The 144,179-nt window shown below is 37.5% G+C and overlaps 1 long non-coding RNA gene across 5 annotated transcripts; it reads right to left on the bottom strand.

The window, feature by feature from the left end:
- Window positions 1–54,288: 54,288 nt before the first annotated feature.
- On the bottom strand, window positions 54,289–129,796 carry LOC103887481. Of its 5 annotated transcripts, none has more exons than XR_004176990.1 (9): window positions 129,322–129,796; window positions 125,392–125,637; window positions 102,785–102,907; window positions 97,857–98,003; window positions 88,375–88,573; window positions 82,572–82,652; window positions 82,322–82,468; window positions 76,082–76,245; window positions 54,289–54,621 (listed from the first exon to the last, which is right to left on the bottom strand). It is a non-coding gene; the product is annotated as an uncharacterized LOC103887481 (long non-coding RNA). The 5 variants fall into 5 exon arrangements; XR_001906349.3 differs by lacking the exon at window positions 54,289–54,621 and adding an exon at window positions 63,872–64,834 and having other exon boundaries at window positions 129,322–129,795; XR_001906350.3 differs by lacking the exons at window positions 54,289–54,621; window positions 76,082–76,245 and adding an exon at window positions 80,230–82,175 and having other exon boundaries at window positions 129,322–129,791.
- Window positions 129,797–144,179: the final 14,383 nt, after the last annotated feature.

Genomic DNA, 144,179 nt, shown 5'->3' with positions numbered 1-144,179 from the left:
TAAAAAATTAAACACCTAAGAGAACAAGTTAATGACCTTTTTAGCTGCAATTTTGGTTAAGTTTTCATATTAAACCAGTTTCATTGCCTCTTCAAGGTGAGCACTACCATCCTAGCGTCTTGGTTATGGCTTATCCATCTCCGGTAGATGTATTTATAAGATCATGCTCTTTCTGAAGGGCCTACGTGGGAGAGGCAAGAGGCATGACTGAGGTCTTTTGGACTCTACCATGTTTCAATGAGGGGCTTTTATAGCAGAGCACCGACTATGGTGTGAAGTGCTTTTCCAATGCTGAAAAAAGTAGCACTTTGTTTTTCACTGGCCATTACTGTTTGTGGGTAGCCTCCCCAAGGTTTCTGAAGACAAGGAGACATGAGGGATGGATTTGGGTACCAACACTCATCACAAATCCTTATCAGGTAAGCCCTACTTTATCAAGAAAATAAACCATAGAAAATAACTTTTTAAATATTTTCATTAAGGTCATAAATGTTAAGGCCTAGAGAATTAAAAAACGGAGGAATGCAGGCTTATGGGGAACAGTACTTGGAAAAGATTATAATACTTCTCTTTGGGTTCCTGAAGACTCGAGTATCATTATAAAGTAATACATGAAAAAGAAAAGTATAAGGACTTGTGGATACAGTTCACAGGAAATATTGGTGTCTGTGAACTGAGAGAGAGCCCACATTTCTTCAGTAAGCACTGGGTTACCAGGAAAAATGGAAAGAAAAATTTTAATGTTATACAAAGATGTTATGAGTACAAAAGGAAAAAATTAGAAATTAAGAAAATCTAGAACACAGCATATTATTGCAAATCTTATATGATACATATCTGAATGCCTCTCTGCAAGAGAGAGGAAGTGTATATGAGAGATAGTTCCATTCCTGGGTCTCATCTCAGAAAGATATGGAAAAATTTAATATTACAATTAATCCCTTATTACTTTCTGCTAATTAAGGTTTTTTAAAAGTTTAATAAAAATTAAACTTTTATTTTGAGATAATATTAGGTTCATATAGTTATGAAAAATAATACAGATGATCTTTTGTACCCTTTACCCTGTTTCTACCAACAATAACATCTTGCAAAACTATAGTCCAATTTCATGGCCAGGATATTGGCATTGATACAGTCAATATTCAGAACACTCCATCATTAAAAGGATCCCTCATGTTACCCTTCTATGGTCATCCCCACTTTCCTCTTACCTTCACCTCTACTTAACCCATCATGACCATTGTTCTCCATTTTATAATTTTGTTAGATATTTCATATACAAAATAGTATGATTCTGTATATGTATGTGTATATATATACACATAATACATACAAAATTTACTGTAGTATGTAAATATTTGGGATTGGCTTTTTTTCACTCAGCATAATTCAATTTTCTGGCAATTCTCCAGTTTGTTGCATGTTTTAGTAGCTTGTTCCTTTTTATTGGTGAGTAGTATTTCATAGTATGGATATATCACCGTTTATTTAACCAGTCATCTGTTGAAGAATATCAGGGATGATGCTTATAGTTTCGAGTTATTACAAAGAAAGCTGTGATAAACATTCACATACAAGTATTTGTGTGAACATAGGTTTTCATTTTTCTAGTATAAATGCCTAACAGTGCATTTACTGGGTTGCATGGTAGTTGCATGTTTAATTTTATAAGACTGCCAAGATTTTGTTTTCCTAGAGTGACTACACCATTTTCTATTCCCACCATAAATGTATGAGTGATTGTTTCTCCACATCCTTGCTGGCATATGGTGTTGTCATTATTATTATTACTATTATTTTTGAAATGAAGTTTCTCATCACCCCGGCTGCCTCCCGGGTTCAAGCAATTCTCATGTCTCAACCTCTCGAGTAGCGGGATTACAGGCGCCCACTACCACACCCAGCGAATTTTCATATTTTTCATAGAGACAGGGTTTCACCATGTTGGCCAGGATGGTTTCAAATTCCTGACCTCAGACAATCCGCCCATCTCGGTCTCCCAAAATGCTGGGATTACAGGAGTGAGTCACCACGCCCAGCCATTATTTTTTATTTCAGTCATTTTGAGATGTATGTAGTAATATTTGTTTGGTTTTTATTTTCATTTCCTTAATGATTAATGATGTTGAACATTTCTTTACGTACTTTTTTTGCATCTGTGTATCGTTTTCAGTGAAATATCTCAATATTTTTTGCTCATGTTCTAATTGCATTTTTTACTGTTGAGTTTTGACAGTTATTTATATACTCCAGATGTGAGTCTTTGTCAGTTATGTGGTGTGCAAATATTTCTCCCCACTCTGTAGCTTACTTTATAATCATCTTAATATAGTTTCATAGAACAAATTTTTTAAAATTTAATAAAGCGTAGTTTATTAATTTAATAAAGTTTATCAGTTTAAAAAAGTGCAGCTTTTAGTTTTATAAATCACGCTTTTGATTTCAAGTTGAAGAACGCTTTAGGTAGACCTAGATCTCCAAAATTTTCTCTTGCTAAAAGTTTTATAGTTTTAGATTTTAAATTTAAATCTGTGATTAATTTTGAGCTAATTTTTTTTTTAGGTGTGAGATTTAAGTCAAGCTTTGTTTTGCCTATGCTGATCCATTTTGTCCAACACCAATGGACAAAGCAATACAATTGCTTTTGCACTTTTTTCAAGAACATTTAGGCATATATGTGTGTGTGTGTTTGTGAGTTTTCTATCCTTTTCTATTGATCTATGTAACCATGCCTCTGCCAGTTTCATATAGTCTTGACTGCCATAGTTATATAAGTCTTGAAATTGGACAGGCTGATTGCCTTTAATTTATTATTCTTTTCACAATTGTTTTAACTGTTGTAGTTCCTGATCTTTTCTATTTAAATTTTAGAATAATTTTGTGTGTATATAGAAAAATCATGCTGTAAGTTTGATAGGGAGTTCATCAAACCTACCTATCAATTTGAGGAAGAACTGACATCTGTACTGCGTGGTGTTCCAATACATGAACCCAGTATGTCTCTTTGTTTATTTAGACATTTGGTGACTTTGTTTTCAAATCAGTGCTTTGTAGTTTTAAGCATGTTAGTCCTGAGGAAGTCTTGCTAGATTTACATCTAAATATTTCATATTTTTAAGACATTATAAATGGTATCATATTTGTAATTCCAATGATGACATGTTTACTGATGGTATATAAAAATACAATTGATTTTTGTATGCTTATCTTGTATCCCATGACCTTAGTGAACTCACCTATTATTTCTATTTTTTTGGTAGAATCCTTGAGATTTTGTATGTATGTATGTATTAATGTCATCTGCTAACAGAAATAGTTTCATTTCTTCCTTTCTAACTTGTACCTCTTTTATTTCTTTTTATTTTACTATTGCACTGGCTAGAAATTCAAGCACTGGGTTGAATAACAGTGGTGGAACCAGGTATCCCTGACTTTTTCCCAGGCTTAGGGAGGAAACATTCAGTCTCTCACCATTAAGTATAATGATAGGAGAGTTTTTGTGTAGATCTTCTTTATGAAATTAAAGTGGTTCCCCTGTATTCCTATTTTTTTTGAGAGATTTTATCATGAATGGGTGTTAAACTTTGTCATATGCCTTTTTCTGCATTGATTGATGTCTTTTTTCTTCTTTAGCGTGTTAATATGGTGGATTCAATTAATTGATATTGGCGTATTGAACCATCTTTGCATCCTTAAAATAAATCCCACTTAGTCTTTATATATATTTCACTGAATTCTGCTTTGTTAAAGATATTTACTTCTACATTCATGAGAGTTATCGATCTGTAGTTTTGCATGTATGTATGTATGTATGTATGTATTTATATTGTTCTTGTCTGGTTGTGATATTAGAATAACGATGGCTTCATAAAATCAATTGGAAAGTCTTCTCTCTATTTTTTGGCAAAGTTTGTAAAGAGTTGGTGTTAATTTTCCTTTAAACATTTGGTTGAATTCTCCAATGAAACTATCTGATCTCGGAGATTTTTGGGGGGGGAGATTTTTAGTTACAAATTCAGTTTTCATAATTGCTATAGGTAATCAAATTATCTATTTTATATTAGGTAAGGTGTATTAGCTTGCATTTTTCATGGAATTTGTTCAGTTTTCTAAGCTGTCAAAGTAAAATGTGCAGAGGTTGTGTTGGGGTGCTTCATTGCAACCTTGCAAGAGTGAAAGTCTAGGCTCCCTACTTAGTCTTTGCTGGCAAAGGTGGGGACATGGCCGCAGATTTTTCTGTGGGGATTTTTGAGGTAGAACAATTATTGTTGAAAAGGTTGCTGCCTTTTTGTGCTGTTCCTTTCCTGGTGCTTTAGGTAGAGAAAGTAGATTTTCTTTTTTTTCTCATTGCTTGTTGGTGTTTCTGGGCTCCAAATGTAGTCTATAGGAGACAAAAGAAAACAAAACATACAGAGAAAACCACCATGTTGGTCTTTGGGTCCTGAGGTCCCAAAGTCTGCACTCTTTTATTTTTTTTCAGATGGAGTCTTGCTCTGCTGCCCAGGCTGGGGTGCAATGGCGGGTTCTCGGCTCACTACAACCTTCGCCTCCCAGGTTCAAGCAATTCTCCTGCCTCAGACTCCCAAGTAGTTGGGATTCCAGGCACTTGCCACCACGCCCAGCTAATTTTTGTATTTTTAGTAGAGACGGGGTTTCAACATGTTGGTCAGGCTGATCTTGAACTCCTGACCTCAAGTGATCTGCCCACCTTGGCTTCCCAAAGTGCTAGGATTACAGGTGTAAGCCACCACGCCTAGCCAGTCTGCATTCTTCTTTCTGTCTTTCAGAGTCTTCTTAGGTTGTGTTATATATATAATATCCAGGGTTTTTAGTTGTATATAATGGGAGAATAGGGAAAAGTATATTTACTTTTTCTTCCCACGAGCACAAGTCCATGATACATTTTAAAATAAAAAAAATAACAATAGGGAATTTTTGTTGTAAGCCTTTCTTTGTGTAATGAAAAACAGAAAAAAATAGAATATAGCATATTATATATGTAACATATATTAGTTATACTGTATAAAATGTAAATTTATACTATGCAAGTTAAACATATTAATATCCAATTATTACACAACTGTTCTTTCGAAGTAGAGGTGAGGTAAAGTTACTTTGAATTTCCGCTTTGATACTTCTATATTGTAATATTTTTCTTATGAGCTATTTTTCCTGCCTCCTTCCTTCTTTTCCTTTTTTCCCTGCTAATTACATATTAATTGAAAAATTTTATACTAAATGAGACTTTTTTGCCTTTGCTACAAAATGTAAAGGTTAACAATTGTAGGCATGTCATTCTGATTGTCTTCTTCCCCTGTAGGAAAAACATTTTTCAATTAGCCTTTCACAGTCCTTTACACGGACTCGTGCTCATAAATTGAAAAATTTCAATTTTGTCTAGTTTTCTGCACTCTTCAATCACAGCATACAGTTTCTCAATTTCAACTAGTTTGTCAGCAACCTGAAACATCTTTTTAAATTGTATCCCAATAATCAGAGCAATTTTGGTATTTTTCTTAGATGTAAGGTTTAAAAGTAGCATGTAACTGTGTCTCTATGGACAAAATGTGTACAGTCTGTTTAAATGTTCTTTCAACTTGAAAATTAATCTCATTCTTACAACTTCTTCAGCATTACTGGGGCATGGGGTCATGATTGATAACCAGCCAGATCTGACCTTGACCACCAGCTGTTAGATCTCCACACAGTTTCCTTCTGGATATTAGTTATTTGTTAATAAAGACCCTAGGTTCTTTTGCATTTAACGCAACCTGAGTTTGTTCATTGCTCTTGCTAGTAATGTTTCTCTTAACTCTAGATATTTCATAGATCCTAGGAGCTCACAAACTGTGGAACAATTTTGCTTTCTGGTCTATTTCAATTTGTTTGTTTAGGCCATCATTATTGTAAATGTTACCAGGTAGATATTTGTAAAATATGAAGAAAGAAGAAAACATAAAATTGATTATTACATAGATGAAAATTAAGAAGAAGAAAACCCTGCTTACCTGTTTTTAATGGGGGATTAGTAATCTTGTCACAATAAACATTTTTACATGCCCAGGTAAGACTATAACTGTATTCTAAAGATGCTGTGTAAGGAAATGCAAGCAAAGGTGATAAGGAATCCATTGACACATAACCAAGTCATAAGCTTATTTATTACCTGCACTATTCCTCAGAGGCCATTTTTTTCTGCATTACAATGAGCTTGAGGAGATGGTGACAGAATAGAGGATGCTGTTGTAGCACCTTCCATTAGTCTGTTTTAGTTTAATGATCTGGAAGCAGCTTTGGTTAATATCTAAACATATGTAAGTAGAATAATACCACAGATGATCCTACCTGGAACATACACACATTTTGGAATCAAACTAGTCTAGTTTTCACCTGCAGTGGAGACAGTGGTGATGATATTTCCCTCAGAAAGAAGTTTACTAGTAGCCTGGGTAACTTGGAGTTGATCTTGCCAGGGCAAAATAGTATCACCAGGAAAAGTGCTCATCTTTCTCCTGTCAATATTTGGTTATCCCTCTGGACTTTTCTCATTTCTACAGATACCTCAATGGGCTGCTGCCTCTATCTGCATGGTCTTCCTCTGGTACTGGAACCACTTGATATAAATTGCTCATGAATAAGTATCTTGCTTATAGAAACTCAGGCACCAACTGGAAGACCTAGAGGCTGTGGGTCAACTCCACCTGCATCTATGACAGCACAGCTCTATAAACAATGTTTATATGTTTTTATTCAGAAAACAAAGATATCTCTAATTTAAAAAAATTTAAAAAGCTTAAAGAAGAATGTTATCTTTTAAAAAATATTTATTTATTGGCATGAGTTAAGAATTACCCAAATTTCTTTTACATACCTATACAAGTGATATAATTTGTTTTCTTTAAATTACTAATTTATTGTGTAATATTTACGAATTGTTAAATATTGCATTGGGATTGCATTCACAATTTGATTTATTACTTTCCTATTATATTGCTTAATTTAGAGTAGTTTATTTAGATTGTCATATCTATAGCTAACTACAATCAATTCACTTCTACTTTTGTAAAACTTCAGCAGCTCTGGGGATTGAGTTGGCCATTGCCTTATAGTTATGACGGGTAACTATCTTTTTGATCCATGACTTGGAATGAATAATTGACACTGAAATTGCTAAAGAATAATGTGGAAAATCCCTCTCACACTGTTCACCTTCATTGCTGTGGATAATCTTTAACAACTTTATTTTCTCAGTTGCTCTGTTCAGGTTTTTTACCTCTTACTATGTTAATTTTGATGTTAGTTTTGCTGTTATTGTAGTACTTGTTGGACTGTTTATGGAACATGATCCCTTTCATTGCTATTTCTAACTTGATCACAAAACTGTGAGAGAAGTCCATTATAATTTAATCATTTTATCCATTATGATGTATGATATACCCTATGTAATGGCGATGTCTTATTTTAATTAAACTTAATTATGTATTTTTTAAATTTTGACTTCATAAGCAACCATATTTTGGATTATTCATTGCTTTTACTATCTCTTAGCTCTGTATTTTTTTCTGAATTTCCATAAATAATTTCCTTCTCTCAAATGTTCTTTGGATTGATATTCTCATTTTCTGAAATCATAGCTAATTTGTATTTCAGACAATAAGGTTTTAATGAGCATTCTCCATTGTGGAATTTCGTATGTTTGTTTAAAAAGTATTTACTTCATCTGAGAATCTGAATTTGATTAAGAGATGAGTGGATAGAAATAGTGTGGCTGAGCCTGCCATGCTCCTTATAAGGCAGGAGATTCTAGTGGACATCCCTGGCTGGTCATTGCTGCATGGTTACAATGTGACCAGACATGTGTGATGAGTGGTTACTAAAAAGAACCCGAAGACAGTACAGCAAGAGGATACCAGAAGCTACATAGTCAGAAGCTACTAGAACTTCATCCTAGTCCAGGGATATGGCTTAGCAAAAGAGTTGCAGGTGATAGGATAACTCACCCTGGGATTCTTGCATTCTGGCAGGACTTTGTCCTGGAAAGGCAGGACACCTAAATAGCCACTACCTGAGTACCTCTCCTGTAAGGAAACTGGGGCAACCTGGGAAACCATGATTCTTTGCTTTCCTGTCCTTATGCATTTTGTTGTCCTTTGCTATATTAGATTATTGAACTGATTACAGTAAAATTTAACTAGTGGTGATACATTTATGCCACAGAGTCATCATGTGCACCAAGTCTTAAGCCTAGTCCTCTCAAGACAATTTCAAATGGGTTATTCAGTGAATGGTGTTAAAGTATAATTTTCAGATATGCAAAATCATGACTCTCAGGCAAATATAAAACGAGCACATGTCAAAGACTTTAAAATTTGTTAAGTAATGAGGGAACTGGCAAGATGTGGCTAGTTCAAAGAACATTTAAAAACTAGGAGTGTTTATAGGCAACTTAAAAAAGAAGTGTTAAAAATTGTTACCCTTAAATAAACTGTTTACTGTCCAGTAGACTATAATTTTGGGGATAATCTGTTCCTTTGGATGAAAGTTATTTGCATCCCTTCTGGACAAAAATACATGTTTGCAAATAACTTCATTAAATCTGTAATTTTTAACGACTATTAAACTATGAGATGAACTAACTATATTCTCCTGTACAATCTTTGAATGATCTTCACTTCTATAAGATATTGAAAGGATATGACACCAGCACCTTTATTTTCAAGTTTCTGATTTTTCTTTTGTCTCCCAGATAATGGACAGCCCATGGTAAAGGCTTTGATGATTAAATCTTACCATTTCTAGCATTAGAAATGGATGGAAGTGAAAAGCATACCTCCTTTGAAAGCCTGAAAAATCACTTAAATCCACTTGGTGAGAAACATTCTTTTCCAATTTTTACCAAGCCATGTGGAAAATTATTTAGACAACTAAGCAAGAAAGGGCCTGAGGAGAAACGGATAAATCAATTTTTCTTGGGGGTAGGGGAAAGGAGAGTTTTGACGCCACCATGATCGAAACATTTAGAGACATACTGAGATGAACTAGGCAACAAGGAATAAGTGTAATAGCTTTACTAATCCTTAGAGCAGTTCTCAAACTTGAGCTTGTAATGAAAATCACATGGAGGCTTGTTAGAGCACAGCTTCTAGGGTCCACCCCAGCAGTTGTTCTCAAAATGTGGTCCCCCAGCCCAGCAGAATCAGCCTCACCTGGGAACACTTTACGAATGCAAATTCTTGGGCTCCACCATATATCAAGAACGCTGGGATTGAGGCTGGCCAATATGTTTTACAAGCCCTCAGGGTAATTCTGATGCACATTTGAGTTTGAGAACTTTGCTGTTGGTGTAAGCCAGGAGTCACTGCAGACTGAGAACAATCAGGGATAATTAAGAAGTGTGAATAACAACCCAAGTAGTAATGCCAGGCAAGGTGCTGAACACTTTCCAGGCTCCACATCAGTTAACTTCTCATAAAAAGCTGATTAGAAGGATATTATCATCTATATTGATTCGTGAATAAATTGAGTCTCAAAAAGGGCAAATCATCAGCACAAAGCTTAAGTGGTATAACCAGTAGCAGGTCAGATGGGCCCCAAAAATCTGTTTCTAATCATTGCTCTATAGTTCCATATAGACAATGGAAAGTTTCTTTCAGATTTGCTCCGACACACATTACTTTTAAATATAACTTTTTTGTTTGTTTGTTTGTTTTTGGTTTTTTTTTTGTTGTTGTTGTTTTTGCATCTGGCTTCATGCCTCTCTATCTAATACTAGTCATGACATATTTCTTGAGGATTTCAGCATCCACCCATAGGACCTCTATAATGTATTCAACTTTGAGTTCTTTAACCTGCTCTCCTTAATATTCTGTCTTTTAGTCCATATCAGCCACCAACTAATGTGCTCATGCTCTGAAATTTAGCATTACCAGGAATTGTACCCACTCTACAATCTCAGTTCCATACACACTAAAATCTGATCATCATCTTCTACTTTTCCAGCTCACTCCTTCTAGTACACCAGCTCCAGAAATTTGACCTCATAGGAGCCTACAGACTTATCATCCTGCTGACTTGTCACTGTCACAGGCAAGTCCTTTCTTTCCCAGCCAACAGCCCAGATTTCATCATATTCATCAACTTTTTACCATACACCTAAGCTCTCTTGTCTTCCTCTGTGTCCATCATCTTTATCTAGTTAAACTCGACCATGGTTAAATATAAGCCACAGTCCATTCTACCTACACACATGCCATCAAAACTGGTGAGAAAAAATGACCATGTTGACCGGTCTCACTTTAAAGTCATGACCTCTCACCTCAGTGTTGCCAAACCGTCACGCTTCTTTTCCATAGTCCAGTGATTGCCAAACTTGTCTGCACATGGATGTCAACTATGGAGCTTCAAAAATTGCTCATGCCTGTGTTTCACTCCTGTGATTGTGATTTAATTGGTCTGGGATACAGTGTGGGCAAGAATTTTTAAAAGACTCCTACGACTTAGTCCATTTACACTTCAACTCTCCTAGATACTTTTTCACATCTTTTCTTTCTTAAAACCTCCAACTCCTTTTTAATTATCCTTCCTCTCAGCTTGCTTCATTTTCACTAAGAAAATAAACCAATAGAACAGAACGTCTGTATGTTCCATCCACTGCATCTGCAATCCTACACTTATTTGTTCCCATTGATTTTGCCTCTCAGGCTGGTATTACAGTTGCACTGCCCATGTCCCTGTTTAAGGCCAACACACCTCTTGAGCTTTAGATCCCATCACCTCTCCCCCACTCAAAGGCATTACTTCAGCAGTGTGCCTACTTTTTCCAAAATCATCTTTCTCATTTCTTTCTAGCATTTACATTAATAAATATGTTATAATATCTATAAATACACGTATCTATTAGTTGTCTCTGCCTACTAGAAATTAAGGACAAAAGCTCCAGTGTTCTAGTTTACTATGTTTCTTCAATGTTGAGAATTGAGCCTTGCAAATAGTAGACTTTAAAAAAATATTTGTTGAATGAACAAATTTGCATCACTATTTGTTGTGCTGGTTGTTTGCTGTTTGGCTTAAAAATCTATCTGTGCCCTTCTTTGCCTTGCTCTATACTCAAGGAAGTTGGCTTCCAAAGACTGCTTTGTGTGGATTTCCTGGTTTGCTGACTTCCTGTTAGGTTCAGCCAAAGTTAGGCGGGAAAACTGGGGGAGCAGGAGGAGAGGTCAGGACATGCTCTCCCAGTTGCAATCTGCAGTAGCTATGTCTTTCCCTGATCCCTGCTCCCACCACAACACTCCTCCTTTTCCAGCTGTGCCACTCTCTGGGCTCTGGTCAGGTGGTATTTTCCCCTTCTGTTTCAGCTTTAGGGATGTCCATGGCTCCCACGTTGCTTGCCCCCAGGTGTGTCCATAACCTTTGTTGGCTTCTTTACTGCTGCCCTCACCTCTAGCACTAATCTCTTCATTAAAGTCCCTTTGTATGAACCATCTGGAGGGAATTAACTCCTTACTAAGATTGGATGGATCAAGTTGATTTAATAATCAGCTATACGTTTATTTTAAAAAATATAATTACCAACGTGGATGAATCTTCAGGGGATTATTATGGGTTAAAACTAAAAACAGAACTACTATATAATTCAGCAATCTAACTTTTGGGTATACATCCAAAGGAATTGAAATGAAGATCTCCAAGAGATAGCTGCACTCTCATATTCATTGCCGCACTAGTCACAATAGACAAGATATGGAAATAACTTAAGTGTTCATCCACAGATGAATGGATAAATGTCTGCAAAGGGCAGACATTCTTTTTCATTTAATTAGCTTAAAAATAGTTTTATTTACATATCATGGAGATATATACCATATAATCATGTGGAATACCTATCACATATATATTCCATTGTCTGCATATATCACACAGCTTTACAAAAGAATAAAATTCTGCTAATTGTAACAACATGGATGAACCTAGAAGACATTATGCTAAGTGAAATAAGCCAAACACAGAAGAACAGATACTATGTGATCCCACTCGTATGAAGAACGTAAAATAGTCAAACTCAGAGAAGAAGAGATAATAGTGGTTTCCAGGGATTGAGGGGAGGGGGCAATGGGGGAGATATTAGTTAAAGGGTAAAAACTTTCAATTATGTGACACAAATAAGACTTAGAGATCTACTGCATGGCATAATTTATATAGTTAGCCATAGTGTGTTATATAGTTAAAATTTTTCTAAGAGAATATATTTTATATTAAGTATTATCACACATAAAAATAATAACGATAATAAATAAATCCAATAGGAGGAAACTTTTAGAGGTGATGAATATGTTTATGACAAAGATTCTGGTGACGCTTTCATCATTGTATACTTACCTCCTAACTCATCAAGTTGTATATATATTATATATGCAGCTATTTGTATGTCAATCATACCTCAATAAAGTGGTGAAAAAACATGAATCTCCAAAGATTACATACTATGTGATTTCATTTATATAACATTCTTGAAATGAAAAAATTAAGGGAATGGAGAACAGATTAGTGATTTCCAGGAGTTAGGAATTGCACCATCATTACTCTCATTTTTTAAAAGGAGGAAAATAAGGCTCAAGGAGGCTAAACGATTTGCATAGTTTTGTCCAGTTGGTAAATGATAAAATCAGGATTTTCATTGGTGCCTCTTTTGCTCCAAAGCTCAACTACAGCATATCAAACTAGCTCCCCAAACAGACCAGGCAAAGGGCATTCTTTTTGTTTTGTTTTGTTTTGTTTTAATTAGCTTTAAAAATAAAAATCAGTCACCCTATTTACACACGGAGATCTATTTATAATATACACGTATTTCCACAGCTTCTTCCTTTTGAGCCTTTCCTCTTCAGGAAAGACTGGCACAGTTCTTGATGATACAGAGAAGCCCAGCTGTTTAAATATTTAGGTAACCGTATTGTAAAATGTATGCCTAGCCAAGAAGCCTTTTTTGCATGGAGACATAATTAAACAGGAAGATGAGCCTATGAAATATGTAAGGCTCCTTACAAATTCTCAAAGGAATCCTTTATAAACCAATAAGAAGATGTTAGGAGAAACGCCATCCCCAGCGTGAGAGAGAAAGGTCTGGGAGGATTTGAGTGCTCGCAGAAAGAGCCACTGAGGTCACATTAGCAGGAGTCTGAGTACACATGGAGACCCAGAAGCACAACCCTCAGAGAGTTGGCATCTCTTTAGTCCCACAAAGGAGTCTCTAGCCTCTATACTCCAGTGGCCTGTTCTCATTTAGATTGCAAATCACTTTACATGGATTCCTGGGAATGCATTGAATGAACTCATGTTCGAAAGTTAGTTAAAGATTTGACTGGTATGTCCTTTGTTTGGTCAAATGCTTCCAATGCCACTGGCTCTCTCCTGCACAGTAATGAGGTCACATTAAGATTAATTACACACTTAATTTTTTTGCTAAATGCTTTGCTATAGACTCTGGTTAGTTGCATTTAGTTGTAAAATAGATAATAAAAATTGCTTTAATAAAAGCAAAGCCCAGAATGCAGTAAAAACAACAACAAAAATGAATCAGAATAATAATGTTGACTGCTATTATTAAACGCTTAAAATGTGCCTGGTACCATGCTATCTTCCTTTATACAAGTTACATCTATGATCTTCACAACCACTCTGGCAAAGGAACCATTTTAATTCCAATTTTCCTATGAAGAAATTGAAGCTCAATGACAATATCGAATTTTATCTGAGACTGTGCTCCTGGAAAACAGCAAAAACTAAGAAATCTCCCCACACTTTGTGTTTCAGCCTTATTGTGAAGGACCATCCTTCCTGATATGACTTAGGCCAGACTCAGATGCCCGACCTTGTTTACCTATGAAAATGGCAGGCATGGGCTCTCCAAATTTCTATTCTTTGCCCCATAAATGACTAGCTAAACTGCGCCAACTGACAAGTGTAGACTAAAATACCTCTTACCATGACTTGAACGAACTTTATTCAATCTTTGTTTCTTTCCCAACATCCCTGAACTTTGATTTACCCTTAATCTGAGCCAGCATACCATCCCTCCTCCTGGCCCCTCCTGAGACTATGCTACTCTAGGTAAAACCTCTCTGATCACCTGTCAGATCATGACAGCTGCCACCTCAATCCATTCATCCTGTTTCTTTCTATCTTTGTTTATTCCTCTGTATACAGGAAAAGCCCTTTTCTGTCTAAGCTTTGAGGCACTTGCAGATCTCATGGTGGGACCCTTCTCCCTATTGCAGTAGTTGCTCTCCCCCAGTTGCAATAATATGTCTCCCCCAATTCAACACTCCTTTAAATAAAATCCTTCCTTACTTACGACTTGATTTGTTTTATTCTATGTAAGTGATAGAACAGTGATTTAACCATATGCTTGTCTGAATCAAGATATCATACACAACACTGCACAGGAATTAAAACTCTGGAAAGCCTATGCAGACTTCTCTCATCCCCTAGAACTAGTTTTTCCATGGCACTCAGTCAATACGTACATCACATCTTAGTTGCTTTCTATCTCCCCAGCTGCACTGTGAGCTCCTCAATGGCAGGGTTTGGTTTTGAAACTATATCAAGAATCTGTCAAAAAAAGTGTTTTCTGAAAGAATATGTAGTAAATATTATTTAGAATTAAATGACAGCTATTGCAGAGAAGCGGGAAAAAACCCACTTTTTTCCTACTTTTCTAAGTTTTCCAGCTATGAATTTGCAAATCAGACTCACAAAAGACAGATTAACAGGAAAAACAGAACATTAACACGTGCAGCACACCTACACAGCAGAAACTCCGTGATGAGTCACTCAGAAGGGTGGTCAGAACCTGGACGAATTTATTAATAGCATCTTAACTAAAAACAATACATTTGCAGAGAAATAATAAGACAAAAATAAAAAAAGATTTTGGGATTCCAAAGGTGGCAAACTGTGGGAAGGGACATATATGGAGGGACAAATGGAGTAAGACTTGTTTGCAAAGGTCCATCTCAAGGCTGACTTTCATCTTCTTCATGGTCATAAAACTTCCCCAGGAGAGAAGATTGGTGGCTGCCTTCATATTTCAAAAGTTTCTGCTTTCAATCAGAAAAGAGAAGCCCTAGGAAGGCTTTTTTACTACATCTATTGAATCTTAAATATTTTAGTTCAAAATAATCCTTATGCCAAAGTGGCAGGTTTGGGGGTGGCATATTTTAATCTCTTACACTATGCTGAGAATATCTTTCTTTGATCCTCAGATTCTTATTTCTATAGTAAGCCCCAGACTCCAGGTGGCCAGTCCTCATTGTTCTCATAGTGCTGTGTAAGTCAGCCTTCAAAAGTGCCCTCTGGATAGTGGCAAATCTGACCACATCTTCTAGATAAAGAGGGGTGCGGAAGTGTGCCAACATGCAGCTGTTCCTGCCAGCAAATCCAAGAGACTATTGTCACTGCTGCACTGGGCTGTCCAAAGAAATGCTTGTGATCATGTACCTGCCACCGGAGTTGGGAAATGCTGTGAATCACGTGCCATGCTCAAAGAACCAGGTTTGGTGATTCTTTTTCTTATAGTTAGAATACAGATCCCTGTGCTTACTTCTAGCTGGAGAATTCCTCAACTGACTGATTCATCCACAAATTGGCTCCAATGCCCAATGCTATGGTACTTTACTGTCACTATGGTACTTTAGTGCCACTGGCCAGGAGAGGCTTGGGATGGATAAGGAGACCACAGAGTATCGGAGCATCATGGCTGAAGACAATGGCAATATCTGTAGTCATCAGAAGTGCACGTAGCATGAGATTCAACAGCTTGGAAAAACACAGATTGACCTGAGTATACACAAGTACAGAAAGCCTGGTCGTCAGGCAGAACAAGAGACTGAGAGGCCAGTGAGGACTTTGAGGGCAACTGGGGACAAGTCACTGAAGCGGAGTCATTTTCTGGGGTAAATACTGAAGGATTGTTGTCTCACACCAAGGGAATCAATGACGTGTATGCACAGGTAGTGGTTTTAAAAGCGGAAGCTTAATAGACGAAAGAAAGAGAACAAAGAATAGCTCTCTCTCCTGCAGAGAGAAAGGAGCTCCCAAGTGGGTCTTCTGGTTTCATGGTGAAACGCATGGGGTTTTATAGACAAGCTTGAGGAAGTAATGTCTGATTAATATAGGGCCTGAGAGATTGGTTGAACCAGTTGTGACATTTGCATAGCATGTGAAGAAGCTGGCCATCCCACCGTAATCTTTTATTATGCAGATGAGATCTCTACCTTCCCCGGACCATGTTGTCTGTTCCTTACTGTACACGTGGTTGACAAAGAAAAGGGAAGATGGAGCCCTCATGTTGAACATGCTGGCCCCCAGGTAGCCTTCTATGGGCATAGCTGCCGGTTTTAACCCGTACAAGCTTCCAACTTGATTATCTATGTCTGCAGCTTGATTTTTTCTTTTTTTTTTTTTTTTTTTTTTGAGACGGAGTCTCGTGCTGTGTCACCCAGGCTGGAGTGCAGTGGCGCAATCTCGGCTCACTGCAAGCTCCGCCTCCCAGGTTCAGGCCATTCTCCTGCCTCAGCCTCCGAGTAGCTGGGACTACAGGCGCCCGCCACCACGCCCGGCTAGTTTTTTGTATTTTTAGTAGAGACGGGGTTTCACCATGTTAGCCAGGATGGTCTCGATCTCCTGACCTCGTGATCCGCCCGCCTCGGCCTCCCAAAGTGCTGGGATTACAGGCTTGAGCCACCGCGCCCGGCCGCAGCTTGATTTTTAAGGCTGCTCTTAAACCGTGTCTCTACTAAAAATGCAAAAATAGCTGGGCATGGTGGCACATGCCTGTAATCCCAGCTACTCGGGAGGCTGAGGCAGGAGAATCATTTGAATCCGGTAAGCAGAGGTTGCAGTGAGCTGAGATCATGCTATTGAACTCCAGCCTGGGCAACAAGAGCGAAACTCTGTCTCAAGAAAAAAAAAAAAAAAAAAAGAAAGAAAGAAACAAAATAATTTCATTAAAAGGAAAACCTTACCAAGGACTTTCTTCCACTCATTATCTGCCTAAATAATTTCTTTTTAACCTGATAACATCACCTTTCGGGTTTCTTTGTTCCTTGGGGACATGTAAACCTTCTTCTACCTCTAAAGACTTTGTTAGGTAGAGGTCGGGGGAGGAGGGAATAAATTTAGGAGAGAAGAAAAAGACCTAATAAAAATGTGTGTAATTTGAAAGTCATCCAAAAGAAGAGCGGGATGGGTAAATAGTAGAAAAGAGCTTAATTGATGATATCAGTTTGCAGGCTGGGAAGGGACAGTTTCCATTGTGTATCAAAGGTATTCTTTCTTCAAAGAAGGGAAGGACTGTTTGGGTTTCATGGCTCATGAGTTGGTATTATATGTATTCAGTTGGTTTGTGGGAAAAGCTGTATATATTTATGAGGGGAGCAGAGCACAGGCACAGTGGGTAAACATGCATGTAACATACATCCCATGTTCACTTTGGAGCAGGGTTTTAGCATTAAAATAGGGTGGAATTCTTTATGACACAAAGACCATTTGTGCACAGCCTCTATATGCTGGTGAAACTGGTTTAAAGTCTGCAATTGCTTATCAGAAAAGAATGTTTGTAAGGCTGGTCCTCTGTCCAATTAGAGTTGTAGTGACCTGGGTCGTCAGTCAGAGTTAGGAGGGGTTTGATAACTCCTATTGTTAGGGAATTTAAAGCCCTAAGAATGTAGAAATTTGCCTTGCCAGCTGGGCCCTGAACCCTCAACCTATAGGTAATCTTGTTTTCTCAACCTTAGGGTCCATCTTAGTTGATTAAGGGTTATCTATTTTGGTCTTTCAGATCACGTGACTTTGAGTTTATTAGAAAGAGAATGTTCAAAAGTTAAAGGAACCAACACAATTTTAGTCACATTTTAAACTCCACCTTCAATCAGCTGAAGTGAGATCTTCAGCACAAGAAAATAAACAAGCTCACACACATAAAGAAGCTGTACAGATATGAATATCAGTCCAGAAATTCTGATATCGTCACACCACAAATGAATGAGTTCTCGGCAGGAGGATGTGTGCTAAAGAAATGTGCAGAGGTCAATAGTCAGCTAAGAAAGGAGAGAGAGGAGATCATTCCAGGCCGATGGAAGAGTGACAGCAAGGTCCCTGAGAAAGGAGGGTGCAGGACATATCTATGGAGTAAAAAAAAAGACCAGTGTGGCCCAGAGCAGTGATAAGTGTGTGCCTGTGGGTGTGTGGGGTGGAGGCAAGCAGGAGAAAGAGACAGGGACATGCAAGGATGCATCTCAGAGAGCAGTTGTGGATAAGCTTACATTTATAATTGTCTGTGATCAGACATTTTATGTTTTCTCATTCCTTTTTATTTTTTAAAAAAGTATTTATACATTTAAATAGAGACAATTTCTTGTTTTCCAGATTCGTGAATTTTCAACTGATTTGATAGTTCAACTGACTTTTTCTGGAAATGTCCATAGCTTTTTAATTTTAACATTCATGATTAACAAAGAAAATCAGGATATGTATTCAGGGTCTCTCTAAAATTTGAACCAAGGAAGTACTACAGTTGCTGCATCCACTGCCCCTTAGGTGACTCCAAACATGTGTCCAGAAAGAATTGAAATGAGTCCTGCTGAGGCACAGAGAGGACAGAAGCGTATCTGAGAGGTTGCTTTCCCTTTATCCCCACATCCACCAGGGAGTGGGATAAAGTGCTGCCAAACAACTTGAAAAATATTTGTTTTTCACTCGCTGTCCCTTGGCGACTCCTGCAAATGCCAGGGTGCTGGTAATTTTCTAATCTCCCACCATCTCTTGAATCACCAGTAATTGCTTCTGATATGTTTCTTTCTGTCCGACAAGTACTTTCTGATCAGGAACATCCATAGCTGGCTGTCAGGCCCCCAGCCCTGGCCCTCCTTCCCTAGTCTCACCAGCTTCCTGCATTTTAGGTGTCGGTGCCACAAGCTTCCCAAGGAGCTTCTCCGAGATTGACCAAGTAATGCTGATGAAAAGTTGGTCAAGGATTCACCCACTCTCTCTGTCTTCCCTACCTCTGCACATGGGCACACAAACACACTCTTATGTATGTGTGCACACATGTATGCACTCAGACACACATGTTCACTTATATATGCACACACACACATGCAAGTATGCATCCATTTTACATACACATGCATATTCACATGCTTGCATACATATACACATATACATGAACACACTGGTAGAAAGACTGCCTTGAAGGGATCCATAAAGGTCAGGAACCCTTGTTTCTATGACTGGACACACCATAGGGGTCCTTTTAGCAAGGTTGCTTCAGGGAAGTCAGTGCTTCTTACCAAAGGTTGGCAATCGATTATGCCCAAACACAAGTAGTGGGGGAGAAATCCATGGAGAACAGCATAGAAAGGAGGGAGCTGAGAGATGGGAAGTAAAGGGCCAGCCTCCTGCCTGTAGTGAGCTTGTCATAAAATAATGCTAGAAGGTCCAGCCATAGAAAGAAAGAAATGGTAACTTAAAGGCCCAGTCAGAAGGTGTTAGAGAGAAAAACAGGCAGCAAGGAGTCAGCATGGAATAGGTAGCTATGTAGACCTGAGGAGCTGAGGTCTTAGGAAGGACCTAGGTAAGGTGTAAAGGACCTAGACACTCCCCAGGCATGTCTTAGGGGAACCAAGCATTCCTCAGGGTGATCTTAAGGTACAGTTGACAGCTACTCTGGAAGAGAAGGGACATTACCAGATATTGTAAAGGTGAACAGAGGGCTCACAAGATCCTAGTTGGTCTGAATCAAGTTTGACATTCTCCTTTTTTTGCTTTTCGCTACAGGGATTCTCTTAGAAAAAGCATTCCATTCACAATACATATCCATTTACTACTCAGCCTTCTGTGGTCAATGGAGCCTCCACAGCTTATGAAATTGCAAAGACTGAGAAAACCCCCAAGCTTAATGGTCTGCACAATAATTCCAGAATAAATGCCTGCAAGAACTGAGAGTGTACACTAGCATTTCAGCCTGGAAGGAGGGATTTTAACCAGTCAGAGCACAATGACACAATTTCCCATTCATTTTTCAAGTTACCAGCCAGTCCCATTTCAGAGCAAGAAGTACAGTAATAAATAGCAAACCTAAACAGGTTTATCTGGAGATCTTAATAAATAAAAGTTGCCTGCTTCAAAATATATTAGTGCAGGGCTGGAGTTAGTTATGAGAGATTGTTTGTTTTCATGAATTATAAGATGTGCATTACAATCTTGAGGCTGTTGAAAACAGCAAAGAATAACCGTGGCTTAGTGCTCAAATGTATCTGGATTCAAATTCCAACTCTATCCTTTGTGAGATGTGTGACTTTGAAAAAATCTTTTAATCTATTTATTCTTCAGTGTATTGATTTGTAAAGTGCATACAGAAATGATGCTTATATCTCAGATTGGCTTTACACGGGAAAGTCTATGTCCCTGGGTGAAGAGCAAGTCATGCCCGCAGAGAAAGCTCATTCAAGGAATGTGGGTCATGGGTCATGGCGAGAAGGCATATCCTTACAACCAGAAGTGGGATTTGAGGGCGAGACTCTAAGGGTGAATTGGACATCAGGATTGGAATGTTCTTTTGGCTATGAGGGAAATCAGAATGCTAGGAAAACAATCTTATGTGTTAGCTGGGTGTCTGCTCATGCAAGTTAGGCTGGAAGCCAGAGGGAAAGAACACGGGAAGTACAAGTGATTCTGGGGGTCGAGGTTTATGTTTTAGAAGACAGAACAAAATCATCTACGACTGTGAGCCTCGGGTAGGAGCAAGATGAGACAGCACTGAGGAGTTTTGTCTGATGAACCAGAGGGATGGAGCACCTTGTCCTTTCTCCATTATTGATCACTTCCAGAATTCAAGAAAGCCAGAAAGCCTTGTGAAAACCACAGATCATCTCATCTATGCTAAGGAGTTCCTGAGTCCCTGAGTCAGAGCTCTGGAGACAAAGCACGTATTCAGGGAGCAAAGGGTGGTGGGGAGCCTTACTTTGTAAGAAGAGACCCCTCCTCACAAGCAGAAGATAAGAACCATAAGGATGGACAGAGATCATCCCTCACTTCTTCTTCTTCCCCAGAGATTCTCTTCCTAGGGCTCAGACATGGAAGTTCTGAAGCTTATTCACTGGATAATATTTACACAGAGCAGAAAATCAGGAAGTTTCTAATGAGGGCCTTCATCTCAAATCACATTGCATGCCTCCATTGAATCAACTCTGTTATTGCCCTTCAATTCCAGGATGCTCTTTAGAAAACCAAAACCAAACTTCCACCCAAAAAAACCCTTCAACCAAAAAAAGGTTTGTTTGGAAGAAACAAACCTTTCTTCCAAAATAGGAGTTGGACCAACTTCTTTACTGTTGCTCTAGATCTTGCAAATACTTCTAATGATAGACTGGTTAGGTAGTCCTCGAACAACTCTTTGATAAGGGTGATTTAAACAACTCAGTCAAGTAACTGGTTCCAAACTGGCATTTTTCACAATTAATCAGGACTGAATTTGCCAGGCAAACAAATAATGATTTCCAGTTCCAATTTTAAGATGTCATATTACCTCCAGTCTATTCCTCAGAAATGTTAAACTGTTTCATTATTCTCATTTTTTTTCACATTCTTCTTTCTTGATTCTCAGATAATTGTTGAATCAGAGGAGTCTTAATTTCAGGAGATCCCAAGTCTCCCCAAGCCACCTGCCCATGAAAAATAAAATCTAGGGATTTCTAGTTGTTTTATTAGGGGATTAAAACATCATGGGCAAGTATTGGGAAAAACCAGTAACTACCAGAACTATCTAATGATCAAGGTGAGTTGTAAAAGGCACGTATTTAGGCACCCAGTGCTTTGAGAAACCTTAGTAGGTATTCTAGGGAACCTGGGCTGAGATAAACTAGCTGAGGAGTGATGCTCTTCAGAAAACCAAACCAAAATTAAGAGATGAGGGGAAAGCTGAGGTGAGGGAAGAGAGAAGAAATTGAGAATGAACCTTGAACCATAGAACACTCTGCCCTAGGAGAGAATTTTGGCTGAAGGATGCATGACAGAAGCAAAGCCACTCAGGTGTATTTATCATCCCACAGCTAAGGACTGGGCAGGGGCAGCCTTTGGGGTGGCGAGAATATAAGCATGGCCTATGAAGTGGTCACTCTCCCCTGTCCAAGAAATTCTCCAAAATGGACAGTTTACAGAGATTTGGCAGATGCTAAATCATCTGTGATGGGATGATGCTGGGAAGTGTGGTCAAAAGATTCTGAGATTTGGAACCCAAACCAGTGTTAGTCCTGCCCCTTCTCCTTGGGTTCATTCATGGATATGAATGCAGTCAAAATACAGATTTCTCCTCTCACACAGAAAAGAAGTTCAGAAAGTCATGAGGCCTGGACAGGGACACAGAGTGGCACAGAGGAAGGGCACCATGGGCTCTGACACAAGCCAGTGCTCCCTCTAGAGCGGATGCACTGATGTGAGGATGCTTCACTCCTCCTGCTGTTTGGGAGAGCCCTGGTACCTGAGTACCTTTCCTGCACGCAGAGCTAGCACTGCAGATGTTCTTATGCACCCATGCATTCATTGTTGGGGCTTGGACACATTTGCTATCCATGATCTCAGCCGACCATGAACTGATTTGTTCTATTTGTTGTTCCTGCCTGCTGACCATGTTTGTCCACTTGCTGTCCCTTATGCCAGGTCTCCTTTCTGCTCCTCAGGTTACACTTGGTTCTGTGGTTCTCTGATAGTCTTTGCCTAGACCTCAGGGGTGAAGACTTGGCAGGTGCCTCATAGTCAGAAGAATGATAAAAACAAACAAACAAACAAAACAAAACAGTTCACAGTGTGCTCTCAAACTCTGAGCACTGGAGTCAGACTGCCTGTATTAGGTCCTAGTTCTGACACGTGGACTCTGCAACTTAGCTTTCCTGAATCGCAGTTTTCTCATCAATAAGATAAGGTGATAATAATGATACCTTTCCTTATAGTTGTGCTAATTATAAATATATCACCATGCGTGGCACACATTAAGTGAAAAAATGCTCACTGACTTTTATTAAGGTTACTATTATTTATGACAGGTTCCACCTCTTTTCCTGCTTAAACTTAACTACAAAAATTAAGGTCTCAAAACACTTGCAGATGCCATGTGGCCCAGGATCCATCTGTAATCTTCTGGCCAACCATGTGTTTCCCGAAAAAGATTTTCTGAGGAACATACATGTCTATATCTATTTGCATTTCCCCGGACAAGAGCCTGAAGGGATTTACTCCACTACTAACTATTCTGCTGAGGTCAATGTAAATTTAGCTGCATCGATTCCCCCGTGAATGTGTAATTGCTGCCTGGCGGATCGATCTCCATCACATCAGCACGGTTTGGAAGGCAAGTCTGCACATAATGTGCACACTTCCTCCACTGCTGTCTGGAATGCCCACAAAAGAGTCTCTGCTTCCTTCTGCCAAGGGAAGGTGGCCCAGAATGCTTGCTCTTTTGGGAATAAGAATTACTGGAAGATCTTCACAGGCAATATTAGAAAAATGACTTGGTGCTACTTTCTCTCCCCATCTGTAGCATAAGATGCAGTCAAGTGAAAACATTAACAAATTGCAAGAAGATAAAAGTCAATAAGCCAAAAATTACAATTTTCAGCATCTTGAAGGACAATTATGAAACAAAACTAAATAACTGCCTTTGTCTCCTTTGGTCCCAGAGGCAAACTGCAAAACAGAGACGATAAACTAGTCTTAACGTTTTCATGTAAGAAAAAGAGGTCTTTGAGATGGGGAAAAAAACTCTACTTGAACCTAAACTATAGATTTAAAGGAGCAGATATTTTGAATTCAGCATAGGTAATGCTCATGCTAGGAGTACCTACCCACTTGTTTTTCAGTGTGATAATATTTCTATTTATTAGCTCTGTTTCATAATAAATAAAAATATCTCACACTACCTCAATCAGCATAAATGAGAGAATTTCTTCTAATAATGAAAGAGGGGTGTCTCTTGAAGTCCAAGGGCAGGAATATAGTACTAGAATTGAGGCTTGCAGTTTTTCTGTATATATATTTCTTATTTATCTCCTTCTCTGCAGACCAAGTTTCTTCACTTGCAAGTCTACATCATTAAAAAAAAGAAGAGTGGCCCACACTTTCTGCATTTTAAGTATCAGTATTATCTAAACATAGAGGCATGACATCTCACTCAGTCTTACATTTCAATACTCACAGATAAGCTTCTGATTGGCCTATCTTGGTTATGAGGACTCTAAACTAAAAATAAAATCCTAAGCCCTCATCGACTGAATGGATGCCCTGTGGCCAAGGGGACCCCAGAAAAACCTAAAAACTGAATTTCTAGCTATGACAGGATGGGAGGTCAGACACAGCTCATTATACCCCCTCCCTTTATGGTTTAGACACAAAAACTGACCAGCATTAATGTTAAACTAGAGATCATAAGACTGACAAAATGGACTCATTGTAGCATTAAGACACCAAAATTAGAAATAGGACCTAAGGCCATGACAGGCAAGGGTTAAGTCACTCACTCTTGCACTTAAAGGATAAACTGTGTTCTAACTGCCACACATTTTTTTCTTTCTTTTTTTTTCCCCCCTAGCAGCTAAATAAGCACTGGCCTTGAGATGGGCAATATTAAAACAATTACAACTCATCCAGCTCATAGACGCTGACTAACTGATGCCCTGGCCCACCAGCCATAGCTGCAGCTTTGATTGGAGAAGAGACTGATTTTAGTAAGTTTCTCCAGGTAAGAAGACTACTAACCATGGCTGGTTGTGGCTAATTTACAGAGGTTGTACATTGCATGCCTTCTTGTCCTGAAAATGCCTTTGGATGTAGAGGGCCTAATTGTAATACATTTAAATATTAAGTCTCCACCCCAAAATGAACATGAGTTTTATGTTATATGCATGTTTGTTCAATACACATGTGTCAGGACTACTTCTGTGATTATTCACAGTTCCTCTTGTTAACTGTTGAATATGTATGTTTAGTCAACCCGTTCAGAATAAAGCTGTAAGCCCTCATCTTTTGAACCCAACTTATCCACTTCTGAAGTGCTTGTCTCTGGTCTTGGCTGGAGGCTGTGCTTCCAGGCCTGGGAGATGGCCAACTTGCAGGTTGTAACCCCTCATATGAAATAAAGCCTCCTTTCCTTTTCTTCCTTTATACGTCTCTCTTTTTTTAAGTTGACAAGCCCAATTAACGGCAGACGGGGCAGGACTGGGGCATGGTTACATTGCACAAAATGCCTGCCAGTAATTCATTATTGTGACCTAGAAATGGAGGAATGGAGGATACAGCTAACATGGTAACACTGTGCACTGGGAAGATGCTATGATAGCTATCCATGATAACTCCACTGCAGAGCGAAGACATTCAAGGAGGGGCATTTTTCATACAATCTTTTGGTTAAATCAAGCAACGTATGAGTCAAAATTGATGAGGTCAAGAAGAGCATTTATTAGTACTTGCGACACTTTAGGTTGACCTGTGTTTCATTTTATTCTAACATGAGAAAAATGAGTCTCAGAAATGAGTCTCTAGTTGTTGATATTTAGGTCTCCAGGCCACCTGGAGAAGTGACTCTGATCCCTGAAGGCATCTACACAGAAAATTACAACCTGGTCAGGTCAACATCTCTATAGGTATTCTTTCTATAGTTCTTGCAATCTTCCTGTGGAAATCTCTCCTCCTCACCTGGATTTGCTGCTTTACAAGTGGTCACATTTAACCCTTTGAGAATCAAGAGTTTATGACTATGGGAGGCTGCATCTCTCTACTTTTCAGCCCTAGGAAACTGAGATGGACACAGCACAAGCAATCTCATGATCGAAGTAAATCCCAGTGGCAGAGTCGCCCTGCAGTTAGCCTTACTCCCTTTCCTCAGGGCTCATCTTAGACTTCCTTTAATTATTAAAGAGCAAATAGATCGCCCAAGTAAAAGGTGCCCCTGGGCCAGTGAAGCCCTCCTCAAGTCTGACTACCCAAGCTGTTACTGCAGAAGGAGAAGGGTAACGTCTAGAGCTCCTTCTCCCCCGTAGTTCCACTCTGTAATCCTATAAAATGTTTCCCTACAGAAAGAGGCCAAGAGCTGACTGGTGGAGAGTAATCACGGAGAGTAGGACATTGCAGTTTTGCATGTGGAGCGTGGCACTCAACAGGGCAAAACCAAGAGGAAAGGGAGAATGGGGAGAAGGGTGGGTTTAAGGTGGTCCCCAAATCCCCAGATCTCCCGTCATTTATCAGAACATGACTTGAAGAAAGAATTTAGAGATACATAAAAGTTACTGACGAAATTTTATCAAATCACTTACATTTTGGCCCAAGTGTTTTTCCTTTATAACTTTTAAATTATACATACAGAAAAAATACACAAAACATGAATGCATAGCTAAATTAATTTTCATAAATAAAATCACGGATGCCTCTCTCAGTAGCTTCCTGTCCAAAGGTCATTACTATTCTAACACTATTAGGTAGTTTTGTCTGTTAACTGAAATTTGTATGGTATGTACTCTATTAGGTCTGGTTTTTTTTACTCAGAATTATCCAGGGCCAATTTGTGTTGTTTGTATGTCTATTATGTAAGTTTAATTGATTTGCAATTCTGTATAGGATCACAGTATGAATAAGATGCAATATATTTATTCATTCAAACATTGATGGACGTTTGTGTTGTTACCATTACAACTTAGCATTACAAATAATGCTGCTAAAATGTACATAGATTTATATTGACAATATACTAAAGAGTAGACTTTCTGTGTCAGGAATATATATGTGAAATGAACTTTAAGATACTGCCAACGTACCTAAGTGATTGCATGGATATGACATATACTTCTAACAGAAAACTATGAAACTTTCCATTCTTCCACACTTCCCCAACAAATATTATTGTTATTTTTTAAAATCTGACAATTATATTTTATATTGGTTTTTATTTGCCTGTCTGATAATTGATGGGATAAGCACCTTTTCAAATGTTTATTGGACTTTTAGATATGGTAACTGTGATATGCCAGTTCAGGCATTTTACCATTTTCTATTTGGTTCTTACTGTTTGGCGGAGACCTTCTTACATAAAATATTTTGTTAGCTATGTATACAGCAAGTATCTTTCATACTGTAACTTGGCTTAATGGTGTCTCTTGATGAACATAAGTGTTAATTTAACATAGTTCAAATTATTAATCACCTATTTATATTTATTAATTTTTTGCATTCTTTTTAATATGTCTTTTTTTTTTTGAGACAGAGTCTCAAGTGCGGTGGTATGACCTCAGTTCATTTCAACCTCCACCTTGTAGCTGGGATTATAGTCACATGCCACCACTGGCTAATTTTTGTAAAGACATCTTTCCTACCATAAGTTTATGGAAATATTTTCCTATGTTATTGTGTAAAAGCTTTACTATTTGCCTTTCACATTTTGATTTATAACCCATCTGCACTGAATTTTTGCATATTATGTGAATTAAGGATAAAGATTAATTTTTACATGGCTATCTAAATGCCTCATGTTGATTAAAAAAAAACCTTTTTCCATTGCTCTGAAGTCTCCTTTATCATAAAGCAAGTTATCACCTATATGTGGATCTATTTCTGAGCTTTTCATTCTGTTTCAATTTTTTCTGCTTGGTACGTATACAACACTAGCTTTAGCATTATACAAATCTTGGTACTCAGTAGAACATTTTGTCCAACTTTGTTCTTCATGGTTAATTTTAAGATGCATGAAATTTCCACTGTCCATTTGTTATCACTCTCTAGCTAAATTCTACTGTTCTCAGGGAATATATAAGATTTTAATTCTTTTGAATTTCTTTATAATATAGTATTAATCCATATCACTGAATACTCATAATTAAAAAGGATGCTTACTCTGGTAGTGTTTTTATGCAATATTGTATACATATCAATTAAGTCAAGTTTGAAAGGGTATTCCATCTAGATCCTTTTTGATATTTTGTCTTCTTGCTCTATCAGTTTCTGAGGGAGATGTGTTACTGTCTTCCACAATAATTGGATATTGGTTATTGCTCCATTATAGTTTTTGCTTTGTATAATCTTGAGGATGTACTATTAGGCATACACATTTAGAACTGGGAAATTGTCTTTGTGGATTTTATCCTTTAGTCATTTTGAAACATTCCTCTTTAACTCTTGTAAAGCTTTCTGTTTTAATAACTACTTTTAAATAACATTAGTGTAGCTATGCCTGATATTTTTTAGTTAGCTTGTGCGTTGTACACCTTTTCTATTCAATTGCTCTCAGAAATTTTTGTTCTAACATTTAAGATTTATCTCTTTTGGCCGGATGTGGTGGTTCATGCCTGTAATCCCAGCACTTTGGGAGGCCGAGGTGGGCAGATCATGAGGTCAGGAGATCAAGACCATCCTGGCTAACGTGGTGAAACCCCATCTCTACGAAAAAAGAAAAAAAAAATTAGCTGGGCGTGGTGGTGGGCGCCTGTACTCCCAGCTACTCGGGAGGCTGAGGCAGGAGAATGGCGTGAACCCAGGAGGTGGAGGTTGCAGTGAGCCGAGATCGCACCACTGCATTCCAGCCTGGGCTACAGAGCAGAACTCAGTCAAAAAAAAAAAAAAAAAAAAAAGAAAAAATTATCCCTTTTAAGATAATACAGTTTTAATGGTCTAATATTTTTTCTTTTAATTAAAATGGTTAGTTCACTTCAATTTAGATGATATGTTAGAGTTTAAATATATCATTAGGCCGGGGGCAGTGGCTCACGCCTGTAATCCCAGCACTTTGGGAAGCCGAGGCGGGCAGATCACGAGGTCGGGAGATCAAGACCATCCGGGCTAACATGGGGAAACCTTGTCTCTACTAAAACCACAAAAAATCAGCCGGGCATGGTGGTGGGCACCTGCAGTCCCAGCTACTTGGGAGGCTGAGACAGGAGATTCCATGAACCCGGGAGGCAGAGCTTGCAGTCAGCCGAGATCGTGCCACTGCACTCCAGCCTGGGTGACAGAGCTAGACTCAGTCTCAAAAAAAAAAAAAAATATATATATATATATATATATATAAATATTTAATTATATGTTCTTTCAATGTGTCACAACTGATGTACTTGTTAGCATTCCTTTCTAGTATTTTCTTAGTAATCAAGTTTTTAAAAATTACGTATTCTCTTCCTTTAGACAATATTTTGTTAAACATGCTTTTACTGTCTCGGTGGTGGTTAGCTGAGAGAACACAATGTCTCTTTAAAAAATTTACTTGAGCCTAATTAAAATTATTACTTTTACCACTTTCCAGACAGTGGAAACATTAGAGCATTTTTCTATATTTATAGGCCACCATATTCTTTGCTATTTTTGTCATATATTTTAGTTTTACATGTTTTTTGAAATGTTTCAGATATTATAGTTTTATAATATTAAAATGTTAGTATTCATTGAGAGTTACTAACATGCAAACCCATTAAATTGTTCTTCATTTCTTTCTGCATTTATGTGTGTTATTCTGGGATTATTTTCCTTCTTTGATAACTTTATTTTCTTTTTTAAATGATGGTTTTCTAGAAATTTTCATTCTCTCCCTCTGGATATATGTGTGTGTGTGTGTGTGTGTGTGTGTGTGTGTGTGTGTGTGTGTGGCAAATATTTCTATCTCATCTTCTTCTTCTTTTTTTTTCTTTTTGAGATGGAGTTTTGTTTTTGTTGCCCAGGCTCGAGTGCAGTGGTGTGATCTCTGCTGACTGCAACCTCCCCTTCCTGGGTTCAAGTGACTCTCTTGCTACAGCTTCCTGGGTAGCTGGGATTACAGGAACGCACCACCACATCCAGCTAATTTTTGTATTTTTAGTAGAGACGGGGTTTCACCATGTTGTCCAGGCTGGTCTCAAATTCCTGACCTCAGGTGTTCCACCCGCCTCGTCCTCCCAAAGTGCTGGGGTTACAGATGTGAGCCACCATGCAGGCATCATCACGCAGCCACCATGCAGGCCCTCATCTTCTCTTTCAAAGGATGAGTCCACTGTGAATTGAATTCTAGTTTGACAATTATATTATTCAGTTCTTTATAGATACCTTTTCAATATCTTCTGCCTTCCATTACTTCTTTTGAGGAGTCAGTCATCTGTTTTATTTTTGCTCTTTTGAATTGAATGTGCCTTTTGAATTAACTGATTTTAAGTGTTTCCCATTCTCAAAATGTTTTGGATTCACTTTTGGGTGTGCTTTTGGTCCATACTTTCTAACTTCTTGTCACATGATCACTTAATTCTGATCAAACACATAGTTGACTTCTGCTCATTCTTGTGTAATAGGCTCATAGCTTTTCTCTGACACTCTTGGGAAAAGTAGAAGTGAGGAATAATGTACTTAAACAAATGAATCTGGGTTCCAATTCTGACCAGTGTGTAATACAAATGTTTTAACTGAGTCCTTGTGGAAACACAAAGGAAGGATCTTGTCTGAATCATGATTCAGAGGAATGAATGTCACTAAAGAAATGATAAATAGCAAGATTTTTAAATATCAGATGCTGTATTTTGTGTTTTACTTTCATTATTTATTTTATTTTTAGAAGATTTTTGTGAAGTTGCTTATATTGCAGGTGATAAAACATTCTCAAAATCATAAAGTAGTTTATAATTTTATAAGCATAACTAAGCATCAAGTGATGAAATTAGGATGTCATCACCATAGTTTTTATTTTATTTTGTAAAGTGTACAGAACCTAGTAGAGCCGATCGTTCATGGATAAACAAGAAATATACATGAGGTACAAACCAATCATGACAAGATGTTATTTGGAAATATTAGCCTATGCCTTTTTAAAAATTTGTTCCCTAAAACTCCCATCTCCAACTTTCCTTCTAATATTTTAATATCTTAAATTATCTTGAGCCCTGTCCATTGTTTCCACTACCTCAGAGATAGGCTGTTACAGTGGACACAGGAGACACCTGATTCTATTTTTTGTTTGATAATTTTTTGATAATTAGACATCTAGTTCCTGAGGAGAAAGGAAGGTATTTATGACTTACTCAAAAGATTTAGGTGGATATATTGAGAATAAAATTTCCCTCAGTGTGTAACAGGTTATTCCAAGTGTAATCAAAGAAGAAATGATTATACTATAGGTATCAGTAAATCCCAACCACAAATGATCCTGATCTTCCATTCACAGCCAATCAGGCCAGAAAGGGCACAAAATCCCCAGAAAAGCTGGTGAGGTATAGAGCAAGGGACAAAGTTAAACAAGTGTGAGGAGTAAACAGTCCTCCTAAGAGATAATGTCTGTATTACTGTGTCTAAGCATTTAGGACCTTAGAAAGCCTCGATATGTTCTTTATTGCTGAGAAGTAGCATGGGAGTTTTAGAATGTTTATATGCTCAATAGGGTTAAAAACTACTAGAGAATGCTAGTGAACTAAAGGAAGCTTGATATCAAAACAGTAGTAAACTTTTTCTGGATCTACTTGGCTTTTCAATGAAAGACATCATAAGAGATGTCATGGTGCACATTATGGGATAAATGACTTCCCTATTATCCCCCAACCTAAGGCACAATAACACTACTCAAGGGAATGCAGGTAAAAACCTCAAAGATTTTTATTAATCCAGCCAGTATCTGTATATATGCACCCACCCCCCCCACACACATACACTCATATCATATATACACACAAACAATGTAGAGAGAAAAACTTTTTAGAAAATGGTTTACTATAAAAAATTGTTTATAATCCTGGTATGCAAAAATATTTTTCTAGATAACTATGAATATAAACTATACACATATATTTGCATTTAAATATGTAAATGTGTATACATTTATATGGACATATATATACACATACACATATGTGTATACTATTTTCCCAAAGGTTATTCTGCCTATTGTGTGGAGCTTCTGTCAACAGAATTGATTAGAACTAGATAATCTTAAACTGTATACATTTCATTAGGATAAAAAGCTGCTTTAAACACAAAATCAAATAATTTAGTGTTTCTCAATAGTTTGCACGTGTTTTTTCACGTTCATCATTCTTTAGATAAGGGAAAGAATAGCCCCTCCAGAAAAAGGGGTCAGAGACTGTCAAAAGAACCACTAACCTCTCAAGGATTAAGTGGAGGCTCTCTCTAATTTAAGGTTACAGACATTCTATCTCAGGGCAGAGTCCAGAGCCATTTCTGTTGTTGGATGTCCAAACAGCACTTAATAACTCATTCTTTGTTACAGGTTCTGCAGGTATTTTTCATAAGATGCCATCATGATTTTGAGTGGTTAAGCAAATGCCAAGTGAACCAGCGATAGGCCACCCCTTCCAAACTGCAGATTAGTGAGCAAAATGAATGTGGCAGTTACTTTAAGCCATTAAGCTTGGGAATGGTTTGTTACTCTCTACTGGATAACCAAAACACTCTCCTATTTTTGACTATTTAAACTTACACTCTGACTCCCTGTCCTCATCTGTTAATAAGGTGAGCATGTCAGAGTTAGAATAATTTGTAGATTTCATTTTGTCTGTATTTAGTGCATATATAAAGTTGGATGTGGCTGCTTAAGTGAGTTGGGCAGGTTTGGCCAAGAGCAAGGCGTGAACAGCGAGACAGTGGTGTCATTATGTTTGTGCTGACCTCAAGGCATGGCCCAATTCTGAGGTATAGAGCATTTCTCAGTATAATTTCCCAACACTGACCTACATTTGTGCTCCATCAGCTGTTTAAAAAACTGCCAGTCTCTGAAATAAACAATGTTATTAACAGGGATTGCAGCCATTTGAACTCTTCAATGACACTGAAGTTGTGCCTTTAAGAGCAATATGCATTCCTTTCTGACAGTCTATTTGCTTAAAATCTTAATTGTATTTCTTCATGGTGGACAGCAAATGGTGTATATGACCTGTTGAGTAATATTAACCTTGCATTTCATGACATCACAATAAAATACTCTCCTGAACACTAGGGGCAAATGAAAGACGGACCTAATACTTACCAGCCACCACATATGAATCATGAGTAGAAACAACACATACGAATATAAGGAAAATTTTCTATAGAATTAAACTGTAGGAAAAGAGTTAATCTTCCTTTGGCAATTTAATACTGCCTGAAGTGTATGATCCCATAACAATCCTATATATTTTGGAGGCAATGACTGGAAGTGTCATTCAACAAACTGATGTCTTAAGCAATAAATAACTCTAAAAATATATTAAAAAGATAAAGAGAGAATAGAAGAAAGCTAATGATGCTTGTAATTTGATGGTTAGGCATATATAATGTTTGTTTCTAACTTTTCAGTGAAAGCTTTCCCCCTAGATAGGAATTTGACTTTATTGGAAAATGATGTGCAGTGAGAAATATAAACCAATGTCAACAAGCATGACCTCTATGCCACACAAATATCACCAAGAGCGAGGGTAAGAAATGAAATACAAAGGAGGTAGAGAAAACAAAGAAAGATACAGAAGGAGATAAAAAAGGAAGGTAAGAGAAACAAAGAGAGGAACTGCTAATCTTGTCGTTTCAGGAGGTGCAATGTGGTAGAATAAACAAATCTTGTAAGTTTTTTTTCAGTCATGAGTTTGAATCGGATCTGCACCCTTTACCAGCTCAGTAACCTTGGGAAAGTCACTTTAACTCCGTGTTTCTAATCTCTGCAGCTGCTCAGTAGAGTTAATGATGTCTAGCACAGTTGGAGATAAGCACACAGAACAGTGTCTGACCCCAAATGTGGGCTGAATGAATGTTTACTCCTTTTTTGTTTTGTTTTGTTTTCCAATGTTTGTTTTCTCTAAACTTCAGACAGTGGAGAGGAAACACAAACTAGCCAAGATACCTCATATTTTCAGCAGGATTCCTAAGGGAAGACATTGCCTGGGTCTCTCTAGTAGCACAGAACTTCCCTTATTGAGGAAGGCTCTGGAAGTGAAGGTGAATCGTCCTTTCCTCTAACAGTTGGTGTAGACTGTTGGGGCAGCCTGCTCAGCCCAATACTTGAAAGTTGGCTTGGTTTCTCAAATGACTCAGAGATTTGTCTAATTTCTGTCTTAAACTGGACGATGTCAATGCAGCTTAAGAGTATAGATGAAGCTTCTCTGCTCCCATGTATTGCACAGAGATCCTAAAGCTCACATCTAATACTGAACTAAAATTCACTAGGAACTAATATTTTTAATCAGCTAACTCCTGGAAATGGTTGTCTTTGGTTGCAGCCTCTAGAGAGCAAGGTGATTGCTGCCAGGCTTCCCTGGTGAAGATTTGGTCCTATCTTTAGGGGTGGAGGGTTTATATCATCTTGAAACCTAGAAGAACTATTGGTCTTTAACGCTTGTGGAGAGTTCAATTCCATCATCATCTCTTCACTTGACTGCGGTTAGAGAGACTTCCCACACTCTTTATGACTCTGTGGTTCTAATCTGGAGTCCCCCAGTTAGATGCAGCATTTCTTATCCCACAGTCACCACTCTTTCTTGGGTCATTCTCTCCCCAGACAGGCTGTGAGTTTTTCAAAGTCCAACTCCCTGATTTGTTCTCTCTATTTGCTCCCTTTCATATATGGTGGGTATTTGTAAGCTTATTAAATAATTAAACCCCACAGGGAAATGATATCAGAGTGCCATTTTGTTGAGTAAATGCTGATTTTCCTGAACTTCTCACAGACCTGTTGCCTGTGGATAATGGATTTGTCAAAAAAACAAGAGTAGCCTGTACCCAAACCAGAGAAGTGGGTTGTTCTCCTTTTTGAAATGGAAAAGGACAAGGACAAGGAAATTCAATCTGTTGAGCATCTACTCTGTGCCAGATAAATTACTAGGAACTTTAAATATGCATTTTCACTGAATTGTTTAAATAGTAATAGGGTTATGTGGTTGGAAATAGGGATTAGACTGAAAATAGAGACAAAAATACTAGAAAAATGAATTTGTGCTTGAGACTCCAGAACATAATTATTGCCTGTTTGGATGAGCCTGATATTACAGAGAACATATCACACAGGGCAGTCCTGATACGCATAGACATCACATCACAAGCATGACTTCCACCCTTGCAAGGAGAGAGCCATGGCCACCTCTTATAAAGATAAATAATTGCATGAGGTTGCTGAAAGTATCTAGGATTCATACCCTGATTATTCATGATCTAAAGGTCATTTTCTTTCTATCATGCCTTTGCCTCCTTATTTCATAATGGAAAAGTAGAGCAATAGATTGGAAAAGGATAACATGTACATTTTCTTAGTTATGTGAATAGTGACCAAACCTTCTAAGAAGTGAGAAAAAGATAGGAATTCATTTTCTGGGAGCTGAGGGGTACAGTACTATGCATTAGACATGAAATGCCATAGGCAACATCAGTTCTTTGCTTTCCTCTGCTTCCCTAGATATATATTTTTCAAAGACTAGCAATTCTGAAAATAGGTTACATTGATGAATACTGTACTGACTTAAAAAAAATTTCGGAAACATTACTGGTCAGTTATAACTGGTAGCTTTTAATACTGTGTATACTTTTACATAGGTGTAATATTTTGTGCTGAATGTACTATGTCTATGTCACTATAAGGCAACTAAACAGAAAGAATGAGGACTGACTTTGCAATTATATAGTATTAGGCACTATATCAGTATATAGTGACTCAGATACTTACTTACTCTGTGACCTCAGGCAAAGTACTTATCTCTGTAAAATGAGGAAATGTCAGCTATTTCGTAGAATAGTTAGGAAGATGAAATGATGTGTATGTTAAATGACAAGTCCAAAGCTTGGAGAAGTAATTCATGCATAATTTTTGCCTTTGATGTTGAGGATTTTGACTGGACTGATAAATACATTCTGTTCAAACTGTAGACTGATGTGGTCTCAGGTTAGAATGATGAGGCAATGGCCACGCTAACAGGTATGAGGTAATATCTCAATGTAGTTTTGAATTGCATTTCCCCAAAGATGCAGAGAAAAGGAACCCTTATATGTTGTTGGTGGGAATGTAAATTAGTATGGCCATTATGGAAAATGGTACAGAGGTTCCTAAAAAAATTAAAAATAGAATTATCATATGATCCAGTCATTCACCTTCTAGGCATGTATCCAAGGGAAATGGAATCAGTATCTTGAGGAGACATCTGCACTCCTAAGTTCATTGCAGCATTACTTACAACAGCCAAGGTTTGAAAATAGCCTAAGTGCCCACTGACAGATAAATGGATAAATAAACTTTGGTGTGCATAGGCCAGGCGAGGTGGCTCATGCCTGTAATCCCAGCACTTTGGGAGACCAAGGCAGGTGGATCACAAGGTCAGGAGATCGAGACCATCCTGGCTAACAGAGTGAAACCCCGTCTCTACTAAAAATGCAAAAAAAAAAAAAAATTAGCTGGGCGTGGTGGCGGGCACCTGTACTCCCAGCTACTCAGGAGGCTGAGGCAGGAGAATGGCGTGAACCCAGGAGGCAGAGCTTGCAGTGAGCCCAGATCAGACCACTGCACTCCAGCTTGGGAGACAGAGCAAGACTCCGTCTCAAAAAAAAAACAAACAAGCAAACAAACAAACAAAAAAACAACTTTGGTGTGTGTATTCACAATAGAATACTATTCAGTATTCAAAAAGAAGGAAGTACTGCCATTTGTGACAGCATAGATGAACCCGGAAGACATTAGGTTAAGTGAAATAAGTTGGACACAGAAAGACAAATACTGCATGATATTTATATGGGGAATGGGGAATGTAAAAAAGCTTATATGGGGAATGTAAAAAAGCTGAACTCATAGGAACAGTAAACCAGTGGTTTTCAGGGGTCAAGGAGTGATGTTGGTTAAAGAGTACAAATTTTTAGTTTTAAGATAAATTCTGGAGACCTAATGTATAGCATGGTGACTACAGCTAATACTAATGTTTTGTATACTTGAAATTTACTAAGAGAGTAGCTCTTGAATATTCTCATCATACATGCAAAAAATGGTAACTATGTGAGGTGACAGATATGCTAATTAGCTCAATTGTGGAAATCATTTCACAATGTGTATATATATACACATCAAAACATCACATTGTACACCTCAAATATGCACACTGTTTATTTGTCAATTATACCTTAGTAAAGCTAAAAAAAGAAAAAATGCCAAAGATATCTAGACAAAAAGGGAGGGATCAATACCTCATGATGGTGTGGGAGAATGGCAATGTGCCTGGATGTTGTTGCCTTCTGTAAACTGAATCAATTCAATAAGCAAGTTTAGTTAAAGGAAAAAGGGCATTTACCTTTTTTTTTTTTCTTTTTTTTTTTCTGGGAGTAAAATCAGGGAGAATCTGTTTTAAAGGAAGGAAGAAAGGATATCTAGTTGGAAATAGAAAAGAGATTGACAAAAGAGACAAAAAATCAGGGAAATGGGAATTTGTGTTTGAGTCTGGAATGAGGCACTTGCTCATTCGCAGGGGCCTGGTGTTGCAGGGAGGATGTTGTCTGTGTCTGACATGCCCAGAACCTCACATCGCGGGTGTGACTCCAACTCTTGCCCACTGCCTATCTAGAATTTCATACCAAGCACCTTCACAAGGCTCACCCTTCTTTCTTTGCAGTTTTGAGGACATCTGCATGAAAGCACAGACTCTGCCTCCTGCAGCTTTCTTACCACCTAAAGTGGCAGTATAGCGGTAGCCATAGCAACACCTTCGGTATTGCTAACCTGGAGTTACAAACTCTCAGGTAGGAAAATGGGAGGCAGACACATATTGAACTAAAAAAAAAGAAAAAAAAAACTAAGGAAAAAAATGATTTCAAAAGTAACCTTTCCTCAACGCCAGACCCCACTAGATTATAAATCAGCAGCAAGGGAGAAGAGACACGAGAACAGTGCTTATCAAGTATCTCCTGTGTTTCAGCACCAGGGGTTGCCTAGATTTTTAATAATGAGTAGTAGTTCCGAAAATAATCCATGAGGAACGTATGCTTAACAAACTTCATCACTTATGCACAAACAAAGGTAACAAGTTGTTAGGTAACTTGCTCAGGTGTACAAGGCTGATCAGTGGTGAAGCAGGAATTTGTGCCAGCTGTGACAGATTGTCTGGCCCCATAAAAGTTTGGTCTCCAGACCATGAACACGTTTCTGATGGCATTTTGTTTCATTAACTGCTATTCCTCTATTCTGCAGTGTAGTCCTCCTTCACTGAGCCTTTTGTCTGTGCCTGCCTGCTTCCTTATCAAGAGCCTCATCTGGAAAACTCGCTTCGTGGCCATTTTGCTTCAATGCCCTGGAGGAAATCAAAGGCCCTTACTTTGTCCTGCAATGAATATCTAAAGACATCTTCATCCAACAAGCATATGAAAAAAAATTCAACTCATCCCTTATATATGCAGAAAAGACATGGAGATTCAGATGTTAAGACAGAAGTTAAAAATTAAGAGATGAGATTTTAAATTATTGAATCTTGGCTTAAACTTGGGAAGAGTTGAATGCATTACAGAGAAGTGAGAAAGATCAAAGGACACAAAAACATGGAGCTATGTATGACCCTCATCTCCTTTTCCTGTTTCTCATCAAAATTGTGAATTTCCGTACTTGGAGACCTCTCAAATGAAATTCTGTTCAAGGTGGGACTTTAATCTTCTCTTTTTGTTGTTCTATATTTCTTTAAGTGTTTATGATCATGATACGCTATCTTTATAATTGTAGAAAAAAGTTATATTTAAAAAGAACAAAATCCTAAATTTCTAATAAAATTGGGCACACACACACATAGATAAATGCTTAGCAAACCAGCCCCATGATTGGTTTCAGTTTAAAGAGGCAGCAGAAAGGGGCTTGACTGGCATTTTAATTAGTTATCCCTGAGATCCTTATCAACATTGGACAGGTCGATATGATTTCAATGTGATTTATTTTCAAGACATGTAGAGAGGAAGGCTAACTCTGGAACTTGGCACATTCAAGATTTTCTTCACTCGTGGGACCCTCTGTGGGGCAGCTGAGATTTCTCCATTCATCACTTGATAACACCTGTTCCTATGCAGAACAAAGCTTGAGACTGATGTTACTTCCTGCTTCTAGGGCCCTTGGTAGCTCCAACCAGAACATCATCTGCAATACGCAGGTGACAATATGGAGTTCTAGCAGAGGAAGAAAAAAATGCATTCAATATACACTGCTTCCATTTATCGTGTCTGTGCTTCTCTGTCCTCTAAAGTCAAATCGCCAAAATACTAGGCATCATTTTCCCTATCCTTGTGAAACAAGGGACGGTGGCACTGATGATACTTTTCTCTGCCTCAGCTAATCTGTTTAAGGAAGGTGTCTGAACAACTAACATGGAAAGCAGGAAATTTTTCATGAGAAGCAATGAGGAAATACACTCAATTATTTTCAGTTCGGCTTGGTGTCAGCTATTGTTTCTAACTTTGAAACTAACTTCTCAATGTTCCAGCTTTTCCCCTTCTATTCTCTGTCCATGTCATTTTTTATCCTTCTTCCTTATCTTGATAATGAGTTTATTTAAAAATTAAAGTCATAAACAAGAATTTAAAGAAAAAAATATCTAAACCCTTTGCACATTTGTCTTCACTGGCTTTGTGGGGCCCTCTAGAGTTTCTTTCTCGGGTGTCTGGGGCCTTAATTCTTTCTCAGACTTGCAGAGCCCCACAATGTTTGCAAATAACACTGGCCCAATGGAACTGCAGCCTGGAGACTATAATGCTTTGCCTAACTTCTCCAGTCAGCACCTGCTCAGTGTCCATCCACACTGGATATTATGATGAATTCCAGTTTACCTAAAGTAAACATGGTTCAGTGAATTTCTCCCCATTTTAGAGTCTGTGGAATCAAAGAATACAAAGGAAGTGTCTGGAGAAAACTATTCCAAGGTCAGAGACCCACAGCTGGAGTCCAGTTCCAGTGGTAAGACAGGAACACAAGGGGAAGTCGGAGTACAGGTTGGAAATCAGAGGAAAACCCAGATGCTTGGGCAGTCTCGCACAGTGGGGACTCTGGGGACAACACACAAAGAACAATTGATGTGTACAGTAATGGCGGGTTCCACAAACATTCTGCAATCCCTTTGTTCCCCAGACAGAAGAACATAGGAACAGTCAGACATGCTGTCTCCCTCAAAGAGCTTAAATGTTATCTATTTATGGTATCTCAGCTTCTAATTCACTCTTTTAGCTTGCTCTATGAAAGTGGATCTGAGGTCTTTAAGTACTTTTTCTCTACTAGCAAACAAAATGCTAAATTTTGATAGTAGAGCGTGCTTGAGAGACATTTCAGAAGAAAGGAGAGAGTTTTGCTTCCTGCTTCCAGTGTGCTCCTTGTGCAGACTCCTGCTGAGTTATGCAGCTTCTCTAGGTTGAGCTCCTGTCGCACACAGGACTTCCCCAGCAGGGCCTGCACTTTCTCCGGTGTCCAGGTTCTGCGGTGCACAGCAGCCACAACTCCTGGTGGCCAGCAACTTCCTCTAACAACCTCCTCAAGCCGTTTTGTAGCAGAGTGCTTCTGATGAGACATTTCTCTGTGAACAGCTTTCTGGCAACTTCTGTAATTCCAGCAAGTCCTTTGGGTGTGTCAACAAAGACATCTCGCTGTCCTTCAGTGAACTATGGCCATGCATCCCCAACAAAAGAAGCAATAAGGTACTCTAATTCTTTGCCATCTCTGCTTTTAAGATAAAAACCAGGCACTTGAGTTGTTTCATTTTTTTAAAAAAAATCAAAATTTAATGAATGAAAATATATTAAAAATTAAAGTCATTTTTCCATCTTGGAATCGAGACATGACATTTCCTTCTTGGGGAAAAAATGTGGAAGAGAACAGAATTATAGAACATCTGAGCTAAAAGGAAGCTTTGAGATCATATATTCCAGTGACTTCATTTTGTAATAAGAAACTGGAATGAAGTGGCTTACACAAGGGCACACCGTGGAGAAGGTCAAGGCCTCCAGACTCACCACAGCGCTCTTTGGGTGGTTATATAAAACTCCTAGATGTTTCTAATATGCACCCAGGATTAGAAACCGTAGGTCTAGGTGGAAAAATGAGACCATATATGCAAGTGCACAGAAGAGGGAATGTTCACAGGATTCCACGTATCTCATTAACTTTAAGTCTAGTGTCAAATTTCTTTGGGCTTTAAAAAAAATCCACCTTTCTTGGGCTTCACAGACCAGGAGATACTCACTTGGAATAAGGCTGTAGTCATGGTAATAAACAGAATTGTTCGAGAACTACCCTTTTAGCAAAATCACGGAAACTCTGGCCCCCAGATTCCTCCTTCTGTTTGTGAGCTCCTAAGGTGACCGTTTGGCTCCTGAGCAACCGTGACACCCTTGGCCACACCGAAGCTCATTGTAGGGCCTGTGATCATTCTTTCTTGGCCTTACCTGTGGCTTCTGTATGGCTTCCTGGTTCAGCACATGGTTATTTTTCCAGCAGGTCTTGATTCTACTTCCGTAGTCTCTATGCTGATTTTTTTAGTAAAATTTAAAATGTATGTTTGGATTAACATATGGTGGCCAGTATTTTACCAGGCCAAGATGAGATCTTGAGAAAGAAACACTATTTAATATTATCTTTTGACAGAAGAAAGGATATTTGAATATATCCTTTCTCCAGTGAGATACTCCAGAATATAGAAAGGAGGAGATGTTTACATGAAGAACATATTTTTAAATTTAATAAATATTTTATATAAAAAGTAACTACAGAATTTTTTTTTTCATTTCTAGAAAAATCATTACAGGTGGACTCTGGTCCATGAACCAGTGTTTAGAATGCACTGCTATACGTTTTTAGGAATACGTAGGCATTTGGTAGGAAGGTTACATAAGTACACCTGTGCCATAGTGCTTTATCATCCACTCCCTTCTGATCCTCAGCCAGGTCAGGTGAGGGTCTCCCACAAACAAGAGATTTCCATACACTCCTGTCAATGTTAAAGATATTCAGGATTTCTCCATTTACTAGGGCATGTTTTAGTTTAATTCTTTGGTTGTGAGAAACAAGTCATCTGCATTTTTTTTCCCAAAAGAGGATGTTGATTTTAAGGAAACATGTGAGCTAAAACTAAAATTGATCTGGGAATCAGAAATTCTGTTTATTTTTGGGGCCCTTACTCATGATCTTTGTACTAAAAAAAGTAAACAAAAAAAATTTGGAGCAGGAAAAAAATTAAAATATGTTTACTTGAAATGTTTGCTATGGAAAGAGTCCATCCATAAGATGAACTTGGCTTTCAGAATAAAAAGTACACTGTGATTCTAATGAAGAAGAAAGTTATAAATGGTCTGATCACTGGTAGAAAAACAGAAGTTGTGATTTATAATTATAATTATTATATCTATAAGGATTGCTATGTGTTATATTTCTGATTAAGGACTCAGAAATGTATAGAAAAGGGGCTCAAGACACTATTTATTTGGGAGGATAGTATTAGATAGGGTGTTCTTGTATTTTGAGGTTTATTCCTGAATTCAAATTATATCTTTATGATTACAAGAAATAATAAACATACTTATTCATATGGAAGAGGGCAGGGTGTCAGTCTTGTATTTTCATATGTTTGTTGATCTCCCCACATGCGAACTAATTCTTTCAAAATTTTTTACTTCAAATTTCTGGAAGAAAACTGTGATTAACCATATTTGCTTCTTCATGTCAAGTCAAAAATCACCATTTAGGCTTTATTTTACTTCTTTTGCATGAAGTGCTCATCTTTGGTTCAAATAGCTGTAAAAAGTGAAGAACATGGGTTATATAGTAAAAGAAAGGCCATCTGCTGGCTGAAGGACTGGTAGATTCCTTAGAAGCAGGTGTGATGAGGAAAGCAGCTTAAATATGACAGTCTAGTACAATGGTCTTGGCCTTTGTTTTCAGCCATTGGCTTAAACTCATTCAGCCATTAAGTATTCATGAAACCCATTATACCCTTAAGCAAATAAAAAATCTGTTAACCTACACCGTCAGTCTGCCCAGGCATATTCGGAGCCTCATGGAGGTATCTGTGAAGAAGATGAGCCCAAGAAAGCCTAAGTTAGGTACACACAGTAGGACTGAATCAGGTATGCTTGACAGATTACATCAGAAAGACTTTTAACTGATCAATTTCCTTAAAGCAATTTTGATTAATCTAGGCTAATCAAGGTAGTGATTGGTAAATGAAGACATAAAGAAACTCGGTAAATGAGATTTTCAAAGAATATGTAAATTGAGAAGGATGTGCTAATGATGCGGTGTCTGTTCATTTATGTGTCAGTAGTTGTTGAAAATATACTTTCATGCTTTTTAAAATTAGGATAGTAATTATTTTATGAGGCATCACAATAGTATTTCTCCCTTGTAAATGTTGAAACTAGTTGCCATAACATCCCATCAGTGAAATTTGTGTGAGCTCCTCTGAGCTCCTCTTTTAAAATCTTAGAAGTTTGAAGAAGCAAGTTCTAAAGACTTTTATGAGTGTATGTAGGTATTGAAGAAAGAACAGTGCTGTCATCCTACCAATAATATGAAGGTCATGGTCCACTAATGTTAACTATATTGGAAGAAAATGGGCTGGGCGTGGTAGGCGGCTCAAGCCTGTAATCCCAACACTTTAGGAGACTGAGGTGGATAGATTGCTTGAGCCCAGGAGTTCAAGATCAGCCTGGGCAACAAGGCAAACCCCAGTCTCTACAAAAAATACAAAAATTAGCTGCGCATGGTGGCATGCGAATGTAGTCCCAGCTTCTTGGGAGGCTGAAGTGGAAAGATTTGTTGAACTGGGAAGGTTGAAGCTGCTGTGAGCCACAGTCACACCACTGCACTCCAGCCTGGGCGACAGAGCCAGACTCTGTCTCAAAAACAAAAATAAACAAACAAAAAACCAGAAAAGAACAAGAAAGAAAATTATTAAATTATGAATTGAATTGGATAATAAAGAAATGAAAGAGGAACAAAAACAAAAGGAAAGGAGAGAAAAATAGAGAACTGGTACTTTATATGTGTTTGACTTTTACCAGACACAAGAGTGGGGAAGCTCAAGTCCAGGCGTCATGGGGCAGATCCAGGCTTCTGTACTCGTCAGCTTTGTGACCACAACCAAGTTCCACTGGTGCCCCTGAGACATCAGTCATCTCATTTACAAAAATAGTAGATGAGATGATTTGCAAGGTACCTTCCCAATTTAGAACTTAGCTTTATATAATTGTAAAAGGAAAGGATTTCATTTTGCTTGCTTTAAACCGCCAGATACCAACCGTGCCTCTGCAGTACTGAGAGACAAATAAACCCAAAATGCTTTCATGACATAAATATGCATATGCTCATGGATTGCCTTCAATAGCTCGTGCAAGCTCATTCATTAATAAAATATCAAAACGGTAAATTATGTAATTACCCAGAATTTGCTTAACTGAAAAACACATTTGCCATGAAGGTAGTGCCTGGACCTAGACATCAGGTGGACTATGTAGGCAACCCCTAAGTTCATCCTGACCAAAGCTAGACCCTTGCCCCAGCAGCGTGTGGCTTAAGTGTTAAAGCAACTTCAGTGGAGTCACATGGCTGTGCCTTCTAGGGCTTTGGGGACTTTTGTGCCATATGGAAGGTCCTCCCTGTTGCTCCTAGTGCCTGGGGCAGGTGAGCAGACTATGCATCAGCAGCAGCGCTGAGACAGCAATTTGGCACTCATAGACAGATCTGGCTCAGCCTCCGGCAAACAACATCTGTCCTGCTGTTCAGTTTTATGGGGGTTACCACCTCCATGTTTGAATATCTAACATGTTCCTTATACAGCACGTGGCAGAACGGAATGGGAGTTCATTTAGGGAAAATGACTGGGTTTAAACCTTAGTCATCACTCATGAGCTAGGGGACTATGAACTAATCTCTAGATATCTCCAAACCTCTCTCCTCATCTATCAAGTGGAAGTAACAATTTTAATGGCTTGATTTGTCTTTCAAAATTCTTATGGTCACAAAAGCCTCTCCTGAGGGTAAGAAATCAGCAAAAACTCCAAATCAGCAAAGGAAACAGACTTAAAATACATGCTCATTTCCAAAAGGTTTATACAGAATCAACAATCCAGCCATGGCTGACCCTGTGAACACGAACATAATGTTTATGCATTATGTTCCTTTTCTCTCTATACTTCCAGTTTTTCATTCCCGTGCTTCTTTTAGTGTCTTCAAATCCACATTTACTCTTTTGTAATTTATATTGCCTTAAGGCCTGTATCAGGTATGGCTGAATGTTAACTGTGCGGAAGGTGTCCATAACCTACCCAACACCATCATCATAATATAATAATAGCTGACCTTGGCCAGGTCTACTCTCTGTCTGCCATTGTGGTGAATGTTCATGTGGCTGGTTCCTTATTTAATCTTACTGTCATTCCCAGGAGCAGTGTTTTATTAATCAGATTTATTCATTTATAGATGAGGAAACTTGCCTATAATCACAAGTGCCTGACAATTTCCTCAGACCTTTATCTATTCCTCCCTTCCTGTTCACTATTATTCTTTTATCTCCATGGTTCCCAGACTCCTCATTCTATTCCAGCTCTATTACTTTTTCTTCTTTTCTTTGGGTTGGTTAATATCCGCAATCTTCTTTGCTTCTTGGCTTTTCTTTCAGGTCTGACTCCATTTTTTTTCTCACCGATTTCTGGATCCCATATAATCTTGGATAGAAAAATGATCTATACTGCATCTGAATCATGGAACCTATTGGCAAAGCTTTTGCATTCTATCCCTTCAATTGCAGCTTCAATCTCATTGTCTAATAAATAATAACCACCACTTTTTGAGGGATCAATGTATATCAGGCAATTTGCTGAGAGGACTTAAACCTGCACCATTTCATTCAGACATTATAATAGCAATTAAACATTGCTGGCTCTAATAGCAAGGTACTAGCATTTTAATGAAGCCCTAACTCCAGTACACTCAGTATATGACAGAGCCAGAACCTCAATCAAGGTCCATTTGTTGACACCAGATTCTACCGATAACCCTTATAATATGTTAACTTTAACTGTGCTCATTCTGACTGCTTGTTTTATACCATCCCATGGTTCCTTGATTTTATTCTAGATCCCATCTAGAATTGAAGCCCATCTAGAATTATTACCTTCATACTAATCCTTCCACCTATGCATATTAAAACCCTAAGAAGTGCAGCTCCAAAAAGTGCCTAGTAACAAAAACAATTATTTCCTAATATTCTGCAATCTGAATGACGTCCCCTTGAGTTGTGCAGCAACTCGACAGGGCAGACCTGAGAGCGTAAGCTGTGTGTCTGAAGTGACACATTATAATACAGTGCTATCCTAGTGTACTAGGAATAGGGTAAAACTACATAAAAAGCTTTCATTAGGAAAATTCTCAAGGTTAGGCAGCTGCCTTTCTTCATAGAATGAAGGAACCATCTGCTACTGCTCATGCTGCCATGTTGCCTGATGAATTCTTATTGCCCACTGGTTGAGACCCCTGGTGTTTCTGTCATGATAGACCAAGTAAGTGTGATATATAATTTATAAAGTCTTTTAATTTGGGATAAATCCAATGGATTTTGTATTACAATGTTGCCAAAATCAAAAATTTAACTTTTTGAACTTTTGAACTTTGATTGTTGAAGGTTTGATAAAAATTTTACAACCACCTATTTAAAAAGATCAACAAACCCAAGACATAGAACATATGAACTAACCAGTACCCAGAAACATAATAATTAAAGTGCTTAAAACCAGTGATAAAGATAAAATCTTAAGATAAGCTAGAAAAAACAAAAAAAGACATTTGTACACAGAGGAACAGATATAAGGATTACTGCAGATTTCTTGCCAGAAAAAAAATGCAAGTGAGAAGACTGTGTAACATTATCTTTAAATTATCTTTATTATCCTTTTTAGCATCGTCTTTTAAAAACATCACTTTTTAAATGTCATCTTTCAAAACATCCTTAAATGAACATAGAATTCTATCCCCAGTGAAGATAGAATTCTGTCTTCTAGGCTGTCGTCCAGGCTGGAGTGTAGTGGCGTGATCTCGGTTCACTGCAAGCTCCACCTCCCAGGTTCATGCCATTCTCCTGCATCAGCCTCCCAAGTAGCTGGGACTACAGGTGCCTGCCACCACGTCTGGCTAATTTTTTGTATTTTTAGTAGAGACGGGGTTGCACCGTGTTAGCCAGGATGGTCTCAATCTCCTGACCTCGTGATCCGCCTGCCTCGGCCTCCTAAAGTGCTGGGATTACCAGGAAGATGACTTTTAAAAACAAAGATGATTATTGACACCTATTAGAATGACTGAAATCCAAAATACTTACAATACCAATTTTGGGTCACAATGTGGAGCAGTGGATGAGACCTTCATTCATTGCTGGTGCAAGTGCAAATAGAGTTTGCCAGTCTTTTACAAAGCTAAACATACTCTTGCAATATGATCCAACATCTAGATATACTCAACTGATTTGAACACTCAAGTTTACCAAAAAATCTTCTTGGAGATGTTGAATTTTTGTAGCCCTCAAAACTGGAAACAACCAAGACTGGAAACAACCAAGATGTCCTTCATTAGGTGAATGGATAAACAGTTTCACATGCCTACAATATAATATGATTCAGTGATAAATAGAAATAAGTTTTCTAGCCACACAGAGACATAGATGAATCTTAAATGCATGTTGCTGGCTGGGCATGGTGGCTTCTGCCTGTTAATCTCAGCATTTTGGGAGTCTGAGGCAGGAGAATCTCTTGATGCCAAGAGTTTGAGACCAGCATGGAAAACATAGTGAGATCACGTTCCTCTAAAACAATTAAATGAAAAAGCATATTCCTAAGTGAAATAAACCAGTATGAAAAGGCTACGTACTATATGATTGAATTTGTATGACATTCTGGAAGAAGCGTAATTATACAGATGGCAAATAGCCAGGGGTATGAGGGAAAAGTTGAACAGGCAGAACACAGGATTTTAGGAAAGTAAAACTACTGTGTATAATACTATAATGGTATATACATGATGATACACATTTGTCAAAACCCATAGATCTTTAAAACAAAAAATTTAATGTATGTCATTACAACATTAATGTGAAAAAAATGGATATTTCTAAATAAAATTTTGTTTTTTATTTTTGATAGAATTAACAACAAAGAAATGCATGTTTCTGCAAAAACCATGATCTCATTCCTTTTTATGGCAGCATAGTGTTCCATGGTGTATATGTACCACATTTTATTTATCCAGTCTATGACTGATGGGCATTTAGGTTGATTCCATGTCTTTGCTATTGTGATAGTGCTGCAGTGAACACACACGTCCATGTATCTTTATAATAGAATGATTTATATTCCTTTCAGTATCTACTTAGCAATGGGATTGCTGGGTCAAATGGTATTTCTGCCTCTTGGTCTTGAGGAATCACCACACTGTTTTCCACAATGGTTGAATTTATATCTCGAGCAACAGTGCAAAAGCGTTCCTCTTTCTCTGCAACCTCGCCAGCATCTGTTGTCCTCAGCAAACTAAAACAAGAACAGAAAACCAAATACTGCATGTTTTCACTTATAAATGGGAGCCGAATGATGAGAATGTATGGATACATGGATGGAGGGGAACAACACACACTGGGATCGGAGGAGGGAGAACATCAGGAAGAATAGCTGATGGATGCTGGGCTTAATGGTGATGGGATGATCTGTGCAGCAAACCACCATGGCACATGTTTACCTATGTAACAAACCTACACATTCTGCACTTGTACCACTGAACTTAAAATAAAAGTTGGAAAAAAATCCAACAACAACAGCAACAAGGACATATCTTTTGAGAGCTTATTCTAAGAATATCCCTGACCTAAGACTATCCCTTATGTCAAGCACTACATCAGAATTTGATTTGGCATGCAGCATTTTCTTTTTATGAGCTCATTACAAACTTATCAGTTGACTTTAAGTTCAACGAACAAAGATGATCCTGGGTGGGTCTGGCCTAATTAGGTGAGTCATTTCTTCTGTATCTACCACAGCACTTAGCAAATTGATAAATCTAAATGGTTTGCAATATGAATAAAAAATGAATGAGCATAATTCATTATTTATTAAGGATGAATTAGGTGAGTCCTTTAAAAGAAGACGAAGCCTCAGAAAGAAATTCCCATGTTTGCATGAAGGATGAAGTAATTACCCTGTTGTGAACAGAGGGTACCACATGGCAAGGGCCTTAGGACAGCCTGTAGGCCCCAAGAGCAGGCCCTGGTGGACAGTTAGCATGAAAATAAGAACAGCAGTCATACAGACACAATTAAGTTCTGGATTATTTAAGAGGTCTTAAATAGTCACCTTGCTATGTATATGATAATTAATGTATGGTATTCCTTCTAAGCCAGATCCAGTTCAAAATCTTCTTACTCCCAGAAAGTATTATTGATTCTGCCAATTTGAAAAGTACTTTTTTTCCCTCTGAAACACCAAAGCATTATCTATTCTTTTATTATTAAAATAATAGCTAACAAAGGATAAATGCTTGAGGTGATGGATAACCCATTAACCCTGATGTGATTATTAGACATTGAATGCCTATATCAAAATATCTCAGATACCCCATAATTATATACACCTACTATGTACCCCCCAAAATTAAAAATTTAAAAAATTTTTAAAAGTTGCTAAGTTACTTTAGGTAAAGTCACTTAAACTTCAGTTCAAATGACAATTCCTCCATTGTGTGAATTTATTCAATTTACTAGCCTCTTTGAGCCTACTTTACTCAAAGAGTGGAAGGATGTGGAAGGGTGCAGTGAGGTAATATATGAACCATGTGACAACCATGTTTTTCTTAGTCAGCTCGGGCCACTATAACAAAATACCATAAAGTGGGTGGCTTATAAAGAACAGAAATTTATTTCTGATAGCTCTGGAAGCTGGGAAGATCAAGATCAAGGTGCTGGCAGATGCAGTGTCCAGTGAGGGCCAACTGGTTCATAGATGGTCATCTTCTCGCTACTATCTCACATGGTGGAAGGCAGGAGGGAGCTCTCTGAGATCTTTTTGTTTGGGCACTTACGAAAAAGTGCCCTTATAAATAAATAAAAATCCTATGTATGAGGGCTCCCTCCCATGACATAATCTCTTATCAAAGGCCTCACCTCCTAATACCATCACATAGAGAGTTACAATTTCAACATACAAATTTTGGGAGGGGGCACAATCATTCAGTCTATAGCACATGACTATCAGAGCAAGTGTTCAGTAAACATTAGTTGTTATTATCTCTCCAAAGTGGATTTCAAATGCCTGTGGGCCAGCATATTATCTTCTACCTCTTCTGTTTCTACCACAGTGCTTAGCAAATTGAGGAACTTAAATGATTCTCAATATGAATAAAATAATGAATGAACATAAGTGTATTAGTTTCCTTTCAGAGCTGTTAATAATTATCACACAGTAACTTAATACAACACAAACCTTTTATCTTACAGTTCTGGAAGTCAGAAGTCTAAAATGGATCACACAGGGTTAAAAACCAAGACATTGGCGGGGGTATATTCTTTCTGGAGTCCCTAAGAAAGACTCCATTTTCTCGCCGTTTCAGCTTCTGGAGGCTGCTCATATTCTTGGGCTCATGGCCTCTTTCATCTTCAAAGCCACAATGACCAATTGTGAGTTTTCACATTTTATCACTGACCTTCTGCCTCCCTCTTCCATGTTAAAGGACTTTTGTGATTACATAAGGCCCTCTGGATAATCCAGGATAATATTAAGGGCAACTGTATTCCTGAGCAACTTTCATTCCTTCTGCAACCTTAATTCTCTCTCACCAAAGATTATGTTTATTCTACCTACCACAATAACTAATGGGGCTGGGGTTTAAAGGCATTGGAGACAGGAAAGTTTAGGAAGGCCACTACTGCGAGAGGGAATTCCAAAGATTCATTTAGCAATGGTGGGTAGTATAATTATGGAGCTTGCCCGGGAGTCAGAGAGGGTGTTGGCCAGAGATGAAGCTGGAGCAACAAATCAGGACTGGAGCATAGTCAGATGGTAAGGTGGCCATCAACTGTTTTTGTAGAATTATCAGATCCATGAAATAAATGCATTGTTGGTATTGTGGAAAAACCATGAGTCATGGACATGTGGGCAGGGAATGTTGAAATATTTTCACAGTAAGAAATGATGAGACACAGCCTTTGGATGATGATAGCTAAAAGGGAGACAAGAAAAAGAATTAGAAAGCCTTTTTGTTGATGAATGAGCAGACACTGCTGATCCTCTCTTTATGCTTTTCATGTATCTAGCTGCCAAGTAACATGTCTGAGATTTCCAGGATAAGTCATTAAAGGCAGGAGCTGAGGGATGAGAAGGCTGGGACACTGAGCAAGCAGTAGGATAGCTAGCTGGTGGTTGTTACAATCAGGGCTATTCTCAACTCCCACCACATCACACCTCTCCAAGCTCCGCAGACAGTTCCAGAGACAACTGCCTGTTTCTTTCATTAAACCTTTGAAGTAAGGTGCTTATCTTTTAACATATCAGAATACTTTGCTAAATGTCCTTTGCATTCTGTATTCAACAGCTTTAAGCCACTGTCAGATTAAAAACTAAAATTAATTTTTCAGAGGCAAGAACCTAGAACGAAGATTTTAGACATAGTTCTAATGGTCGCTTTCTTAGTCTGCCCAGGCTGCCATAACAAAATACCACAATAGAAATTTATTTCTCAGAATTCTGGAGGGTAAAAGACCAAGGTCAATGTCCTGGTAGGGTAGATTTCAATCTGATGCCTCATCTCTTGATTTGTAGGTGACTGCCATCCCACTCTGTGCTCGCATGACCTCTTCTCTATGTGTGCATGGGGGCAGAGAGAGAATCTCTGGTGTCTCTTCTTCTAAGGGTACTAATCCCATCATAAGAACCCCACCCTCATGACCTCATCTAACCTTAACTACCTTCTAAAGACTCCATCTCCAAATACAATCATATTGGGAGTTAAGGCTTCAACAAAAGAATTTTGGGGGGAACACAAGCATTCAGTTCATAAGTCACATTATTTTTTCATGGAGCTCAAAAATTCAGAAAATGTCTTTATTATCCTCACTCCCTTCCCGTATATATTCACAATTTATTGCCCTGATAATACATCATGACCAGCTAGTTGGCAGTGGAGAGTGTACATAGACAATTTCTTTATTTGCAAGACTCTTTTGTAGTGAATCCAGAGCTTTGATTAGGCCTCTCTGCATCCTCAGTTTTCTTTGTGATCAACTGATCCATCAGTTATCCCAGCAGAGGCAGAATATTTCTGGTCTTAGTGACCTTGTGAGGCCTTTCATAAATACATCAACTTTCTTGCAACAAGATGCAACTGAAGTTTAAATACTACAAGGCTCTCCTTTGTTGGAATGCCTGCTCAAATTTCTGTATAATGTTAGGAAGATAAACAACTCTGTTTCTCAAAAATTATTATCTCAAAACTTTATGATGTCCTTGGATAGAGAATAGAATGTATCCAGAAGAGGCACAGTTTAGCATCTTTCTATGACCATAATAATCACATTTCTTTTTAAAGTTATTTTGTAGTTAATTAATTTTTAGAGATAGGGTCTTACTCTGTCACCCAGGCTAGAGTGCAGTGGCGATCGTAGTTCACTACAGCCTTAAACTCCTGGACTCAAGCCACCTTCCTGACTCAGCCTCCCAAGTAGCTGGGACTGTAGGCAGGCACCACCATGCCCAGCTAATTTAAAAAAAATTTTTTAGAGACAGGGTCTTGCTATGTTGCCCAGGCTGACCTTGAACTCCTGAGTAAAGGAAGAGAATTGCTGGGATTACAGGTGTGAGCTGCTGCAACTGGTTCCAATAACCATATCCCTTAATGGACAACTGTGGCGCTATTAGGCAAGACAAAGTTATGAGCCAACCATCGCAGCTTTACTCACAGCCAGAGAGATTGATCTGTGTTCATCTCTTTTTCTGGCATACTTTGGACATTTTATGGCCTCTAGCTCTCTAATTACTCCTGTTTGATGCATCTATGGTCCACATTGCATGATCTCAAATGGATTTCCTACCATACATTTTCTTCCAACACCCAGAATTTCTGCATCAAATTTGTGACCTTATGTAAATATCTTGTGACTTATAGGTAGAATATATCTTTATGTAACCTGCTTGCCAATAATATTATTAAAACAATCCAGAAGTTTCATGTTTGGTTGAGGAAAATGAAGGATAATGAAGGTCATTTACATGTGGTAATGGTCCTAGACAGTGACTGAAAACTAGCAGGTGTGCGGTTCATGCTGGTCTCCTTTCTCTCTGGTATTATCTTCCATGTTTTCTTCAGCTAGACTTGCTTGTCAATTACTATGTGAAAAATAAAGTTGCACACTCTCTTGGTAAAGAATCTATTCCTATTTTTCTGGTGTTTTGATTGATTCATTAGTATGGATTCACTTTTACATCACTTCTTACCTAACCACTCTGGCCAAATAATGCTAACTACATAGTAGTAAACACAAAATGAGCAATTCTCCCAGTGTACAGAACAAAGCCAGATTCTGCTATAGATATTTTTGTCTGCATTTGTCATATAAGAAATTTACTTAGAGAGGCCAACTAAATTGTCAAGGACACACAGCTCCTAAGTGTTGAAGCCTCCAGAATTCAGTTTTTCAGGTGAAATAGTTACAATTAAAATTTCTCTCCAACTTACCATTTTAATAGCCACCCCTTCAAGGTGGCCCAAATGACTCAGATGACACCTAGAGAAATCAAAAAGTGCCTCAGTGCTGAGCTGCAAGGAAGAAGGCGGGTATAGATTAAAGTCATTGATCAACATCATAGAATAAGTCTGCTGGTTGCCTCCACAATGAGGGAAGAGAAATTTGCATTTCTTATTTCTAGGACAATAATTGTCCTGCTGTCAGAATGCTGTCGCATGCCTGGTACTGATTTATAATGCTGAAGCAACGTGACTCTTCGGCAGCTTCTCTGCAGAGCAGAGGGTAGCCTGCCATGTGTCCACCTTTGGAAGGAAGCGAATGCCACCAAGTTGGCCATGATTTATGGCCCAGAGTCAATCCTGTGTTTCTGAAAAACTACATATTGGAAACAGCAAGGAGGGAGAGGTCAAAGAAGCTGGTGTTCAGTGAGGGGATGTGGCCACTGTTACACTTGGAATGCATGGTCTGCACATCTAGTAAGGACTATCGAAAGCATAGCAGTTAGGGAGAGGCTTCAGGCCACATGTGGGCTACCCAAATGCAATGTACAGTGAGAAAACACTTCAAACATAGGGCTACTGAGAACCATGCAATTGAAAAGACCGGAGCATCAACTGATCCTTTAATTGCTGCAGATGTGTTCTATGCAGGAATCCACACCCCTTATGAAATGGTCATGCTACAGATGCATTTGTCATTATGCTACTTTCTGTGTACATCTCTGACCAGCTTTGCCTTTAGACCTGGTTTCACTATTAACTGGGAAAAAATGAGGTGTTACTCATACCTAAGAGTAGAGACACAGTAGAAGGTGAACAGAGCCTTCCAGTATCTGAATCCTAGCCACATGGCTTCCTCAGCTCTGTAACCTTGGGTACATTCAAAACGTCTCGGTGCTCCCATTTATCTGTACAGCAAAGATTGGTGTAATTATTAGAAAAGAAAGTAAAGGAAAGAGCACATTCCAACTACTTTCGTTTCAGGAATAGCAGTTATTTCAACCATTTCACTCCTCAAGTGCCAGGGACGTATCTCATTTCTCTGTTGTTTCTTCTGGAACCCTTATCCCAGCAGAATGACCACCAAAGAGTGGACATGCCATCGGTATTAGCATGGAGGGTGACCAGAAAGCAGGCGGCAGAAGGGGCGCACAGCCACACCTATTCGGCAGATCACTGCCAGCTTTTCTGTGACCATCATGGATCTTACCATGAAACTGGGATGGGATTCTTTGTTTCACCTGTTCTATGATTCAGAAAATTAGTTGATTCAAAGAAATTGATTATGCTGTTTATCAGACTAAGATTGACAACCTGAATCATCCTAGTAAAGCAGGACTAGAAGAAGACAAGAAAGGAGTAATCACTTAATAAGCTCGTGGCAGCATTACTTAGTCAAAGAAGAATACATTCGAACTCCAGCTTCAATAATCTGTGAAATTTTGAGTAAGCCCAGGTAACTTCTCTCCAAGTCTGTGTCCTACCTAAAAATATGATAGCCCTTTTACAATCATGTAATAATATAGGTAACAAAAGTAGATGCTAAATATAGGGTAGTATTGTTATCTGTTGTTATTGTTAATATCATTATTATTATCTTAACGACTAATTGTCAAGAATCAATCTAAACATTTTGTATACATTAGACTTCCACCTGACTGTCACTGACTCTCACCTATGATATGTTATTCTCTGTCAGCAACGTTTCTGAAATCTTCATGGCAATCACCCAACCATCCATTCATCTATCCACCCATTGGTCAGATAATCATTAAACTCCTACCATATCCTGGGGATGTTATCAGATCTGGATGCCATGACATCCAACACTAATGATAATATCAGACTTCCTCAAATGCTTACTACGTGCCAGGCACAGTGCTGAGTGCTTTGTACCTGCTAACTCATTTAGTCATAAAGCAACCCTATGAGTTCTATTCTATTTTTATTTAAACTTTATAAATAAGGCAACCAAAGTCCAGTAAGTTAAATAGCATTCCCAGTGTCACAGAGCTGACCAGTGTTGGTGCCGGAATTAAAATGCAGGAGGCACTTGGACTAACACATCTGTGTTCTTAACCACTACACTTATTCTCATGAAGCTATAGTCTGGAGAAGATAAGCAATAAACAAATTAACAAATGCATACCTAATACAATTTCAGTGACCATTAAATCTTAGTAGAAAATAATGGAGGAGAATAGTCTATGAATAAGGAGTAGTTGCCTAAAAATCTGAATAACAAAATGTAAAACCGTGTGTGGATCAAACGGAAGAGTTCCCCAGGCAGCATAAACCATCAGTGCATCAGTGTATTTGACACAGTGAGAGGGCCAGTGTGAATATCATGGTTCAATTAGCTTTGCTGCAGAGGTAAAAACAACGCCAAATCTCAGAGGCTTACAAAATGTAACGTGGACTCCCTGCTAATGTTACATTTTGTTGGCTGCCCCGTATTGTGGGAGAAGGAAATAGGCACACATTACCAGGACCATAAAACATCTCATGAAACCTCTGCTGTGACATGGTTGTCATCACATCTGCTCCCTGGTCCAAGAATGTCTAGTGGCCAAACCTAATGATGGGGTGGGCTGAGGCTCCTGGCTAAGTCATGTGGCCACAAATAGAGGCGAGGTTCTAGTGGATCAGTTTCTATTCTCAGACACAGCAGAGACTGTCTCCAGGTTTGGAAAGAACAGATCCTAGTGTAATGGACAAGTCTTCCTCAAGCATTGAAAAGGCAGAGGCCTGACACTAGGCTGTGTTGTTACCTGTGTGTAGGATTTTTCAAACCTGGGTCCCCAAACAAAGGGCACTCCTTAGTTTTCTCTGGTGTCCAAAGACTGAGAGGTGGTTCTCTGATAAAGAGAGTTCTGGCTACCTGTGAATTGTGGAGAAAGCCGGGTGGGAGTGGGTAAGAATATGCTGTGAATACAAGGCTACCCTTTTCTGCACTTGAATTCTAGCCCGGTATTGCAGAAAAATTACTTAACATTGGTGAGGTTAATACTTTTTATCCGTAGAATGGGGACATCAAAGCAACCTCAATGATGATTGTTTTAACAGGCACTGGGACTGACAATACAATTTGTATTAGTTTGGCAGAGCTGTAATAACAAAATACCACAGACTGCATGGCTTCAGCAACAGACCTTTATTCATTCACAGTTCTGGAGGCTGGAAGTCCAAGATCAAGTTGCTGGCAGAGTTCATTTCTTCTCTTGGCTTGCAGATGGCCGCCTTTCTCTGTGTTCTCATATGAGCTTTTCTTTCTGCCCATTCTTAGTGTCTCTTTCTGGGTACGCATTTTCTTTCTTATAAGAAAACCCATCAGGTTCAATTAGAGTCCCCATTTTAATGGCCTCATATAGTCACATTCTGAGATACTGGGGATTAGGACTTCAACTTATGAATTTTGGGGAGACACAGTCCAGTTCATAACATTAGGTGCACAAAAATTGGTCAGTAGATTTTCCTTTCTGATTGTAGGACTCTCCTTTCTCTGATGTCAGAGTTTTTTTCTTTCTCTAAGAGAGGTAGAGCATTAGGGTGTGTGATTTGATCTTACAGAAGTTTAAGGAAGTATAAAGATAAATGATTTAGGATAAGTTGCATTTTTCTCATGCTGTTTCCAGGAGTACCCACAAGTCTAGACTTTATCACAAGTGGTATTGGCTGTGTGGTAGACCACCATGAAGAAAATGGGTCTCCCGCCTTTCCACTATCAGTGAATCCTGGGGTTAGCATAGCCTTCATGTAAATCAAAACAGTGAAAAAGAGGCCCAGAGAAAGACAGAACTCTTCTTGCAATAAAATGCAGGATTCCGTAATAGAAACCTCAGAGGATGCCGGCAGTGATCACATTAGAAACTCACCAGGCTCACCATCTAATATGAACTTTAAATTTTCTTAACATCCTAGCATTTGGCCAAGGGTTGTCGCAGCCCCTGCAGATACAGAAACTTCAGCAGAAAGGGCATCAGAAAGGACAAAATTGCCACCGCAGTAAAGAAAACTGTTCTGTTTTGGAGAAAGACAAAACGTTATAAAAGGAAGAGGTTCAAATGGATTTCTCCCCTAAGGCTTTAAGAGACTTGAAAATGAAAGCCAATAGAATTATCAGGTGAGGGGGACAGCAACTATTGATCTAGAGAAGAGAGAAGTAGATAAAAACACCCAATGAAGTCACATTAAAGAAAAAACAACAATAACAACAACACTGGTATAAAACAAGAGAGCAGGCAATTTTAGAAGTCCAGAGAAAGAAGGAATATAATAAAAGATAATGAATGTCTTTTGCATCACAGAGAAGAGGAATATTGAAAAAAACAGTAGAGGAAAAAGTGGTGAAGAAAAATGTAGATGCTTACAGCAGAACAGTCTTCCTTACTCATGGTGATACAGCTGGCCAGAGAGAGCTTTCCACGTGCTGATGAATCCTAGTCATCAACAGTAAAACCGACAGCCATCAAAACTCTGGTCTATACTATGTGACACAGGCTGAATTACCTGCCTACATTCAGTTTTATTTCCTTACTTAAATATTGATAATTCTGTTATCTTTCAACACATTTTTGGGGAAGAGTCTATTTTGTGCTAGGCAATGTGTGAAGGAACAATAACAGTATGTAAGTTACATTGTTACAATTATCTTTTAGTGTAATCTGACTTTTACACAAAAGCACATGAAATAGGTAAATATTTTTACCCCATTATATAGATGAGAAAAGAAGAGGCTAAGTAATTTGCCCAAGGTCGTATGGTTAATATCAGAACTAGGATTTGAAATAATGCAGTTTTGCTCCTGAATCCACACTCCAATCTGCACTCTGCAATCCCCCATGCCACACCATCTATGACAGGACACAGAGGTAGAACTTGAGACTCAGAATCCTCAATAATAGCATAACAAATGTTAGTTACTTTATTTACTATTCTTCATGACTTGAAGGTACATGTGGCATTCAATATAGGCTAGATCTTAACATCAGATAACCCAACCTAGAATTCAAAGCAAAAGCACTTTTTCTCAATGACGAGGTTAAGTAGATGAAAAAAATCTGACTTCATTCTAAATACGTAAAAAATGAATGAAAAACAATTACTTAAAACAATGTATCTGAGAACAAAAGCAAAAAAAATAAATAAAAGGAAATGCTCAATGCTACATGAAATGGAAACTCAAATCTAAAATAATGATCAGAAAGTGGAACTTAGCTGTGCACAGAAGTAAGAGGACCAAATATATCCTAGAAGCTGAGGTTTTGATGCCTAATAAATAACAACCATGTATAAGCCAGAGATGGAACCAAGTTCCCTTCTTAAAGGTAGGAACCTGGATATGACATTTAATTATTGAAGGGGGACACAAAAAACCTACCCTGGGCAAGTGCAGGGGCTCACGCTTGTAATCCAAGCTCTTTAGGGGCCTCAGGCAAAAGAATTGCTTGAGCTTAGGAGTTTGAGACCAGCCTGGGCAATGATGTGAGACTCCATCTTTATAAAACAAAACAAAAACATATTAGATGGATATTTTGATGCGGGCCTATAGTCCCAGCTATTTTGGAGGCTGAGGCAGGAGAATTGCTTGAGCCCAGGAGTGGGAGGCTGCAGTGAGCTGTGACAGCACCACTGCACACTAGCCTGGGTGACAGAGTAAGAAGCTCTGTTTTTAAAGGAAACAAACAAACAAAAAAACTCAACACACACAAAAACACCCACAACTTGGGAACTCAGCAGGAAAATAAGCAGCCTACCCATAGCAAATATTAGAACATGAACAATGCACTATATGTGTGTTTACCAGAAGAAGATAAGTCAAGTTTGCATCCTGTTAGGAGGAGAAATTGGCATAAAAATTGTCCCCACATTTGCCAAACGTTTAGGGTCCTAGCACAGGCAAATATGGAATCTTAGAGTCATTTCTCTAAACCTTCCACTCAAAGAGCAGTGAGTGCACTTTCTTTTCAAGAATAAATGAAACATTTTCAAAACTAAACACACACTAAGTCATAAAGCAATAAAAACAAAAATTAATAGCAAAAATCATCATGTATTAAGAAAACACACATCTAGATTATAACAGGTTAAACCAAAAATGAAAACGAAGCTTTTAAAGATGTTCTCTGGCAAAAATATGTGGAATAGGACTTTCTAGTGTCTATCTCCTTGCAGAAACATCAATTTGAACAACTGTCCACATCCAAAAATACCTTTGCAAAAGGTAAGGAATCCAGGTGAGTGGTTAAAGCACCTGGGTCGAGCACAGGAATAAGAAGACTCATTGAAAAGGAAAGACAGTTTCATATGGCCTGTATCACCAGCTTCCCAATCCCAGTGTGAAGAGAGACAATCTGCTTAGGGGGAAAAGGGGGAAGTAAGGATTACACTTCTCCAGGGATCCCAGCTCCAGGACTGCCCCAGTGAACCCTGGTACCAGGCCAGCCCCAGTGGTCCCAAGCTCCAGGCAATCATTTGTGGACTCAGCCTCCAGGCCCACACCAGCACCAGGCCAGCCCCTGGAGACTTAGACCCTAGGCCTGCACCAGTGCCGGGCTGCCCCAGTAGCAAGTTGACACTCAAATCCCCAGGCTCCAGGCACACCAAAGCCAGAATAGCCCCTGTCGCCCCAGGACCTAGGCTTGCCTTTGCAGACCCAAGCTCCAGGCTCAGTTCTGTGAACCCAGGCTCCATGTCCGTCTTAGCACCAGGCCAGATGCTGTGGTTTCAGGCACAAGATCAGCACCCATAAAACCAGGCATCAGGCCAGCCCCTGTGGCCCCAGGGTCCAGTGGGCCCAGAGTTCCGGCCCACTCCAACAGATTCAAGGTAAAGGCCTATTTCAGTATATCTCAGTGCTGGGCCAGTCCCTGTGAATCAGGCTTCAGAATCACTCTACGGATCTAGGCCAGCACCTGCGAACCCAGGACACAAGGACCTGTTCCTGTGGACTCAGGTTTCTGGCCCATCCCAGCACCAGCTGGCTTTGCAGACCCAGAATTCAGGACCATCCCCCAGACCTAGGTGCCAAACCCACCCTGGCACAAGGTAAGCCCCTGCAGAACCAGGATCCAGGACTGACCTTAACAACCCAAGATCCAGGCCCACCACTTTGGACTCAGGCTCCAGTCCTATCCCGGTGGACCCAGGCACAAGGCCCACCCACCTGCTTACTCAGGAACCAGGCCAGCCTGCTCAAAGACTCCAGCAGCAACCACCAGCCAGCCCACCCAAAATCTCTGGATGAGTTGACCAATAAAGTGCTTTCCTTGCCAAATCCAGTCTACAAAGGCTAGAAGAGATGCCTACTTCTTCCTCACTGGCCAGTAACAAGCATACACCTGTGCCCTTAATGGTGTAGTAGAAACCACATGAGGAGTCTGTCCTTTCACCCCAACCAGAAATATACTCCATCCTATTTCTGTTATTGAGCTTTCGGAAGAGTCCTGGTGGAGAGTCAGGACTTTCATCATTGCTAGCAGTAAGAAGCTCCCACCCCTTATAGTGTCAGTAGAGACCATGTGGGGAGCTAGAACTCCCATCTCTATCTAGCAGTAAGGAAAAGTCCCCTTGGAGGCTGAATGGGGTGCCTGGACTTCAGCTTCCACCTCGAATTAATGAAGTGACCTACTTTCTTTTCCTGTTGGACTGACATCAAGGAAATGCAGCTAAAGCAGAAATCTTAAATATGATTCACAGCCTCATATAACATAAAACAAAAATGTCCAGGTTTCAATCAAGTGTCATTCATTATATTAAGTATCAGCAAGATCTTAGACTTAATGAAAAAAATAAATACAGAGATGTCAACAATGTCAACTGTAAGAATAATCTGGTGATGATTTTTGAAGAAACCGTAATAAAATTGCTTAAGTGAGCAATATAAACACATTTGAAACAAACAAAAAACAGAAAGCCTAACATAGAAACAGAGTAGAAGGTGGTTACCAGGGGTAGGAAAATAAGAGAAATGGGGAGATGTATATCAAAGGGCACAAAGTTGCAGTTATGTGGGACAAAGAAGTCTGGAGAGTCAATGAACAGTATAAAGACTAAAGTTAATAATATTGTATTGTATACTGAAAATTTGCTAAAAGAGTAGATTTAAGATGTTTTCACCACACACACACACATGCATACACAAACACACACACACAGGTAATTGTGTGAGATGACGGATATGTTAATTTGCATGACTGTGGTAATCATATTTCTAGGTATATAAAAAATAACTTGTACACCTCAAATGTATTTAATAAAAGCCACTGAATTACCAAAAGTTATAGTTACATCAAAATGGAATTTTAAAAAGTTCCAGTAACCCGCAGAAAACACGAAAATAAGATGGAGAAATAAAGAGAGAATAAAGAGGAAGCAAAAAAATTAAAAAGCAAACTTCTGGTTTTCAGTCCAGTATGTAAGGAGTTCAAAAGTGGTTACCAGAGACTGGGAAGGATGGGGAAAGAGGGAGATGAAGAAAGGCTGATTATAAACATGCAGTTAGATAAAAGTAATAAGATCCAGTGTTCAACAGATCAGTAGGGTGACTATAGCTTACTATAATCTATTTTACATTTTGAAATAGCTAGAAGAGAATAATTTGAATGTTTCTAGCATAAAAAAGACAAATATTCAAGGCAATGGGTATTTCAATTACATTGACTTAAAAATTATATGAATATATGAAATTATCACTTGTACCCTCCAAATATGTACATCCATTATGTATCAATTTTTAAAAATTTAAAAACTGAAAAATCATCAACTCTTCTTAGGTCCAGAAAAAAAGTGAAACCAATAAAATCAATAAGCCTATAGCCAGACTAAGAAAAAAAGAGAAGACAAATTAAAATAATCAGAAATGAAAGAGGAGCCATTATTACAGACATAATGAACATTAAAATAATAATAAAGGAATATTTTATACAATTATATGCTCACCAATTAGATAAACTAAATGAAATGGACCAGCTCCTTGCAAGATACAATCTGCCAAAACTCAGATAAGAACAAATAAACAATTCTAATAGGCCTATAACTATTAATAACCTTCAGCCACAGACTGTACCAGGCTCACATGGGGTTCCTGGGAATTCTACAAAACATTTAAGCTCTTCACTATTTTGATGATATTAAATGGTACAAATATATAATCCTAGTTGTTCATTTGCCTTTTAAGTTTGTTACAATATCCTTTGTTGAAGAGGAATATTGTTTAATATAATAAATTATACAAGCAAAAGTTATTTTATGGTCAATATTGGTAGATATGTGCCTTTACAAATGAAACAAAAGGCAGTATTTTAAATTTTCTGGTAATTAGAATTAAGGATATAAATAAAATAAAAAATAATACAGAGTATTATTACTGTACACCAGGAAAATTCAAAAGGATTAATTGAAAATAATTTGTTAATGTAAAGATGTTTTCGTTGACATAAAAAATACATAAGTATACAAGACTGCTATGTCCAGGTTTTACCCATGAAGACTTTCAAATATCCAACAGCCAGAGCACCACTCCAGAAGTTTCCTTCCTGGTAACTTCCCAGTAAATGCCCTTCCCAGTAAATGCCACCCTCTTTTTAATTTTATCGCCATTATATTAGTTCTGCAGGCTGTGTGTATGTGTGTTTTAATTAGGTACAATTTTCATAAAGCAAAATTGATAAAAATGTATAGCTCATATGTATACACCCATGTAAACATTATTCAACTGAAGATACAGAACATTTCCATCAACCCAGAAATCTCCTTTTGTCCCTTTTCAGTCAACAACTCTTTACAGATAACCAATATTTTGATTTCTATCGGCCTGGATTAGTTTTGCCTGTTTTTGACTTTCATGTGAGTAGACTCATAAAGGATCTTTTATTGTTCAGCATCCTTCACTTAACATGTAGTTGAGTCATAACTAATTACTTCTCTTTGTCAACTGCAGTATTCCATTGTATGAATATGCTAGTTAATTATTTCTCTTTTGATTTACATTTGAATGATTTCCAGTTTTGTACTATTACAAATACTGCTGCTATGAACATTTGTAATAGTAAGTTCATGGGGTTGTATTCCACCAATCTAGTAGGAATTTAGCTTAATTAAAGTGTTTGATTTGCATTCAAGTTTATGATTTTAATAAAGGAGCCAAAATAAAATAGATATAACAAAGATAAAATCATCCCATTAAACCAACAATAATAATGAAGATTTCATTTATAATAAAACTAAGTTATCTAAAATAATTAAGGCTAAACCTAATATGAGGTACACTAGATCTTTGTAAAGGGAACTATAACATTTTATTGGGATAAATAAAGAGGTAGAATTGATGGAGACAAACCATATACTTGAATATTTCAGCTAAATATTATATAAATGTTTAATATTTCTAATTTACCTTATAAACTTAACACAACTGCAACTTAAATCCAAATATAGTTTTGAATTAAATAATTCTAAAATGAATTTGAGACAAAAGTAATGAGAGATAAAGAAGGGTATTTCATCAATAATAGTGACAATTTAAGGAGGCTGATGTTACTGAATCTGAAATGTGTAAAACAGTGGTAGAAAACTGAGAGTTGATAAAGAAACAAACTAAAATTCCTGATACATGATAAGGTAAGCCTTTCCAAAATTGATTAAGAAAGGGATACTTAACAAACAACGTTGCTTATACCTTTGGAAATTGACCAGGTTGGTCCTCAGTTTTAGCTGATAATTGGTCTCTATTTGGTAAACAAATGGCATTTACAAAGATCCACCAAGATGGTGAGGCTGATGGGGTTTACATGATGAAATTATGTATTTTTGCATCACTATTCTGAAGTACCAACTGTGAAAGGCAGATCCATTGGATAGATTCATTAGAAGCAGGAGAATGTTGATAGATGTAGCACCATGAAGCTGCTACATATGTTAATCAGGATAGATTAGTTTATGCCACAGGAACAAAACCACATATTTGGGTGGCTTGATGCAATAACAGCTTACTTCCCTTGCACTCAAACTCTGCTTCAGGTCTCAGAGGTATTCCAGAGTTTCTGTCTTTCACGTGGTACATACATTTCAAGATGCTTTGATCTTGCAGTGTCTCCATCTAAACACAAGCGTCTGCAATCCCTGCAGCAGAGAAAAGGAATATGAATAAAAATACAACAGTTAGTACATGCCTAGGCTCACATTTCACTGGCCAGAAGTACTTATGTGACTTTGCTTCATTTTGTTTGTTTCTATCATCCTATCACCTGGCATGTGGCCAGGAGAAGATAATTGAGTATTGATGAAAATTCCAGCACAGTGGCCTACCAAATAAAGGGATACTGGACTAAAGGCATGCTTCTTGACTTTGTTCTCTCCAGACTTTGCGTTGTAATGCCAGAGCTAAGATGGAGCCCTGCGGCTTCAATGGGAAGATCTTCCATCTCTGTCTATAGCTCCGCAGAGTCTCCTCAGGGATTTGTAAAACCATTCATCTTCTCTCCACTGAGGAAGAGAAAAGCCTTCCATGGCTTACAGAAATCTTCTGATGATATTCTAATCTGCAGCAAGAGGTCGATCTCAGATTTTTACGAGCACTTGATAAAAGTTTTCCTGAGTAAGTGCCTCAGTGCAGGCTTAGAGATCAGAAAGAATCAGCCATAGAGGATGGATGGAGGTACATTCCCGAGAGGAATTGGCTGTCAGTCTCTGGGCCATAAACTTTTATGGTGCTTAGCATGAGTTAGATATATCACAAAAACAGAGCCCAAAAAGAACACTGATTCCTGCAGACTATGCCAGCTCAAAATAACATTATCTTTCAGGGTGTCTTCTATGCCTCCAAGTAAATGCATATGAAACAACTCTCTTTTTCTGTCACTCAACAAGAATACACACACATACAGAAGTCCTCTGATCCTCGGGGATGTGTTCCAAAGTCCCAGTTGATGCCTGAAATCACAGATAGCACCAAGCCCTATATATATTACACTTTTTTTCTATACATACATACTCATGATAAAGTTTAATTTATTAATTAGGCACAGTAAGAGATTAACAATATCTGTTAATAAAATGGAACAACTATAACAATATGTTATAATAAAAGTTATGAGAATGTGGTCTGTGTCTCTCTGAAATTATCTTATTATACAGTACTTATCCTTCTTCTTGTAATGATGTGAGATGATGCCTATGTGATGAGATGAAGGGAGGCGAATGATGTAGGCATTATGATGTAAATAAAAGAATTCTGGAAATAGAGAATTTATAGGTTTTAAATTGTGCACCCTTCTGAGTAGCATAATGAAATATTATCCTCTCTGTCTTGCCTGGATTGTTGTTAGTCACTTAGTAACTGTCTCAGTTATCAGACCAATGGTGGCAGTATCACAGTGCTCGTGTTCAAGTAACACTTATTTTACCTAATAATGGCCCCAAAGTTCGACAGGAATGATGTAATATTTTCCATTCTTTGTTGACCACTGGTAACCAAAACTGTGGAAAATAAAACTATGAATAAGGGAGACTATCGTATATCTTATTTATTTGCTGAAATTTTTTTATTTTGTTCATAAATTCTGAAGACAAATTGGCTCATGAATGAAATCTAATAGTATCTAAACTTTTAGATCCCTTATTACATAAAAATGTATTACATATAAATGTACCTATTAAATACAGTGCAGCTGAAAATTAGCCAAATAGAGACATAAGACAGTTATGTGCAGAAGGAATTAAACCTTAATGCCAGTTATATCATGCTCTGATTCTAAGGAACTCTCAGTGTCTCACTTCCTTCCTCCGTAAAACAGGAAAAGTGAGAAAGATACTTTAGCTGAAGTGATTTTATTTAAGATCCACTTCAGCTAATCCTTAAAGACATAGACTTTAGAATTTGGTAGATAGAACTAAGTTTGAATTCAAGCTCTGCTTATTACTAATCAAGGAATAATTATGGGACCTTGAGAAAATTATTTGACTTGTCCAAATGAGCTTCATTATTAGTAAAACAAGGATAACAATACCTCCTTCATAAGATTGTTTTAAAGAGAAATAAAATAATGCATGCCATGGTACCACAGAGATCCTGGAATATGGGAGGTTTTTAATATATATTTGTTCCTTTCCTTTTAATAAAATATATATAATGGGGGCTTTTATGTATTGCTGTTCTGTTTCTGTTGGGTATTTGATCTTCATGTTTAAGCCAATAAAGATATTACAAGAATTCGTATGAAATGTACTTTGTGTATGAATGTATACAAATAAACACATGCACACACTCACAGACAGACATATGTGATTCCTTGCTTCTCATTTTTCTCCTAATTTTCCAAATTCAGCTTTGTGCAATTTATTTAACTGGTTGCTCTGATAGTTTAGCACTATGTAACAGATCACTGTAAAACTTAGTGGCCTGAAACAGGACATAGTAAACTCTTGCTCATGGGCCAAAGCCAGTCTACATCCTGTTTTTGTGTGTCAATATGCTAGGAATATTTTGTTGTTTTTTTACTATTCTTGAACTTTTGTGGGGGAAAAAAAAATAAGCAGAGACAACATGTGGCCTGCAAAGCTTGGAAAATTTGCTCTTTGGCCTTTGCAGGGAAAGTTTGTCAATCCTTGGCTTAAAATAACAATGAACATTTATTTTGTTCACAAATTGGCAACTTGGGTATGGCTTGGTGGGGAAAGCGTGTTGCTTCTCCACTTAATGTCAGCGGGGAAGGTTTGACTGAAAGCTAGAGGATCTGCTTCCAGGATGGCTCATGCACATGACTGGTAAGTTGGTGCTGGCTATTGACTGGGATCCCTGCTGTGCCAGAGGGCCAGAGACTTTAGTTGGTCTCCATATGATCTGGACTTCATAGCATGGTGTCTGGACTCTAAGGGCAAGCATACTAAGAGAGAGCCAGGCAGGAGCTGTATTGAATTTATGATCTAGCTTCAGTGGTCACACAGGTTCAGTTTCTCCATAAGCTATAAGCCAAGCAGGCACAAAGGCCCACCAGCAGATGGTCCCAGTCTATTACCAGATGCTTAGTTGCAGATGCATACAGGCAATAGTTACATAGGAACTCACTTCCCATCAACATCCCTACACATCAACCCCTCATCATCCCCCACTGGCAGCTGGTCACATGTGGCTTCTTTGATTCTCTCAAGCTCTAACTTACCTCCTCACATCAATGCTTCAGGAGGACTGATTCATGTCTTATTCCTCTGATCCCTACACTCTGCCTTCTAGACTATCATTTCCCCACCTCCTCTCAAAATTTTGTAAGATCTAATTCCCATGATAGTTCTCTTATCCCATAGCACTTATAGTGGCTTTGATTCTCTGATCTCTAGTCAATTCAGTTATTAGTAACAGAAGGAGTTTGAGAGAGACAGAACCTTTGTAAACCAAAAATAAAATTCTACGCCCCCCAACTGACTGAATGTAACCCACCCCCTCAGCCAAAGAGGGGATTTCTTTCAGGATTCCAAAGAAACCTGAAAAATCAATTCAGGCCATGATAGGAAGATGGTCTGAGACAAGTTTCACTATACCCTCTCCCTTTTGTTTTTTAGATGCCACTGACCAGCATTAACGTTGAACCTAAGACCGATAGAACAGACTCTTTGTAGCAATAAGATACCAATTCCAACCTAACTCTGGAATAACATCACATGACAGGTAACAGGCTCTAAAGGAAATCAAAGTATTTTACCCCAAAATATATTTATTTAATATATTTTAGAATAATCTTGCAAAGCCGTGCCTTGTGGGGAAAATGTAAATTCTATAGAGAATCCCTTTCTCTTTCCAGATCATTTCCTGATCCAGGAAAGATTTAACTAACAGTCTGACACCTTTTAGGGTCTGATAAGGGACATTTACAATCTATTCTCTCTGAAGCCTGCTACCTGTAGGCTTCATCTGCGTAACAAGAATCTTGGCTACCACAACCCCCCTTATCTTAATCCCAAACATTTCTTTCTGCTGACTTCAACTCTTTTGGCAAAGCGTAATTCTTTCAACCAATTGTCAGTGAGGAAATTTTTGCATCCACATATAACCTGGAAGCTCCTATTTTGAGATATCCTGTCTTTCTGGGCTGAACCAATGTATACCTTACATGTATTAGTTTGTGCCTTTGCCTGTAACTTCAGTCTCCCTAAAATGTATAAAATCAAGCTATAACCAAACCATCTTGAGCACATGCTCTTAGGACCTCCTGAGGCTGTGCCACAGGTCATGGTCCTCACATTTGGCTTAGAAAACCTCTTGAAATGTTTTACAATGTTTGAGTTTTTTCATTAATATCTTAGAGATACAAATCTGGATTGGTTCTCTTTTCTGACTAGATCTAGAGGCATTAATAACGCTGATGCTGGTAGTAAACGCATTGGCAGCCCGCAACATGCTATGGCAAACACTTATTTAAACTGTCATCTGTGGTCACCAGGAATTAAGTGTCAATAAAGCTTTGAATGGCCAAATATTTAATACCATAGGACATTTTATGGAAATGGAATATTGGAACTGTGGATTGTTCATTTGCCTCTACATTACTGAAAAATGTGCAGAAAGAAAATTTTGAGCTCAAGACTTTTTAACTCAAGCTCTAGGCAACAAACCAGAAAAAAAATGCCATATCTTTATTAGCCACAAGATAGAGTTTCTAAAAAGCACACATAAATGTTAAACCTGTGGGTGGGCAGATTGCAATGTAAATGAATTCAAAATCTTTGAAGGTCTCTTTTGGTAAAGTTAGGGCATTGATTTATAAAGTACTGGGGCTCTGTCACCCAGGCTAGAGTGCAGTGTGCAATCACAGCTCACTGTGGCCTCAACTTCCTGGGCTTAAGCAATCCTCCCGCCTTAGCCTCCTAAATATCTGAAACTACAGGTGTGTACCTCCACCCCAGGTAATTTTATTTTATGTAGAATCAGGGTCTCTCTTTGTCACCCAGGCTGGTTTCAAACTCCTGGGCTCAAGAAATCTTCCTGCCTCAGCCTTCCAAAGTGGTGGGATTACAGGTGTGAACCACTGCACACAGCCTCTGGGCAGGTTTTTATGCTAAGAACTTTGGTCTTCCAAATATTGCTCAGCTGTCTTTGTCAATAGAAACAGCAGCCCCTCACCCTGTCAACACTCCTTTGAGAAGAAAGCAAACGGTCTCTTCTAAGTTTGTCTTAAAAGAAACTACTGATATTTCTTAACACCTCCACCAAAGACTTCTACCAGAGGTCTTGCTCTTAGATTTATAAACAGGTTTAATTCCAAACAGATCCCGAGAGTCAAGTACAAAGTGTGACTCATAGGTGTATGCCGTAATTTCCTCTGCCCAGTGTTTTGCAAAATTTATCTAATTTACATTTATAGAAATCTAAAGAAGGTGTCTGGAAAACAATTCTAAAGACATACAGTAAAGGTAGAAGAAATGTGGTTATCATGGAATAAGTTTGTTGACTTGGGTACTGTAAGCAGAGATTCTTAATTGATTGTACAAATTGATACTGGCTTTAAAAGTGTGCTTTGTTAGTTGGCTGATACATGAACTTAAAGGTGGCCTACAATTATTGAAGAGAAAATGCCAAAATTTGCTTAGTATAGTACAGACAAGTATCCAGTTTAAAGGAAGTTGAAATGCTAGACTGCAATACTACGTTAGACCTGCTTATTTACTCCCTGTGTGTCACACGACGGTGTAGAGGACACTTTTTCATCTAGCCTTTAAAAGTACATTAGTGAGGTGAGTACTGTCGGGTTCTTTCATTTAATTTTTGTGGGTCTATTGTGGCTATTACTTAGGCCAAAAATGACAGTGGGAGATGTTGCTATTGAATTTGGCTTTCTGAATTCAATGAGGATGATGATAACTCAGAGTGGCAGGGGCCAAATGGTTTCACATAAACAGAGGTTTTACCTACAAAAGTATTAAACAAACAAGTAGCAAAATTATGGACCTAGACTAAACATATATATAATTACATTAAGTGTAAATGTACTAAAAAGGCAAATAGAGAGAATTTTTCAGATAAGATACAAAAAAAAGCAAAGTCCTTCAACAACATGTTCTCAACAGGATACATAGTTTAATGATACAGGCCAGAAAAGTTCAAAAATGAGAGGAAAAAGATGTGCTATAAAAATGTACGCATAATAAAATTCAAGTGGTTAGATTAATATTAAATGAAATAAACTTCAAAAAAGAAGCACTTCCAGATTTTAAAAAGATACTACACAATGGTAAAAGAGGCAAGCTTCAGTCTGAGCACAGTGGTTCACACCTGTAATCCCAGCATTTTGGGAAGTTGAGGTGGAAGGAGCACTTGAACCCAGGAGTTTGAGTCTATAGTGAGTTATGATTGTACCACTGAACTCCAGCCTGGGTGACAGAGTGAGAATTTTCTCTTTAAAAAAAAAAAAAAAAAAAAAAAGAGGGAAACTTTAAATGCCCAGAGCAAAAATAGCAAAAGGGAAGAGAGACATAGACAGGTGTATACTTATTGTTGTTGATATTAAATCTCCTCTTTGAATAATTGGTATAAATATTACATAAAAAGCATTAGGAATATATAAAATCTGTAAAAGAATATGAACAGCAACATCCCTTTCAAATACACATGGAACCTTGACAAAGAAAGTGACATAATGATGACTGAATTGGTCTCAATAATTTTTAGAATTCAACGTCTTACGATTTCTTTTCTTATTCTAATATAATAAAACTTTTAAAAAAGTAAGCAACCCAGAAAAATTACATATTCTGTCATATTAGTATTACCCTTCTAAATAACATGTGTGTCAGAAAAGAAATATAAGAAAATTAAAACATATTTTGAACTCACTAAAAATAACAACACAATATTTAAAAATTGGTGCATATGACTAAAACAATGTTTAGAAGACAATTTATAGACTAAAATGCTTATATTGGAGAAATAGAAAGGTTTAAAATTAGCAAACTAAGTTTTGCCTTAAGAATGTAGAAAAAAGGGGCAACTTAATCGTAAAATACAGAAAATGAAGTAAATGTAAATAAGATAAAAGCAAAAAGATAAAACAGAAAATGCATAGCAATAGAGAAAATTAAGAAAGTCCAAGTTGGTCTCTAGAAAAGTTAATGCAATTGATATAACCCTAGCAAGACCAGTCAGAGGAGACAGACATGCATGCCAGAACACACACACACACACACACACACACACACACACACACACACACACACTGAGACACATACACAGAGAGCAACAGAGAGACAGAGAGGCAGAGAAAGAGACAAAGACAGAATTATCAATATCAGAAATGAAAAAAGGGGCTATCATTAGAGATCCTACAGATATTACAAGTACGATAAGTGACTACCACAAACAATTTTATGTTAAGATCCTAAAAATTTAGATGAAATAGCCAAATTCTGAAAACAAAAACAAAGCGCAGTCTATTAAGTACGCTAATCCTAGGAAGTTCAACTGAGTGGTTGCCCATCAATAAATGTATTTCCTCTTTGCAAAGATTACAACAGTAATAGATAATTGAAAAGACCTACAAAGCCATAGAACGTATCTTTATGAAGCAAAAATTAGGATACAGCAGAATAAAGAGGAGAAAAAGTGGGCGGAAGGAAAGAACAGGAGAAAGACTGTGCAGGCAAGCAAGAGATTTCCAGGCACAGCTCCCGCGGGTATTTCTTATTTGCACAGGGTTGTCCTTCACTTCTGGATTCAACCACTAAAATTTGAGCAGTAACACTTTGCTTCAGGAGAGTTCCCTAAATTTTCCAGCAGAGTTTTGGTGCCCCTCTGGCTATATGGCCAAAGAAGACTATCTATATGATTATGCCAAGTATACATCATTCATGTATGCTGCCAGGGGAGTTTCAAATATTAAACATCACACAATAAACATTGTTTATCACACTGTCTATATCTGAGTCAAGAGTCAGTGCCAAACTTCCAAGCATCCGTGCATGTAATTATAGTATCCTAATCCAGCCGTAAAATCACTTTTTCCTTTATATCCATATTAACATAATGAAGAAAAACAACATTATCTTATCAATGGAGACATAGAAAGCATTTGGAGAATGACTTTTTATCCAAAATATATAAAGAATGTCTACAAATCAATACTTTGAAAACATGCAAAAAAATTGCAGTGGACGTGAACATAAGCTTTCACAAAATATGAATAAATGACTCAAATCACATTAAAAGGGATCAATACTGTTAGCTACCAGAAAAATCCAAATTAAAACCACTGTAAGATAACACTTCCTACCACTATAATTTCTAAAATTTAATAAGCTGACAATCCCCAGTGTTGAGTAATATGTGGAACAACCTGAACACCCATACACGTCACTGATTTACGTCAGTAAAGTGGTCCGATCACTTTAAAAACTATCTGTTTTTTATAAGGGTAAATCTATATCTATCTGTTTACCTAGTAATTCTAGAAATGTATTCAAGAGAAATGAAGACCTACGTCCACAAATAGACTTACATAAAAATGTTTAAAGTAACTTTATTCATAATGATCAACTACTAAAGAGAAAATCCTAATGTCCATTAATGGTAGCTAAATAATAAACATAATTTTGCATAAACATTTTGCATAAACAATTTTGGCACAAAGAAATTATGATATATTGATACTTGGAATCCTTCTTAACACTATGAAAGATTACACCCTTGATACATGAATCTACAAAATATTATGCCAAGTGAAAGAGGCTATACACTAAAAAATACACACTGTACAATTCCATTTATGTGAAGCTAAAGAAGAGGCAAAAGTAATCTGCATAATGTGATTGAGAGAAGTAGTTGCCTAATGTTGCATTAGGGACCTTCCTGGTGCGATAGATTATTCTATGTCTTGATTGAGAAGATTGGTTACACATTTGACAAAATTTATTGAAATTATACATTTACGATCTGTGTATTTCACTGGTTGCAAAATTTATCTCAATATTAAGGAGCAAACATTTTAAAATATGATAAATTGTAACATGTTAAAAGAAATAAGACAGATACAAATAATACCTCTATGATTCTATTTATGTAAAGAAATACAGGGAAAGATAATGAGGAAACTTTCTGAAATGATAGAAAAAATGTTCTATATTTTGATTGTTATGGTGGCTATATGGGTAAACATATCTGCCAATACTCATTATAATGTCCATTTAATATATGTAGCTTTTACTTTTGTTAATTTTACCGCAGTGAAAGAAGAAAATCTTAACCTTAAATGTATATTAGAAAAGAGAGACTTAAAAACACTGTTTTGTGTATTGATACCAAGAAGTTGAAGAGCAGCAAATTAAATTCAAATGATATAGAAGGAAGAAAGTAAAGGAGATAAGAACAGAAATTAATGATGTAAAAAGCAACTTGTGGTACAGAGAATGAAGAAAATCAATAGGTTTTTTTTTTTTTAGTGAAAAAAGCCGTTAAAATGACAAACCCCTGCCAAAAGTAATCAAGAAATAACAAGAAAAAGAAAACGATTAGTATCAGGAAAAAAGAGGTATATTGATATTGATCCTTCAGACATAAAAAAGGATCATAACAGCATTATCCCAATACGTTTTAAATGACTTGGTGTGCTATGTCCATAGTGTCTTGAAAATGAAACAATTAAACTGCAGGTTCAGTACACTCTTACCTGGTATGGCAGCAGATGTTTAAAAAAGTACATTCTGGCTAGAGTAAACTGAATACAACTGGGGACTTATAATTCACTGGTACTTTTGTGTTGTTTTTATTTGTAAAACTATTTTATTGAAATATAGCATGTACATAGAAAAAGGGCACATTTTATCATCATATTACAAGATGAATTTTTACAAAATGATCACACCCACCTTGCTGGAGATACAATAATGAATAAGTAATGAATATTATTCTCCTGTCTGTGATACATTATTTAAATCTGGTTTTCCCCACGAATACTTTCTTGTTCCGGTGTCCTCAAGGCTTGTACTTTGGTCTTTCCTTCTAATTCTTGTAAACCCATCTACTCTAAATAAAACACAATTTTCTAGCTATCTTTCTTTTTCTATGCAATTGAAAATCAGTTGGTACCACTACATTCATGACCATTTTTCTCTACTCAGTGATCTCTCCTAAGATTATTTCAAGTCTTCATATTTCTCAAAATCTTGACTCTCCTGTGTTCTCCTTAATTCTCAGTTGGAGGCTTGAGGTGGGAGATCTTTAAATAGGACCCTCGTTAATGTAAGCCATCAATCTATAAACTGACCTCTACTTGTCATCTGCACCTGTTTCTCTCTCTCTCTCTCTCTCTCTCTCTCTCTGTTTGTGTGTCTCTCTTCAGCCTCTCTCTCTCTCAGGAAATATCCATCCTTCTACCTATGGCTAATTCATTATGCATCTTTGTTCTGAGTCTTACCTCTTTCTTCTCAGGAAACTTGTACCTATATTGTCGCTTCTCTTTCTTTATTTTCACTTTGCCACACCATGTCAGATTGTAATGTAAAACCAAATCAAAGCAAATATCTCTAGACTCCACTCCTTACTTTAGCTGCAGTTCTATCTCTCTGCTTCAATTCTCAGATTTCTTAAAAGACAGAGGAATGCATTTTCTGTTTCCTCTCATGCTTAAACAGCTTGTGTTTTATTGAAACAAATATATGCCTGCACTTCACCAACTTTTTACTTACTAAGGACATCAATGACCTCTGTGCCTTGATGCCAGTATATATATTTTAGCTCTCATCTTACTTAACCACTCATAGAATTTCATCAATTGAATATGACCCATTTAAACTATTTTTTTAGTTTTTCTTGAATTACTGTGGACCCTCCCCAGACACTTAAACCAGCAGATAGGAGTTTTGAAGATTAGAGTTATTCAGGGTTTTTGTTAGGGTCTATTTTCTTGTCAGTCTACGTCCTTTCCCCGAGATTAAAGGCTTCAATTGGTAACTTACATGCTGTTATTTCCAAGTTTTTATCACTAGACTAAGTTTTTTGTGCTCTGAACCACTAACTCATATACTCAAATACTTTCTTGACATCTTCACTTAGAGATTTAACAAGAATCTCAAAATCAACATGTTCAAAACTGAACTCATGATCTCATGCCCCAACTTTGGTCCATCTCCTGCATCTCCTTTCTTAGTGAATTCCATCAGTCGATACTCCTTTCTCTCACCTCCAATGTACAAAATCTGAACCACCTTACCTCCTAAGCATCTTTGGTAGTCGCTGAATAAATGACTCCAGTGATACATGGCACTAAAAGAGCCTGTAAGATGTTCGGGGCTGAGACAGGCAAATAGAGTGTTGTAAAATCTGGCTTGAAATAAGTAAACATAGATGTTTTAAACTTTATTTTAAAAATCAGCTTTGGAAATACTTACGTTTTTGTCAGCTGTTTTGGTTGTTGGTTTTGTTTTCTTACTGGCAATGAGTTGGTTTAGTTCCTGAATCATGATCCAGTCTTCTGAATTTCTTGGCAGCTCTGGGGGTCAGTTCTGTGGTATTGTCTTTGATTGCACTTACCGAACTTTTAGATTTTCTCATCCTGTGGAAATACATGATATTTGACCCATATATAGAATTCTGGTTCAGAAATTTCATGAACTCAAAGATAGATTGTGGTTTCCAGGCAACCGCAGCATATGCTTACTTTAAAAAGTAATGGTTCAATGACAACTTGAATCATCTGATAGTTGAGTAACTTATAGAGTTCTAAAGCTCTATACTTCTAAAAGTTCCCTCAAAAGAACTATGCTCTTTGATCTAAATGCTTATACAGTTGAATCCTGCTTAATGAGGTTTTCAGGGACATCAAAATTGCTGTTATATTTAAATCTTCAAATGGAAACCAATTGTAACAGTTTACTAAATATGTGCACCATGACTATTTTTATTCCAACTTCAAGTAACTTATGTGAGTTTGTACATATGTTTGTACACTTGTGAGTGTGTATATATATACATATACATATATGACATATATGACAAGATAATTAGAATTATATTTAAAGCTACGTACAAGGTTATAAAACTCCTGCTTCTGTTCTTCTCTTCATAATAAAATGTCTCAAAAGCTTATTAATATTAATGGCTTTAATAGAAATAATAATAGTTAAGATTTATTAAAATCCTACTACATACAAGGTAATTTGCTAAGGGATTTCCATAGACTGCTTCATTTAGTTTTCACAAAAACACCTGTGAAATAAGTACTATTAGTAACTGTATTTTCCAGATGAGAAAACTGAGGCTTAGCAAGGTGAAATAATGCTTGCAACATTCAAAAGCATTCATAAGTAGAGCTGTGATTTAAGTTTAGGAACATACTCTGACTTCACAGTTTACAATCTTTACCTTCAGCTTATCTTACATGCAAAGAATTATCCATTCGAGGTGTTGTTTCCTCATCTTGCTTTCTTTCTTTCTCTCCTCTCTGGTTCATATTCATATAACTCCAGTAAATCTACTGCTTTAATGTTATCAATGAACCTGGTGTTGCCGAATGCAATGTCTTCCTCAAATTCCTCAACTTTAAGGTAACTTATAATAGATTCAAGATCTCTATTTTTAAAAAGTACTCTTGCTTGACTTCTGTGATACAGCATACTATTTTGTTGTTCTTTCTTCTTTGCTTACATTTCTTCCTCCTTTACCTAAATTCTAAATGTTGTAATGGCTTTCTTCTTTTTAAGTCAACTCTCTCTTTTGGTGACTTTAATTCATATTGCTTACATAACATCTATATTCTGATAGATCTCAATCTATAACTCCAACCTTTACCTCATCTAGACTTTCTATGGAAGTATAAATATGTATATCCAAGTGCCTACGTGAACTTTCCACTCAGAAAAGATAAAGATCTCAAACGTGACATACCTAAGCAGAACTTTGAATTCTGCTCCCAATCTCACCCTCACATCTGCTTCACCTGCAGCCTTCTCCATCTCAACTAGTGGTAACATTTTCTTTTAAGTTTCTTAGGCGAAAACCTAGAAACTTCCTTGACTGCTATCTTTCATTTACACCCCACATACAACGTGTCAAGGAATCTTACTGGATTTACATTCAGAATGTATTCAGCATCTGACAACTTATTAGCACCTCCTCTGCTATCACTCTGACCCAAGCCTACATTATCGTTGGCCTGAATTTCTGCAGTTAGTGTGTAAATTGGTTTCATGCCTCCAACCTTTCCATCACAAGATCTGTTCTAAACATAGCTACTGGAATGATTCTTGTAAAAAGTCAGTCAAATAAAGTCATTCCCTGCTCAAATTCTCCTGACATTTTTCTGTCTCATTCAGAGTATGTGACAAAGTCTTTACAATAGCCCTGTAGACTTGCAACCCTCAGACTTCCCTGAACTTATCATTATTCTCTCCTTCTGACTCTCTTCAGCCACATACACGTGCTTCCATGCTATTTATTGAATATGTCAAGCATGCTCGTGCCTTATGGTCTTTGCATGGACTGTTCACTCTTCCCAGAACTCTCCTCCAAATCCAAATGGTCTTCTCTGTCTTCCTTAGAGTATTCGCTCAGAGTTCATCCTCTCAAAGAGGCCTACCCAGCCACCCTAATTAAAAGTGAAAGTTGCACCCCCACTTATATCTCTTCAGCCCCATGCTGCCCTATATTCCATAACACTTCAACTCCTAACGTATCTATAATTTATTATTTTTATTATTTATTTTCTAAAGCCTTCTGCAAAAAAGTAAGCAGAAAATGACATCTGTTTTGTTCACTAACATACTCCAAGTGCCTGGAATAGTGCCTGGCATATAGTAGTGTGATATACTGACCCTTAAACAACACAAGCTTGAGCTGGGCAGGTCCACTTACATGTCAATTTTCTTGTGCCCTTGCCATCACTGAGATAGCAAGACCAACCACTCGTCTTCCTCCTCTCAGTCTACTCAAAGTGAGGGTGGCTGGGATGAATACCATTATTATGATCCACTTAATTAACAGTAAATACATTTTTTCTTCTTATGGTTTTCATAATTACACTTTCTTTTGTCTAGCTTGCTTTATTGTAGAAACACAGTATATAATACATATAACAAATAAAATACGTTAACAACTATGTTATCAGTAAGGCTTCTGGTCAACAGTACTTCACGTTGTTCAAGGGCCAACGGTATTCACACACACATACACATATACATAAATGTACATGTATATATGCAAAAATTATATATAATTTACACCCTTGTTTCCTTATGCTCTTCCAATCATGTACAAATATGTAATATATAAGAATATGTATATACACTAAATAATGGAATGAACTCATAAAGTAGAAGGAGAAAAAGTCAGGGCCAAGAAAATTAAAAGAAAAATGCAAATGTATCAATATTATAGGCTCAAAGAACATATTTTACCAGTTCTAAAGCAGTAGCACTGAAGATCTCAGGTATTCATGTGTGCATTTATCCTTTGGCTATTATCAAGATGTAGCTAAAGGACCACTGGAGCTTTGGTTTGAGTAACAGTCTACCACAGTGCTGATGCAGAGTTTAGCCTAAGAGTAAGTGGATCCAGTGTGTGAACATGCTGGTAGTATTAATAAATAAGTCACCTGCTGGGAAACACACAGACCCCCCCACACACACACACACACTGCACAGATTCCTACTCATATTCATAGTTCAAATAAAGTCTCATAGCACACCCCTAGTGAGTAGTAAGTCATGTCCAGGACAAAGTCTGGCTTTGAAGTCACATTTGACTTGGCAATAAACTAGCACAAGCAAGTTCACTGTTAGAAGAGAATTTGGATAATATTTTAACTATCTTGAGCTTCAGTTTTCTCAGTATTATTATATAAGGGCAATAAGAGTGATACCCAAACCTTTAGAGGTTATGAAGATGAAAGTAAATAATGTATAGGAAACAATATTTATGATATCTTAATATGAGGAATTCTTTTTAGGTTTAGGGTATCAGGCCAGTTAAAGGCTGAAAATACATGCCTCGCTTGCACTCTCATCTTCCAAGGCACCCCGAATCTCTAGAGCCCAGTGCTATTCTTACAATGCTTCTTAATACAGTGGAGATAAACTCTGGAAACACTTTACTATTTAGTTTACAATGTTTTCAAAAGCTGATTCTGATACAGGTATGTAATTATGAACAGTAAATAGCAATTTATGCTCTCCTTTCCTCATGCTCTAGTAATAGATCAAATCATTTACTGTCCCATCAAATTAGGGAAAAAAATGAGAACATTAAGTCCAGTCAAGTCAAATGGGAGGTTTTTAAGATCCTGTCCTTTGCAGGAATATGGATGGAGCTAGAGGCTGTTATCCTCAGCAAGTTAATGCAGGAACAGAAAACCAAATACCACATGTTCTCACTGATAAGCAGGAGGTAAATTATGAGAACTTATGAACATGAAGAAGGAAATAACAGACACTGAGGTTTATTGGAGGGTGGGAGGAGATAGAGGAGCAGAAAAAATAACTATTGGGTACTAGGTTTAATTCCTGCGGGATGAAATAATCTGTACTACAAACCCCCATGACACGAGTTTACCTATGTAACACACCTTCACATATATCCTTGAACCTAAAATAAAAGTTAAAAAAATGGAAGATTTTTTATGTAAAGTTCCACATTGTTCTGCTATGACGATAAAGCTAGTGAAGGTGAACCATGAATCTCCTGGTACCAGAGAGATGAGGGGTCTATTCCTGGGTCTCTGGTTATCATCTGTCTGATTTATGTAGGCTGTTTCACTTCTCAGATTTTCAGCAATTTGTTGTCCTTTCTCAAAATGAGTTTTAATAATATCCATTTCACACAAATTGTTGTGGATATGAAATGAACTATTGTATGTGAAAGTGCTCAGCACCTCCTGTGAGACTGTGAAGGGTTGAGTCTTTCCTTCCTGTCTTCATCGCTATTCTTTTGTCACTGCCTAATCCTTTGTATTTTAATGTACCTATGCCTATGATTGTGTTTCCTATTCAGAACTTGCTTTGGAGTATTTGGCTTCTGGTTTGATTCTCTGTTACAGTTCTAGCCTCCGCTTTGTTGTGCGGATTGAGGAAAGCTCAGCCTTCCAGCCACCCTGGATGTTAGGCTCCCTTGGTTGTCTGTCAACACTGCTGAGACAGAGACCCCTCAGATACAAATCCAGCTATTCTGCCTTCTTTCGCCCCAGGCTTTAATTGGGTCTCAGTTTTATTGTCCAGTCTTTGTAAGTAAATGTCTAGCATCAAAGTACACCTTTATCTGGCAAATGGGAAAAGATGAAGTCTTAATTTCCCACTCTTTTGTTTTCTAGGTTCCATGGAGACAATTATTTCATAGTGATCTGTATCTATCCTCTGAGCAGGTGAATTTCTGTGCTACCTTGAGCTGCACTATTGATGTATACTTAATTTTGAAAGAACACAAATGTGGAAGGAGGATATGAAACTGAAAATTGTGTGTGAATGTTAAGGCCCACCAAGCAGGAGGTTGAGAGATTGAACAGAATCATACAGGTTCAGAGAAAAATCTTGAAGTTGGCAAAGAAAACCAGAATTTAGGGGCCAGGTATTAATATTTCACGTATGAAAAGGTATGGAGAAATAATCTCGAAAAACTGTTTTATCCTTTAGGTTACTTTCACTAGCTGCCCGGGTTGTGCTGTAAGCCTGGCTTAGCGGGCCAGATATGATTTAAATAGCAATGGGATTAGCAAACTCTTGTGACGACAAAGATCATGTGCATTCACTCATTCACCCCTTTGTTCATTCAGTGAAAGGAACATAATCTAAGCCCCAAGAGATCAAGGACTTGCTCTGCTTTGTTTTCTCCAATTTCCCAAGCTTCTACAAGAGTGCTGGGCACATTATAAATATGTGTTTAAGAAAAGAATATTTGTCCCAGGGGATTGATATTTTGGGGTTTTATCCTAAGTACAGGGAGAACCTTCTGTTTAGGACTTTACTCTCCCTACTATATTCCAAAATCACACATCCTGACAAGGTTGTGCTCCTGTCAGCACCTGCCATTTCTTAGACAAAAGTCTTGACCGGGAAGACAAGCACATCATCCTCATTGAAAAGGGCTGGATGCTCTGATTAAGTACGGTTTTGTGACATTCTGGGGATAATAAAAGGCCAGGACCTCATGGCCACTGCTCAGCCAAAGGAAAAAGGCCTTGCAGACCCTTTATGTGTCATTGACAGTGTGGTTGAACGTTACAAATCAGAATGAAGGGTTGCAAAGCACAGCTCAGAAATTTACAGGGTCTGCCTGGAAATGAGACAGACTTTCAACAATTTATCATGGCACTCACTATGCTTGCTTCAAGGCAGAAGGAACCATAAATACGGAGGACGAGAGTGAATCTGAAGTTTGAGCATTTTAATTCACAACAAATAAGCCTGTGGGCCTTATAGAGGCCATTGTCTCCTGGTGATTTCTTTGATTGTCATTTGTCATCTCTCCGGCAGTTGGTGTGGAGGCACAGCATCGAGTCTGTATAGATGTATGGAAGCAACCTTGCTCATAAATTTCAGTTGTACAAGACCCAGGAAAAAAGATATTTGAGATCAACTTGCCTAGCCCCTGTTTTATTCAGGTAAACTTAAATCATCGAGGATATTTGGGTTTCTGCTACTCACATGACTCAAAATTCTCCTTCATTTTTTATTCCACTGTACTTTTGTTATGCTGTGCAGCAAGTTGAATTTCATATTTAATCATGGTTTCTCTTGTTTCATTATAAAGATGGTTTTTGAAGGACATCAAATAAATTGCTTAACATCTTCCTGGGAATAGAGGTAGAAAGCGTATACTTTTAAAGTTAGCAGTGATACCATCTCTCATTTTTTGGCTTTTTAAAAATTCTATTCAGTAAACATAAAACATTACCATTTTCCAGCTCGTATTTAGAAGACGAAGTTCCATAATGAATCCATATGGTCTGTGGGTTCATAGTTCAGTGAGTCTAACCTTTTAGGAGAAATATACAGAAAATCCAATAATGCCACCACATAAAAGAGTTATAAACAGGGATCTATGGAAAGTCAGAGAAGTAAACCATTGACCACTAATCCCTAGGGGGCTAGGAAGAGGTGGAAAAGTAGCACCTTTATATACAGCCTCTTTGATATAGTTGAATTAATGGGGTTGTTTTGACTTTGCGACTATTTGGCCAGCCTGATGCTTCAAAATGTAAAATATTATTAAAATGTTTCCAAGAGTAGTTACAATAGATGTCCCTAAATCTCGTATTTCCTGAGTCTATCCATGACCATATCTTCACATTCCTCCTTCAGTGGTGGATAGTGGCAAGGCTATGGGGTAGAGTGTGGGGATGGGCTGCCACTCCCATGAAGAGTAAGGATTTTTGTGTCTCACGCCTGTAATCCCAGCACTTTGGGAGGCCGAGGCGAGCAGATCACGAGGTCAGGAGATCGAGACCATCCTGGCTAACATGGTGAAACCCCATCTCTACTAAAAATACAAAAAATTAGCCAGGCATGGTGGCGGGTTCCTGTAGTCCCAGCTACTCGGGAGGCTGAGCCAGGAGAATGGCGTGAACCTGGGAGGCAGAGCTTGCAGTGAGCTGAGACCGCGCCGCTGCACTCCAGCCTGGGTGACAGAGCGAGACTCTGTCTCAAAAAAAAAAAAAAAAAAAAAAGGAAAAGAAAAGAAAAAGAAAAAAATGAGTAAGGATTTTTGTGTTTCGAGCTATATATATATATATATATATGTCTATCTGTGTATATATAGTTTTTTGAGAAATAATTTACCTACCATAAAGTTCACCCACTTAAAGTGTTTAATTCAGTTGTATTTAATACATTTATAAAGGTGTAAAACCAACACCATAGTCTTTTACCATAATTATATCACCATAATTTTAGAACATTTTTATCACTCCAAAAAAATTATACCCATTAATAGTCACTCCCCTATCCCTCCCACCCTACACACACACACACACACACACACACACACACTCCTATCCCTCACTAGCCAGTAATCTCCTTTCTGCCTCTATAGGTTTGCTCATTCTGGACATATTATATAACGTGATCTTTTTCAGCTGGGTTTTTTTTCACCTAGCAGAATGTTTTTGAAGTTTATCTATATTGCTGCATGTATCGGTATGTTATTTCTTTTTATTAGCAAATAATATTCCATTTTATGAATATATGACATTCATTTATCCATTATTTGATTAGTGGATGATTTGAGTTGTTTCTAGTGTTTGTCTATTATGAATATGAATAATAATGAGTAATGCTGCTAACTAACATTTATATGCAAGTTTTTGTAAAGATAGTTTTTATTTCTATTGGACATATATCTAAGAGTCAAACTTGTAGATCATATGTTAACTCTATGTTTAACATTTGAGGAAATAAAGTTACTATAGATATATATTTTGAATGCTGAAAGTATATGTTTTTGTTTTTTGAGTTTACTGAGAAGTACATGTAATGCAGCCAAGTAAAGAAGCTATATGCCTCATTGTATTGGGTCTTACAAATGAGTAAGAATCATGTTATTCGAAAGATGAATGAGATACAGTGCTTCCAACAGAATGTTCGTGGCTCAGAAGGGGAGGCAGATCTTGAGTTGCAAGGTGTGAGGAAGCAGAAGAGAGAAGGCAGAGGGGACATAGGCAGGAAGGCCAAGAAAAATATCTTGAGATGGAATATTGTCAGCAGTCAGAAACTGGTGGGGAAGGGGAAGGAAGGAAGCGATCATCATATGCCAAGGCATGAATTGGGTGTAAAGGTGTGGTGTACTCACAGGAAATCAAAAAGCACAACACGAATGGGAGACTAGTGTTGAAAGAGGTGGCAGGCAACGAGTCTGACTAATCCCAGACCTAGAAACATGCCTCAAGGGAACTATTTTCCATGAAAGGAATAAGAAATGAAAACAACCATGAAGCACTTTGAAAAAAAGAACTGCCTATGAAAAAATGTATTATTATTAAAGTGTTAATGGGAAAAGCAATACCTTATTTTCAATTCAAACGACATTCCTTTACTTTTTATTCTTAAAAGTCATAAATGCCTATTGTAGGAAAATTGGAAAATACTAAAGAGTATAAAATAAAAATCAATAGTAATCTTACAATCCAGAAACAACTAATTTTAACATTTTAGAACCTACCTATATTTATTTTTATATTACAGCAGCTTATACAGTTAGAACTTTAAATGCAGTTACATTTATAGAGATTAAATTATAAAAATTGTTTTAGTTGCTGTTTACAGTTAATACTAGTTTATAAGCATTTTTCTGATTTACAGATTCTCCAAGAATAAGATTATTAAGACAACATAGAATTTCACTACAAGAAAATTAATTCATCAAATCTCTTATATATAGTCATTTATGACATTCTTTTATCTCAGCATAATCTATAAATGTTTTGATATCAGAAATAATTTCTTGACCTAGCAAATTGTTCAGTAAAGTGATTTCCAACTATATTAATTGAAATAAGTGTTAAAAAATAAAACTATTCTTTTAAAAGAGAAAAACATTTTCTATATTTATCTGGACCTTGCAGGAAAGAGACTTTCTAAGTATACATAAAAACAGTGAAGGTAATTGCAAAGTCAATAAATAATGGCTTTGATTACCTTTAAAAAATACAAAAACAAAACATTCACAGAAAAATTAAAAATAAAGAAAACCCAAGGAGAGTATTCACAAAATACTCTGAAGAAGTATTGGTATGAAGTGTTGCTATTCTTAGTGTATACAGAACTCATATGTATTACAAGTAGTGGTAGAGAGTTACTAATACAGTAATAAAGTGGGCAAAGGGTATGAATCGTCATTTCTCAAAGACAGTCAAATAACTGATAAATATTTTAAAAATTGTTTTTTACTTGGTATCAAAGCAAGCATAGCAATAGAAATGGGATCTTATTATTTTGCATATGTAATTAGCAAATTTAAAACCCAATGATTTTTGACTCAACAAGGTGTAGCTAAAATGTGCATTTCCTGCTCTCTTAGTGTAATTGCAGCAGTCCAGACTCTCTTGAAAGCAGCTTGACGACATGAAGTACATGTCTTTAAATTGTTTATGCTCGTTGATGCAATCTAAGGATGTTTCTAGCATCTGAAACAAAGACTGATGACCAAAGATATTAATGTCTGGCATTTGTATACTGTATCATGTATTTTCATTATCACAAAATAATTACTATAAAGAATGTTAAACAAATCATGGAGGGTATACATACATACATATAATGCTATGTTGTTTTTCTATTAAAAATGATACTTGAAAGAATATTTTCTAACATGGATTCATTCATATTATATATGTGAAAAAGACAGAATACAAAACTACTTATAAAGTGTTATACCAATTTTAGAAACATGAGCAGAGAAAAAGACTTAAATGAAACATATTTGTGATGTTAATATTGGTTTCTTCAAGGAAGTAAGCTACTGTTAACTAAGCTTTCTTTTCTCTATTTCTCAAATCCTGTTCTTCATCCTGGAAAGGTAAGAAGAGCATATATCTTGGGAGCCTTGTGCAAGGAGATGCCCATAGAATATGTCTGGGAATATATCAGGAATGTCTCCTTAATTCTTTGCTTTTCAGTGTTTAGCAGGTCCTGAATTTGCCATGCATCCTAAATGTGAGGATTATACTTTTGTCCTGTGTTGATTCCTGTTTGGTGGGGCATCCTGTCAACTTCATGGCAGCCTATCACCAAGGGTCAGAGCTTGTCCCCATAGTTTCAGTTGACACAATCCTGCCTAATATGGATAAGTTCCTTAAGACTGGGGATAGCCCCACAAAGTGGTCTGCTCTCTTCATTTCCTGCTTCAGAGTGATTGTGTAATTGGGGGATGGGAGTTGTTGTGTCATATATCTTCCTGGATTTTAATTTTCATATATCTAAAGCGGATATTTTGGGAGACGTTTCAGGGCATTGAAAAGTGTAGGGAATTGTGAGGTAATAAAAAGGGGGGGACTGTATTACAAAAAAACTTCTTTGTGTCAGACACAGTACTAAGACTTTTTAATTTGGGGTGATAATCCTGCTAATAGGTATTGTGTCCATATAGAACACTGCACTTTTCATATGAGCTGTCATTCAAAGATCATTGTAACCCTGGAGGTAAATGCTAGTTTCCCAAATTGCTTCTCAGTCCCCTAATGGCTGAATCTATTTCGTAATTATCTGTATTTCTATCACCTGGCTAATGCTTAGCCCTAAGTATCTGTGAAAAGTCCTAGGATAGTAAGTGACAGGCTGTAACTTTAATGGTAGTCTGTATAATTTCGAAGGTAGAAAGTTTAGTCTTTTCTGTTTGGCCAAGGGGAGGTCATTTCTCAAAAACTGCCTCCTCAATGAAGAGCAAAGGACACTGGCTTTCTAACCTAATTGTGAAATAAAATCTGAAATCTCGTCACCAGCTGGATGAGTTGGAGTCCTTAGGGGATGGAATGAAGACAAGCAGAGGAAAGGGATCAAAGGTCTGAACTTTTAAAACCTTCCCTGGTGAGGTGGGAGCAGCTGATGGAACCACTGGCAGGCAAACCTCCTTGCACTTAACTGCAAAGTGCTCTGATTCGGTGATCTAAAGGAAGACCTTCTGTTATAATTGACACATAACCAGATGGAAAATAGTATCTATTTTCAGTGATTTCAGGAAAATGTAGGGATACATTTTACCTTTAGAATTGTGCTGTCTAATACAAATAGAATATGTGCCACATACGTAATTGTAAATTTTCCAGTAGGCACATTAAAAAGGTGAAAATGAAAAAGAAGGTGAAATAATTATTTTTAATAACATTTTATTTAACTCAATGCATCTAAAATTTTATCATTTCAACAGGTAGTTGATATAAAAATTATTAATGAATAATTTTACATTTTTTTTCAGAGGAAGTCTTTGGAATCTGGTGTGTGTTTTACACTTATGGTACATCTCACTTTGAACTAGGCACATTTCGGTGCTCCCATGTGGCAAGTGCCTCCTAGATTGTATGGTACAGATCCAGATTCTGTGCTTTGCTCTTGAAATCTAAAACCTGGGGCTCAGACTTGCTTGGGAACACAATATAATTTGGGCTGTGCAAAAGACCTCTATGGATGATGTACATTTTTGTGCTTTTAAACTTTGAAGTTCGAAAAGCTTTTTCATATACACTATGTCATTTAATCATCAGTCATTTAATCCTCTGTCAACTAAGTTGTATTAGTTTCTTGGGGATGCTGTAAAAAAGTTCCACAAACTGAATTGCTTAAACAACAGCAATATAGTATCTCATAGTTCTGGAGGTCAGGAGTCTAAGATCAAGGTGTTCGCAGAGCCATGCTTCTTCTGAAGGCATAAATTCCATCCCACGCTCCAATCACACACTCGCTCTGGAGTAGGAAATAGAGACTGGCTTCGGGTCTCTCTCCTAGCTTCTGGTAGTTTCTTGGCTTGTGGCAGCATGACTCTTATCTACACATGGTGTTTTTGCTGTATGTGTGTCTGTGTCCAACTTTTCCTGTGATATAAGGACAGTAGTCATATTGGATTAGGGGCCTACCCCACCCCTGTATCATCTCATCTTAACTTAACTAATTAAGTCTGCTGAAAAGCTATTACCAAACAAGGCACATTCTGAGGTACTGGGGTCAGAACTTAAACACGTGAATTTTGAAGGGACACATTCAACCCATACCACAGGCTTGAAGAAGCGATCACCAATGACTGCCTTAGACTGACTGATTTTGCACTACTAGCTGCACATGGTGTATGTATCCGTGCACATCTGGGTCTGAATTTGTGCGTATATATTTCTTCTCATTTTCTCAGGGACCTTCTCATGACCGCAGCTTCTATGCATTCTTCAGCACATAGTAGGCACTGATACATGTTTGCTGAAAAACAGAGTGAAAAAGCAGATTTGTGGCAAACTAAGACCCACGTTTGTGGTGTTATTACCACATTAGGGAGGTGTGTACCTTTTATGACTTGTCTTTGCTTTGGCTGGAATCCCCTGTTTTCAGTGCTTTATAACACTTATTATCAATTCCATCTGGATGGAAACTTGGCTAAGCTTCTTGACCTTGAGTTTTTAATTGATAGTATGCTTATTGGAGAATGAAAAATATGAGTTCTAGTCTTTGTGATGCTCTTTTATGCCTGTATAATTTACAAATAGTGATGCCACAAAAGGCTCTTTCTGACTTCGTTACCAGTTTTTACAGAAATAAAATATAGACGCCCTAACGACAGACCTATAAAGTAAGAACCAGACAGAGTAAAGCTATGTGGTGGCAGTGTCTTGAACAACCAGTTGTCTTATGCGTTTTTCAGGTACTCCTAATGAGAGCTTGCCTCCTGCCACAGGCTGAACTAAAGACAGTTCACATCTACCTTCACGGGGCCTCTTTCTCATAAAGGGGATGCAGGCCACCCTCGAGCCGAGCACCACCTGTTTGTCCATATATATACTTCCAAATCTCAATCCAGCTGCTTGGATTTTATTTCAGATTCTACAGTACACATTACGCATTACTGGTGTTAGAGATGCTAATGTGTGTTTTGTGAGTTTGTGATATGTATCTAAATTCATCTGTTTATTGAACTAATGTTTGTTGAGTACATATTGTGTGATTAGCGCTGGGGATGTACACACATGAATGAGACTATATGTCTGCCCTCGAAGACTCACGGTCTAATCAGTGAGAGATAGTGGACATAAACAATTCATACTGCAATGAGGAGAGGTCAATAGTACAGTTAGGAAAGGACACTTAGAGGACACAGGGAAGGAATTTTTCACTGTGAGCATTAAGTGAGATGGAAGGCAACTCATCACAGCTCTACATGAATTTCATACAGAGTAAGCTCACTGTTTTTGGCAAATGTTGGAAAATTAGTAAAGATCAACATGTTCTGTAAAGAGGGAGTTACAACAACAACAACAATAACAAAACAGAAAAGGAAAAACATGAAGTGGAGAGTACCACAGAAAAATAATAATGACTCTTCTTGGATCTAATGGTGCACATTGAGAAGGCATTCTCTAAACCACATGTAATGGCTTCCCAGTAACTGAGCCAGACCTTGTGTGGGTCAAACAGCTCCCATGTTGACATCTGGAAGTCCCTCCTGCTTTCTCTCTTCTTCATCGTGAAAATGATAACCAATATGTGCATGCTGTACACTGAACTTTAAAGCAATTCTCTGATTTTCTCATGTAATCATCATGACCCTATGATGTTGTTTTTCCATATTCATCCTATAGACCAGAAAACTGAAGCTTGGGGAGATTACACGACTTAGACAATATCACATGGTGTTTTGTGGTTATATTGGCCATCTTTCCTGCTTTTGAAAATGATAGAAATCAAAAGTGTTATTACCCTAAACAGACTAGACAATTTATCAGTCAATGATCTAGAGAGTGCAAGGGTAGATGTGGTGGTAGGATTGGAAACAGGGAGGACAACGGCATTGGAATTTTCTCTATACTGAATCTGTCACTTTGTAAATGTTGGCTTCATTTTCTCAAGCAAGTTTCTCTATGTGGTAGTGTACCCTTTCCCTGGCAATTTCAAGGACACATTCTAGTAGATTTACTACTAGAAAGTCACAGGGGTCTTTCCAACCACTGTCAGATACAAAATCCCACAGGAGGACTCTGATTGGCTTATTTTGGTTAAGCCCACAGGTAACCTCTCACTACAATTGGCCGAAGGGGTCACCATCAACAAAACCATGTATTTTGAAGCATTTCTTGGAGGAAAGATGATGTTGTTTAAGGTAGTAAGAGTAACCAAAGTTTACCACAATGGTGAAGTTGGAACTGAAATCCACACTTTATGACTCCATACGTTTTGAAATTGAGAATGCCATAGTAATTTTCAAGTCGTATATCTGAAGGACTTTCTGTCACTTGCATTTGGATGTTTCGCAGGTACCTTGAACTCAACTGATGTTAGAGCCAACTTGCCCTGTGCTGCCATAGCCTCCAGCCCCACGCCCACCTGGTCTTCATCCAGTTTTGTTATATCAGTGACAGTTGTTCCAGGGCTGCCTTATAACTTCCGTGGGCCCGGGGCACTCTTGTTTCCTCCATACGAATATTAAAAGTTATATTTTATTGCATTGGTATAAAGAAGAATATATTAATGTTATATGTTTAAGTATTGTCTTTGCTAAAGCTCATTTTGTTCTTTGGATTAAAAGAAAATCAAAAAATTTCTTGACAGCCCCTCTAAAAATTTTGTGGGCCCCAGGCACTGTGCCTGCTGAGCCTAATGAATAAGATGGCCCTGAATTGGTCTGAATGGGTCTGAATCAGGCAAGATACAAATCAGAGATTTATCCTTAACATTTTCTTACCCCATCTCCACATCTTAATCATCATCTGTCATCAAATTTACAACCTAATTTTCTTCCCAATTCCAAATCCTCTTTATTTTTTTTTTTTATCTTCACTTTCACCTCCATGGCCTTACCTCTTGACTGGTTTCCTCACATACACTGTTACATTTCTCTAAGCTATTATCATTAGTGCAGCCACAGTGATCTTTTAAAAACAAATCTATGGCTAAAACCCTTCAAGTGCTTCCTCTTCTTCTTGGGACAATGAAAAAAAAAATAACCTTAACATAACCTGTAAGTTCTTGGAATAGCCAATCCCTGCCTGCCTCATTAAACTGATCCCACAGGACTCTGGTTCACTCTTCCTGCCTTGGTCACACTGAGCTGCTCTCAGTCCTTGAATGCAGCTTTAGCCTTTCCATCTCAGGACCTTGAAGCATATTCTTTCCTCTGGAATGTCCTTTCTTCTTGGAGACATGTCATATTAATTACCAAGTATTCCTTACATCTTGCCTCAAAGTGTCACTTTGTCAGGGAATCCTTCCCTAAACTATCTCACACAGCTTAGATCAAATAATATGTTTCCTTGGCAAATTGCATTTCTTATTTGTAGTGCTTTTCAAAATTGTAATTAAATATCTAATTATATAAATAATAATTTAATGTCCATCTTACCTACCAGAGGGTAAGTTCCATATCTAATTTCTTTATCTGTGCGTCTCCATTGTGCTTGATACACAAGACCTCAAAATCTGCTGATTGAATGAATGAATGAAAAATGTGCTGTTATGCCCACAAATATTTCATATTTTTAAATTCATGGCAAAGGTTTTTCGAGGTCTACCCAATACCAGGGACTCTAGTGGGCTCTGAAGACATAAGACATTGAAATCATTCCCCTTATGGAGTTCTCTTCTACATGGTGAGACGCATAAAAATTAGGTCAATAACAAATTAGTTATGTTCTCTCTAGTAGTATTTAGTGTTCTAAAGGAATGAACAGGATGCTGACTTAGCCTTTGAAAACTGCCTAATCTTAGATGTTAGAACAGCATGGTTCTTAACTTGGTAAACAGTTTTTTTTTTCTCTCTGCTTTGAATTCACTGTGAGACGTACAGAGCATAGAAGGGTTGAGGATTCTGTGGGCTCAATCCATTGCCTACATTGACTCATATCTACTGACCTTAGTTGCACTGAACAACAGGTCAGGTGGGAGTTTGAAGCTTTTTAATATTTATACTGGTATTCTTCTGGTTTTTTTGGTTTTAGATTTTACATTGATGGTAGATTTAGCACTCATCGGGTTAGGTGGTTATTGAGAATGAGGCTCTGGAAAAGATAAATTGGATCCCTAAAAACAAATACAAGTATTGATAAATATATTACACAGTAAAACTAGTACAGAAAGTCAACAACTGACATGCTCTTTATTACTGATAGCATGGGCCTGTCATCTCCCAGAACTTATGAACCAGAAAGTATCTATGTATACTATACACATGTTTGGAAAATTGGATACAATCATAGGAACATGAGCCGGTCCAAAAACTTTTCATGGTGAATGAACTAGTACACAGGGAAATTTGTTAATACTGGCCTCTCATGTAATAGTGACCATTCTCTATTTTGCATACTGATTTATGACATAAAGCATTGAATTAAAACCTTATTTTGTGGTTAATGCATCAGAGATTCAATGAAATGGAATTTGCCTAATATTGCAAAATTTCTTAGTGACTCTACTCAGTCTAGGGGTTGACTAGATATTGTAATGTTTCTGCTTTAACACATTGCTTTGCCTCTTCCTTTATCAACTGACTCACAATCAACTCTTACTAATTTGCACATGTGCTGAGCACATTGTAGTCTGTGTAGACCAAATCATTTATAACAAAATTATGTTATACTTACATACTAGCCTACCTCCTTTTCCTCCCTGTCAATTCCTCTGTGTTCAGAACTTTACATAATAATAACAGTCTGAGACAAACAAGAAGAGGAAAGTAAGTAGTGAAAAATAATCTCCACTCAAATACAGAGGCAGACCTACCATGTGCCGTAAGATGGAGAGCCAAACACAATCAGTGAACATCCTTAAAACTATCACAGAGAAGCAGGGTTTTTGCAGTGAAGAGTTTGTTCTTTAGAGTTAGAAAGAATTAGAAATGTAACCACTACTTATTTTGTTTGATGACCTTGGACAATTTAATTTACTACTTTAAGTCTTGGGTGTTTCTCCTTTAAACGTGAGATAATAAAGGCTACTAGCATAGTCATTGTGTGAGTTTCTTCTTCTCTATCCAAAAGCTGCTTGGAAGGGAAATGGGAGTCTGCAGCATTGCCTCTTTACTCATCCATCCCCTCCTAATTCCCTTTGCAAAAACGTAGCCGTTTATAAAATGATCACTTAGCTTGTGAGATAATTATTGGGTCAGGAAGAAATCAGTGTGCACTGAAATGCCCTCAAGTATGTTTCAGCATATTTGCCACAGCACAGAGCTCGTTGGAGAATGGTACCATTCCAAGATATAGATACAGGATTCAGAGACGTGGGACTCAGAAGCTTAGGCTCAGAACCTAAATCCCGGGCTCCAACCCAGATTCAGTAAATTGTCCTGCATTGCAGCATTAGCCACTGCCCAGCTGTTAATAATGTGGTTCTTTTTCACATTTTTCCATCTGCAAAATATGAATAATGATAGTACAATAGTTTCCTCTTATCTGCAGTTTTACTTTCCACGATTTCAGTTACCTGTGGTCAACAGTGTTCCACAAATATTAAAATTCCAGAAATGAGCAATTCAAAACTTTTACATTGCATGCCATTCTGATGAACTCTCATGCCATCCAAAAGGACATGAATCCTCCATTTTTTTCAGCATATCCATGTAGGACATTCCACCCACCCGAGTCATTTAGTAACCTTCTTTGGTTATCCGATCAACTGTCACAGTGTTGCAGTACTTAAATTCAAGTAACCTTTATTTTATTTTAAAATGATCCTAAAGTACAAGAGTAGTTATACTGGCATACTTTTGTAATTGTTCTATTTTATTATTAGTTATTGTTGTTCATCTCTCACTGTGCTTAATTTATAAATTAAGCTTTATTATAGGTATGTATGTACAGGAAGAAAAAAAAATCTGGTATCCTTGATTTCAGGTACTCACTAACTCACTAGGGGTCTTGGAATGTATCCCCTGTGGATAAAGGGGGAGTATTGTACCTATATCAAAAGTAGTTGTTGGATAAATTGAGTTAAAGCAGGTAAGAGGCTTAAAGGAATGCCTGACATAGAGTCAGTGCTCAATAAGCGTAGACTGAATCAACTATCGTATGAAGCGGATTATTACAATTCCTGTATTAAAGATGAGGACACTGGAGGCCAGAGAGATTATGTCACAAGTAGAAGGTACTAGAACCAGCATTTGAACCAGGCCAAGTGACTATAAATTGCATTAGCAAATGTTATGCACTTTTGAATAGGGAGGGTATAGAAAAAATAGGCTTTTGAACATTTCCTTTCTCAATTCTCTGTTGCGCAAATAAAAGGGAAGAGAAGGGGTGGCTTAACTTTCAGTAACACAGCGTGGCACATACAGATTCATTTCTACATTCCGGTGAAATCAGTTGTCAAAAGAATTGAATGGGATTTAGAGTGAAAACTGAGCCTGAAAGACTGGTAATGTTTACCTCTTATCTAGATAGTCACTGGCTGTTTCTCTCAAATTCCAGTTATATCAATAAAACAGGTAATTTGCTTTTCTTTGAAAGTGAGGAGGAGGAAATGAGTTTGGGAGCTTAAGAATTATGAAAGCAGCTACTAAGCCACTGTGGAGAGAAATCAAAGATTGCTTGAAATTTTGCAAAACATCCATGTCATCATTCATGGTGCAGACTCCAGTGAAAGGAAAAACATATAAAGAGGGACAAGAGAGAAAAGATGAGGATGTGTGTGGGGGGGTGGAGAGAGAGAGAGAGAGATTATGCAAAAAAGCCGTAAAATTTCCTTATGAAAACCTGCTTCCATTTCAGTAGAATGCATCAGATAAAAGATAAGCACTGAAGAGAATCTAAGTTCCGTGTTTTCATTTTGTATCCAGGATTATACTTTAACTACTGATTGACAGTTTGCCATGAGCTCAGACACAGAATGCAGATCAGCCTTCAGAGAGGCATTTTCTCCTAACTCCCCCACCTGAGGGATGCACCCACTTTCCCTGTCTCCTGGCTAGTATTGTGATTATTTAGCCCAGCCAAGGCAGAACTGTACCTGACATTTTTCTAAAAGCCAGTTCCTGTACAACTCGGTTATCCTTTTCTACAATTTAAAAGTAAAATGTGGCCATGCCAGGGGAAAACTTTTAATTCCAACGATAGTACTTGATTCACATATAACACATGATTTTTTTGTGCACATGAGTCAGGACTTTTGACTTAAAATAAGACCATCTTCCTCACCACCCTTCCACCAGAAAATTCCAGTGTCTTGAAATATGGTGTTAGTGGGAAAGAGATGCAAGTGTGACCTATACCATGAAGCTATCTCCAGGACCTATAGTAGCGAAGCTCATACAGGCTTTCATTTAAAGACAGTATGAGAAAATTTATGTACATAATGTTAAACAGGCTCTGCTTATTCTGCCAGATGGAAGGGTAGTTCAAAGTAAATTCCAAGTTCCATCCTGTAGATTTTACAGGAGACTTGTGGTATAAGCCATTACACTTTTCCATTCTTTGTTCTTGCATGGTATATTGTAGCAGCAGCATATAGCACCTAAGAAACAATAATGAATGCCAAAGAAAAGAAAGAAAAGAAAGAAAGAAAGAAAGAAAGAAAGAAAGAAAGAAAGAAAGAAAAGAAAGAAAGAAAGAAAGAAAAAGAAAGAAAGAGAAAGAGAGAGAGAGAGAGAAAGAAAGGAAGGAAAGAAGGAAGGAGGAAAGAAGGAAAGAAAAGAAAGAAAGAAAGAAAGAAAGAAAGAAAGAAAGAAAAAAGAAAGAAAGAAAGAAAGAAAGAAAGAAAGAAAGAAAGAAAGAAAGAAAGAAAGAAAGAAAGAAAGAAAGAAAGAAAGAAAGAAAGAAATACTGTTTTTCTTTGGTTCCATGAATGAAAAACTAAACACTTAAAACATACTGTGGATGTGCTTGAATTGGCAAGATTCCAGGATGCTGACCGTAGTGAAAGCAGTAATTGGCTGAAGTCCTTACAGAGAGGTGCCAAAATGTGACAACTGTGGTTTATGGTCAGGGCCTTACATTTTTGGTTCCGAAATTCATTTTTTGTCAACACACAGAGATCAGCATCGTTAATGACTTGAGACACACTCACCAAACTCATGTGGGGCTTCTGTATAAATTGGTTACTGACTTCACTGAAAAATAGAATGATATGAAAAGTTTATGCCCATATTAGCATGTTTGCCTGGTAGAAAACTACATGTGAAACCGATTCATTCATTTTCTGCTTGGGGAACACCTAAAGAAAGCAAGAAAGGTGAATTTTCCTTACAACCTCTATCACAAAATAATAGTAGCATACACATTCATGATAATTAGCTATTAATAATACTATGGATAACAAGAATAATGATAGTGATTATTACTATATACTATATAATAATAGTTATTCTTGTTAATTTTAGTATTATTCCTAGATAATTATAGTATGAAATAAGACTCCTTGCTTATTTCATCAACATTTTAAGGAAAGGACTGTGAAATATCTGTGTCAGTTGATGGAGTGTTTTCTTCCTTGGACATTCCCAAAGATAGTCACAAATCTTTGTTCTCTGGACATCCCTTTATCTGGACCTCTAATTTTATTCTTCCCTTATATGTGCTAATTTTGTCAATAATGCAAAACTTCGCTATATTTCCTTGGTTTGATCCCAAATCTTCTTTATTACTTTGACCATAGAGGTGACCTATCCCTGAAAAAGAAGGTTGATTATTAAATTCACCTTTGGTATTTTACTTTCTAGCTTTACTCTCAGAAAGCATCTAGTTTTCTGGGCCCCTAGTTATTGACTTCATCTGACTAAAAGATTTTCATCAAAAAATTTTAAAAACTCTAGTTGCTCCACAGAAAATACACAGACTGGAAAAAAAGGATAAAATATTAGTTATTTATAATCTTAAATACTTTGAAAATGAAAAATAGATACCATGTTCTTTTTTTTGTCAAGTATATAATGAGAAAGCTTACATTAGTTTTGCATACTGTTAATTCTTACACTGTTAATTCTTCACCATTGTAAAATGCAAAAGGCTGTAAAATGTAAATAAGTTTTGTCTTTATAACGAGTATTGGTAATAAATTTTTAATTCCTATGGAGAGTAACATCAGCAAGGTGGTAGAATAGGAGCTTTCTACCTTATTCCCCTGCAAAAACATCAATTTCGATAAACACCCAGGAATAAGAGTACCTTGGCAGGAATCTATGAGTCAATGGAGGAGTCCCAGTACACACTGAAGTAAAAAATCTAAGAATAGATTCATTGAAGGGGGTGCAAAGGACATTTTCACTTGACCCATGTCACCCTTTCTCCTAATGTGGCACAGCTCTGTGCCAAGATAGACTCCGCTTGGCCCATGATTTCTCACTCAGGGGAGAATAAAAATGTGGTGAATAAGTGTCGGGCTTTCCCATCCATGCAAGATGCTGCCAATAGGCCCACTTCTTTCTTGCTCCACCCAGGAGACTGAAGTGCTGGACATAGCTAAGTAGTTGGAAGAAGCTGGGAACCGAAGAGAGGCCATGGGCCCTACTAACTGCTCAGTGGACTCAATCAGGCAGCTCATCCATGAGTGGCTTAAAATATCTCACCTGTGGACTCGCCCACCACTGGCCCATAGGCAACTCGAATGCTCCATGCACCTCACCACTCTCCTCAGGACAGCTCTCCAAGCATGCACTTGCAAATGATGAGCACAAGACAGCTCTGGTAAAGACAGTTGGTTTGACTCTGTGGGACTGGGACAAAGCACATAAACTTGAACATTTCAGGGCACTGTCCTAAGGAAAACACATGGGAGGCTTTCAGCACCTGACCTGGCTTTGCAGGATGGAGGGAAGGCAAACAATCTTAAGAAACGCCACACCCCAAGAGGGAACAAGAGGTGTGGAGTGGGTATACCCATAGAAAAGGTCTCAGAATTCCTAGCTGAGATATTTGGTGAAGGCGTTTCTCTCCTGAAGCCAGTCAGTACAAACTAGAGGAAGTTATTGCTTCTTCAAATATAAAGACAGCAACACAAGACTTCAAGAAACTGAAATGATCAAAGAAACATGACATGACAAAAGGAATACAACAATATTTCAAGAACTAGCCCTGAATAAATGAAGATCTGTGAACAGCCTGATAAGAAATTTAAAATAATTGTTTCAAAAATCAGTGAGCTGTAAGAGAACAGACAACAAGATCAAATAAAACATACATGAAGAAAATAAAATGTTCAGTGAAGAGACAGGAGAAAAGAATTACTGGAGCTAAATAATACAATGAGTGGAATGCAAAAATACAACACAGAGAGAGAATCAACAGCAGACTTGATCAACAAAATAAAGAATCTGTGAACTCAAAGACAGGACATTTGAAAATACCCAAAGAAAAAAAGTACATGAAGAAATGCTTACAAGATTTATTGGACACCAGCATAGAGCTAACTTTCACATTATGAGATTTCTAGAAGCAGGAGAGGGAGAGAAAGAGGCAGAAAGCTTATTTAAACAAATAATGGCTGAAAACTCTCCAAATCTGGGAAGAGATGTGGACATCAAGGTACCTAAGCTTGAAAGTCTCTGATAACATTCAACTCAAAGGAGACTTAACTAAGTCCTAAGTAATAAGACCAATTGTTCTTAAATCCTAAATTCAAATCCCAGCCCTGATACTTAATAGCCATGTAACAATGGTCAAGTAACTTATTCTTTTTTCCTGTTATTTATTTTTATTTTTAATTGTGACAAAATATACATGACATAAAATTTAACTTTTTTTTTTTTCTGAGATGGAGTCTCGCTCTGTCACCCGGGCTGGAGTGCAGTGGTGCGATCTCTGCTCACAGCAAGCTCTGCCTCCTGGGTTCATGCCAGCCTCCTGAGTAGCTGGGACTACAGGTGCCCGCCACCACACCCAGCTAAGTTTTTGTATTTTTAGTAGAGACGGGGTTTCACCGAGTTAGCGAGCATGGGATCAATCTCCTGACCTCGTGATCTGCCCGCCTCAGCCTCCCAAAGTGCTGGGATTACAGGTGTAAGTCACAATCCCCGGCCAAAATTTAACATTTTAACCATTTTTAAGTGTACAATTCAATATTGTTAATTATATTTACATTGTAACATTATTCTCTTTGCCTTGGTTTTATTATTTAAGATAGCTGGCATACTAATGATATCCTACTTCATTTGTGCTGCCATAACATAATATATGAAACTGGGCAATTTGTAACGAACAGAAATTTATTTTCTCACAATTCTGGAGGCTGGGAAGCCCAGGGTCAAGGCACCAGCAGGTTCATTGGTGAGTGCTGCTTTCTCCGCTTCTAATATGGTGCTTTGTTGCTACCAGAGGATGAAAGTTGTGTCTTCATACGGCAGAAAAAATGGAAGGGCAACAAAGGGGCCTAGCTAGTTTTCTCCAGCCCTTTTCTAAGGTCACTAATCTCATCTATGAAAGTGGAGCCCTCATGGTCTAACCATCTCCAAAAGGCCCCCACTCTTAATACTATCACATTGGCAAATAAGTTAACAAATAAATTTTGGAGGACATTCGGGTTAGAGGAAATGATGATTTATTGTACTTGGTTGATCTTGGACATTTGATTTGTGGCCTAGAGAATAAGGGAGATTCATAACTAACTGTTCCCTTCATTATACTTATGAACCCTCTTGCAGATGCTTTCTGTTATCACAACTTTGCCTTCTGCTAGTTAGTTTAGTACTGAAAAGAAGAAAATTCCCATTCAACAAGAAGTTGCCCAGAAAAGGATTCTGGGATTACTTTCACCTGGAGATCATACAATGATTCTTGGGAATTTGAATTGCTTATTTTGGCAGAGAAGGTGAGAGTGTCTTTTATTTGGTTGAATGATGTTTGCAACATGTTAAGCATAAAAGTGTTAGTGGTTTAGTGCGAAAGTTTACACATATTTACAGAGGTATAAATGGATGCTGAGTAGGAAAATGTTGGACCATAACAGTGATTAATTTGTCTCTCAGTCCCAAATCTTCTAATATATATTTTCTTTCATGATGTCGAATCTAAGACTCTGGAAACTGTTTCCCTTTTGCCATCTGTGTTAGTTATATATTGTTGTGTAATAAATTATCCTCAAATTTATGACTTATAACAGATTTATTTTCTGACAGTTTCTGTGGGTCATGAACATGGGTGCAGCTTAGCAAGATGCTTCTGCCTCAAGGTCTTTCAAAGTTTTAATCAACATTTCAGCCAAGCCGCATTCTTATCTGAATGCTTGACTGAAAGAGGATCTCTTTCAAGCTCACATGGTTTTTGGCAATTTTTCACGGGCTGTCGGATACGACCCTCTCTATAGGCTGCTTGCATTGTCTTCTGACATGGGAGGTAACTTTCTCCAGAATGTTTGCTTCAAGAGGGAGAGCAAGGAAAAAACTATAGTACCTTTTATGACCTCATCTTTGAGGTTGCACACTGTTCCTTATAGTTTTTTCTATTTGTAAGACATGAGTCACCAAGTCCAGCCCACCACAAGGGGAGTAATCTTAGACCCCACTTCGTGAAGAAATGTATATTTAAAAATTTGAGGTCCAAGAATAAAACTACCGTAGTGTACACTCTGGCTAATTATTTACATTCCCCTCATGTGCAAAATACACACACCCCCTTCTCAGGTCCCCAATATTCTGATATCATAATCTCATTATCTAAATCAGATCCAGGTATGCTTGAGCCTCTTTTTTGCTTGAGAGGTCATTTTTAAAATAGAGCTCCTTGAGTGCACTTTCTCCAAGCCTGAAGACCTCTGAGATAGATAAATTTCCTTCCTCGCATATTCAACATGCAACAGTGATGCAGGCATGGAATAGCTGCTTTACACATTCTTGTTCAAGAAGGGGAATAATGCAGGATTCAAAAGAGTCATTGGCCCATAGAAAATCTGAAGTTCAGCTGGGCTAATAATAAAAGTTTTTCTTAGCCTGATCTTGCCCAAGAATACTTTTCCATGACTTTTGGTTCTGCGCTCTGAGTCACCCTTTCTTCTCTATGAAAAGTATTCAAAGTTGCACAGCATCATTTTCAGTTTCCTTTATTTGTTAGAAGTGAGTCACTAAGCTCGGTCTACAGTGAAAGAGAGTAGAATTAGCCTTCACTTTTTGAAGTGATTTCTGGGTATATTTACAAATCCCTACACTTCTTGTTTCTATTCCACCAATAAGGAGCACTGCAGGACAATTGGAAGGCAGAGGAAAAACAAGGGTTTCATTTGCTTCTGGTTTGATTTCTATGCCTGTTAGCATTGTCCCAGTAGCAGCAGTTGGTTCCAGCCCCCAGCTACTTTCAGTATTTCCAGAATCAGCTTCATTTTTCTCTTTAATTTTACCAGCAACAAATGATTAAAATTCTCTCCACAGTGATCAGCGGCGTGGGTCTGCAGGGCTCCTCCATCATGCTCCTGGAGTACCAACACCAGTTTGGGGAAGAGGTTCTGAGAATCCTAGCCCCCACTCTTTGCCCTACTTCCCTGGGTCATAAATGGCTTCCTGGAATTATTATCTCTTTCAGTTCCTCAACACCTGTACAACCAATTTTGTATTTATTTATTACACTCTGTTGAATGTTACCTAGTGTGGTTTCTTTTTGGACACCAAGAAATGTATCTTGTGTCTTTTCCTTACTTGTTATTTGAAAAATGTCTCTAATAGCTCAGATAATAGGCGTGGCTTGGCTGCTTCCCATTGACTGGCTATTGGATGGGTCATTTTCTATCTACTCCCGGAAAGGACACTGGGCTAGGTCTGGGTTAGGGGTCCTAAAATTATACAAAAGCACATGTGAATGTCATATAATAAAAGAGGATCATAGTATTATGCCATTTTCAAAGATGTCTGTAATTCAAAGATTAAGAGTCCTTAGTTTAAGTTCCCCAAACTAGCTATCATGAGAAATATTTAGGGATCTTTAGAAAACATTGGTTTCCTGAGCCCATCCTGAGCCAGAATGAGTCTGTGAATCTTTATTTTTAAAAAAGTTCCCCAGGTGGTTCTGATGAATTGAATCCATGGAACACTAGACAAGCATATTGCTGACACTGCTGCTCTCTCTTCCTGTGATAACACTACTGCTTGTCTTCACAGGCAGTCATGAGGATGGCTGCACAAGGCCCTTTTGGTTCAAAAGAACAGGAGCTTATTCCAGATAACTCATGAAATAACTGCCTTAGTGGTTAATAGAAGGATTCTAGTGACATTTTACCGAATTCCAAAGACAGGAACAGCTTTATAAGACATAGCAGTTGGGAAGTTGCCTTACTGCTGTCTCCCATTCAGGGTCCTCACTGACTCATCTTTGCTTTTCTCTGAGCACCTGTTGTGATTTCCTTTTCCTGCTCCTGCTTGCTTTCTGTCTCCCAGACATATCAACTTTATAGCCCATTCTAATTTGTTCTTTTACTTCTCAGCTAAAATTCTGTATGAGGAGTATGATTGGCTCAAATAATAGCTATCATTTGACCAGAGATTATTTTGCAGTCCATGTTCAGCATAAAGCTTACCTGAATTTATAATATATGCTCAAGTGATCTTGGTCTCTAAGGAGGTGGTCACATGAAAGTGAACACAAAGTTGAGGCTTGCTACAAGGGTGACTCAGCAGAGCAGATAGATGAATAAATTGTCCTGAGTAAACAAGATACAGTAAAGCTTAGGAAAGTATAATAAAAACTTTAAAATCATATATAACTGATTTTTTTTTTTACTTCTAACTCATCCTAGAATTGTGAGTGTTGCAAAAGGTCCACCTCATCTTTGACTTCTGTAAGAGCTAAGATGAGCTCTGATAATCATTATTTATTCTATCCCTGAAACATTATATTTATTCTTACATAAATGTAAAGAACTCTTTTTTATTACATTAGGGAAATTGCCTTTTGTTCTTTCATTCCCTTAGGCTTCTGTTGTAGGAGCACAGGGCTTTAGGGTGCTTTGACTGGTTGATAATCCTCCCTGGGTGGTAGCATTGGTCAATCCATCTAGCAGTTATGTCCATCTCTTCTCCATCTGAATTATGCATGACTCAAGAAAAAATCCTTAGCAACTTATAAAATCAATGGTTTTCTTATGAAAAGGTCTTCAAACTGTGAAAAACAATTCTCTACAGTGATATGCTGGGTTTTTTTTTTCATTAAAAAATATCACCTGACATGAGTAGATTTTATAAATGAGGGTAAAATTTCAATCAACAAAAAGGTTTAGTAAATGGCATAGTTTGGGTAACATAATTTTCAGTAAAATTGGATTTAACAAGAAAAGCATGTTTTCCCCTTGTTAAAATGTTTTTGGACGAGGAATAAAGGCTCCAATTCCCAGGCATTTGGTTACCCTAACATTCAGTCTTCTCTAAAATAAGGCTCATAGACCTAACCATTCTTTTCTCCCTTCTACTAGCCATACTGGTCAATACGAGCAAAGATTGAGAAGGAGTTTTTTTGAAATAGAGAAGTAATCAGTTCATCCCTTCTTCATTCTTTCATTCCCACTACGGCCTCACCCTACTTATCTAAGTTGAGAGTTTTTATCTCTGAGCCTTTTGACCCCCACTGGATTTTACTTTCTGGCTTTTACAAAAGTGTATGGTTTGGGTTCAGGCAAGAAACTCTAACCCTATTTCATGAAGTATATCCTTTGCATTGCCAAGGACTAATGTTTTTTCAAGTATTTGGGTGGTTCATCATAGTTAATTAGCTTATGTTCATTTACTTATTTATCTTTAAAATCGCTCCAATAAACTAGAAAATCTAGAAGAAATGGATAACTTCCTGGACACTCACACTCTTCTAAGACTAAACCAGGAAGAAGTTGAATCCCTGAATAGACCAATAGCAGGCTCTGAAATTGAGGCAATAATTAATAGCCTACCAACCAAAAAAAGTCCAGGACCAGATAGATTCACAGCTGAATTCTACCAGAGGTACAAGGAGGAGCTGGTACCATTCCTTCTGAAACTATTCCAATCAATAGAAAAAGAGGGAAACCTCCATAACTCATTTTATGAGGCCAACATCATCCTGATACCAAAGCCTGGCAGAGACACAACAAAAAAAGAGAATTTTAGACCAATATCCCTGATGAACATCGATGCAAAAATCCTCAATAAAATACTGGCAAACTGGATTCAGCAGCACATCAAAAAGCTTATCCACCATGATCAAGTGGGCTTCATCCCTGGGATGCAAGGCTGGTTCAACATTCGCAAATCAATAAACATAATCCAGCATATAAACAGAACCAAAGACAAGAACCACATGATTATCTCAATAGATGCAGAAAAGGCTTTTGACAAAATTCAACAGCCCTTCATGCTAAAAACTCTCAATAAATTCGGTATTGATGGAACGTACCTCAAAATAATAAGAGCTATTTATGACAAACCCACAGCCAATATCATACTGAATGGGCAAAAACTGGAAAAATTCCCTTTGAAAACCGGCACAAGACAGGGATGCCCTCTCTCACCACTCCTATTCAACATAGTGTTGGAAGTTCTGGCTAGGGCAATCAGGCAAGAGAAAGAAATCAGGGGTATTCAGTTAGGAAAAGAAGAAGTCAAAGTGTCCCTCTTTGCAGATGACATGATTGTATATTTAGAAAACTCCATTGTCTCAGCCCAAAATCTCCTGAAGCTGATAAGCAACTTCAGCAAAGTCTCAGGATACAAAATTAATGTGCAAAAATCACAAGCATTCTTATACACCAGTAACAGACAAACAGAGAGCCAAATCATGAATGAACTTCCATTCACAATTGCTTCAAAGAGAATAAAATACCTAGGAATCCAACTTACAAGGGATGTAAAGGACCTCTTCAAGGAGAACTACAAACCACTGCTCAGTGAAATAAAAGAGGACACAAACAAATGGAAGAACATACCATGCTCATGGATAGGAAGAATCAATATCGTGAAAATGGCCATACTGCCCAAGGTAATTTATAGATTCAATGCCATCCTCATCAAGCTACCAATGAGTTTCTTCACAGAATTGGAAAAAACTGCTTTAAAGTTCATATGGAACCAAAAAAGAGCCCGCATCTCCAAGACAATCCTAAGTCAAAAGAACAAAGCTGGAGGCATCACGCTACCTGACTTCAAACTATACTACAAGGCTACAGTAACCAAAACGGCATGGTACTGGTACCAAAACAGAGATATAGATCAATGGAACAGAACAGAGTCCTCAGAAATAATACCACACATCTACAGCCATCTGATCTTTGACAAACCTGAGAGAAACAAGAAATGGGGAAAGGATTCCTATTTAATAAATGGTGCTGGGAAAACTGGCTAGCCATAAGTTGAAAGCTGAAACTGGATCCTTTCCTTACTCCTTATACAAAAATTAATTCAAGATGGATTAGAGACTTAAATGTTAGACCTAATACCATAAAAACCCTAGAAGAAAACCTAGGTAGCCATCCTGGCTAACAAGGTGAAACCCCATCTCAACTAAAAAATACAAAAAATAACTAGCCGGGCGAGGTGGCGGGCGCCTGTAGTCCCAGCTACTCGGGAGGCTGAGGCAGGAGAATGGCGTAAACCCGGGAGGCGGAGCTTGCAGTGAGCTGAGATCCGGCCATTGCATCCCAGCCTGGGCGACAGAGCGAGACTCCCTCTCAAAAAAAAAAAAAAAAAAAAAAAAGAAAACCTAGGTAGTACCATTCAGGACATAGGCATGGGCAAAGACTTCATGTCTAAAACACCAAAAGCAACGGCAGCAAAAGCCAAAATTGACAAATGGGATCTAATTAAACTAAAAAGCTTCTGCACAGCAAAAGAAACTACCATCAGAGTGAACAGGCAACCTACAGAATGGGAGAAAATTTTTGCAATCTACTCATCTGACAAAGGGCTATTATCCAGAACCTATAAAGAACTCAAACAAATTTACAAGAAAAAAACAAACAACCGCATCAAAAAGTGGGCAAAGGATATGAACAGACATTTCTCAAAAGAAGACATTCATACAGCCAACAGACACATGAAAAAATGCTCATCATCACTGGTCATCAGAGAAATGCAAATCAAAACCACAATGAGATACCATCTCACACCAGTTAGAATGGCGATCATTAAAAAGTCAGGAAACAACAGGTGCTGGAGAGGATGTGGAGAAATAGGAACACTTTTACACTGTTGGTGGGATTGTAAACTAGTTCAACCATTATGGAAAACAGTATGGCGATTCCTCAAGGATCTAGAACTAGATGTACCATATGACCCAGCCATCTCATTACTGGGTATATACCCAAAGGATTATAAATCATGCTGGTATAAAGACACATACACACGTATGTTTATTGTGGCACTATTCACAATAGCAAAGACTTGGAATCAACCCAAATGTCCATCAGTGACAGACTGGATTAAGAAAATGTGGCACATATACACCATGGAATACTATGCAGCCATAAAAAAGGATGAGTTTGTGTCCTTTGTAGGGACATGGATGCAGCTGGAAACCATCATTCTTAGCAAACTATCACAAGAACAGAAAACCAAACACTGCATGTTCTCACTCATAGGTGGGAACTGAACAATGAGATCACTTGGACTCGGGAAGGGGAACATCATACACCGGGGCCTATCATGGGGAGGGGGGAAGGGGGAGGGATTGCATTGGGAGTTATACCTGATGTAAATGACGAGTTGATGGATGCTGATGAGTTGATGGGTGCAGCACACCAACATGGCACAAGTATACATATGTAACAAACCTGCACGTTATGCACATGTACCCTAGAACTTAAAGTATAATAATAAAAAAATAATAAATTAAAAAAAAAATCGCTCCATAATTAGGTAGGCTGAGAGGGAGAAGATTTTTCATTTGGGGGCCAGCTGGGAATCCAAAGTCCTAGTTGAAAAAAAAAAAAACAAAACAGAAAATTCATCAATCTGAAAAGTGATTATGATGGAAATGGTGGAAATTAAGGAGCTGTAGACAAAAATAAACGAGTGTTCAAAATACTATCTTTGTTCCTTTGTCAAATATCATTTGACTGTATTTGTGGGAGTCCATTTCTGTGCTCTCTATTCTGTTCTCTTGTTTTATTTGTTTGTTCTTTTGCTATACTTGACTGTCTTCATTACTTCATTACTTCATTCTTTTCTATAAAAATTTATTTTCATAGGTTTTTTGGGGTACAGGTAATATTTTAAACAAATGGTACCAGAACCATGGGACTTTGCATGTAAAAATAATAAATCTAGACCCAGATATTACACCCTTCACAAAAATTAACTCTAATGGACCACAGACCTAAATGTGTAAAATACAAAATTATAAAACTCTTAGAAGATAACATAGGAGAAAATTTAGGTGACCCTGGGTTTGGGGATGACTTTTTGTACACAATGCCCCATACAGGATCTATGAAAAAAAATTAAGTTGGACTTTGTTAAAATTAAAACTTCTATCCTGCAAAGGATAGTTAAGAGAGTGAAGACAAACCACCAGCTGGGAAAAAATATTTATAAAACTCTTATCTGATAAATGACTCGTATCCAAAATATACAAAGAACTCCTAAAATTCAAAAATAAAGAAACAACTCAATTTCAAAATGAGCAAAAGATCTGAACAGATATCTCACCCCCTCCAAAAAAAAATATTAGCTAGATAGATAGCAATTAAGCATATGAAAAGATGATCAACATGGTACGTCATCAAAGAATTGCAAATTGAAACAGTTAAAACAAAAATACTATGGCACATCTATTAGAATGGACAAAATCCAAAGCACTAACACCACCAAATGCTGACAAGGATGTCGAACAACAGGAACTCTGATTCATTGCTGGTGGGAATGCATCATGATACAGCCACTTTGGAAGACAAGAGTTTCTTACAAAACTAAATGTGCTCTTACCATATGAACCACAATCACACTCCTTGGTATTTACACAAATGAGTTGAAAACATATTTACACAGAAACCTGTGCATGAATGTTTAAAAGAGCTTTATTCCTAATTATCAAAACTTGGAAGAAAACATGTCCTTTACTAGGTGAATGGATAAATAAATAGTAATGCATTCAGAGAATGGACTATTATTCAGCACTAAAAAGCAATGATCTATCAAGCCGTAGAAAGATAGAGAGGAACCTTAAATGCATATTATTAAGTGAAAAAAGCCAACCTCTACAGGCCACATGCTGTATTACTCCAAACATGACATTCTGGAAAGGCAAAACTATGCAGCATAAGAAATTTTGGGGGCAGTGAAAAATTCTGTATGATTCTGTAATGGCGGATATATGTCATTATGCATTTGCAAAACCCATAAAACATGCGACCCAAGGAGTGAACCCTAACGTAAATAATGGATTTTGGTGAATGATGATGTACCAATATTGGCTCATTAATTCTAACATGTACCACACTAATGAAAGGTGTTCATGACAGAGAAATCTATGAGGGGGAGGTATGTGGAAACTGTACTTTCATCTCAATTTTTCTATAAACCTAAAATTTGTCAAAAAAGACATTAACTTTTTTTTTATATCCTAACAGAGGGTCAGAGGATGGGCAAACAAACCCTGGACAAAACATTGCAGAAAAAGAATAAAGTACAACAAAAAAAAATGATTCTTTTTTAAAAGAAGAAACAAGTGATTAGGAGAGTCTTGTTCTGTTATGACTTGAACATGTTTATACACTGAAGGAGGCACAAGCCGATAAGTTGCTAAGAGAGAAGATTGGAATATAGTAAGATTTCCAAAGAGGATGTGAACTAAGGAAAGATGAAGGGGTTCACCTTGAACAAAAGGAGAGACAGCTAATTTCCTGAAGCTACGGGGTGAAAGGAGAGAAAGTTGGCAGTATAAATGCATGGAAGTGTGTAGGGGCAGGAAATTGGAGATGTTCAACTGGATGGACCCACTTTTCTCAGAGGAAAATTGGGGCAGAGTAAGAGTCGTGGAAGACAAAATGTTTTTATGCCCATCCTGCCTGGAGTTGCTCAGTTTTCAATGGCCAGGTGAAAAAGAAGGACAAGAAAATGATCGCACTCAAAAAATATTTGTTATGTAATAAATTCTTGTTCAGGACACTGTTTGAAGCAATTTACAAATAGTATCTCATTTAATACTTGTAACTACTCTAGGTTGTATGGTACTGTTGTTAACTCCACTTTACAGGTGAAGAAGCTAAGGCACAAAGAGAATAAGTAACTGGCTCAAAGTCACACAGCCAGTAGATGTAGAGCCAGAATTCCAACCCAAGCAGACTGATTTTATAGTTCCATTATGTTGTGTAGTAGTAAAGTAAAAATAATGCTGCAGTATGTTATCTGAGGTTTTACTAGGACAAGGGGCAAGGTTTGGACCTTTATGTGAGTTGCATCTTAAAACTCCTTTTTCCATTCTTTACATAAGCCAGCCCCTTTTTAGTTGATGTTACATGGAACAGAAAGAAACAAAATATGCCGGACACTCCCAGAGTTGTCATTCAAAGCACTTAGTAATGTATTCACTTCTTGAATGATGTCTTAATCTGCTACTGCATTTTAATAAATAAATTCATCTTTATATATCCAAAGCTATAAATCAGCTTTTTAAAATCTCACTTGCCCTCCTATATACTCTTTCCATCCACCTCCAAATATTAGGATTTTACAGAGCCATCAATTTCAGGAGTGTGCTGCTGGGCTCCTGCAGCTGGAAACCTGGAAAAACCAGTTCCTTTCCTTTGCTAAAAGCACAGAGTAACTTGACACATTTTCTTCTCCCTGAAATGAAATCCCAGAAATTGGAGAAGGCTCTGGTGGTGATTGTATCTTGGATGGGTTTTAAAGGGCCTTTTGCCCAAGTTCTTTCCTGATCCCCATCTGATTCACAGCAAGGCTGAACCTGAATCCCTGGCCGGACATTGCTGGCCCTCAGGCTCCATAAAACACTGCTGGGCAGTAGTATCAGCTGCAATCTTTGGGAAGCATGAAAGAGAAAACAGGACTGAGTGGTATTTAGGGAACTAATCTCCTCCAGCCTAATTGTGCTTGTTAATTAAAATTGCTCAAACTGTCACTATGGGCAGTTCCAAGAAGGTCCTGGTTGCCAAGGAGGGGGAAATATTGCAGCAGGATTGACTGATGTGCTGAGATGTATTTGACAGGAACAATCTTCTGAAGTGGTTGTGGTTAAAAAAAAAAAAAAAAGATTTTGGATTATGTTTTGTAATTAGCAAGAGCCAAATTACTTTGAGCCCTTTGTCTCTCTTCTGCCAAAGTGGCCTGTATAAATATTCTGAGTTGTACAAGTGATGAAAGATGGCACACACAGTTTGGAATTGTCATTCTACTTCTGTTGAAACCAGTTGTTGCCTGCTATGGTGTAAAACATGGACTGGGAATCTGATACTACTGGGTTAAAAAGTCTGTCTATGAAGATTCCTAGACACATGGCATAGAACCACCTATTTAGACTTTTCAAAATTTTGCATTTGAAATGCTAAAAATTGGGGGCATAATATTGCATATCTCAGAATTTCTAGGACTCGATAAGATAAGGTATATTATAAGCTTGTTTTGTAGTAGATATTTGATAATTTTTGCTTCTTTTTATCCTTCTTTTTTAGAGTAGGTTATATTTTGGAGAAAGATAAAGCATTTAAAGTCAAGACTGATAAATTAGAAAAATTTTCTTTTCACTTCAAAAACAAATAGTAGCTATAGTAGGCGTAAGTAAGCACATACAATTTGACACATTCATATAACAAAATATTTTGAAACCATTAAAAAGCACATTTTAATAAAATTTAATTTAAAAACATGCTTATATGAAAGTGTTGTAAGAAATTTAAACTATCAAATTGTATGTTTTTATTTTTAAAAGCCTATAATTACTATAAACAGGGTTAATACTTCTTAATCCTTGCTGATGGGTTTGTAGAAAAGTTGTTGACTGGGCACAGTGGCTGTAATCCCAGCACTTTGGGAGGCTGAGGCGGGCAGATTACCAGAGGTCAGGAGTTCGAGACTAGCAGCCACATGCTATGCTCTGATGTATGGATGGTATAGGATCCCCATGTTTTGGCTCAGAAAAGCAATGGTAGCTTGTCTGGGACAGAATGAGCCACTCATAACACTTCTAGGTGCCAGAGTCTAAATTAATTAATTTATATTAATTTTCTGAGTGAAACCTTATTACTTATATAACAGTAAGTGAAACCTTACTGTTATAAGGCATAGTTTTGGGTCTTGATTCAAAGTAAATTTTCTCCTCTGAAAATTTGCTAGCGGAAGAACCATTTCATACTACATGCATACTGCCATTTTTCTAAAGCAGTGATACGAAGTTGGAGATAAGAGTTACCCCTTTATGAAAAGACATCTGCCTTTTGTTTTTCAGTTATGGCAATAGTTCATATTTTGATGTCTGATTCACTGCCTGGTATCATACCCCTGAGTCTCTGTAGTTTTGGGATGCTCAGCCTCAATCTCCTTTCTTAGAGGTAATTTTTTTCTTCTGAGGATTAATTATTTCTTTCTGAGGCAGGGCCGTTTTGCTTATAAAGTATTCCATAGAGTAAATACTCATCTGCCATGGAGAAGGATCCTAATAAAGCCTTGTTCTTCTTGTACAGAGAGCAAGAAGAGGCGGGCACATAAACCTCTCCCCCCGCACCCACATGTGCTCACAAAGTTTGAAGTCTCCATCTAACCAACTTACAAGGCAGCTAAATAAGATCAAATGAGGAGCTTAATTGAAACTTTTTAAGAATAGTCACTTTTCCACTATGGCTAGATGGTATATGCATTGACATCTCACAGTCCAGGCATGCCATTCAGGACTGGAGGAAGGTCCCAGCCTTTCTAAAAGGAAATCTATCTATTAAAATTGGCCCCACAATTGCCACAAGATGGTAACAGAAATGATCTTAATGGTGCATTAAGTCTCAAATTACTTAAGGTTACTTATCAGATCTCAGTTGTATGACTTTCACAGTGCGGGTTTCAGATTTCACACTCTCTGGGTTGGAGTGCCATTTAGAATTCAAATTGTCTTGCAGAAAATGCAAAAATCAAAGCAGATTCACACATGGCAATTTACCAGCTAACCCTTTTCATTTCAGATTTCTGATTTGCTTTCTGCTCAATTCTCTGACAAACAAAGCCACTTGGAATGGAACCTGTAGTGATAACATCATTATCACCACCACTACTGAATATTTTTATTATTGTCATCATTACTATTGTTATTTAGCCCAGGAATTAGCACTGCAAATGGTTCATTCCAAAATGATAACCAGTCCACGAGGCAGGTGGAAATGCCAGAACTGTGAAATGCACAGTTTGAAGCACTGTATTATAGGTTAGGTCTTAGCAATCTACAGCTTAACCATAAGGCTATACCTAGGAGCTTAAGCTATCTGAAGGCAGAGTACATTTTGCAGTGGGCATATGGAGGCCTGCATTCTTATTCCTGCTCAATAATAAAATGTGTGCATGCTCTACAAATCCTGATTTCCTCCTTTTATAGGCAGATGAATGTTGTGGTTAAAGGCACAGGCCTTAGACTCAGATTCAGAAGTTTGTGTCTTGCTCTACCATTGACTTAAATTTTCTAATGTTCACTTTTCTTATCTGTCAAATGTAAATAATAAATAACATTGTCGGGAAGCTTGAAGGAGGCAAAATATGCAAACGTACTTGACATATTTCAGAGTAAATGCTTAAAGTATGCTAGTTCTTGATTTTATTAAACTCATTGAGTGTGAGTGAGTGATATTGAACATTCTGTGATGATTGGATGTATATTCTTATTGAATGTACTTAGTGTGTATGTATCTCATAGATAGGATTTAACTTGTAGTCAGATAAATTAAGGCATAATATTCTCTTGATATTTAAAGCTGAGATCCTTAAAAATATATCAGCTGTAAATATCATGAGCCAACAGGAAACATACCAGGATTCTTGCCCATTCATTTTCTTAAGATTTTGTGTGTGAGAAAACTGGAGTGAGTGGATTTTGAGAACTATGGCAGCCTGATATATTGGAGAGTCAGTCTGGTTCAGTGGTTTGAGGTAGGTCATACATTTATATTCTGTTCTGTTATTTACTAGCTCCATGACCCTGGGCAAATCACTTGGACTTTCTGAGCCCACGCATTCTCATGAAAAAAAAAAAAAATACCTGCTTCGTAGGAACTGGGATGACAAATAAATTAGGTAATTGAACCCTGAGCCCGTGATACAATGCTACACATCTTGTAGATGTACAAAAATATTCATGAACAAAGTCAAGGTTATTAGGAAGTGGGATATGGGAAATAACCTTTAAAAAACATCCTTAAGACAAATGGGATTGAGAATCAGAGTGTGGAAAGGTAATAAGACAGATGCAGAAAACAAAGCTGTGCTGTTGTTTGTGATTTTCTACTCAGTTCTTAATCCCACTAAATTGCGTTTCTCAACAACAGCAATAACAACTAAACAATTGCATCTTTGGTTTGCATAATATATTTTGTTTTAATCTTTCATTTTTATTTGTTTAAGTAAGCCTGGTCATTAAAGTTTTTTTAAATTTAAAACATGGTATTATTTTAATCCTCTGACTCTTTAAAAAATTTCAAAACATCAAGTTTGAGACATTCCTTTAACTCCAAATATTACTTAGAGTAATTTCTTGAGATCAGATGAGATGGTTGCAGAGAGACAAACGATATAAGACAGAAAAATGAGAACGTGTGTGGAATATTATTGAGAGGAGAATTCTGGAGTTGAGAACTCTAGCTGTGTCTCAATTGAATCATAAGCAAAAATACATACTGACCAATGGGAATTCAAACTCTCACCCACCATGAAATTCTAGGGTGCAGAACTGGGAATCATCTATCACAGACATCATTTATAACATGCTTGCTGAACCATGAATATACCTCAAACCTTGCCAGAAGTTCAGCATAGTCCCATGAATTTCTGTTTCCTCTGGAAGCCAGAAAGTTAAGATGCCCAACCCAGATCACCCACAGAAATTGTAAAAACTGGTGCTGAGATAGCTAAGGGGAAGGATGTGAGGAACTAGCCTTTGATCTGCCCCCTGAGCAAGACCTTAGAATTTGCCCAATATTTCAGAGGGTAATTCTATTAAATAGGCTTTATTTTTTAGAGTAGTTTTAGGTCCAAAGCAAAATTGAGTGGAAGGTACAGAGATTTTTCATATATTCCCAGTGCCACACACACACAGCCTCCTCCATCGTCAACATTCCCCAGAAGAGTGGTTCATTTGTGATAATTGATGAGGCTACATTGATACCTCATTAGAGCATGATGTGTTGATATTGGAAACTCATGGGACACTAGACCTAAGTCATTATATTGCTGTGTGAGCTTGGGGAATCTATTTATCTTCTCTGCATGCTACTCTTCATCTGGAAAATGTAGCTAAATATTATTTATACACAACATTGTTATTAAGTGGACTTGAATTATAAGTGATAACAGGACATATGTATTTGTTCTTTTTAAAGAGCCCTATCAGTAGAGTGGGTGTATGTATAAGAGGGAATGGTGGTGGGTGTTTGTTGGTTTTGTGTTGTTTTGTTGGTTGCTGTGGATCCCGTGAGCATGGATGTGTGGTACTAGGTAAGATCAGCGCTGTTGCAGTGTGGGGACATATGTGAGTGAAAAGCTATCTGGTGTGGCTCCCTAGGAGCCCTAGTGTGTGATGGGGTTGAGGAGGAGCTTAGAAGAGCAATGGCCCACGATGCAAGCACCCATGATGATTAATTTTATGTGTCAATTCAGTACTCTGTGATAATTAATTGTATGTGTCAATATCTAGCCAGATTTGACTAAACATTATTTCTGGGTGTCTTTGAGGGTGTCCTCAGTGAGCTTAGCATTGGAATTGGTGGTCTGAGTGAAGCAGAGGGCACTCCCTGGTGTGGGTAGGCATCATCCAGTTTGGTCTAGTCACAAATAGAACAAAAAGGCTGAAGAAGGGAGAATTTACTCCTTTCCTCTGCCTAACCGATTGAGGCAGGCTGTCAGTCTTCTGCTGCCCTTGGATTAGAACTCACACCATAGGATGTCGAGTTCTCAGGCATTTAGACCTAGACTGGAACTATAGCAACTACTCCCCTGAGTCTCCAGCCTGCCACCTACAGATTATGGGACCTGTCAGTTTCCACAACTGTGTGAGCCAATTTATTTACACACACACACACACACACACACCCTTGCTGTCAATATTTCTAGTACCACGGACTCTACTTTTAAAAATCAAGTAACTTCTTGAAGACTATATACCATAGTCTTTATACTATGACTATAAACCATCATTTTTACACTATAGTGTCTAGAATACACAATAGTGTAAAGCATAATACATTCTTATATAACTTCAAGTATCTCCCTATGGTAAGTAAGATGCTGCCATTTTATTGAAATATTCTGTACATTCATAATTCTCCATGCACATGTCTCTTTCTCTCTGTATCTGCTCTGTACCCTGAATAAGTTAGGGATAATGTCTCAGAAATTTCCTCTGACTTAACACTTATCACGATGCCATTTTCTTTTTTCTTCATGTATATATACACGTTTTTGAATTCAATCTTGATTTTACTTCTTTTAGGCCTGTTTCTTCTATTACTCTGATGTGTGTCTGCAATATGAGAACAGAAATCATGTTTGTTTCCTGCCCTCTATCTCCATGGCCCCAGCGACCATATGGGACATAAGGAAGGCCCACAGGGAGTGTGTGTCATCTTGCTGTCCATAATGGGTGTATTAGAGTTCCCCTGAGGAACAGAACCAATTAAAATATATATATAACATATAGTTATATATAACATTATATATGATATATGTCTCATATATACTATATACTATATTATATATATAATGATAATATATTATTTATATATAAGAGGAGACTTATTACACTAATTGGCTCACATAATTATAGAATGAGAAGTCCCACAATCTGCCATCTGCAGGCTGCAGACCCAGAAAAGCTGGTGGTGTGATTCAGTCTGAGTCTCAAGGCTTAAGAACCAAAGGAGACAATCTGAGGGCAAGAGGAGACGATACGAGATGTTCCAGCTCAAGCAGAGAGGCAGAGAAAAAGGGGCGAACTCCTCCCTCCTCCACGTTTTGTTCCATGTAGGCCTTCAATGAATTGGATGATGCCATTCCACGCTGGGGAGGGCAATCTGCTTTCCTGGGTCTACCAATTCAAATGCTCATTCTCTTTGGGAAACACCATCACAGACACACTGAGAAAGGATATTTAATATGGGCACCATGTGATACCCGTGTAGACATGTAAAATTAACTATTGCAACTGTAGCCACTGCTTCTGAAGGTGAAGCATGGTTAAAGGCATCAGCCACAGTCCGTAGAGGACAGGCTATTCAGAACCATAAAGCACCAAGGGCCGATAATGACACCTCGGATAACACTTCCATTCCACAGCTGAAGAAGGATGTGAAGCAGGACTAATTTTTACTTACATTTCCTGTTTTGGGAGTGCTTTTTTTGATGGGGCCACTGATAAGTACAATCTAGTGGCTAAAGCTGCCACCATCCCAAGGCAGCCTTAAGAACTGTCGCTGTTTACATCCTGCAGAGGTAATTGTGAGCAGCAAACAAACAAGTAAGATTTGATGTTCTGTGTTATTTACAGCTTCAAGGACAACCCCATTTTAGTGTTTGCTAACTTATGCAGTCTTAAGCTCAACCTCCCAACATGATAATTTATATTTTATTTAAAACCCCATAACATATTATTTATGTATCTAATAGATGAACAAGAAAGATTTTAAATGAATATTGACTGGAATATTCAGACAAACTTTAAGCTGGAGGCTGAACTTGAGCAGTGAAAACTTCGGAATTTGGCTAAGAAGATATGAGGTGGATAGTTAACTGAAGTGAAAAACATAAATAACAGTATGCAAATTGGTGCAATGATACTGTTTTTAGGGAAATGTGCCCCATGTCTGGAGTATATCATCTGGTTGATTTTAATAAGATTTTAGTCATTTTCATATTAGAAAAAAGTGACATCTACTTCTAGCACTATGATAAAATAGATACCTTGACAGACTGTTCTAATAAAAACAATTTAAAATGCTGGGTTAGAGAATGTATTCTTGGGTAGACAAGAAAATAAAAAAAAAATCTTCAGATTCCAAAAACTATTTAAAAGTGGGAACCCAGAACAGTACACAATTTTTGGATCCTAGTGACCTTGTGTTTGTTTTTTGTAACCTTATGACCTAGGATGCATGGCTTAAAAGAAAACAAACAAATAAACAGAAGCCTACTCTGAACTTTGAATGAGAGCCTAGTAAGGGAGTCCACATAATGTTGTCACAGTGGACCAGAAGTACATTACTTCCCTGTGTACCCTCAAAGACTTCAGGAATAAGTATAGTTAGACACAAATATTCTTACTATGTTTAAATTAACTAATTAAAGAAATAATTTATGTCTAGGCCTTTGGTGCTGAGTAAAGAGGAAAATAATTTCTTTTTGCAATAAGTAAGTAGGCCATAAGCCAACACTAATGTGGGTTTACAGCTCACATTTTTACTGGCAGGGTAGCAATTAAAACCATGGGGTAAGAATTTATGTTAAGTTGTTCTGAGTTGATATTGTTCTTAAGAACTTGGAAAAGGCAAGTATAAGTACTCTTAGAAGTAACCCACCTTTATCCAGCACCTCAAGGAGTTCTCCCAAGTAAAGTTTCAAAGAAAATAAGCTTATAATTAAAAACCAACTTAAAAAAACAAAAAAACAGAGTAGAACCGTTCTCTCAACTTCAGAAATAAATGTACTTAGACACGATTTTTTTTTTTTTTTTTGAGACGGAGTCTCACTCTGTTGCCCAGGCTGGAGTGCAGTGGCAAGATCTCTGCTCACTGCAACCTCCACTTCCCGGGTTCAAGCAATTCTCCTGCCTCAGCCTCCAGAGTAGCTGGGATTATAGGCGTGCGACACCATCCCCAGGTAATTTTTTTGTATTTTTAGTAGAGACGGGGAACACAAATATTTTTTAAAAATAACTGAAGAAGGGAGTGGAGTCTACAGATAAAAAAGCAAAAGACTATGAAAAATTAGACTTTAAAAGTAACAAGCACAACTCCTGAAAAACAAACACTTGAAATAATAATATAACAGTAGATTAGGCATAACACAAACCAAAATTATACAACTGGGAAAAGTTATTAAATAATTATTTAGAGGGCAACACAGAGAGATAGTGTGGACTGAAGCATTAGTATACTAAAATTTAAGAAACAAATGATATTTTCAAAAGTGTTAAATAAATTTATAATTATAAAATATTAAACTACATATATGTATGTGTATTAAAATTACTTAGGCACTAATTTTAGTGCCTAAGTAATTTTAATTTAATTAGTCCAAGAAATATTTCATTCATTCAAAATTTATTAACTTCCAATGTGCTAGGTTTTGGTGGTTTCACAATGGGCAAAAAAAGGCAAGACTATGCAATGTTGTGAAAAAAATCACTATACAATAATAAGTGGTTTATTAGCACACTTAAAATTGGCAGGTAGCACAGATAGAATCGACAAAAAGTTTTTAATATTAAATCTATGACAATCTTTGGAAGGGTACAGTGGAACAGAAAGTGTGACCTTAATACACCAGATATTGTGAGAATTCCTCAAGAAACAGTAGGCAGATAAGATTTTATTGAAAAAAAAAGTAGCCTGTAACAGACTGAGGAAAGAATTAGCTTAAAAGAATACAAGGTAGTCAAGGTTTTTCAAGTGAAGAAATGGAAGGATCACAGGGGCCAGAAAGGAATCATGAAACTACTCAGGGCTGGGTGGTTGCAGTATCATATCTGCTTGTTGAGGCTATTTGATCGCTTGCTTTTCATGCCTTTTGTACAAAGCTCAGGGTATCAGAAGCATCTGTACCAGACAATGACAGAAAATGAAGATGTGAGGCCTGAAAGACAGTGCAGTGCCCTGGAAGGCTGGAAATTCCAGGTGGTATGGTCATCACTATCTACTGAAAATGAGTATTTCTGTGCATTGCTGATTACTGCCTTCTACTGCTTCTCCATGGTTGGTGGCATAAAGGAAGGTGTCAATATTAAATTATAGCATTCACACACATGCTTACATGGATCTAAAAACAGAGATGACAACCCATAAAAAAGACTAGAAAACCCTGAGAAAAACTTACAGAATTAAGAAGAGGTATCATCAATCCTAACAAGCAGATTTAATACAATAATAAAGAGGCTTTCAATAACAGATCTTTAAGAAATGATACTGTGTCATAAAATATATCTGTCTTATCATTAGCCAAATAGTCACTTAAAACTACTAATTGTATACATTAAAAAATTAATAGAATATATAGCAAAAATACCACTGAAGAGCAAATTGTTAAAACACAAGTATAAATGGTGAAATTCTTCTAAAGAATAAAAGGAAAATCTGAAACCTTAAATTTAAAAAATGGAAAAACATGGTGTTCCACAACCATTTCTTAGAAGTTCCAGAGGGAAAGACTAGAGACACAGGAAGGAAATAAATAACCAGTAAAATATTTCCTAGATCCCTCCCCCTCAAAAAAAGACCTTTAGGTTGACAGACCTCACTGAATGATAAGCAGGGCAAAGAAAAATATAACCTCACATTGGGAAATTTAAACAACTTCAGAATGAGCCTGAAGGAACTATTTAGACAACAATAATTAAAAATTAAATTAAACAACACATAAACCTCAAAGCAACACAAAACCATTTCACATACCACAACACTGACGCATGAAGCAAATGAAATAATAGTTTCATATTGCTGTTCTGACAGGTTTATAGGTGTGGTAGTTTTACCAGGGCCAGGAAAGCTGCGAAAAACAGCAGATATGTTTTTGAAGGTTGACTTCCTTTGGAGCAGAGTCAGCAATATGCTATGTTTCTGAGTATGAAACAGTGGTGATCTCAGTGGCAAAAGAAATAGGTGAGGCCAACATTGCAGCCTAAAGTTGCAATATTAGTTTAGTCAAGCAAGATTGACAGACAAGCCATAAATTTGACATGGAGATCTAAGGATTGAGATAGCCATAGTATGCATTCTCAAGTTCTGACATAGTCCTGGCAGTCTAGAAGGCAGTATTCACTTGCAAGACTGTTTATATGCACAGGATAGAATGAGGAGAACCCTACCTGTCTATACTCCCTTGGATAAATATGAGTTTTTCCACACATGCAGAGGAGACATGAGGAGGCCCAGGGGAAACAAAAAAAAACAAAACTGAGGTATATTTGTAAACTTTTAAAACTTTGAATATATTGCATAACATACATTCATTCAAAAGCAAATGCTGAAAGACTGATCAGTTCAAGGTTCAGGACAAAACACCTGACCAGTCAGTGGCTCTTTACTAATATATGCTGACTTAGGTGTGAGCTTTAGGAAACTATGCTTAAAATTAAAAACAGGAACAAATTAGAATGAGCAGATACATCAGGAGTTGTACACTGTGGAAGTAACAGACAGGAGAATGAGACCAGGTAGGTCACAGAAAAAGAAACAAAAAGAACAGAAAAGAACAGTAACAAAAACCTTGTAGGAAAACCAGAACCAATAATTTCTTTAATGTATTATCTAAAACAAGCCTGGTCTTCCACAAAATAATGTGTGAGACATGTCAAGTAATAAGAAAGTAACAAGTGTAACTCATACCTAGAAAAAAATTCAATAGATAAAAACTATCTCGGATGGAGAGCAGATACTGTGCCTAGCAGATACAAATGGTTACTATATATGTTTCAAAAACTTAAGAAAATCATGACTAAAGAATTTTTTAAAATATAAAATAATGAGTGGGATAATATCAATAAAGAGAGATTTTAGAAAAAGAATTCAGTGGAAATTTTGGAGTTAGAATATATTATAACAAATTTTAAAAATTTATTAGAGGAATTTATCTGCCATCATGGGAAAAATATAGTGAAGAAACAGTGAACTTAAAAATAGAGCAATAGAAATTATACAATCTGAAGAAGAGTAAGTAAAGAATATGAAGAAAAAAGAATTGAACCTCAGAGACCTGTGAAACAACATCAAATTTATTAGCATATGTGAAGGAGAGTCCTAGAAAAAGAAGAGTAGGAATGAGGCAGAAAAATTACTTGAAAATATAATGGTTTTAAACTTCCCAAATTAGTTGCAAAACATTGATCTTTTGCACTCAATAATTTCAAGGAAATGCAAGTTGGATAAATTAAGAGATCCACTCATAGACGTTATATTTAAACTACTGACAGACAAAGATAAAGAATTAAATGAAGCAACAGAAGAAAAACAAAAGGCTCATCACACACAGACAACAACAGTGTGATTAACAGCTGACTTCTTAACATGACAATGGAGGGCAGAAAACAATGGATGACATATTCAAAGTGCCTAAAGAAAAAAAATCAACCAAGATACAGACATACACATCCATAAAAAATATCATTCAAAAGTGAAGGTGAAACAAAGACATTTTCTGAAAAACAAAGACTGATAGCATGTATTCCTAGTAGACCTTCCTTAGGAGAAATAACAGCCTTTTAGGCTAAAAAGAAGTCAAAGCAGATAGTATCTCCAATACACAAGAATAAATAAAGATCACTAGAAAACATAATTATATAGGCAAATATAAAAGCCTGTGTAAATATATATTTTTCCTTTTTTCTTAACTGATTTAATAGATGATTGCATGTAACAATAATTATGAAATTGTATAAAGACTTCATGTTATAAAATGTAAGTCATATATGCATGTATACATAGCACAAAGAAGGAATAAGAAATTGAGTTACATTGGAGCAAATATTTTGTATTTTAATGAAATTAAGTACCAATCTGAAATTAATTGTGACAAAAGAGAGTGTCTATTGTAATTCCTAGAGCAGTACTAAGAAACTAACTTAAAAATGTGCAAAATTTTTTACCAACCTGATATTTTTGAAAACAACAAATAAATAAAGTATGCAATAAAATAAAACAACGAACAAATTAAAGGGTACAATATAAAATATCTATTTAACATAAGATAAAATATCAAATATACTTTTGGTATAAGTATAAAAAGAAATGACAAACGTATAATTAAAAATTATAAAAAGTATAAAATGTATAAAGTATAAAAGTGTACTTTAGAAAGTATAAAAGTATAAAAAGAAATGACAAATCTTTGGATATATTGGCCAAAAATTAAACTATGAAAACATACATTTGATAAACAATTCATAAAATAGAGGACATGACTACTAATCCTATAAAAGTTAAAAGTATTATTAATGGACACTATGAAATTTATGCCAACAAGTTAGGCAACTTAGTTGAAATAGATAAATTCTGAGAAATATAGAAATGATCAAAAATGACTCAAGATAAAATACACAATCTGAATAGACATACAATGTGCAAATAATTTGAATTAATAATTACAAATCTTCCTGCATACAAAATTCCATGTTTGATGTATTTACTGGAAAAATTTATGAAATAGAGAAGAAATAATAGTATTCCTTCACAAACTCATCCACAAAAAGTGTAAGTTGAAGATAAAGGAAAAAACGGAAGGAAAGGGAATCTGCCCGACTTATTCTAAGGGGACAGTATTTGTCTCATATACCAGAGTCAAAGACATTGTAAGAAGAGAAAACTATAGACCAGTATCCTTCAGGAATATAAATACAAAAATTCTCAACAAAGTATTAGCAACCAAATCCAGCTAAAGATAAATGGGATTATACACCATAAACAAATGAGGCTTATCCCAGGAATAGAAGCTTGATTTAATGTTAAAATAGCAATTAACATAATTTACAATATTAATAAGCTAAAAGGCAGTATTACATAATTATCTCAATAGATTAAAAATTGAGATAAAGCTAAAATAGTAAAAGTTGTCAACAAATAACAATAGAATAGAATGGTACTCTTACAAAGTCATCTATGAAAAATCTACATCTAACTTAGTGTAAGACTGCATTTCCTCTAAGGATGGCAAAAAGGCAAGGATGTCCTTTCTTTCCATTTTGATTCAATCTTATACTAGAATTTTATACTGTAAAATTCACTAGAGGTTGTAGCCTATGCAATAAAGAGAAGAAATGGAACTCAGGATGAAAGTAAGAAGTAGAACTGTCTTTATTTGTAGATAGCATAATTCTGTAAGTAAAAAATCCTAAGGAATTCTTAATGCACTTACTAGAACTAATAAATATATTCAACAAAGTTGCAGCGTCAAAATACAAAACTCAGTAGTTTTTCTACATGCAATGAATAGTCAAAGATGAAATTATAAAAACAATTTTAACTATATAGCATCAATAAGATAAAAATATTTTAAAAATTTAAATTCAATGCAATCCCTATAAAATTCACTTCAGGTTTTTTTCTTTTTCTTTTTCTTTTCTTTGTTTTTTTTTTTTTTTTTTGCAGAAATTAACAAGGAGATGTTAAAATGTATGTGAGTATGTAAAGGACCTAGAATAGCCAAACAGTTTGAAAAAGATAAACTAAGTCATAGAACTTACAAGTTTTCATTTCAAAGGGTTTGGCCCATAATCCCAAAAGACACAATCCCTAATGCCATAATTCCAAAAGATCAAAATCTCTAGAGTTTAAAATCCTGAAAACCATAATCCTGAAAGATCAAAATCCTGAAAATATAATTCTAAAAATGTTTTAAAGATATTTACTTACATTTTTAAAGAGGTTTTAATTTGAGAAACATAAAAACATGATAGAACACTTCATAGGCCACTTTGCATGATAAAATAGGCAATAATTACATATTTTGTAAACATAACCACTCAGTTATACTAATTACAATTACATGGATATAACAGTTATGGGCAAAAAAACTGTACTCATGAAGAAACAGGTCAAAAAGCAAAATGTATAAATGCAAATCACTATGGTTGGTAATTGTGTGCACCCAGCTTTATAACTGCAGTTATTTGAAATGCTGTGATGGACAACCGAAGTCTTGTTTTGTTTTGTTTTTGAGACAGAGTCTTGCTCTGTCTCCCAGGCAGGAGTGCAACGGTGCAATCCTGGCTCACTGCAACCTCTGTCCCCCACTGGGTTCAAGGGATTCTCCTGCCTAAGCCTCCCGAGTAGCTGGGATTACAGGCATGCACCACTGTGTCCGGCTAATTTTCATATTTTTAATAGAGATAGGGTTTCACCATGTTGGCCAGGCTGGTTTCTAACTGCTGACTTCAAGTGATCCGCCGGCATTGGCCTCCCAACATGTTGGGATTACAGGCATGAGCCACTGCACCTGGCCGACAACCTGTCTTTTGATGAGATGGATCAAAAACACAACGGGTCACCACTATGTATGCAGTCACCCAAAGAGCTGAAATCTCAGGAAATCTTGTCATTAACAAAAGTTATGCAGATGTATAAAAAGGACATCTCTTTATTTAGTGAGGAAGTGTCCACATTTTTACATGCATACACAATGCTTACACACAATGTCCACATTGTGGTAACGCACTTTCGTTGAGTCAAATTTGCGAAAAGTGCATAAAATGAATTAGAGCTCTCTAAAAGTCTTTACACACTTTATATCTTCAGTATTGAAAATTACGTGAAGATAAAATGCATAGCATAGCAAATTGGTGCTATGGGTGAAGGGGCAGATGTCGTACATGACTGAACAATTTGGGAGGGAAAATTTCTTGTATTTTTTGCATGTGTTTTCACTTCTATGATCTTTGAAACACTCATTGCACTTGTATTTGGGGAGTCGTTGTGATGTACAAATTGTATAAGCATATGCTATCCTTTTAAAAGTTTGATTATTGCTGGGCCATTGCAAGTAAGCAATTTTCTGCTTTTGTAGAACCAATAATAATTAATTTTTAAACTTTTAACTTTCACCATTATGTAGCCTTGTACACTTAACTTATCAAAGCCATTTTGTGAGGGAACGATTTCACAGATCTCGTCCACTGTGTTGTAAGGAATACAGTAAGAGGAAATGATATTTAGCTTCCCCAGTACCAAACCTGTGCTAGTCAGGATTCTTCAGAGATACAGAGCAAATAGGATATGTAGATCGATATATCAGAGGAGGTTTATTAGGGGAATTGGCTTACACAGTTATGGAGACTGAGATGTCCCACAGCAGGCTGTCGGCAAACTGGAGACCTTGAGATGCCGGTTGAGTGGCTCAGTCCAAGTCCAAAGGTCTCAGAACCAGGAAAGCTGATGATGTAACTCTAAGTTTGCACACCAAATCCTCAGGACCTGGAGAGTAGCTGGGGTGGAAATCCTGGAATCCAAAGGCCAGCAAGCCTGGAGTTATGATGCCCAAGGCAGCAGAAGAAAAGTCTGTCCCAGCTCTGAGAGAGAGATCAAATTGGCTTATGTATTTGTTCTCTGCAGGACCTTGGCCCATTAGATGGAGCTTGCCAACACTGAGGATAGATCTTCCCCACCTAGTCTTCTCAGACTTATACACTAGTCTTCTCTGAAAACACTGTCACAGACATACCTTAAATAATGCTTTACTATGTTTCTAGGTATCCCTTAATCCAGTCGACACCTAAAATTAAGTCCACAAATCTATCCCTTGTCAACCTGTCACCCATTCACATCTTCTTAAGTTATACTTAATTTCCAAATAAAGACAATAGCAAGGTGATAGTTCTACTTAACATGATGCAACTATACTGTGCACAACCAAAAATGTACTAAACGTTCCCCAGAATTTGGCTTTAAGAATTTCAACATTTGGGATTTTAATCTTTCAGAATTATCACTTTTGGGATTTTAGATGTTAGGAATTTTTAGACTTTATGGAGTTTGATTTTTAGAGATTGTGATCTTCTGAGATTTCAGTACTTGAGATTTTGGTGTTTGGGATTGTATCTTATGAGATTATGATCTGTACCACCTTTCAAAATGTGCTATAAAGCTAGAGCAATAAAGACCCTGTAGCATGGCACAAGAACAGACATACAATCAATGGAACAGTATTAAAAGTTCAAAACTAAGCCCTAACATTTATGGTCAACTGATTTTTTAAAACATTTGCTAACACAATTCAAAGGAGAAAGGAAATTCTCTTTATGAAATGGATATTCTCAAGAAAATAAAGCTGTTTTAAAGACTTTAGAAACTGAACAAGATGTATAAACACAAAGCTAACTAAAAATAGAAAAAGAACAAATAGAGATATTTCCAAAACTAACCACAGGTAGATAAAAGAACCAAGAGAGACATTTTGTGGTGACAAAATATACCACCTATCAAGGCTACATTATGACCATAATATAACAATGATAAAATATATACTACAAAATCTGTTAGAAATGTAAAAGTAAGCTTACAAGTCAATAATCAGACTAAGTTTTTTAAACATATTTCTCTCACAATTAATAGGTTGTATAAGTAAAAATAAGGCAGAATATTGAGGACTGAATAATGTTAAGACTCACCTAATAGATAAAATAGTATTTTTACAGCTAAGACATAGAGAATAAACTTTTTCCAAAGATTTCAGAAATTCACTAAAATTCAGCATATTTTACGTCACAAAGAAAGTCTTATAATTTCTAAAAGTTATGTTTATATATGGCTGCAAAATATTATTATATCTAGCTGCATTTATTGCATAAAGTCAAAAAGGTTAAGAATTATAAAAGTATTATACTCAGGGCTGGGTGCGGTGGCACATGTCTGTAATACCAGCACTTTGGGAGGCCGAGGTGGGTGGATCACCTGAGGTCAGGAGTTCCAGACCAGCCTGATCAATGTGGTGAAACCCTATCTCTACTAAAAATACAAAAATTAGCCGGGTGTCATGGAAGGTGCCTTGTAGTTCCAGCCGCCGGGGAGGCTGAGACAGGACAATTACTTGAAACTGGTAGGTGGAGGTTGTAGTGAGCTGAGATCATGCCACTGCACTCCAGCCTGGGTAACAGAGTGAGACTCTGTTTCAAAAAAAAAAAAAAAAACAAAAGTATCATACTCAAATCTATACACTTCAATATTAAACAACCAACCACAGACCATCTACGCCCAGTGCTTCTAACTAATTATTTTTCACAAATATATATAGGAGATGAAGAGTTGAATGACATGTTTGGCATCATTTTCTCAAAGAACCTTACCAAAATAACAATAAGGTGAGTTTTAATTTTATCATTTGAGAAATAAAGTCACAGGACAAAGATAGGTAGAAAGAACACACGGGGATGGAGGAGAAAATTGGAAAACACATGAACAAATCAGTACTGCTTCCACATAATGTGTGGAAAGCCATAATACAATGTCTTCCTCACTGTAGTAATTATAACTAACTGGATGACATACAAAGTGACAGTTATTTTATGTCCATGAGAAAGCTGAGATCACAAAGCAGCCTAATGAAATGAAATCCAGAAATTACCAGTCTTTTCTTGCCAAGTTGGGATTCTGCTTTCACCTTTGGCAGAGTAACATGAGAAGGTAGAAGCCACCATAGACACAGGTGAAGGTGGCTGTTATTGAATTTTTAAATAAAAATGTAAAGGCTTATTGTGGTCTGGAATGGTTGGTATCTTGGGGGGCTCCAGACACAAAGGAATCTATAACTGTCTCTTTTCCAAGGACCTTATTAAGTAAGTGCTCTCTTGAAAGAGTGAAGGTAGGGACCCCTATCTGAGATACAGGTATGCTGGGCCTGCTGTTGTCTGAGGTCAGAGGAGAACTAGATAAACCCACTTGAGCTCTGACACTTATATAGATTAGAAGGCAGATACAGTCTGTCATAGGCAGCTTCTAAGATGTTCTTAGTGATCCCTGCCTCATGATATTCATGCCTTTGAGCGATCTTCTCCCCTTGAGTTTGGCCTGGGCATATTAATTAGATTGTAATGAAAGGAAGGTGGCAAAAGTGACATTACTTCTGAGGTTACATATGAAATTCTGTCTTCCTTCTTTGCCATCGCTCGCTCTCACTCTCTCTAGGTTGCTCATGAGTCTGCACTGTGGAGAGACCCATATAAGTGAACTTGGAAGTTATTTTGAGATTAGAAGTCTCTTTCCTCAGTCATATCCTGAGATGTCTCCCAACTCAGCCACATCTTGATTGCAGTCCTGTGAGAGACTCTAAAGCCAGACTGTCTAGCTAGGTGGCTCCCAGATTTCTGACTCAGAGAAATTCTCAGAAAATGAATCTTTGATGTTTTAAGCCATTAAGTTTTGGAGAGTGTTGAGCAGCAATAGCTAAGCATACATAGACCTTTGCTGGAGGGAAGACATCAGAGAGAAATCTATTTATCTGCCTAAATATGGAGAAGAGATAGAGAACCAGTACTCTGGGTCTTATTTAAAAAACAAAAATAAAGAGAAAGCCTTGAAAGTAGCCAGGGAAAACAAAACATATTAAATAGAGAAAACAATAGTAAGAATAATGACTGACTTCTCATCAGAAAACAGCAATGGAGACTATAAGACGATGGATAACATATTTAAAGCCCTTTTTTTTTTTAAAGGAAAAAAGTCAAACTAGAATCCTATATCCTGCAAGTCTACACAGAAAATGAGACGAGAATGTGCGAGAAAAGATAAATTACAGAACCAGTCTAGGGGGTCCAGTAACCTAATGTTTAACCCTAGAAATGAGTTCCTGAGAGAAGAAAGAAAAGGGAGGAAAGGAAATTATCAATGAAATAATGGAAAATATTTTCCCAGAAATTAAAAGAAGTGTTTAAAAAGTGAACAGACTCTATTCACCTAATATATTGAATGAAAAGAGACCTACATGAAAATACCTTATGTGATTATGGGGACAGAATATATATATTGTATATGTATATGTATATGTATAATGTACACACACACACAGGGAAAGAGAGAGAAAGAATCAAGAATCAGAGGTTCAATAGTCATTACAGACCTCAGTCACACCCTTGGAAGCTAGAAAACAACGTAGAACTTTCTTCAAAATTAATTATTTCTAACTGAGAATCTATTCCCAATCAAATTAATTGTGGGAGTTAATTAAGAAATTATCAAAACTGAATACTTTAAAACTTTACCTATTACACACCCTCTTTCTCAGGAAACCACTAAAGGATATGTCCCGCCAAATCGGTGGAGTAAATCAAGAAGGAGAACGATAAGGAATCCAAGAAATAGAGGAATCCAACGCAACAGAAGCAAATGGAATCCTCAGGAAGATGGTAAGATTCTAAAAAGGCAGGTATCCAGCAGGCCAGGGATCCCTTCTGTCCAGCCTGAGGCATCTAAGAAAATCTGTAAGGGTCTCTTCAAGCAGATAACAGTGGCAGCATACCTAATGTGTCTCAACTTCTTGTAATGACAATTTCACTGCTGAAAAAGTTTGGTTGTGAAGTAATGATGAGCTCACAGAAAATAAACTATAGCAAAATAATATGTTGTTCAGGCAACAATATAATCAATGGTGGATAATATTTATGGACATACTGAAGTAGGCATGACTACCGATCTAGCCAAAATTAAAGTATATTGGGAAAAGTGTGGGAGTGGTAGGATGGGTGGGAGTGGTTTTGCAAAGACTCGGTAAAAAACAGCTAAGAATCCATATTATATTTGAAAAGTCAATATATAATTTTAAGATTAGAGGTTTTTAACAACCTAAGTATATTCTTTAGATGCATTAAGTCAAATAACAGAAGATGTGGCTCACTGACTTTAAATTAGTTACTTAAAAGGAACGAGAAATGTGGTGAGATTTCTATAACAAACTTTGTAAAACTATTTGATCTTTTAAATTATGGAACATAAGGCTAGAACTATATGAGATCAAAAGGAACAAAGAATAAAAAACCAACATTTAAAATTCTTTAGAGTTAAATGACAATTATAGTACCACATGTGTTTTTAGTAAAAGCACATACACACATATGCAGGTATACAAACACAAACATGAATGCACATACACACATATTGAGACACAAGTGTACACATACCTATATTTGAATATACAAAGACACATGCACTCATACTGATAAACACAGAAAATCTTCTATATTTGTACATGCCTTATGTACATGGCTTTATAAGAAGAGGAGGAGAGTCCTGAGCTAAAATTGGGCATGTACAAATATAGAAATGATTATATATATGTACATATAAAACATATATATACGCATGCATATATGTACATATGACACACATACATGCACAGATGTACACACCTGTTTGAATGTATATGCACATATGCTCACATATACACATCTTTACACATATGTTTACACAGATGCACACAGAAACATATACAAACTTACATAAAATTCTAAACTTATAAAAATAAACGTATTTAAATGTGTCTATATGTAGACAAATTACTGGATGGAAATAATAAAAATATTAGTAATAGTGTTACAAATAGCAATCTCGCCTAAGTGCTGTGAGACTGGGATGTATTTATTTTCTAAATTATTTGTTTGTATTTTCTATAATTGTATTTAGAAAAATATTTTGAGTAGAAATCATGTAGCAAATATAATTTATTCTTGTAGCACAATGATTTGGTCTACATCACTGTTTCTTAATCTTAACCTTAATTAGAAAACCTTAGTTTTCTACAAATATTATTCTACAAATATAATTACATATAATGGCTTTCTATAGACTCTACATTCTCTGCCTTTCTCCACAGTGTCTTTGAACATTTCTCACTTTGAAAGGAAATATACATTTTCTCTTTAATTTTTTTAATCTATTAAAGAATAAATTCAAAGAGTGTTGTAAAAAATGAAGCTAAGAGATTAGGTACAAATAATTAAAATCATGATTTTTGCAATTTTGAACTTTTTTCTGTTAAAAAATTTTTGAATATAGTGCTTGTAATTTAATTTTAAAATTGCACTTAACTGATTGAAAATCTTTGTCAATCATTCACAGAAGCATCTGAGGGAAGGGATCTTTAGGAAGAAAGGGAGTCAGAATAAAAAGAGAAAGTTTTGAGTGTGGTGTAGGCCCTTTGCCTTCTTCATCTCACCCGATTTAAATTATAAAGAGATCTCACTGAGTGGTGTAGAAAGAAATGTGGCTTATATACACATGTTTAACTTAGAGGCTGTTCTGCAAACTCTCTCCAAGGAATTATTTAACTTTAGAAAACTATTTTCTGTGTTCATTTACAAAACCCAAATGCATTTTGAGAGAAAATCAATTTTAAAATGTGTTTTCTTAGTTAAATGAAACTTGAGTTCTATAAACAGTGGTGACTCAGACCCCCAGAGTGATAAGACCTTGAGCTTGTTGGTGTTTGTCTCTGGAGAAGGCAGCTTGACCCAAGTAATCACCTGTATGCCCTGGGTCTGGGTGACCTATTAGAGAGGCTGGCACACAGATCCACCATATGTGATGTATTAACCAGCCAAAGATAGGCAAGGCAGCAGGGTGTTTGTGGCTGCCTGCCTCCTTCTCTAAGTGTCTAAAAGGCTCTGCCAGCATATTAGTATCTGTATTTATTAGTCTGTTGTTGCTTATAACAGAATACCTGAAATTGGGTAATTTACTTGAAAAAATTATTTCGTACAGTTATGAAGAAAGAGAGGTTTTACACTGAGGGAGCGGCATCTTGTTAGTGCCTTCTTGCTGGGGGGAACTCTCTGAAGCGTCCAGAAGCAGCACAGGGTGTCTGTTGCTGAGGGGTCTGCACTTGTGAGCTCAGGACTCTCCTACTCTTTTTTTAAAGCCACCAGTCCCACTCCTGTGGTAACTCATTAATCCATTAACCATTTAATCAATTAATCCATGAGTGGATTAATCCATTCAAGAAAACAGAGCTTTCATGATCCAATCACCTCTTAAAGAGCCCACCTCTCAATACAACCACATAGGGGATGAAGTTCCAACAGAGTTTTGGAGGGGACATTCAAGCCATAGCAGTATCTTGGAGGTAAAGTTAGAAATGGATTTAAAAGTGTGTGCCACTTCCTATCAATTGATTAGTGACTACTGAGACAGCCCTATGTTTGTGTTGCGTACTCAATGTGGAGAGGGAGTTCTTAAAGCATTCCAGCCTTGGCACAAGAGTCTATTGGTTAATTAACTGCTTTATAGATGCAAAGTACAGGGGGTCTGATATCAGAAGCACTAATCATCATTAGTTCACTGAGTACTTGCTCAAGATATTTAACTTTCTTCTGCCCCAATTTCATCAAAAAAGCCTTACCTCATAAGGTTGCTCGAAAGATAAAATGAGGTAATGAATATAAAACAATGCTGTCTGATTATTGTTCAATAAGCATACTTTTTCCTTCATTGGATGTATTTATTTGTTTTTAAGTGATTTGCTATATACAATAGTCCCCCTTTATCCATGAGGAATATACCAAGACTTCAGTGGGAGCTGAAATTTGAATAGTACTCACTCCTATGTACACCATGTTTTGTCCTATACATACACACCTATGATAAAGTTTTATTTATAGATTAGGCACAGTAAGAGATTAACGATAATAACTAACAATAGAAAGAAGCACCAAGATGGCTGACCAGAAGCAGCTAGGGTGCGCTGCTCTGATAGAGAAGAGACAGGGTGTCGGGTAAACACTAGCTCTTGAAGTGGATTGTCTACGAAGGCAAACTGGGATTAATCAAGCAAGCAACAGCAATCCATGGAAGCAGAGAGGACTGAGGCAGGACAACAGCCCACCTGGGATTGGCCCAAGGCCAGGGGATGCTCTCTATCATGGGGAAAAAGTGAGTGAGTGAGAGCGCCTGGGACTCATACTTCTGCCACAAACCTTTGCAATCCTGGGGAACACAAGAGATCATCTCTGGATAGCCCCCCACCCCCGGGGCCTGCAGCCTGACACAGCGAGCTGCCTGGAGTCTGAGAAGAGCCACACTCAGGCCCATGGGGAACCCTATGGGTCTTGGATCCTTGAACACCCTGTTGTCAGCTGCTGTAGCCCCACCTGTAAGGGAAGCCAAGCTCTTTCATGAGCCCCCACAATAGGGGCTGCGTCCACAGTGCTAAGGAGCAGAATTGCAGACCCTGTGTCTGTTGCATGTTACCAAGCAAAGCCCACTGGCCTGGGACCCCAGTGCAGCCACCCCACTTCTGCCTGAGCACTCTGGCAGGTCACAGAGCTCCCAGAGGTAATCCCCAGGCCCACAACAATTGCCACTGCTATTATCCTTGCTCCTGCTGCCTTCAGGATGGGAAGGGAGTAACGAGCCTGACCTGAGAACTGTCATGGGCCTCTAGCATGCTGCTGCTGCCATATGGAAAAGTAGCAAGACTGTTTTCCACATGGGTCCCTGACCCTGCTGCTATTCACTGGACAGGGCTTGCTGGCCTGGGCTCCCGCACAGTTGCCCTATCCCTGCCTAATCAGTTCAGTCAGCGGCAGCCATGTGTTTCTCTGGGGTAGAGCTCCTGGAGACTGTCAGCAGGCTCTCTGCCACTGCCACCACAGCAGTATCCACCCTTGCTCCCCCAGGCTAGGGAGGAAACAAAGAATTGGATTGCTTGTCTGTCTGCTTCCACAGCTTACAGCAGCTATGCTATGGAGAGGAGGACAGGCTGTTTTCCCTGTGAGACCCCAACCCGCTGCTCTTTACCAGAAGCCCCCATACTCTCCAGCTTGGGCCTTCAGCACAGCTACCCGACTCCAAGTTGAACATTCTGATTGGAAGTGGCTCTGCATTTCTTTGGAGTGGTGCTCCCAAAGGCAACTGACAGCGCCTCTGACACTGCCACCCTTACAGGGTTAGGAAGGGAATGAAGAATCTGGTTGCTCTGTTCCTACCTCCAGCATGCCATGGCCACATTACAGAGAGGAGGCCAGACAGTCTTCCCTGTGACTGTCTTCCCAGTGAGCTCCACTCCCACTCTTCTCTAGGAAGCCCCCCTTCCCAACTCTGGCACAGAGTGCCAGGGTAGCTACTCCACCCCTCGCTAATTATTCCAATTGAGAGGAGCTCTGTGTTTCTCTGGGGTGGAGCTCACAGACACAAGTGACAGGTCCTCTGCCATTACCACTGCCTAGGTCTGTGCCCCTGCTGCCCCTAAGCTGGGGAGGGAACAAAATGCCTGAGCACTCCCCGGGCCTGCAGTGCACACACAGCTCAGGAGTGCCAACCTGAGATTGGTGCCTGATACTCAAGCCAGAGCAAAGCCCACAATCTCTGATGTGGTTTGGTTCTGTGTTCCCACCCAAATATCATCTTGAATTATAATCTCCACGTGTTCAAGGAGGAACCTAGAGGGAGGTGATTGGAGTACAAGGGCAGTTTCCCCCATGCTGTTCTCATGGTAGTGAGTTCTCACAAGATCTGATGGTTTTATAAGAGGCTCTTCCCTCTTCACTCTTGTTCTCTTTCCTGCCACCTTGTGAAGAAGGTACTTGCCTCTCCGTCACCTTCTGCCATGATTGTAAGTTTCCTGAGGCCTCCCCAGCCATGTGGAACTGTGAATCAATTAAACCTCCTTTAGCCTCAGGAAGTATCTTTATAGCAGTATGAGAAGGGACTAATACACTCCCAGAGCACTGAGTAGAGGGAGTTGCATGGTTTGTGGGCTGCTGCAGGGCTGCCTCCCTCCACAGGGCTAGCCAAGAAAAGGTGTGGCCTATCTCCCTGCCATGACCTCTGCCCAAGGGAGCCCTGCAGTCCAGAATACCTAACAAAAGAAACAAGGGTGCAGTGCCAGTGATCTGAGGGGTCTCCCCGAAAGCGCAGGAGTGGATCTGGTGAGGAAGTCACCTCTCTCTTGGTCTCACTGCAGAACATGGCTGCAAACAGGAGGAAATACAATGGAGCCATGTGGCACTCAGTCTATTTACCAGTCATTATTCTTAGGAGCCAGGTACTGGATTTCAGCCCATACTACAATGCCAAAAATACTTTGCTAATACATGCCCCTGTGAAACCAATGGCAAGAATTCAGCCACAAATAAAGACTCTACATGGGGCCTTGGCCCTCTTGAAACATCTACGAAGCCAACTGATTATACCTAAATTTTACCACAGTGAAAGGAACACTAATCCTCCCAGATGAGAAGGAACAGCATAAGAACTCTGGCAATTCAAAAAGCCAGTGTCCCCTTACCGCCAAATGTGTCCACTAGCTGCCCAGCAATGGTTTTTAACCAGTCTGAAATTACTAAAATGGCAGACATAGAATTCAGAATCTGGGTGGCAAAGAAACTCGTTGAGAAAGTTGAAATTCAATCCAAAGAATTTAAGGAATCCAGTAAAATGATCCAAGAGCTTAAAGGAGCCACTTTAAGAAAGAACCAAATTGAACTTCTAGAGCTAACAAATTCACTACAAGAATCTCATAATACAATCAAGAGTATTCACAGTAAACTATACCATACTGAGGAAAGAATCTCTGAGCTCAGTGACTGGTTCTTCAAATCAACTCAGTCAGACAAAAATAAAGAAAAAAATGTAAACAAAATCTCTGAGAAATATGGGACTATGTAAATGGACTACATCTATGACTCAGTGGCATTCCTGAGAGAGAAGGAGAGACAACAAAAAACTTGGAAAATATACTTGAGGATCTAGTCTATGAAAATTTTCCTAATCTTACTAGAGAGGTTAGCATGCAAATCCAAGAATTACAGACAACCCCAGTGAGATACTATACAAGATGACCACCCCCAAGGTAGTCATTCATCAAGATCAATACACACACACACACAAAATCTCAAAGGCACACAGAGAGAGGGGTCAAGTCACATACAAAGGGAACCCCATTAGGCTAGCAGCAGACATCTCGGAAGAAACTTTGCAAGGCAGGAGAGACTAGGGGCCTATTTTCAGCACCTTTAAAAAAAAATTCCAACAAAAATTTCATATCCCACCAAACTAAGTTTCATAAGTAAAAGAGAAATAAAATCCTTTTAAGATATGCAAACACTGAAGAAATACAATTTAATTAGACCAGTTATAAGAGGTCATTAAGAGAGTGCTAAACATGGAACTGCTTAGCTACCACAAAAGTACACTTAAGGACATAGCCCACAGGCATTATAAAGCAATCACACAATCAAGTCTATATAACAACCAGCTAGCAACACAATCACAGGATCAAAATCTCAGATATCAATACTAGTCCTGAATGTAAATGGGTTAAATTCCCCACTTAAAAGTCATAGAATGGCAACCTGGATGAAAAGACAAGACCCAACCCTCTACTGTCTTCAAGGGAGCCATTTAACATGTAACGAGACCCATAAGCTCAAAATAAAAGGATGAAGTAAGATCTACTATGCAAATTGGAAACAAAAAGAGCAGGAGTCACTATTCTTATGTCAGACAAAACAGATTTTAAACCAACAAAAAATAAGAAGAACAAAGAAAGACATTACATAATAATAAAGCGTACAATCCAACAAGAAGCCTTAACCATCCTAAATAAATATGTACCCAATATTGGAGCACGTGGATTCATAAAACAAGTTGTTATTGACCTATAAAAAGGCTTAGACAACCAGACAATGATCGTGGGAGATTTCAACACCCCATTGACAGCATTAGACAGATCATTGAGTCAGAAAACTATTCTAAAATTCACATGGAACCAAAAAGAACCCAAATAGCCAAAGCAATCTTATGCAAAAAGAACATTCTGGAGGCATCACACTACTTGACTTCAAACTATACTATAGGGCTATAGTAACCAAAACAGCATGGTACTGGTACAAGAATAGACACATAGTCCAATGGCACAGAATAAAAAACTCAGAAATACAGCCACATACCTACAACCATCTGATCTTCAACAAAGCTTACAAAAAAACAAGCAAAGAAATCCCTATTCAATAAATAGTGTTGGGATAATTGGCTAGCCATATGCAGAAGAATGAAAGTGGACCTTTACTTTTCACCATACAAAAATTAACTCAAGGTAGATTAAAAACTTAAATGTAATACCCCAAACTATAAAAATCCTAGAAGAAAACCTGCGAAATACCCTTCGTGACATCAGCCTTTACAAATAATTTTTGGCTAAGGTTCAAAAAGCAATTACAACAAGAACAAAATGGGCAAGTGTGATCTAATTAAACTAAAGAGCTTCTGCACAGCAAAAGGAACAATCAACAGAGTAAACAGACAATCTACAGAATGAGAGAAAATATTCACAAGCTATGCATCTGATAAAGGTCTAATATCTAGAATTTATAAGGAACTTAAACAACCCAACAAGTGAAAAACAAATAGCCCCGTTAAAAAATGGCAAAGGAGACCAGGCGCGGTGGCTCACACTTATAATCCCAGCACTTTGGGAGGTCAAGGTGGGTGGATCACCTGAGGTCAGGAGTTTGAGGCCAGCCTAGCCAACATGGTGAAACCCCATCTGTACTAAAAACACAAAAATTAGCTGGGCATGGTGATACATGCCTGTAGTCCCAGCTACTCAGGAGGCTGAGGCAGGAGAATCTCTTGAACCCAGGGAGCAGAGGTTGCTGTGAGCTGAGATTGCACCACTGCACTCCAGTCTGGGAGACACAGTAAAACATCATCTCAAAAAAAAAAAAAAAAAAAAGGGCAAAGGATATGAACAGATACTTCTCAAAAGAAGATTTACAAGTGACCAAGAAACCTGTGAAAAAATGCTCAGTATCACCAATCATCAGAGAAATGCAAATCAAACCACAATGAGATATCATCTCACACCAGTCAGAGTGGCTATTCTTAAAAAGACAAAAAAACAACAGATGCTGGCAAGGATGCCAAGAAAAGGGAATGCTTATACACTGTTGAGGGGAATATAAATTAGTTCAGCCACTGTGGAAAGCAGTTTGGAGATTTCTCAAAGAATTTAAAGCAGAGCTACTATTTGACCCACCAATGTCATTACCAGGTATATACTTTGAAAATAGATCATTATTCTAGAAAGACACATGCACCTGTATGTTCATTGCTGCACTATTCACAATAGCAAAGACATGGATTATCTTAGGTGCCCATACGTTGTTGGTTGGATAAAGAAAATGTAGTACATATACATCATGGAATACTACACAGCTATAAACAAGAATGAAATCATGTCCTTTGCAGCAACATGGATGCAGTCGGAGGCCATAATCCCAAGTGAATTACTGCAGCTACAGAAAACCAAATGCTGCATGTTCTCACTTATAAATGAAAGCTAAACATTGAGCACCCATGGCCATAAACAAGGGAACAATAGATACTGCAGACTACTGGGGGTGGGGGAAGGAAGAGGGGAATAGGTCAAAATATTATCTATTCGAGTACTATTCTCAATACCTTGGTGCAATATGCTCACGTAACAAACCTCACATATATTCGTTGTACCTAATATAAAAGTTAAAAATAAAAACAAAACAAAATAATGATTAAAGAAATAAAATAAAATAACATTTTAAAATTTAACATTTTGATGCAAATGATAAAATATCTCATACTTTTCTAATCTCCATATCTGTGGCTTAATCACATTAATCATTCCTGCTATGTATTTATTATTATCCTTATTCTTTATACTTGATTAGATAATCTAGTGGTTTTTTAAACCAATTATTTAAAGACAAGGTACTTGAATTTATTATTAATTTTTTTCATTTTTAGTTCACTACTGTTTACTTTTATCTATATTAACATAAGTTATGTATATTAATATATTTATCCTACTTTGTTATTCTTCTTTGTCATTTATGTATCATTTTAAGTTGAATGATTATCTCTTTTTAAATAAAAGCAAAGTCTGTGAATTTGCCTATTAATGGATAGAGATTAAAATGTATTAGAAAAAATAATAATATCGGATAACTATAACAATATACTGTTGTCAAATTTATGTGTCTGTGTCACATACACACTCTCTTTCAAAATATCTTTTTGTACTATACTTACTTATTTCAGACCTTGATTGACCCCAGATAACTGAAACCAGAAAAGGCAAAATCACAGCTAAGGGGAAACAACTGAAAAATATTGCAGCTCGAGCCACCATTTAGATGTTTGTTTCCAAATATAGTATAGAATAATAGAAAAAGAAGTCACATTTTTCTAATCATCAGAATTTTTCTTGGAACAAAAATACAGGGAATGCTATAGAATGCTGAGAACAAAGAAATGCACATCCACGGCAATTACGTGCATGTGGAATTGACACTTCTAGACCTGTTATATCAGCTGGTGCACACAATTAATAGCAGAAATTCCAACATTGTTAAAAATTTATAACACATGGCCAAATGCACAGATAATTTTTGATCTTTAAATGGAGACTAGGCTCCATATAACCAACTTATTTTGTAGATCCACTAGACACAACATTCCAGCCATTCACATGAACAATCAGGAAAAGGACAAAACATTCAACTTTCTTGAACTGTGATAGATGTGACTTTAGTAGAATTTTACTCATCAGAAGTGGAGGAAAATAGCTAAGAGTTGTGGAAGATAATTTGGAGAATATGAAATTTGAGATTAAACAGATCTAAGTTTGAATCTCTCCTCTTTGCTTTTTTGGCCATGAGACATTGAAAAAATATTGAGCATCCCTAGGTCTTAGTTTCTCATTTGTAAAATGCAACTGATAATAGATATCTTTTAGGGTCACTGTGGAAAATATAGTAATGTATGTATAGCAGTTGGCACAATCCTGGCATACACTAGGTGTTCACGAAATGGAGAAATACAAACCTGTATGGACCTAAGGTACTAGAGCATTTTGTGAGTTTCTCATTTTTATTTTGTGTAAACTTGAGTTTCATATTATGCATTATCATTCTTTGCAGCAACCTTTTCATGCTGAAATTTCATTACATATGTAAATCTGAGTTATTTTTCTCTACCTCCCAATATGATTAGTACTTTGCCAAGTCACTAATTACAGAATTAGCAAAAACAGCTGGTTTAAATCAAATCATCAATGGAAGTTAAGGTGAGGAATAGCTGTGTCAGAAGAGCATTGATTTGAACAACACACTAGCATTCTGTGTTTAACCTTCAAGCTCAGGTCACACTGTTAGAAAATCCACCATTGATGCTAATTGGGAAGAGGAGAAAATCAAATAATCCATTTGCTGAGTGGAAAAAAATAGATCAGCATTATTGGGCGATGACCCTCTTCAAATAAATTGTGTTAACACTATTTAGAGTCTATGAAGCCAAAAGCTCAAGGTCTTTAAGAGGTGAACAGTTACTCTCAAACAATCAAACTGGGCATATAACCAACAACCACTGAGTCTCTACTAATTGCAGGTCCTGTCCCTGTGTGATGGGAAGGCACCTGGGAGCCTGATCTCTTGAGATGCTAGGGTAGTGTCAAGCTTATTATTTTATTGGCTGCAAAGAAGAAAGACACCATTTTTTTCTAGTTCATAGAAATATAGGAGAAAGGCTTGGGGCAATTAATTCTTAAATGACAAAAGATCTAGTTTTATTTTTAATATTGTTTCTCGTGAACCTTCGTTCCTCTCCCTATTTACCCTTAGATTGAAGAAGTCTTTCTTCTCCAAATGCCCATGAGCCTAGAAATAAATGACAAGAACTGTGCATTTAGCAGGATGTTGGGAAAGTAAACCAGAAGAATAACAGATTAAGAAGCTGTCCGTAATGACAGGGCCTCAAGAATACACTGATATGACTACAGATGGGTAGTTGTCAGATGAATTCGGGGCTCAGTGCCAGAGATAGTTCATGGAGACTAGATCATTTGGTTGGAGATACACTCCAGAATTTCTTCTATGATGTAGACTACTGAGGAGTTGTAACACAATGCTTGAATCTGGAGTGAAAAGTGTGTGATGATGAATTTTACATGTCAACTTGACTGGACCATGGGATATCCAGGCATTTAGTCAAGCATTATTCTGGGTGTGTTTGTGAGGGTATTTCTGAATAAGATAAACATTTTAATTGATGGCCTGTGTAAAGGAGATTGCCCTCTCTAATATGGGTTGGTCTTATCCAGTCCATGGAGGGTGTGAATAGAACAAAAAGGCTGACCCTGTAAGAAAAGGAAAACTCCTCCCTGACTGCTTGAGGTAGGCCATTGGTTTTTTTCTTGCTTTCAGACTTAGATTGAAACTTGCCCTTCTTGGATCTCAAGCCCTAAAGCTTTCAGGCTGGGACTTATACCATTAGTTATCTTGGTTCTCAGGCCTTTGGACTCAGACAAAACGACATCATTTTCTCTCCTGGTTCTCCAGCTTGGCAACTGAGAATCTTGAGAATTGTTAGCCACCATATTCACTTGGGCAAATTCCTTATAATAAAATCTGTATGTGTGTGTGTGTGTGTGTGTGTGTGTGATATTTCTCTTCCTTTCCTTTCTTTTTTTTTTCTTTTCCTTTCCTTTCCTTTTCTCCTTCCTTCCTTCCTTCCTTCCTTCCTTCCTTCCTTCCTTCCTTCCTTCCTTCCTTCCTTCCTTCCTTCCTTCCTTTCTCTCTTTCTTTCTTTCTTTCTCTCTCTCTCTCTTTCTTTCTTTCTTTCTTTCTTTCTTTCTTTCTTTCTTTCTTCTTTCATCTTTCTACCTACCTACCTATCATCTATGTGTCTATCTATCTACCTTATTTGGAGAACCCTGACTAACACAGTGACTTCCTTAGTTATCTATGTAAACGCCAATCCTAAAATAATAATGATACCATTTTTTTCCATGCCATCTTTCCTTTAAACCATGATGAGTTACACATACAATATCTCATAATCTTCATAACTATCATGTGAAATAATTGCTATTGTCACTTGCAAATGGGAAAGTAGAAGTCCAAGGGGTTACTTGACTTCCCAGAACCACATAGCTATTAAGCAAGAGTCAAGATTCAAATCCTTGGCTATAGATTGTATTTTGCTGCCCTCAGCATTAGCCCACAAATGGCCTTCTGCCCTCTCTTTCTTGTCCACCCACCATTTCTTTATTTTTCAAAATTGATTATTTAAAAAAATAATCAAATATGTAACTGTTCTTGAAATTTTTTAACTTTCAGAAATCAATTCTTCCCAACTTTTCCCCCTAAATACTTTTGGCAGTACTGAGCTCTGTAAATGATGTCATTATAGTGGACATTATTATATTCCACCCATATCCTTTTTCAAGGCTGAAAGACTTATTTTTCCCTCTGCAGGAAAGGCAGCTTCTCATAGGCAATGCTCAGCATCCACACTTTTCTGGAACTGACTTACCTAAGGAGAGTTGACTTCCATGGTTGTACCTTCTTCTCGTGGTAACCCGTATGGAGTAACTGATTCATATAAAGGTATAAGGGTTTGAACCTTTTGTCCCAGTGCAGGACAATTCTGAAGCACCAGGCCATTTTTAGATGTCTGAGTTAAATAAGCTGAGACCTTGATTGAGACTTCACTGCAGCCCAACTTCTCTCTTCTCCCAGTTGGTTTCCTTCCCTTCCATAGGTATCAGTCCCAAGAACACATTCTAGTGAACCTCCTATATTTTAATCTCTATTTCAGAGTTTGTTTTCCAGGGAACACAACCTGCAAGAGTCATGGTGATATGAATTGATCAAATAGGATAAGCTATTATCCTTGGGGGTTCCTCAGTTTAGTGCTCTGTATGGAGCATGTCATATGATGTAAGAATTGAGAATATTGAAAGAACAGAGAGCAGGTGAAGGGCACAGGGGTACATTTGTTGACAGATGTCTGTAGCAAGTGTTTGGGAACAAGGTAACTACTATTACTACATATTCAGAATTTTTATTTATGTTAGAATTATTATTTTTTATTTTGAGACAGAGTCTTGCTGTGTTGCCCAGGCTGGAGTGCAGTGGCATGATCTTGGCTCACTGCAACCTCCGCTTCCCAGGTTCAAGCGATTCTCCTGTCTCAGCCTCCCAGGTAGGTGGGGCTACAGGCATGCATCACCATGCCCAGCTAATTGTTTTGTACTTTTAGTAGAGATGGGATTTCACCTTGTTGGTCAGGCTGGTTTTGAGCTCCTGACCTCAAATGATCCTCCCACCTCACCCTCCTAAAGTGCTGGGATTACAGGCGTGAGCCACAGCACCGGCCTATGTTAGAATATTTAATTTCCAAAGTAACTCTGTATAGCAGTTATAAATTTACTTATATTACAGACAAAGAGACAGAGACTTAAGGACAAAATATTTCACCTAAATCAGACATTGGTTATGCTGTGCATATTATGCAATTGATCACCCAACCCCCACTTTGAGTTTTGCACAGATAATGAAAGGGGAAAATGTAGTTACTCATTAGTCTTCCATCATAGATTTTGGTTACTGTTTTTTTTGTGTGTGCCTCTGAATCCTTGATTAATACATAAGCCAGGTGATGACAGAAATAAAGACGGTGGAGAAAACATCTATCATCTAGTGAGAAGAGGGCTGAGACAAACAAGGAATCCCTTTTCTTTATCTTCCAGAACAATTAACTAACTATAATCTATTTTCGATTGTTGAAAAACAGATTTATGTTTTGTTTCATTTTCTTTGTATCTTTTTAAGAGTCCACTTAGTAAGACAAAAGTCAGATTAGAACTCCAATTGTGCGCGCACACACACACACGAACAAAAGAGAGATTTGGAGTGTGTGTGTGTGTGTGTACAAATGCATATGCACAGTTTGGCAAACATGCACACACACTTGTCAGAGAGGTACAGCTTTGGTAAACATTTGGGGCCATAGGCACTTCTAAGGGCAGTCAATGTGCTGATGACAAAAGATGAAACGGACAGAATCTGCTCCTAAACACAATGCTACGAGAAAGATGGCTAACCCCCATCACTATGGAAAAGTGTCTCAATTGCTCTATTAAAAGTATGCTCAGATTGTTGTGGGATGATTAAATCTAATTTGGAAAATTGAAAAGGCACTACTAAGAAGAAGACATTTAAATTGGATCTTAAGAGATGAGAAGGAGTTTCCCAGAGGAAGAATAAAGTAAACACCATTTTGGAGAGGAAAAAGTCATGTAATAATT

The sequence above is a fragment of the Papio anubis genome, chromosome 11 (genome assembly GCF_008728515.1).
Source record: "Papio anubis isolate 15944 chromosome 11, Panubis1.0, whole genome shotgun sequence".
NCBI classification, from domain to species: Eukaryota; Metazoa; Chordata; class Mammalia; order Primates; family Cercopithecidae; genus Papio; species Papio anubis.
This window is presented reverse-complemented; position numbering and strand designations above follow the sequence as displayed.